This window comes from Thunnus albacares, chromosome 5 (assembly GCF_914725855.1).
Source record: "Thunnus albacares chromosome 5, fThuAlb1.1, whole genome shotgun sequence".
Taxonomy (NCBI): Eukaryota; Metazoa; Chordata; class Actinopteri; order Scombriformes; family Scombridae; genus Thunnus; species Thunnus albacares.
This window is the reverse complement of record NC_058110.1, coordinates 27,196,238-27,316,862: the sequence shown is the minus strand read 5'-3', so window position 1 is coordinate 27,316,862 and position 120,625 is coordinate 27,196,238. Positions and strand designations below refer to the sequence as shown.

General features: G+C 38.4%; 8 protein-coding genes across 14 annotated transcripts; 4 read left to right on the top strand and 4 right to left on the bottom strand.

Annotated features, from left to right (window-relative positions):
- Positions 1-7,845: 7,845 nt before the first annotated feature.
- On the bottom strand, positions 7,846-13,475 carry zgc:56699 (uncharacterized protein LOC405758 homolog). The gene is made up of 7 exons (XM_044351687.1): positions 13,368-13,475; positions 12,211-12,335; positions 12,018-12,124; positions 9,739-9,865; positions 9,570-9,647; positions 8,346-8,403; positions 7,846-8,238 (listed from the first exon to the last, which is right to left on the bottom strand). The coding sequence occupies exons 2-7, from the start codon at positions 12,293-12,295 to the stop codon at positions 8,157-8,159; spliced, it is 537 nt and encodes a 178-aa protein (XP_044207622.1). The 5' UTR covers positions 12,296-12,335; positions 13,368-13,475; the 3' UTR covers positions 7,846-8,156.
- Positions 13,476-14,901: 1,426 nt separating this feature from the next.
- letmd1 (LETM1 domain containing 1) lies at positions 14,902-25,578 on the top strand. 2 transcript variants are annotated; one of them, XM_044351382.1, is made up of 9 exons: positions 14,902-15,055; positions 17,244-17,398; positions 18,736-18,851; positions 20,194-20,276; positions 20,421-20,607; positions 22,458-22,559; positions 22,676-22,828; positions 22,924-23,020; positions 23,581-25,578. In XM_044351382.1, exons 1-9 carry the CDS (start codon positions 14,940-14,942, stop codon positions 23,655-23,657), a joined length of 1,086 nt encoding a protein of 361 aa, XP_044207317.1. In that variant the 5' UTR covers positions 14,902-14,939; the 3' UTR covers positions 23,658-25,578. The 2 variants fall into 2 exon arrangements, with proteins under 2 accessions (XP_044207317.1, XP_044207315.1); XM_044351380.1 differs by having other exon boundaries at positions 18,727-18,851.
- Positions 25,358-35,971, bottom strand: cd63 (CD63 molecule). Its single transcript, XM_044351383.1, has 8 exons — positions 35,811-35,971; positions 34,914-35,002; positions 29,113-29,301; positions 28,856-28,930; positions 28,048-28,146; positions 27,687-27,830; positions 26,051-26,134; positions 25,358-25,779 (listed from the first exon to the last, which is right to left on the bottom strand). Exons 2-8 carry the CDS (start codon positions 34,977-34,979, stop codon positions 25,714-25,716), a joined length of 723 nt encoding a protein of 240 aa, XP_044207318.1. The 5' UTR covers positions 34,980-35,002; positions 35,811-35,971; the 3' UTR covers positions 25,358-25,713.
- Positions 35,972-41,297: 5,326 nt separating this feature from the next.
- Positions 41,298-50,518, top strand: nemp1 (nuclear envelope integral membrane protein 1). 2 transcript variants are annotated; one of them, XR_006403587.1, is made up of 10 exons: positions 41,298-41,440; positions 43,987-44,108; positions 44,412-44,628; positions 44,717-44,789; positions 44,893-44,986; positions 45,087-45,201; positions 46,361-46,586; positions 46,941-47,117; positions 48,373-48,475; positions 49,708-49,792. XR_006403587.1 is itself a non-coding variant. In XM_044352878.1 (9 exons), the coding sequence occupies exons 1-9, from the start codon at positions 41,332-41,334 to the stop codon at positions 49,865-49,867; spliced, it is 1,293 nt and encodes a 430-aa protein (XP_044208813.1). In that variant the 5' UTR covers positions 41,298-41,331; the 3' UTR covers positions 49,868-50,518. The 2 variants fall into 2 exon arrangements, 1 of the variants encoding a protein (XP_044208813.1); XM_044352878.1 differs by lacking the exon at positions 48,373-48,475 and having other exon boundaries at positions 49,708-50,518.
- A 1,890-nt stretch (positions 50,519-52,408) lies between these two features.
- On the bottom strand, positions 52,409-59,856 carry ormdl2 (ORMDL sphingolipid biosynthesis regulator 2). Of its 2 annotated transcripts, none has more exons than XM_044351718.1 (4): positions 59,749-59,856; positions 57,246-57,419; positions 55,809-55,960; positions 52,409-53,177 (listed from the first exon to the last, which is right to left on the bottom strand). In XM_044351718.1, the coding sequence occupies exons 2-4, from the start codon at positions 57,417-57,419 to the stop codon at positions 53,042-53,044; spliced, it is 462 nt and encodes a 153-aa protein (XP_044207653.1). In that variant the 5' UTR covers positions 59,749-59,856; the 3' UTR covers positions 52,409-53,041. The 2 variants fall into 2 exon arrangements, with proteins under 2 accessions (XP_044207653.1, XP_044207654.1); XM_044351719.1 differs by having other exon boundaries at positions 59,772-59,853.
- Positions 59,857-69,938: 10,082 nt separating this feature from the next.
- On the top strand, positions 69,939-82,594 carry pan2 (poly(A) specific ribonuclease subunit PAN2). 3 transcript variants are annotated; one of them, XM_044351717.1, is made up of 26 exons: positions 69,939-70,049; positions 70,833-71,138; positions 71,257-71,426; positions 71,538-71,658; positions 71,776-71,853; positions 71,946-72,216; positions 72,413-72,752; positions 74,195-74,291; positions 74,523-74,642; positions 74,745-74,864; positions 74,962-75,090; positions 75,213-75,412; positions 76,321-76,469; positions 76,643-76,749; positions 76,867-76,965; positions 77,048-77,136; positions 77,903-78,047; positions 78,147-78,284; positions 78,572-78,631; positions 78,723-78,813; positions 78,906-79,063; positions 80,552-80,695; positions 81,080-81,259; positions 81,400-81,493; positions 81,902-82,093; positions 82,218-82,594. In XM_044351717.1, exons 2-26 carry the CDS (start codon positions 70,851-70,853, stop codon positions 82,253-82,255), a joined length of 3,618 nt encoding a protein of 1,205 aa, XP_044207652.1. In that variant the 5' UTR covers positions 69,939-70,049; positions 70,833-70,850; the 3' UTR covers positions 82,256-82,594. The 3 variants fall into 3 exon arrangements, with proteins under 3 accessions (XP_044207652.1, XP_044207650.1, XP_044207651.1); XM_044351715.1 differs by having other exon boundaries at positions 81,902-82,105; XM_044351716.1 differs by lacking the exon at positions 69,939-70,049 and adding an exon at positions 70,180-70,255 and having other exon boundaries at positions 81,902-82,105.
- A 6,534-nt stretch (positions 82,595-89,128) lies between these two features.
- spats2 (spermatogenesis associated serine rich 2) lies at positions 89,129-112,852 on the bottom strand. Of its 2 annotated transcripts, none has more exons than XM_044351903.1 (13): positions 112,732-112,852; positions 109,185-109,485; positions 108,100-108,179; positions 105,963-106,071; positions 105,321-105,370; positions 104,791-105,013; positions 102,408-102,611; positions 102,147-102,282; positions 97,404-97,462; positions 94,595-94,704; positions 94,303-94,405; positions 92,879-93,024; positions 89,129-92,764 (listed from the first exon to the last, which is right to left on the bottom strand). In XM_044351903.1, the coding sequence occupies exons 2-13, from the start codon at positions 109,207-109,209 to the stop codon at positions 92,507-92,509; spliced, it is 1,503 nt and encodes a 500-aa protein (XP_044207838.1). In that variant the 5' UTR covers positions 109,210-109,485; positions 112,732-112,852; the 3' UTR covers positions 89,129-92,506. The 2 variants fall into 2 exon arrangements, with proteins under 2 accessions (XP_044207838.1, XP_044207839.1); XM_044351904.1 differs by having other exon boundaries at positions 102,408-102,593; positions 112,732-112,846.
- Positions 112,853-114,087: 1,235 nt separating this feature from the next.
- Positions 114,088-120,110, top strand: pym1 (PYM homolog 1, exon junction complex associated factor). Its single transcript, XM_044352583.1, has 3 exons — positions 114,088-114,377; positions 118,768-118,861; positions 119,068-120,110. Exons 1-3 carry the CDS (start codon positions 114,347-114,349, stop codon positions 119,564-119,566), a joined length of 624 nt encoding a protein of 207 aa, XP_044208518.1. The 5' UTR covers positions 114,088-114,346; the 3' UTR covers positions 119,567-120,110.
- The last annotated feature ends 515 nt before the right edge of the window (positions 120,111-120,625 follow it).

The window sequence follows — 120,625 nt, the reverse complement described above, 5'->3', positions numbered from 1 at the left end:
ATCAGCTATTTTACACAATAATTAGAAGACAAATGATTACACGATTATTGCTTTGGTTGGAAGTTTCTGCTCTATGTTGTACATGCTTCGCTCTTAGTTTACCCTACTACTTCTACCCACCTGAGAAAGATCATTGCACTCACTGCCCAATGGGGAGGTAGTTACCCCCTATAAAGCTCCAGTGCACTCGCCGCTCATCTCCTTTTGAAATTCAGCCACCTTTGAGAATGCATCATCTGCAAACTTCAAACATGTCTGTTAGCAAGTCCTGCGTCTCGTGTGTCTTTCCTATGCTACCAGCGGATTCACACAAATCCTGCTTCTGCTGCCTGGGTTGGCAGCACTAGGCTGAGGCCAACTCCTGCTCCACCTTTCTCACACTCACCTGGGAGGAAGGCGAGCAGCGATGCAAGTTCACTGAGTCAATCCGCTCCCTCCACGCTAGTCTGGTGCCTGCAGAGAGTGCGATGCCTCGGTCCAAGCTGTGGGACGAGTACGATGAGGAGGACAATCATCACATCTTCATGGAGGAAGACTCAACACCCAACTGTTGCCCATAGGCTGAGCACACTTCGGCTAATGGTTAGGCTACTGTCACTCAAGTTGTGTCAATAGCTACACTAGCTGGTTAGCCTGTAAAAGTAATGAAAGACCAAAGGATTGTCTTATCATTTTAATATACAAATATAAAATGAGATCATTACATTTTCTCTGTAACTCTGTGTTTGCCTTTGGACAGACATGTTCTTTTGTTATTGTTGAGAGGCCCACTGGCCTTCTCCATTGTGTTTCATCCTCAAGAAGGTAAATCTTTGTGTCTTGGGGTAAACAAGATATGTTAAGGGGTCAAAGGCCACCTATGGCTTTGGGATCTTCCCTTTCTGTGTCTTTAGGAGATGTGGCTCTTATCTAACATACTTGTGCATGTAAATGTATCTCGTGGCTGTTTGCCATTGACAATTTCAACGACAAGCCCTTACCATATCATGACCTGCTACCACTGCTATCTGGCTCAGCACTAGCTAGCAACAAAGCAAAGGGGTATGAAGCGAAGGATGCGGCAATGTCTTTGCCAGCCTTAGCTGCTTCCCAGCTCTTTCTGCTGGGCCGCCCTGTGTGTTCCCTCCCAAGATGGGAGGGTCACCTGGTATGGGTGCAGCTCTGAGGCCCTCTCTCTGCCTGGCTGGACAGGACTCTGCAGAGGGACTACACATTACAATTCTGCAGCCAACCCTTCTTGGTGCCCAAGAAATTGGGGGGCATGAGACCCATACTGGACCTGTGTGTTCTGAACAGCCACATTGCGCAGAGACTTTTTCACATGCTGACGGTCAGACAGCTTTTGGAGTGCATCCGGCCAGGCAAGTGGATGACATCTATAAACCTGACCGATGCGTACTTCCACGTCCCTATACTGCTACACTATAAGAAGTACCTGCACTTCGTGATGGGTGGACGGAGCTTCTAATACTGCTGCCTCCTGTTCAGATACAGGCACTGGCACTGCTCAGGGAAAAAGGCATGAGAATCTTGACCTACATAGATAACTGGCTGATTCTCACCTGGCTGCCACCTTAAAGGGGCGCAGCCAGGGTTTTTCCCTCATCACGTCCAGGTCTTCATGGACGCCTCCCTGGCTGGTTGGGACAGAACCCTCGGCCAGGACAGTGTGGGAGGCAGATGGTAGACTCCCCCTGCCACATCGACCCGCTGGAGCTCACAGCAGTCCAGATGGTTTTGCAACCCTATCTCGCATCTGAGTGGGAAGCACATCATGGTGAGGTCAGACAACACCACATTGGTGGCCTACCTCAACAGACAGGGGGGAGCAGCTGCTCCACAGGGTCCAGATACAGCATCTATTTGTGGTAGTTGTGGTACCACAGAGTCCGGGTGCCAGGTAGTTCCCAGACCTGGTGCATGTGCCTCATCCACCTCCAGGGCTTACACAGCTCGATGTGGGGTGTTTGCGGACTGGTGTGAGGCCAGGATCGCTATGTATGTGGCTCCTGCTGGGTATCTCAGATTTTCTGCAGGGCCCTTGTGTCCTCTGTGGTGCTTCTCAGGGGTGTCTCAGTGAGGGACATCTGTTTGGCCGCTTCTTGGTCCTCTACTTTGACCTTTGTGGAGTCATATCTCAGGGATAAGACCGCTGGTTCTGTGTCTCACTCAGTGCTTGGTGCATTGTCTGGGGGGACCTCGTTTGGAGCACGCTAAGGTGTTTTTTGATAACATCCAGCTTATTGCGGGCTTTTTGCAGTCTGGTGCGAGACCCTCAAGCAGGCGGTGCCTGACCACTGGATTGCTGTTGTTTCTTGGTTGTGGTTGGGTTTGGACTAGTGTTGGTTCAGGTCAAGCTTGGAGTACATCTCATCCCTAAGGGCCTCCTTAGGTTTTAACAGATAGCAAAGCCCATTAGTGGGTGGAGCATGTATGACATAGGAACAGTTGTTACCTGGATGTAACTCCAGTTCTATGAGTACTTGTGTAGCCCTCTAACCACAAGCCCAGCTGGCCCCAGTTGTTTGTTCCTGAGTTTCAAAGGGAGATGAGCAGTGAGTGCACTGGAGCTTTAAAGGGGGACGATGCTGGGCAGTAGCTACCTGATTGGGCTGTGAGTGCAAAGATTTTTCTCAGGTGCCGAGGCAGAGGCTCGTAGGGTAAACCCATAGCGAAGCCCGTTAGAGAGCTACACATGTAGTCTTACTTGTAAAAAACATGTTTTTTACATTTACAATAAGCTGACCTTGTTTTGATTCCGTAGCCATCTCCTAAGCTACACTGAGCCACAACCTAATATACATGTTGGAGGACTTTATAACCTTGCAAATGTTGAACTTATGCAACAAGAGCAACCGGATAAAGTCAGCATCACTCTGATTATAGAACGTATGTGGGTGATGGTGTACTGACAACGAGTGCAGATTGGGCAGCTCTTGTACGATCTACCCATCATGTCTCACTGGAAACTGGGGAAAGTGAGAACAACTTGAATGCGGCTTGTTTGAGTGGAGCGTGATATGTCAGTGATAATAGAGGATCACAAGCTTCAGACAGAGTTACAGGATTAGACACCGGCTCCGGAGCTCAAACTTCCCACTGCACATTGTGCAGGACTCTTGTGTCTGTGAGAATATGAGAATGTCACATTTATAAAACAAGACAGATAGAGAGGCTTCAGTTTCACTTGCAGGCGACAAGCCTGGGATGCGTGCCTGAAACTTGTTTGCAGAGTGTCCAGCAGTCAGCGTGAGCATGATAAGTTTCATAAGGGTCACGACTAAATGAGGCCAGCAATGTGACATACAGTCACCACTCTGTAACAAGTGAACAAGATCATCAACTCAAACAAGGTAACCAGCAGGTAACTGGAATTATACTACAATATAATTTCAAGTGAAAAGGTCAGATATTAAACCATCAAGAGACATACTGGGGTCAAATCTGTCCCCCAAAAATGCCAGACTATAAAAACATGATTCATTTAATTACACTTTTACGGAAATTACACATACACAAATCTCAAAAAGGTGAAGACATGGAAGACATCGAGCAACCAAACATCACAAGTCTTTGTAGCTCAATATTTAAAAATAAGATTTATCTTTTACTTGTTATTCTTTATATTTCTCTTATTTCATTACTATAATTTTGTCATGTTTGCTAACGTGCTCATAGTACCGATGCTAACATCCTGATGTTTAGCAGGTATAATGTTTAGCATATTAACCATCTTAGTTTAGTGTGTTAGCATGTTAAATTAACAACATTTACATGCATTGTCAACAGGAATCAACAAGTTAAATAGTTAACGGTGACAACTTGAAGAAAATAAGACTAAATGTTGTGTGATTAACAGTCCAAAACCAAAGATATTCAGTTTACAATCATGTATAAAAAAGAAAAGCATTAAATATTCACATTTGAGAAGCCGGATTCTTTTGGTATTCTAAATTGTAAAAAATAACAAAAACAATTATTAGATTATCAAAATAGTTGCAGATTAAGTTTCTGTTGAGACTACTCAGTGCAGCTCTGAAAATGTCCTGATATTGTGAGGTTTTTTTGCCATCCATAAACAATGTCAATGTTTTCTGGTTCCTGCTATAATTTCAGACTCATCAACCAACAAAATAACAGAACGTACAGTTCTCTCTGAGGGATAAAGGAAATATACACCCTAATCATTCCATATTTAGAACTGTACTTTAATCAAGCCAAATAACACGATGAGAAGAAGTTTGCCTTGTGACTGACAAGAAGCTATTTTCTTTGCTCCAGTAGACTGGACTGATAGTACTAGTACTCCCACTGGCAGTGTCTTCTGCCTGTACTGGGCACTCGGTCTGGAACAGGTTGTACTAAAGCTATTCAGTTTCATTTTATGTTGCTGGTTGGCAGGAGTGTAAATATGGATTTGGCATTGCATGTCTAGCCAAAAAGGGGAAAAGGTTTTTAATTAATGATGCTTTATCACTGATCAATAGCAACAACAAAATGATTTCAGAAGAACACTGTTTAGTCTAGCATCTTGATACATTGATCGACCCCCACTGCATTTTCATTAGAGACCTCCAACTTAGGATGAAACGGTATAATAAGGACATTGAAACTAGTAGTAGAAAGTCATTGAGTTCATTAACTCAAGTTCTGCACTCAAGTCGAATTTTGGGGTACTTGTACCTACATATTACCATTTTACGCTACTTTATACTCCTACTCCGCTACATTTTAGAGACAAATACTATACACTTTACCATTAATTCAACAGGTATAAAGTTCTTCTCATGTTCAGATTTTCTCACAAAACATAGACTCATGAAATATGATTCATTGTTATAGATTTAACTACCCAACAGTGTATAAAGCAGTTAACATGAGCTTCACCATTGAAATGATGCAAATATTAATGTAGCAAAAATAACTATCCAATAATATAGTAATACAACATTTACAGCAGCCATTTGGCATGATGAGTGCTTTAACTTTAAAATACTTTAAGTACATTTTATTGCTGTTTCTGTTCTTTTACATAACAAAAAGTTTGAAAGCAGGACTTTTATATGTGAAATTGCAAAACATAACATACCCTCCTCTGAGTTCCTTAAATGTTTTAACACATAAGCCCACTCAGCACTCAAATTCTCAATATCTTAAAATTTTACATTCATATTCATATATTTACATTGGATTCAGAAAACATTCAGACCCCTTCACTTTTTGCACACTTTATGTTGTAGATTTATTTTTTGTCATTATGACCCATAATGACAAAGAGAAAACATGCTTTTAGAATTTTTTTTGCAAATCTATTAAATATTAAAAACTGAAATCTCTCATTTTACAAAAGTATTCAGACCCTTTGCTGTGGTACAGTAAGTCGAGGCCATGTGCATCCTGTTTGCTTTAATTATCCTTGAGATGGGTCTTGGAGATTGGAGTCCACCTGTGGTAAATTGAATTGATTGGACACAGTTTAGAAATGTACACACAAAAACCAAGCCAGTAGTCCAAGGAACTCTCTGCAGACCTCCGTGATAAAACTGTGGTTACAGAATATATTCATATTCGTATTGTTTTCTATATTTAGTCAATGTTTTTGTATTTCTATGATGTGTTCACATGCTTTGTGTTTTTATCCTGTTTTCCTGCTGCACAACCAAATTACCCTTTGTGGACAAACTGAGTCATTGATTAAAGGCCTCGCCTATGTCTGCCAAGATGCCAGCAGACTGGATGAAATACATTTCTGCCCGTTTCTCCATGTTGAGATACTCAAAAAATAATCTAAAAATATTCCCAGGATGGATTCCAGAGATGAACACCCACTGACTGTATATAGAAATCAGAGAACATCTTCAGAGCTATTTATATCACTGGCTCCATGACAGCTGGAGTCCTTCTCCCATATTCAATTGGCTGCATCAGATCTTACTGGCATTTTCTCACAGGTATGACCCAGGTGTGGGCTCGGCTGAGTGCCAAATAGCATCACTGGGTTCGGTTTTTATAGAGGAAGATCTGACATTTAAGCCTCATCCATGACAAGTTCAAAAGTTCAAAACTAAAACAAGCTCCTGTATGTCATACAGTAAACTCTCTGTATAGTAACAGATATAGAGCACATCTGAGCGGAAGTGGTTCCTCGATAGACCTGAGGAACCCGTATATAGGCTATAGAGGTTGCACGTACTCTGAAGAATCATATCTCATCCTTACAGATGGTGACAGGGCAGCACAGTGTCTGTCTGAACACTTCCAATAATAGCCACAACAAAAATAGACAGTCATCACATGAAATCAATAATGCCACTTAGATATGACAGTGCGCTGGCAGGCGGCCCTCACACTGGAGTTATCCTGACACTAGTGCCTCTGAGCCTCTACTCCTGCAGCCTTCACCTGGGGCGTTTCCTGAACATAACATAAAAGTTAATGGAAATGTTTGTAGTTTGTGCATGAAAAGCTCCCACATTAAAAATGTTTGATAACCAGAGGAGCTGCGTAAATCAAAATGAGATAATCCAATGAAAGGTATTGAGTTTCAAGAGTTCTAGGAGGTTGAGATAGCGGTTATGTCAGAGCAGAGTTTAGGCCGCACCACAAGTAAAAAAAACTAGCCAGTACTGCCATCCAGAGGCCAAACAACGACACAGCTAACATCTTTACACAGCTGCTTCCTTGTTCTGGGTTAACGTCCTGAAGATTAACTTTACTCAAAGACATGTTTATTGTAAAATATAAGAGTCTGACACCTAATTCATTGATTATTATCTCTGATATTGCATCTGTTTTTTCTCCCTTTTATAATTTCTATTTTCTTCTCTTTTTTCCCTTCATGGTTTTCTATTAAAATGTTTATCATTTATTCTTCATTAGTATACTTTACTTTTTTTTAAAATGATTTTCTCAAGCATTTCTAGTGTGTTTCTCCAGTGTATTTCTTTATTTTACACGTGTGCCATCATTAATTAGTGTATGAACTGTAGTTTCCACACTGTATCTTAATACAAAGTAGAACGTATCACTTATTGGTGTTCATGAAAGATCCTTGATCATATATATTTATGGGCTGAGTGTGCAGTCACTATAACAAATACTTGTGCTTTACTTGTGTACACAGCTATAAAGTCTACATTTACAAAGCTTATGCGTTTTGTTGACATTGTCTGAAAGGTAATAATTCTGCTACTATGTTTATTGTTGAAGTCATAGTGGGTGTACTGGAGTGCATTAAGCTGAAGTGCTCCTAATATTTTGCCCACCTGGGATGGACAAGAGGTAGAATTATCACCTCTCTGACAATATCAACAAAAACTAAAAATGTATAAGCTTCATAAAAGTAGAACTTATGGCAGAGCTGTTGTATTGGATTGCACAGGTGTTTTTTTTTTTAATAAAGTGCTTGTGAGAATAAATTTCTATGTTCATGCAATATTCAACTGTCAACTAAATCACTTATATAAAATGTGCACATCAATTACAAGACAAAAAACAAATTCATAACAGGTGACATGTTGACAACTCCCACTATAGTCATGTTTGTTTGTTCTTATAAATGAAGACAAACATCACACAAACACATTAAAACACATGATTTTCACACTTTAAGTCTTGTTGACCCCTTTTCAGAAGAAAAAACAAAACTAACAGATTATATAGGCTGTATCTACAGGACTAACTTAAATTAGCACATCAGTACGCTTACAAGCATCTGTACCGCTGACTAAACAGGACCAAAGCAACATAAGCCGATACTGTATGCTGCGCCTATGTACCGATTGTAACCTGCACTTCCAAAAACTACTTCCGTGCCTCGATCCAAAAAGGTGTCAACACGCAAAATTATTTCAAAACTTTTAATATAAACAAGCAAGCCATGTTCAACTGATGCCATTTGTTGTAGTGACCGGGGAAATGCGAGATAATACAGAACAAATAGAGGTGCATGTGTATTTGCCACTTAACTGTTGTTATTCTCTGCAAGACACAGTGCCAGGTGACTAAAAATGAGGGGGCGGGGAGATTTTAGATACAGTTGCAAATTTAAAACTTAAAAAAGTGGTCGGCACCTATTAAGAACACATTTAAAAAGAAGTAAATAAAATACAGCAGGCTCAGATAAAGCTTCTATTTGGATGTACAATGTGAGCCAATTATGGGTTATAACCCGACCATGGGAGGGTATTGGGCGTTCTAAAACTGGGACTGAGATGGTTGGTGGGCCTTGCCTCGGGTCTGCAGGAGAAACGGAACAAAGCAAGAGTTAAAAACAACAAAGAAAACGTGCACAGGTGAGTGATGAAGAGCTGAGGCAGACTGGTGGTGGAGCAGAGACCACTTACTTCTGATTCAAGACCGTATTTATACCCCACACAAACGGAGCAGCGCTATCATCAGCCTCTGCAAGACAAAAAAAAAACTCTGTTACCTTTACAGACACTGCAGTGGAAATCAGTGTGTTCAAATTACATCATGGAAGACAAATGTTAAATATTGCGAGGATATCGCTTTGGATACTTTGCTTTAGTACGGTAAATATGAAGCTACGGCCAGCAGCCAGTTAGCTTAGCTTAGCATAAAGACTGGCAACAGCTGACCTGGCTCTGTCTAAAGTTAATTCATGTTTCAGGTGTCTTCCTCATTGAAAGATATTTCCATTTTGATATACAGTATTTTTGGAATTTTGCGATTTCATCCTCATCATGTCTATTTTGTCTAATATTTAAAGAAATACTTTAACATTTTGGGAAATGCGCTTGTTTGCTTTCTTGCTGAGAGTTAAGAGTTAAAAGAGAAGATCGATATCACTCTCATGTCAGTAAGTTTAATATGAATCCAACGCCGGCAGCCGGTTTTCTTAGCATAAAGACTGGAAACAAGTGGAAAACCGCTTGTCTACAAGTAACAAAACACACCTACCAGCACCTCTGAAGCTCACTAATCAAACACATTATATTTTGTTAAAGCATGAAGCAGGAGAAAAAAGAAAATCAAATCAACACATCATCATTTTACAGGAAGTTATGTGCTGGAACAAAATCTCCGTGACTTTCTGAGTTTCTACTTGTTGCCTGACAAAAGTCAAAGACTCCAGGGAGTCACTGAACCTGACCAAGAAACAGTCATGCAACACAAGCCAGTTTAAAACCACAACTTGTAGTTTTTTTCCTTTTGGTATTTGACAAGATGAAACAAATGAGATAGAACATGTAAATTTGTGAACTTTAGAGGTGCTGCTAGGTCGGAAAAAAAAGAAGCATTTAGACTGATTGCAGGACTATTCAGCCCACAAGCAGACAGTATTTTCATTACTTTTACCCCAACATCCTGTTTCAACTTTTAAAAAACATTGCAAAACATGCCGATACTTAGTGCCAGTAAGCACATTCAAGTGTTTGTGTACAGAATCTTCAAATATTCAGTGGATGAACATTTGACAATCTGTGCTGGAAAAAAAAAAACTGTTTAATAAATCTGAATACTGAAATGCAACTACAACTTATTTCATTTAAAAGCTTGAACTACCTTCACACTTTTCCTGTTGAAGTTGAAGTTTATAATCTCACCTTTGTCCCAGTCCTCAGTCATGTCCGGGTTGACCCAGGTGCTGACTGGGACCTGCCTGAGTCCATTTGTGCTTTGACCTATAAAAACAGAGCATAACCCAACTCAAGAAACACAGATCATCATTTATAATCTGCGAGGTAAACAAAGGCAATCCGGTGATAATCTCACCGTGCTCAGTGTCCACAGATATTCTGTCCTCGCAGGTTTCAGTGTGGTGTGTCAGCTCGTGCTTGGGGACCAGGTGGCGAGCGTTGAAAGGGCAAGTTTTCAGCTCACTGGCCAGTTTTGGATGATTCTACGTCAGCGAGACACAAAGTCAACATTTAAACTGACAGTCAGTCGAGCCAAGAGGGTGATTATATTCAGAGGGTTTCTAAAAAAAAAAAAAAAAAAAAAAAATCAGAACCAAGTCGTCCTTTTGTCCTGTTACAACACACCAAGATATCTGTCAGAAAGGAGCTTAGCAGTGGGTGAAAGAATCTGGACAGTGAGCAGTTACTGCTGCGACTGTCACCCAGCGACGTTTGTTTTCTGTGGCTACATCAGATCCGACTAACAACCAGAAACATATATAACACAATCAAGACAGCAAATTTAGAAACTATCATCAAACCTTTAATCAAACTTGGAAGCTGATGTTGCTCCAAGACAGTTTTCAATTGCCTGGAAATTATGTTTTTGGAAAAAGATGGTTCTTATATTCACACAACAGCAGATATTCTTTTTGAATAGAGAGTCTAGGTGTTAAGTTATGGATTGTGCTATGTTGCCATGGTAGCCAGTTTCTTCAAGTCTGTTTAGTGTCTTTTAGAGTTTGTCAGCGTTTTGTAAACCCAGTTAGTTGTACTGGTGTTTGACAGCTCCGATAAAGTGTTTTGCAGGACATATTTCTGACAAGTGAGAACAAATCGATACCGTGTCTTTTCTGCACAATGGGGACCAAATCATCTGTAAAATCGTTGTGAATTGCCACTGTCACAGAAGGTCATGATGAAGAGCTCAAAACATCTGAAAACTGAGAGAAAATCATTCTGACTGCTTCAAGCGCCCGACAGGAGAGCGTGAGAGTAGGTGACGGTTATATAAGCTCCACAAATGTGAGCTTTACATTCAAGTTGAAGTGTTTCACTTTTAGGATATGAAAAGGCTTCAAGGTTGAAGACTCTTCTCCTTGGACACAGTATCAAGTCTTAGTTTCAAAACGTCTTTTTGAGTCAAAATAGACAAGAAGTCCTTGAGGTGTCTCAATAGTTACCGCAGGCAGCACACAGATTAATTTGTGAGCCTACTGACTGTGAATAAATGTATCTTAAAAAAAGAAAAATCAACACATTCAGTGATTTTGGGTCGATTTTTAATTATGGAGAATAAAGACATTTATTTTCATAAAAGCAGAAGAGGAACACTGGTTTCTTCTTATGAAGTCCTCGGAAACATTTCTACATTTCCATGACAACTGAGCAAACTTCAGTTACTGAGGAAGATCAGGTGATATGACTGAAAGCTTCAAAAACAGCTACTAAATGGACTTTATGGTGATTGTTTTGAGTATTTACAAGGTCAAGAATCAACTTTCAATCTCAACATGACAAACAGCTATGAACAGCAATAATGACAAAGGCAGAAAATACACCAGACAGACAGTCAGCAGCCAGTTTATTAGATACAGCTAAATGAAAATAAACTTATTGCAGTGCTGCTGTGTTAGACGGCAATAGTTTTAGCTATGTGTAGTTAAACTTGCTACTGGACTGTATAAAAAGCACCGAAGTTTATTTTAACTAACTAACTTCTGACTAATTTTAACTAATTCATGATACTAGGGCTGCAACTAACACTTATTTTCATCAATTAATCTGTCACTGTTGTTATTGTCACCGTTTTCCAGAGCCTAACGTGACGTCTTAAAATGTCTTGTTTTGTCCACAACAGCCCACAAGCCAAAGATATTCAGTTTACTGTCATAGAAGACTAAAGAAACCAGAAAATAGTCACATTTGAGAAGCTGGAAACAGAGAATTTGGGAAAAAAAAGAAAAAGAAAAAGAAAAAAAGGCTCAAAACGATTGACCGATATCAAAATAGTTTGTGATTAATTTAATAGTTGGCACCTAATTGATTAATCAACTAATCGTCGCAGCTCTACATCAGTGTTTCTTCAATCCTGGTCCTGGGGCATCCCTGCCCTACATGTTTTAGATGATTCAAATGATCAGCGTGTCATCAAGCTCTGCAGAAGTCTGATAACAATCAATTCATTTGAATCAGGTGTGTTGGAGCAGGAAAACCTGCAGGGCAGAGGTGCCCCAGGACCAGGACTGAAAAGCACTGCTCTACATGTTACACACACGTCCCTACACTCCGATTCAATGTAATTCTAGCTTTTAATTTCACAATATTTTTCCATAACTTCTAGTGTAAGTTACAATAAACGGGCGCTCAACTCACCTTCCTGCACTTAATAAGATGGTAAGGGAAGCGGCAGGCCCGGATCTGGTGGTTCTTGTCAAAGGGGCACTGCAGAAGTTTGTCAGGGTCACAGTTCCCTTTTCCATCTTTAAAATTAGAGAACAACAAATAAATACATCCTGTCCATAATAACTTTTGTTGTTGAAAATGAGGAAGAATAACTTCAGTTTACCCATTTCCTCTGCCAACTGTGCTCGCTCAGCAGCAGCTGTGGTGCAAGGACTACTGGTGGTTCCAAATCTGATGGTGGTCGCCATCTCTAGTTGGGATTTAACGAGCGACACACCAGCTGGTCAACTGGGAATGTCAAAGATACAAATATGGTTGAAATGGAATGCAAAAAAAACAATATAGTGCATAAAATGTAGCAACAACTTATGACAGGTTGCTAGATGCACATACAGCATTTAAAAGATGCAGAGACACAACAATCCATCACATCATGTGTGTGCAGGATTAATTATAAACTCTGCAGGTAACATCACAGGTGTGTCACCTAAAAAAGGTGTTTGCGCGCTGATGTAGGCACCAGAAAAAAAACAAACACCTGAGCACATCAAATTTTAGTCCAACTTCGCCACAAAACTTTTTTTAAAAAAAAAATCTGTTTTAGCTTAGTATGTTGATGATCACATCATCTACTTATTTTCAGACGTTATTAGAGACTATGGATTAGAAAATAATCTAGAAACGTGTTTTGAGCACCCTGGCCTGAGAGAAAACTAATAAGAAATAAAGAAAACGAAACGATAGCCTAGAAGTTAAAACTAATCTTAAGATTTCGCAACAATTCATTAACTTCATGCATCTGGGGGCCAAACATCTTGTAATAAAACGTTGACGCCGCCGTCTTTGAATCAACTTCAAAATGTGAATTAAGAAGCACATTATTGTTTTGTTTTTTACTCCACAATGCAATCAACTTTTTTTAAGTTTCCAACACAGCATACGGTCCAGTTTCACCTGGATGGTATTAGGCCCAAAGGAACACGTTTATATTTAAATTTCAGCTACATTTTAAGGCGATTCACGGGTAACAAAAGGCACAATTTCTAACAACACTCCTCGAACTAATTATCAAAATGAAGCAGTCAAACATGCCCTAAAGTAGCACGTACAGGTAAAGTTGGCCTGCAGCCAAGTGTTTTTTTCCCCCACTTTTGGCCTGCAGCCAAGTTAGCTAGCAAAAATTTGGCAAGTCGCCTGAAAACAAAGTTAAGTAACATCTTCAAAAGACTACAGTTTGACAGCTCTGAAGTTTTTAACAAGTGCTTTAAATGCATTTTGTAAAAATGTAGTGTTATCACAAGAATTAGCGTTTTCATGGACCTTCGGTGCCCCGTCTGCTTGTTGCTCGTGACCAGCGAATGACCACTTCTTCTTCTGTGGTTCGATGGCGGCTGAAAACAAGCGTTTAAAGTGCGATACTTCTTCGTAGCTCCGCCCCCTCACCGTCTTCGCGCGAAATCACGTGACTCCCTGTTCGAACCACTGTTCTCTTTATACATCCATGGTTCGAACAACGAATTTCTCTCTCTATCTGCTTTTTCTTAATTAAAATCGGTGAAATAATAAGTATTGTTCAAGTTAGCCTTTATCTCACATTTCCCGTGTGAAAAAGTGTTTGATATAGGCAGGAAAAATATTCGTAATGTGAAACTGCAACTAGCTAAATAAGCTAATAATGATCTGTTCTAAATTACTGTTACTGCCTATATATATATAAAAGTTAAAAAAAAACAAAACAAAACTGCTGATGGAAATTAGCTTGTAGCTAAATCTAAATTCTCCTTGTATGACATTAATGTTTTTTGTACATTGTGGTACCTGACTCATGAATGTAGGCTAATAGACTAAAAAAAAACTCAACCAAAACAATAACATAGCTGCAACTAACAATTATTTTCATTATTGATTAGTCTGTTATTTGATAGTTAGTTAATTGTTTGGTCCATAAAAATGTCAGAAAATGGTGAAAAATGATGATTGCTGTTTCCAAAAGCCAGTGATGCAACATCAAATGTTTTGTAAGATAGATAGATATACTTAAAGACCAGTGTGTAAGCTTTAAGGGGATCTATTTGCAGAAATGCAATATAATATTCATAAGTATGCTCACATTAGTGTACAATCACCTGAAAATAAGAATCATTGTGTTTTTGTTACCTTAGAGTGAGCTCTTTATATCCATTATATCAACATGAGGAGCAGGTCCCCTTTCAATGGAGCCTGCCATGTTGCAACGCCATGTTTTTACAATAGCCCAGAACGGACAAACCAAACAATGGCTTAAGAGAGGGCCTCACAGGTTTGTCACGAGTATTGTGGCCACTGTAGGTTCTCCTACATACTTGGACGGGGAGGGTTAGGGTGAGGGGTTGCAATCTGCACCTATACACTGGTCCTTTAACTTTTTACCATGCATTTATATTTTCTACTCTGTGTGGTTCATATCCTTTCTGCCTGCTACCATTCCCCTGTCTCATTCTACTCTCTCAACAAGAGGTGCTCATGATGTTTTTTGCACTTACGAGAGTTCATCCCTCTAGCCCATACAATCCAATCTGGCGTTTACCCTTTCCTCTCTGCATCGCCACCACTGCCCTCTGCTGGATTAAAATAGCTATTGCAGTTGAGAAAAAGACTGGAAATAGGCTCACCCTGATTATAAGCTATTTTGAGTGGGTTACGACTATATAACCTACATACTGGTACACACAGATACACAGTAAATTCAACAATATAACATAACTGTTTTTATACTGACAACAACTTTGTCCGTCCACTAAATAACGAAGTTGTTCTCTGACATCTGGTTTATGCACACAGCAGGTATTACGGTAACTGGTCGGCTATTGGTTTTGCGGTACATGCGCGTCATTACGGTAACTAGGTGGAAACATGGCGCTGTCCTGTTCCAGCCTATGCAGCCGTTTGTCTTTGATCCGACTATGTGGTCTCAGGGCGAACAGAATAACAAATGGCCTTTATTCTCCCTGCGTGTCCCGTCAGTCCAGGTATGTCTAAAACTCTCTGAGGTTCATTCGTCCGCGAGTTGTCACGTTGTTTTGCTCGCATCTCTCTTGAATCCTTGCTAAGCTAAGCTAGCTGTTGATCTAGATAACTGCTTCAACTTATCTTTACGTTTTATTAAAAAATAAAGTAAACTAATACATGATTTAACAGGAGTTGTCCAGTTTATAGGCTACTTAAATTATGGTATTTTGCACTGCCGTTTCGAAACTCAGTATAAATCTATCTAGTGTTTGTGTCTTTAATAAATATACCCAAACAACAGGGCGCTGACGTTAACGTCTGATTAAGGCGTAATAAGGGGAAAGTCAAGGGAAGCATGAAGAATGATATTTAGTGTCTAATTCTCATTTAATTTTACCACTTACACGTGTGAAAAGTGTTAGACATCGTAGCAAAAGCCTTCACACTGTTTAAACCCATTTTCAGATTTGTGAACCTTGTATTTTGCTTATGATAACAGAAAAATGGGCGATTTCACTGCTTCTTCCCCACCCAGATTACATCAAACCGGGTCCAGATAAAAATCCCACTATACTTAGACATGTTAAATCTGGAGGTCAACTTGCAAGCCAGTGTTCACCTGTTATAAATATGGCTGTGTCTCAAGTTTCCAGCAGATCATTGCGTACTAAGTAGCATTGTGATACATGGCATCCATATATGGTGGCTTTCTCAGCGTCAAATCATGACTAGACAAAAGGTTTCTAAGTGGGCAGTGCATGGCACACTAAAGCACTTTGCAGAAACTGGATAATATGTATCGAAAGCACAATCAGGCAGACCAAAAGTGACCACACCATCAGAAGATCAATACATCAAGCTTAGTTCCCTGAGAGATAGAAAAGCAACTTCTTCACAGATACAGAATTTGCTGAATAAAGAATGCAAGACTCCAATCAGCAAAAGAAGTTTGCCTTATAGTGGTCTCAGAGGACGAGTAGCAGTTTCTAAACCACTTCTCAGGAGGGGAAACAAGGCCAAACGCTTGGGGTGGACTAAGAAATACCAGCATGTCACAATCCATCTTTGAGATTTATGGCAGTAACAGAAGGGTGTATGTAAGGAGACGAACAGGAGAGAGAATGAAACTGGAGTGTATCAAACCCACAGTGAAACATGGTGGTGGGAATATTAAAGTCTGAGGGTGTTTCGCCTACTCTGAGGATGGACACCTGCACCGAATTGACTCCATCTTGACCAAGGAGAAGTACCACTTCATTCTTCAGAGACATGCTCTGCTTTGCGTCTTTGTGGAGAAGGATTCATACTGCAGCAGGATAATGACCCCGAACACACCTCAAAGCTTTGCAAGAACTACTGAAAGACCAGAGAAGACTAAGGAGTCCTGACTGTCATGGACTTTGCTCCAAAGTCGCCTGACCTCAACCCCACTGAACATTTAAGGAGGCACCTGAAGACTGAGAAAGCCAATCATTCTGTGATATCTCAGGAAGCTCTTTGGAGCACTGTCAAAAATAATATTACATTTGAAACAAATGCAAGATAGAAGTATCTTTTGTCTTTTATCTTTTGGACCCTACTGTACATTACAACACGAAACTCAACAACAAAGCAACACAAACAACTCACAAACAAACATAGCATAAAAGTTTCATAAAACAACAAGTACCAGGTCACTCATGACTACATGACTGATCCCTCTTTAAAAACTGTTTCAGTTTGAGTTTAAAATGTTCACAGTCATGATCCATTTTGAATTGACCACATGTTGAGCTGCCTGTCCAAGTGGATTTACAAAAGGGCACCTTACATTTTCTCAGTAGACACTCCTCACTTACTGACCCAGAAACCCTGAGATGTACCACCAGGTCATGAAATATGGCCCAATGAGCTCTTACAGCCTGATTTTATCTCAGTAGTTTCCAGACCTTTTGTCCTGGACTTGTCAAACCAGCTTTCTTTCATCTGGGCCTCCTCCCACTACATACACAACCTCCAGTTTATAGATAGGTTTCATGCAATATGACCCATCTCTTGTAGTAAAATATAAGTTATTGAGAATGAACCGTCTTAATATCCAACATCAAACTGTCTACACCACGGTCAGGGGACAGAGGTGTAAAGATGATTTCAAACCTGGATATTTTAAAGATAGAATTCATGTTATGAGGCGTTAAGTTATTCATATTCACCTCTTCTTTTTTACAGTTTGTCCCTGTGTAGACACTACTCGTCGTCCAAAGTTAGGCGAGGTATTGGTCGATATGTCGCCTCCAGGCTCCAGTGGGCAAATGTCAAATATGAAGGTTTCCTCAAAAGAAGATTTCCCCGCTTTTATCAGCTCTACCACACTTTTGTTGAAGGTAGGAACACTGATATCTTTGGTACTCTATTGCTATGTACTGTAGATATTTTGTAAAGGTTTCAGCTTGCATTAGATATTTTTATTTCCTTAAAACTGGGCACTGATTATTTTATAACTACAGTTTTTTTTATCAGTTCAATTTTAAATTGAATCTAAATGTATTTCAGGATGTAGTGAGATTGGATTTAATTTTAGAAACACAAGCACAATGCCAACTTTGAAGTTCAGGAGTCCAACTCCTCAAGTTTCAAAGAATGATCATGTTGACGGTACAGATACAGACACAGATACGGTACATATGGAGCACTTAAAGAGTAGAGTAACTTTCTCAGCTACTGTACATCATATTTTCCATTTAGTTGAATTTTATTAACTTCATTAAAAGAAAGATATGTTTCCTGTGAATTTGTTGTAAAGAACATGTATGTCGATGTTCTGTTTTAATACACACAGCAAGGTGCAGAGTGTGAGCTTCAATGCAAGTCCATCAGAATTAAAACAAGTCGCACAACTCATCATGATTTATTTATTCACCAAACGTCTTCAGCTAACTCGCCTTCATCAGGATGGTGCCCGAGACCGCTTCCGTTTCCCTTATATACATTTCGCTGATTCATCATATGACCAATAAATCACCATATATATAAAAATCACACTTCAAAATTATAATAAACAAAATTGAGATAAATGTAGATTTAACCAGAGCATCTAATCTTTTCACAATATCATCCAGAAAATGTACTTTTTCATCTCAAGTTATCAATCAGTAAAAATGTAAATATTCATCTTAGAATTCAGGTAATCAAATTCTGTATTCAAACCAGTATTTCAAGCCACAGTGTATTAATGCACTATTTTTAAATATTAATGAATAATCCTAGTTCATTTTTACATTGAAGTCAATTCATCCATCTATGAACAGAATTTCCACTTGTTTCCAAAAAACATGTTTTTTAATTGTGATGAAAATGCAATGTATAACTCAGATCAAATTTTAGTAAAATGAACCAAATTGCAATAATTTAATCATTTTGTGGCACCACACACTGTACAAAAACTCAAAGAGTGTCCAAACCTTTACATAGGACTGTACAGGACGAGACGGCTGTGGCTCAGGAGGGGGGTCGGTGGTTGAATTTGCAGACTCCTCCTGTTCACCTTTTCAGGAGTTCTTGAGCCTGAACCTTAATCGTTCCTGCTGGCAGGCCGGCATATAGCATGGCAGCTCCTCCGTCATTGGTGCGTGCGTGGGCGTGGCACTTTGTCCTACGGATGTAAGTGCATCTTCAAAATTTTAACTTCATTAACATTATTTTTAACATTGAGTCACTCTAGGATTCAAGCTACTTTTCCAAGACGCCAAAGATGTGAAGAGGATAAAAACAAAGATGGCCAGTGAAAGACTGCGGGTCCAGGATTTACCCTACAGGGACATGGAGAAACTCAGACAGGTGAGTCTCCTCACACACACACAGGACGGGTATTTGACACACATATGAGCTTGTTTCAAAAGTTACTTGTCTTTTTATAGCTGAGTGAAATATAACATGCCTCTGCTGCTTGACGTATCATATTTATTATTAATGGTTCTCACAAACTATACACTCACTCTTAGTGTAACTGTAAGAAACCATATCCTATTATATCATATAAGTCACATTTTATCACATTTATACCCAGATATTGAGGCAAAAAATTACATTTTGTTTTTTTAAGACACACTGAGATGATAACAAAGTTTCCAAAACACTCTGAGCAGTTTATCATCAAAACATTATTCTCTCAATCATTCTTAAACACAAATAAAATGATCTGGTAGTATCTGCTGTGTACACCAGATCAGATTTTATAGAAGGTCTCTTACTGTTGAATTTCATACTGAAAAGACTGTAACTGTGGAAGACGCCCGTTGACGCCTTATATTAGCTTCGGTTGAACTTAAAGTCCATTGTTGCACAAAACAACAACACATTGGACTTGTGCTGATGAGGGATTGCTTCATATATAAAGAGGATTAATGATTACAGTGACCAATAACTCTTTCAATTTACTGCTTTTAGATTTTGTGAGGGTTGTATTAAGAAAGACTGAACCTGAAAACCTGAACCTGTACTTGTTCATTTATGATTAATTTTTCAATCACTAAAGTGTCGACTTCCTACACCAAAGTCCATGCAAAATAAGAGTGCAACATTTAACAAAAGATTTGAGGATGTTAGTATATAACAGACATAAAGGAAGGTTTTTATTTCAGGGTAAAACAAGACAGCAGGTTCTACATTTTTCACAGCAGTGACACCTTGAACATATCAATCCCATCCACAGTAAAGCAAAAGAGAAAGTGAAAACTTTGACTTGGAAAAAAAGAAATATCCTCTTAGCAACAGACCGTACAGTAAATTAGGCTTAATTTGTCCGATAAATTTGCACTTCCAATACTATTTTTGTAAGATAAAGGTGACCAATCGGATTGACGACGGTCTTATCTGTTAATGACAATCATACTAAAGTATAATAATTAATTTCACAATGTCTTGATGTTTAAAACTACTACATGTAGCATCTTTTCAATGCAGGAATGAACAGTGCATCTCCAGATCGGGACATAATCCTCAACACTCCTCAGAATTGTTCATTACTGATTAAAGATCGCATACATAACAGATTAAATCTAATTAATTAGTGCCTTTGTGGGAGTTATTCTTAATTTAATACCTTGCTGTTGTTTCATTTCTGGTCTGTTAAGTTTGTTATTTGATAACAGCTTTACTTACTTTAACATTTATTTCACAGTTTCGCAGAGACGTGATTAAGGCCATTCCTCTGGTGATGATCTCTATCCCTCCCTTCGCCAACTACCTGGTCTTCGTCTTGATGTGAGTTACTTTAAAATAACCATCTTTGATTCATATCCAGCAAAGCGTTCTGAAACGATCGATAGCCTCGCTGATACATATCTTTCCCCATCGCTCCATGTGTCTCTCCTCTCTCTGTTACCATCCTTCCCTGTTCACCGCCAGGTACTTTTTCCCTCGCCAGCTCCTGATCCGTCATTTCTGGACTCCCAGGCAGCAGGTGGAGTTTCGGGGTGTGTATCATTCCTTCAGGGCGAAGCAGCACCGGCCAGTACTCAAAGGGCTCGAGTATACGAGCGGCCGGGTCAAAGATGGTCAGCTGCAGGGTCGCCTTAAGGACTTGTGCGCTAAGGTAAGAATAGTGTATTATGAGGAGGTAAATACTCAGCGGTGTTATTTTTAGTTTTCTCCTTTTACACTGTTTGCCATCTGTTCTAGTCCTCTCAGCTATAAATCTCACTCCTCAATCATAAATCATCAACGATGCATTTTGCATGAGGTATCGACACCTCATGCACGATCTATTATTAGAGTATTTATTTATGAACAGGATCAGATATACAATGTTTGACATGAACAGATGCATGTGTAGTATTTGTTTTGTTTGGGTTGTGTTTGTTTAAATTTGTATATTATGTTTGTGTTCGAGGGGGCTGTGGTTGTTTAATTTCTATTGTTCTATTGTTATCTTGTGTGTAGGCTTTTCATATTTGGATGATGTAAATGTGTTGTGTTGTTAGATGCTGGTGAGTTTAAACGCTGGAACGTTTGGTTTGTTGTTGATTAATGTGTCTGAATAATTTCCTCCATGAGGGATGGATGTAAACGGCCAGACACAAAAATAAAACTCATTCATTTATTCATATAAACAGGACGGCAACTGATGATTGTTTTCATTGTTGATTAATCAGATTATTTTCCAGATTCAATTGATTGATTGATCTCTGTATAAAATGTTAAAAAATGGTGATCAAATTTCCACAATCTCTCAGAGCCCGCCGTGATGTCTTTAAGAGTCCAGAACCTGGAGATTTTTAATTTACTGTTACATATGACAAAGAAAAGCAGCAAATCCTCACATCTGAGAAGCTGAAACCAGAGGATATTTGGCTTTTTTGCCTGAAAAATCACAGAAACAATTATTCGATTATCAAAATAGTTGCCAATTAATTTCCTGTTGATAAACTAATCAGTTAATTGACTAAACGTTGCAGCTCTACATATAAATAACCCAAATTTATGAATTACCGGACAGACACCGGGGGCTGTATTCACAAAGTATCTTATTTTACAGCAATGAGTCCTAAATGTTGTTTTTACAGATGACATCTTGTTTCCTGAATAAAATCACTATCCATACTGGTCAGTTAACAGGTGACCAGTCTGTAACAGCGAATGTGAGATAAAATATTAACCAATATATATATAGAGATAAAATGATAATAAAAAATATTATATTGACTTGTCAAGTTTATTGACCAAACAAATCATCATGCTGTGATATTTATTTATTGCAGTTGCTGAGACTTTTAGGGCTGCGACTAATGATAACTTCATTAATGATTAATCCGCTGATTATTCTCAATGAAACAATTAATCATTTGGTCCAATAAATTTCAAAAATAGTAAAAGATGGCTGTTATAATTTACTAAAGTCAAAGCTGATGTCTTCAGACTTCCTGTTTTGTCCGACCCACAGTCTAAAACTCAAAGATATCAGTTTATTATCATGCATGACAAAGACAAAAAAACATCAAATCAACACATTCAGAAGCTGAAACCAGCAAATTTCCTGCATTTTTTCTTAAATAATGACTATAATGTTTAATCGACTATCAAAATAGTTCCCAATTAATTTACTGTTGATCAACTAATCAACCAATCTTTGCGGTTCTAGATTATTTGCTGTATATTTAATGAACTGTTGAACAAAGTGGGCTCTTCAGAGTGCATGCTGGTTTGAATGACTCTCACAGCGTTGTTGGCCTCAGGTCTTCTGCTTCTTCCACCATGTTGAATCTTCAGTGTAAAGTCACTTAAGCAAAGATATACCACACGTCTATACAGTCGTGGCTGTATAGAACTGTATTTGCACAGCTGGGTCTTGTGTGAAACCAGTATTTATCTGTGATCAGTAGTCTAGTATAAGTGGTCAAACCTGTATCCAGTGTTGCAATAAGCTGACTTTCTGTGTATATTCAGGTGCAAAGTGGAGGAAACCCTCAAGTGTCTGAAATCCTTGCTGTTCGACGCGTGTTTGCTGGACCCCCTCTGGGTGTAAAGAGGATGAGAGTGAATCACATGGTCAGTAAAAGTCTTCCACTCGTCACAAACAAACAAACGCTGCTCATTCACCTGATATGAAATTGCAGAAAAAGCTCAGTGAACTTGGCTCTTCTGTCTTTCTTTTCTTCCACCAGAGACACATCAGCCCCCTGCTCTTCCTGACGCCTCGCCTCCCGGGTTTCCTGATTCGCCATCGGCTGAACAGCCACGCCCTGGAGCTGCTCTGGCTGGACCGCGCCCTCAGCCGGCTGGGCGCTCACCAGCTGAATGACTCTGAACTCAAACATGTCAGTTGCTCTGCCCGATTTCATATGTTGTGATGATTTATGATGAACCCACATTTCTCTGTGTTTACAAATGCATCATATTTTCCTCTTTCTAGGCTTGTTATCTGAGGGGTCTCAATTCTGATAGTCTTAGCCCTAACCAGTGCCGTGAGTGGTTATCCCAGTGGCTTCAGGTGTCCTCCTCTTTAAAAGGTATTTTCATTTTGATGTACAGTATTTTTTGTAATTTTGTGACTTCATATCCTGCTCACATGACTGTTTTGTCTAATATTTAAAGGACTTCAACATTTTGGAAAATATCCTTATTTGTTTTCTTGCTGAGAGTTAGATGAGAAGATCAATATCACTCTTATGTCTGTTAAATATGAATCCACAGCTAGCAGCCGGTTAGCTTAGCTTAGACTGGAAATAGGGGAAAACAACTCACCCAGCTCTGCCCAAAGGTAACAAATTCAGTCTACCAGCTATTGTACAGCTCACTAATTAACATGTTATATCTTGTCTGTTTAATTTGTACCAAAAACAAAGTTTAAAAAGTACAATTTGTGGTTTTCCCAGGTGGTAATTGCAGACAGAGCTAGGCTAGATGTTTCCCCATGTCCAGTCTTTATGCTAAGCTAAGTGGCTGCTAGGTGTTGCTTCATATTCATCCTACACACATGAAGTATTGATCTTCTCCTCTGATTCTCACCATAAAAGTGACAAAACGTATTTGCTTAAGTGTTAAACTATCTTCATGCCTTCTTTTGCAGAATCTGAGGTGTCACTGCTCCTGCACAGCATTGTATTGCTCTCTGCCAACTACCCCAACGGTCCCAACCGCCACTGACAGGAAGCCTGAAGCAATGTGCTTTTGCGATTATGTTCTGTTTCGTGCACTGCGCAGCACAACTTCCTATAAGTTGTCAACATCTTTTTTGCTAAGGAAAAAACATTTTAGAGCTGTTCTTGGCAAGATTTTCAGGTTTAGACTTAAAAAAGAACCTAAAACTCAAAGCAGGTCTGCAGTAAAGAAAAAAGATCTCATCCATTGTTTAAAAAAAAAAAAAAAAAACAACAAAAAAATCTCCTTTTGCCAATTAAAGCTCTCGTGTTAGCTGCAAACATCCTCACTAATATGAAGTGACTGATACCACTGACTAAACACTAAGTTAACAGATTTCATTTGCAAATATAATGTGAACAGTGTCTTAATTAGATGGATAGAACTCCGCTTCATACATCAGGTTGATAAAACACTGTTAGAAGATGTTATAACTTAGAAAACTTGCTCGGTGTAGTTCTCATATCTAGCAGCATAAAGCTCCAACCCTCCTGAGGGATTTAAATTGTGATGCACTGGACAATATTTAGTGGTGACGTCGAGGTAATTTCATTATTGCCTGTCGCTGTATCTCAAGCTTGTTACCACTTTAAAAAAAAAAAAAAAAAGGCACAGACTGGTCATCTGTTTACTTCTAAGCTAGCACAACATTACACAGCTAATAAAGACAAGCAGGGAAACAAAGAGGATATTCTTTAGTCAGAGTTCAGCGGTAGTTCATGGTCTGTTCATATCTTGCTCGAGGAATGGTGCAATTGTTCCGACACATTCCATTCATGAAAAAAAAAAAAAAAATACAGATAAAAGAGCTTTTACATGGGTGTGTTAATGTGTTAATTAACATGTTCTCATCAAACACGTACTGTATTTTCTTGTACTTGAAACCTCACTTTGTATTCTGCACTTATTTCTTTTAACATCAACGATGCCGGATCATGCAGAAAGAATTGTAGATAACGTATGAAGGAGGAATTTTGTGGCAACTGTCTAGAGGGAAGGAAATAGTTTAGTAAAATGCTGAACAGCTGGTCGTCATTGAAAAAAAAAACAACAAATCAGTAGTGAAAGCACCTTTTTTTTAAAAGAAAGAAAAAATGTTGATTGATCCTAAATAGATTGAAAAAAAATTATTTAATTGCAAAGACATTCAATCTTGTGTGTGGTGAGAAGCTGAACTTTCTGCAAATGATGATTATTATCCTCATAAACCTGTTTGGGGTGCAGCACAGCAGGTACAAGCTGTCTGAAGAGAGTCGTGATGGCACTTTACGTTATTGTTTACTTGATGTTTTCTTGCTTCGGGAGCTTAAAAATGACATGAACTTATCCCAGTTCAGACCATACCGCAGCACGAAATTTCATTCAAGCTTTTTCTTTTTGTTTTCCTGCTGCAGGTCGATGCTACAGAAAGGAACTGCGCATCCCTTGCGCTGTCATTTGTGTTGTAAAGTGTAAAATAGGAAATGTCATAAGCTTCCTGTGCCTTTCACAAGGAGAGGCACGTAACGTTGGAGATATGAGTTGCAAAATTATATTCTGTTTAAGATTTTTCTTTTTTATATATATAATTTTTTTTTGCTCAACAGGCTTTGAATGTGTTGCTGTGCCATATTATATACACTGTAATGGGACTGTGTCTGAAATAAATACCTAATGGTACGTTTCTTTTCCCTGATTTTTATGAACAATTCACGCAAATTCACATGTAATTTAAAGAGTCTTTAATAAAAATAGAGACTTGGGAACCAGCAAGACATTAAAACTCAGCGTCAAAAGAGATCCAGCAAAGTAAAAAGATGTTAGAACTCCTCACAACCAACAAGAAAATATGTGATAAAAGTGGACGTTAATCTCTACTAAGTCTATCATTTTGTATTCCTACACACATACAGTATCAAAGTAGAAACATACTGCTCACCTATGAAAATATATCCAAAAATCAATGAGGGAAAAATATATTGTTCTGTGCATTATAGTTGAAGTATAAGAATATTTAACGTTTCCGAATTAAGCTCCCAAACTTGACCTGAACAAACAACTCCTACTCAGGTGTGAAGCTGAATCACATGACTTCGTAGCCGCTGCGGATGCCTCTCATCAGCACGCAGGAGAACACGATGCCCATAATCTGGAAGAAAAGCAGTGGATATAAGCATTATTGTTTCTGAGATATGTGTCTTTGTTTATCTTTTCTCAACCTGCCTGCAATAAAATTTAGATTTTTCTTTACATGCAAAAAAAAGTTTTTCAAAAAAGTGCTTTTCGGGGCAGAAAAACAATGAAACCACCAGACATCAGAACAAGTCTCGGTGTTTAGAGGGTTACTGGAGTAAGGAAGTCGTAAGTCTGAGTCATTCTTTGCCAATTCAACATGTCTTTTGTTTATTGATGATACATACCTGCAGGAAAGCAATAACGAGAGCTGCAACTATCACCCACTGGATGTGTTTCTTCAGTAAAGCCTCAACAGCATCTTGACAACCCTGGAACACAGAGAGAAAAGTTTTAATCTGCACGTTTCACTGGTTGACTTCTTTAAGAGACACGTTGTTTCAGGGTTAAACATTGACTTTTTAACCCTCGTGTTTTGTTGAAGTTGACTTTACTTCTTCATAGTTCAAGGAACCACACAACTCAGTGCCGTTTGTGTAATAATAAATGTTGAGTTTTAGTTTTATGTTATATATGGGCTACGCATGAACACATTTAGAGCTGCAACCATAAGTTGATTAAAAGGAACTTAATTGTTAACCATTTCGTTAATTGATTAATCATTTTGAGTCATTTTTTTAAGAAAAATGTCCAAATTCTCTTGTTCCAGTTGCTCAAGAGAGAATATTTTCTGGTTTCTTTAGTCTTCTATTCATCTAACATCATGACATTTGAGGACATCATCCTGGGCTTTGGGAAACAGTCAGAGAGGCCTAATTCACATGCACCTGTGTGGTGATCGCATCACACACATACTGTATGTGTGCGTATATACACATCTATTTAGCACAGAAACATTTAAGGGATCCTCATGTTTATTTTATGTGTTTATGTAAAAGATATGTACTCTCATATATCAGCTAGGTTCCTCTTCAGTCACTTGTTTGACTTATTTATTATGTTTTGGGACATTTTATTCCTTTATTTGACAGCAGACAGTAAACGATGTAATCCAGCGCTCCAATAATCAGCCTCACTGCTCACACTCCCACGGCTGCATCAGAGCTGCGTTAAATTACTGCTGATGCAAACTTTCATTGTGAAAACGCCACTGAAGACACAATGTATTTGTCACATATACAGTCACTTTTTGTCATTTGTCACTGTGGTTAGTGCTACACAACAATCGTTCCGCAAAAGTGCATCTACAAAACAGAAGATCACAAGGTTGACGGAAGGATCGATTTAAAGGTGCAGTGTGAAGGATTTAACGGCATCTAGCAGTGAGGTTGTAGATTGCAACCAACTGAATACCCTTCACCCTCCCCTTGCAAGCGTGTAGGAGAAGTACGGTGGCCACGAAATGCAAAAGGCCCTCTCTAGAGCCAGGGTTTGGTTTGTCCGTTCTGGGCTACTGTAGAAAGATGGCGGTGCAACATGGCGGGCTCTGCAGAAGAAGACCTGCTCCCTATGTAGATATAAAGAGCTCATTCTAAGGTAACAAAAACACTACAATTCTTATTTTCATGGGATTATACACTAATTAAAACACACTTATGAATATTATATTCCATTTCTGCCAAGTTGTCGCAACCTGTTGTGTGGAAAACTACTCGTCATGTCCAGCATGAATCGAGGTTTCTCATGGCATGATGAAAAGAGGCAGATTACTGACTCACTTCTACGGCAAAAACCACATGACTTTGTGTTATCAGATACACCAGTTGCTCTTCTGTTGTATTTCTCACTAAGTAGCTGCTGAGGAAGTGTTAGACCGCACTCGCTGTTATCACCAGTAATCCAGTAAGTGTCACCAAATCAACCAGGACCATGAATATAGTAAATCTCATGTTCATTTGACTTTGCAACAAACTGCAGGTTTACCTTCTGGTACACTTTGGCAGGATCTGTCATGGTCCCGATTCCACAGCCGGTGGTGACATTCACACAGCACGAGTCAGGCACTGAGTTCCCATTAGGTCTGTAGTTTTTCCAGTCGGCGGAGCTGTTCACGCCACAGCATTTCAACTGGAAAAAGAGCATGAGTCAAAACATTTCATAAGGAAGTGCCAGCTGTAAGGCTTGGCAGTAATCACATGATCAACATATAGTAAGAGGACAGAACGTGTCAAGAAGGTGCGAAGTGAAACAATGTAATGTCATGCAGCAGCGACCAACAGGATGCAGCACTGTTATGTGAAGGTGTAGTCAGACTAAGTAAACAGTAAGTCTACACTGAACTCACATCCTCCTGCAGATTATCCACAGCCTTTTTGAAATCCTCTGTGCTGTTGTTGTAGTTGGTGATCATTTCGGTGAGACTATCCTGGACGACATTTGAGATCTACATGGGATGGGAAACACAACATGGAAGTTAAGACACTCGTTCTGCAGGGTGTTACTTAAAAAGGATGGGTTCACAGTTATTCAAGTCTGACCTGAAACAATTAAGTCGGATGCCCAAATGAATATTGATACGTTTTATTTGGTGTAATCCTCCGTACCCGCCATTAGAAGAGCCCTTCATATGTAATTAAAATGTAAGTGATGGGGGACAAAATCCACAGTCCGCCTTCTGTTCAAAAATGTATTTAAAAGTTTATCTGAAGCTAATATGAAGCTCCAGCCATCCAAATGAGTCAAATCAAGTAGATATCTAGACGTTACAGTCTTTTTAGTGCCACATTCCTTATTTTTGTTATGATCCTCCAACTGCAGCTGGACAGGAAAACACTGTCTGTCAAAACACTAAGAGGGATTTTTTTTTTTACTAAAAAAAGACTGCAACTGTGGAAGATATCCACTTTATTAGACTAACTCAGACTGCTGAAGCCTCATAAGTTTCAGATAAACTTTTAAATACATTTTTGCTCAAATTAATGCCTGTGGATTTTGTCCGTTGTCACTTCCATTGTAAGTGCATTATGAAGAGATCTTCTAATGGTCAGTATGAACAGGAGGAATGATTACAGCAAGTAAAACCTGTTTCAGTCTTCATTTGGGCTCCTGACTGTTGTTTTACTCATCCTTTAACACACAAAACAGTGACTCACTTTGTTCCTGAAGATGTATCCGGCAATTGCTGCAGCAATCTCAACAATGATGATAAGAGAGATAAGGATGGCAAACTGGGGGGAAAAAATTAAAAAAAATTAAAGATTTTTCAGTGAATTACATCAACTTAAACACATTATACAGGTTTTGCACACACATTATTCATTAATCTGGTCCATGAACATTCAACACAGCAAAACAAATGAAATCTTTTTATTGTTTTGTGATTTAACAGAAACCAAACTATATGAATTACCGTGGTGACCATGCAGTAGTTCTCTTTCCAGGCACCACAGCAGCCAAAGAAGGCGATGAAGAAAATCACCACACCGATTCCGATGAGGACGATGGGAGCTCCGGAGGCTGACGGATCACGGATCATGAAGGTCTTGTGCAAATTAATCTGAACCAGGATTCCCACGACGATCAACGCTAGGCCGCATAACTGCAGGAAAAAAAAAGGGGAGATCAGCTCAGGGATGTATTCATGTACTACAAGCTTGTTTCTTTTATCTGAGCCTTTTAGTGGAAACTTTAATTGTTTTATTTGATTATCTGGTAGCAAAGAAAGGCTGTAATAATTAGAATTATATAAGCAACTGAATACGTACTTGTGAAATTGAGAAAACCACAACTAAATACTTTGACACCATCAATCTGAATGTGTGCCTTTTGAATTCCACCTCTTTGACATTTTCAGGTAATTTTTTAAGTTTTGTCGTTTCAGAAACTTTTTTCCAGGGTTCAGAAATGTTGTTTTTAAGAGTTTTAAGCCGCTCATCTGGATTTCTGTTTCTCAGATAATTTAGCTGACAGGACGTAACCTGATAGTGCGCAGGTCTGACTGCATTCAGGGTTGAGAGTTTAAGTACAGTGCAGTCCGGATGGTGAATTCTTCCTGAATTTTGGTGTCTGAATGTAATCAATCTAGGGCTAAAACTAATGATTATTTTACTTGATTAATCGTTTTGTTTATAAAATGTTAGTAAAGAATGATTTGATTTTTGGTGAAAAAGCCAAAGTTGACGTCTTCAAATGTTTTTGTTCTACCAACAGTCAAAAACCCAAAGATATGCAGTTTACTGTCATGTATGAGGAAGAAAAGCATCAAATTCTCATCATTTGATCAGCAGGAACCAGCAAATATTTAGCATTTTTGCTTTAAAAAAAAAAAAAAAAAAAGGTTAAGAAAAATTATAATTCGATTATTAAAATAGCCAATTCATTTTCTGTCAAAGAATTAATCAACTAATCATTGCAGGTCTAAACCAATCCAGTTTGAGCATCTTGATTTAGACTTGACGTGAATTTTTAGATCCAAAATTGACCCAATATTCAAGTATTAATTATGAAGAAATTACTAAAAATTCACTTGATAATAACTGTCAAACCTGTCTTTGCTTAAACATTAATGCCTCATTGCAGGCTAAATGAATAAGCACTAATGTTTAACAGATGGAAGGAAGTTGTGACAGTCTTTGGTTCCTGTATGCAGATGTAAAATGATACGAGATAAACAGAGATATTCATGTGTCACTGTTCAGGGTGGAGTGATCCTTTACAAACACTATGTGGGTGAAGTGTTTGACCATCATCAGCTGGGATCAAGCAGCTCTAAAGGCAAACATTACAGAGAAATACACGTCCTTCACTCTGTCGGTACTTTATCGAAAGAGAGGCAGTCCAGTCAGGGTAGACGCAGGCGTGGTGGGGTTCAGGCTGAAGTCAGGAGGGGAATTTAAAATCACTAAAACTGCAAATGTTCATCAGTCGACAGAAAATTGATCAGCAACTCTCAAATGCAAAGATCTTCTCTATTTATATAATAGCACACTGATTATTTTGGAGGGTTTTGACTGTAGGGCAAAACAAGGCATGTCAAGTCACTATTCTGGGCAGCAGGAAATTATAACTTTAACTGATTAATCGAGAAAATAATCGGCAGATGAATCAGTAATGACGATAATCGTTAGTTGCAGCCGTAGAGATAGAAATAAGATAATTGTGAGCAGGAAAAAAGTAGTTTTTACACACTAATCACCAGTATTATCATATGCCAATATAGAACTATGTGATTATGTGCATAGTGTAAAAAAAAAACCCATTCAATGTGTAGTTCAACTTTTAATAATTTTTCAATTACTTAAATAACTTTTAAGTACTTAAAATTAACACACTCAGTTGTAAAGATTGTCTGCTCTTTTTGTCTTTTGTGATAATAAATTAAATATCTTAAGGTTTTGAGTGTTGTTTGGACAAAACAAGCAATTAGTTGGCAACACTTTGGGCTTTTGAATATTGTGATTTCAAATTTTACAAGCCACAGTTAATCAATAAATTGCAAAAAATCATTTTCAGATAATACAAGTGTACAAGTGTACTTTTTTCCCCCCTTGTAGGAACCAAATAGTTTAAAAAAGGTTTCTGAACTGTCGGACAAACAGTAAGTCAGTCATTAGTGTCAGCACTTTAGGTTCATCTCAAAAAGCAGAAGTATAAAAAAAGTGTTGAAAAAAATTTGCGGCTTATTGCTCCCATATTTTATGCAGATAAGCTGCAGCAAACGAACACGTACGCATTGGTGCCAGTAACTCAGTTCTTTCAGTGTTATCATAAATTTGTGAGGAAACGGAAGACATCATCGGTCAAGTCAAAGATAAAAATAGAATATAGGGCAGAAAAAAACTGACCACAAAGCAAAAGGTTATATAAAAACTAATAATGGAAAATCCAGTGACTCTGACTGAGGTTTGACTCAGAGTTAGAGTCATTGTTGGTGACTATAATGTTACAATGATTTAAAAAAAAAAAAAAAAAAAGCTGCAACTAATGATTCTTTTCATTATTGTGACATTATTAATCTAATCTGCCTATTATTCAATTGATCTTTAAGTTTATAAAATGTCAGATAAGTCTGAATAAACCAATTACACCAATTCAAACAAACTGTTGTCCAACCTACAGTCCAAAATATGAATGTAAAAATATTAATTTTATCATCATAAAATTAAGAAAACCTGCAAATATTCACATTTGAGAAACTGAAACCAGCAAATTCTGTTGCATCATCGCTGTAAAATACTTAAATGGTTAATTGAGTGTTTAAAAGTTGTAAAAAGTTATCTGTTCATCGACTAATCGCTTTATTGTTTCAGCTCTAATGATCAGGGGAAAAAAACAAACAAAAAGATGTTGTTATAATCTTATAATGCTTATGCATAACTTGACAGTCAAGCTGACATTTATTGACCCTTTTATTACTCTTAATATACTTGGCATCAGGCAAAAACAAACATCCAACATAAATTCACCTTATGATTATCATAAAAGGTTTAGTGAGAACTCTCCGTATTAAAATCGAGGTCAATCGTCTACAGCGGGTCTTTCTTATCTATTAAAAAGCAGCATAGTCGAGTCGCTATAAACAAATGAACAGATGCTCCAGGAACAACATCTCCCAGCCAAACTGGTCTTTCTACTCTTCAATGCTTTCAATTTCCTTTTAAGCAAGTCAAGTAAAAATTCACAGAAATGTTTGTGCCAGTATAAAAACCGACTACTTCAGTCACACGGGACATCTGTCGGAAGCTTTTATCTCATGCGACCCAGCTTGTTATGTTATCCATGTTAAGCCGTAGCTGCAGCTGACGACCTCTCCTTGCTGGCACCACCAATGTAAATATTTGAGCTGGAGTCAAATAAGTGGCTAATGGTTGACATAGGAAAACATAAAGGAGTGAACAGAGCAAGCAAACAGTGCAAAGAGGAGTGCATTAATGCCAGAATACAATAAAAGTAAATCAAGTAATAAAGTCTTTATTCTAGCCGCTATTATATTTTTTCCTTTCTTGATGAAAATATGCAGAGCTGACACGATTTGTTGATCAACAGAAAATAATCTGCAACCATTTTGATACTCAGTTAATTAGAGCTGCAACAATTAGTCGATTCATCGATTAGTTGCCAACTATTGAATTAATCGCCAGCTATTTTGATAATGAATTAATCACTTGGCGTCATTTTCTAAGAAAAAATGTCCAAATTCTCAGATTCCAGCTTCTCAAATGTGAATATCTTTGAGTTGTGGATTGCTGATTGGGACAAAACAAGACATTCAAGGACGTCTTCTTGGGTTTCGGGAACAGTGATCATGATTTTTCACCATTTTCTGACATTTTATGGACCAAAAAACTAAATAATCGAGAAAATAATCGACCTATCTATCCATAATGAAAATCATCATCAGTTGCAGCCCTACAGTTAATCATTCAAGTCAATTTTTAAGCAAAAACAACTCAAATTCACTCATTCCAGCTTCCCTAATGTAAGTATTTTCTGGATTTATTAGTTTTTTGTTATATGATAATAAACTGAATATCTTTGGATGTTGGTCTGGCAAAAAAAAAAAAACATTTGAAGACTTGATTCGAGCCACCTTGGACTCTTTTTTTTCTAACTCATCTAACTGAAAATAAAGAAAATAAATGTTGGTTGCAGCCGGCCCTAAAAAATGCGGATAAAATCAGCTTTGTCATTCAGTGCTTCCTCTTCCCCTGTGTGAGATTGTTATCTGAGTGTTACTCAGTAAAAAAAAAGTTCACTGTAAAGTTTTAAGTGGCAGTGTGTCAGTGAAGGGGAGGAAAAAAAAGAAAAAAAAAAAGAAGGAAAACACTGGACGAGTCACATGATGCTGTTACACTTAAATCTGGTCATAAGATTCAAATTCCATCATCATCGACTCTCCCTCCAAAACTCCCAAACACACAGCGAGACAGAACTGCAAACACGTAACATCCAGGAAACAGGTTGGCCAGGATATTTGAGATAAATGCTTCGTCCTTGTGTTCATGTTCTGCTATGCTTTGGTTCATTTGATATTAACCAAACATGTGAGTCAAGCAGAAAGTGTCCAGGAAGAATAAATCAAGAGGGGATGTCATAAGTTGTGTGAGTATGTGTTTGCTCATCAGCTGATTTTTTTTTTCCCCCCACATATGATGACCTTAAAGTAAGGTAACAAGACCAGAATTCATGCTCAAAGTCAAAGACAGGGTTATAAAATGAGTCCAGAGCTGCAAATATTTCCACCAGCCGAAAAGAGATAAGCTGATTTATCTCGATAACACAAATCACCAGTGGTGGAAGTAAAAGTACCAATACAGCAATGTAAAAGTCCTGCACGAAAGATCCTACTTAAGTAAAAATACAGTAAGTAAGTATTATCAGCAAAATGTTCTTAATGGTTAAGTATTGCAGTAAAAGTAGTGGTTTGGTTCCTCTGACTGATATATTATTATATATGACATCATTAGATTATTAACACTGACGCATCAGTGTTAGAGCAGCATGTTACTGTTGTAGCTGCTGGAGGTGGAGCTAGTTTCAACTACTTTATATACAGTTTCCTAGTTTAGTCCAGTGGTTCCCAACCTAGGGGTCAGGGTCACCAGATAAATCTGAGGGGTCATGAGATGATTAATGGGAGAGAAAAGAAGAAAAAACAGAGTTCTGATACACAAATCTGTTTTTTATCTGAGTTTAGAGGGAAAAATCACTATTTGGTGGAGCCGTTAACAACTCATAGACATGTGAAATGTGACCTCGACTACACACTACTTTTTGTGAGACGTCAAAAGCCAAAAAGGTTGGAAACCACTGGTTTCATCTTTAACAATGTGTTGCATTTTAACAGCTTGTTATATTATCCATTGTGTCAAATCTTCATCTGAAAAGTAACTGAAGCTGTTAAGAGTAGAAAGTACAATATTTCCCTCTGAAATGTAGTGAAGTGGAAGTAAAGTAAATAAAGTAGCAGATAATGAAAATACTCAAATAAATTAAAAGTACTTGAGGTAATGTGCTCTTTACTTTCCATCACGGGGAATCACACTGGACACCATAACCTGGTTTTATTTCCTGTTTGCTCTCTGGCAGAATAAAAACTTCTTTTTTGGGAGGGAAGCGGGGTTTTTTTTTTTAGGCCAGCACAAACCACCTTCACTTCTCAACATGTTTGTGTTTACGTGTTTTTGTTAGTAATCATTTGCTTCTACTCACCCAGAAAATAAAGTTGAAAAAGAAAAGCAGGAACTTGACACATTTCATTCCCCCCTCTACACCCATGGCTGCTGATGAGGATTGATTTCCTGGATCCAAAACAAACAAACAAAAAAACATTAAAAATAAAATGAGTTGCATTTCATGAACTTTCTTTTTTAAAGGTTGAACTATGTGACCATTACATCAGCTGTAACATGAGCAGCAACAAGCAGCACACTGGAGGATCTGAGTCACTTTAAAAAGGAAGGTGATTAAGCTTTTAGCATTAACAGATATGTTAGGTCAATGGACTACAAATGTTCCTATTGTTTGGCTGAATTTATTGCTAGTCCACACATATTATACCACAACATATCCATTTAAAAAGTTTAGTACCAGTTTATAATCAGTCTGTGTTGAGCTGTGCCACAAACAAGGGCAGGGCTGCTCTTTCAGATTCATCAGACAAAGTGTTTAAAGCTGTACAGGCTGAAAAACAACACATCATCTGAGCCATAAAGGGATCAAAAGTGTCGTTTTTTTTTTGTTTTTTTTAAGGAAGAAGCCCGTCTAGCCCTGCCCGAGTAACCCGGGGACCGTTAATCACCGCCAGGCAACAATACCAGCTTTGTCAACGGCTAAATTAAGTTACCACATTATCGACCAAAGCGGAGTTGTCTTATTGAATTAGCTCAGAGTTTTAACAGATAAATTAGTCGAAGATAAACACAGATACGCGGATTCAGCAAGATGTTTATCGAAAACTGAAAAACACATCCTCTTCTCTTCTTTTAAAAAATTGTTTTAACAACTTTTTTTAGGTGAAGATATACGTCTTTAAACGCCACATTCCAACCACGGTTAACGGAAAACGGTTGATGAAAAGAGTACTTTCGACAATTTTTTGAGGCCTACCTTAGTGGAGAAGTTTGTGTAACCCTGCGATGAGAGACGAAGACGACGAAATGTTGAAATTTTACACTAACGTTAGTTTATAGTCCCTCCCTTTGCTCCCCTGCTCCTCGACTGCTCACCACCCCTTCTCCTTTTATTAGCATGGTGCCTTCACGGTCTGCTCGTTAAACACACAGCCTCAATTGCTGGGTGTAGTCGCTGTTAGTTAACACAAGACAAATCCGGGTGTTGTTTGTTGTCCAGTTTTGTTGTTGTTGTTGTTGTTTTAGATTAGCCACCTAAATCACCTAAACAACATGTAAGTGACAATTAAAGGATGGGTTCACAATTTTTTGAATATGTCTTAAAAAAAATAGCCAGGTGCCCAAATGAACATTGAATAGGTTTTTTCTTGCTATAATCAGACACATACACACAAGACTAGGTTTTCGCCATACACTCGCCAAAAATAATGGACGTAGCCACCGTGACATCACCCGTTGGTTTGTGGACTCGTGTTTTGAAGACTTTAGTTTGCATTTTGACTGTTGCCATCTTGGATTTTTATAACCAGAAGTGACCATATTTGGACCATGGATGTGTAACAAGAGCTGGATACTCGAGGAAAGCTTTACAAATATAAAACCTCCATGGATCAAAAGTTTATAATAGAAAGTCATAACTGACCTTGTTTGCAGTTCGAGGTGTCCTGTCAGTAGTTTTACAGATGTCTCTTTTACAATGGTGGCCTATGGGGAAAATGCTTTTTGGACCATAAGGGGTTTTTTCGCTGCCATACCATTGGGAAAAATTGGCTGCAAGGCTGAGTGGCGGCGCCCCATCCAGTTCTTATAATACATCCATGTTTTGAAGCCTCGAGTTTGCATTTTGACTGCGGCCATTTTGGATTTTTGGAGCCAGAAGTGACCATATTTTGACTTGAGGGTGGAGCTGACCCTAACGTTAGCTGCTAGCTTGGTTAGCATGGTGCATAATACACCTATGATTTACAGTCCATGGTTAACTGTGATAATGCTAATGCTAACTTTCGCCAGCTAAAAACAGGCTTAAAACCATTAAAACAAAATTTACTTACTTACACTGGCCACCCAACCACACCTTTAAAACTGTGCATGACAGTGACACAATAAAGAGGAGAAGCAGCAGACGAGCTGTGGATGTGTTAACTGGTTTATAACAAATGTCAATAATGAATGTAAAGTCAACAAAGCTGCACTATGCTTAATATTTGAATATAATGTGTATCAATGCTATATACAGCTGAAAAAGGAAAAAGAAAGAAACTGTATGAAAATGTATATATTGTACTGTTGTTGATGACTAACTAACTAACTAAATACAAAAATAGTAAAAAAATAAAACCAGGCTGCACTAAACATTATTTCAGACTAAACAGACACTGTCTCATTACAAAAGGGACTGCAGGAAGAAATGTAAAAGTGGAGTCAACAGTTGTACTTCAGACTGAATGCCAATTGACATGTTTTTATAGCATAAATGATTAACACAGCTTAACTTCAAAGCTCATAATAATGAAATATACAACAGCGCTGGGAGACATGGTGAAATATATCAATGAGATTATCTCCACATATTCTCAGTCAGATTCTCTCTCATCTGTTAAAACAGAATAATTTTCAATGGTGATTCAGATTCAGATGTTGCATTCATGGGAAATGAATCATTGTGTCAAAGGTTGATTTGTAAGAAACCCAATTCTTGAAATATTTCCTGTTCTACAAAATAACACCCTCCAACCGCTGAATAACTGCCTCCTTGAGCAATATTTTCAAAGATTTCAAATGACACTGTGACCATGCAATTTGTGTCAAAATGCAATAACTAATTTATATGAGCTTTTGAAGGCAATAAAGATTAAATTAAATCTAAATTAATGTGCAAATCAAATTTGACAAAGTAAGCATCGTTACTGAGGGGCAAACTATGAGGAAATGACTAGTGTGTAAGACTGAACAAAGTGAACTTGTTGCTTAAAGTTATGGTCATGTGGGGAAAGTCACAAGTCTTTGTGAATGTTGTGGGAGAATTCATGACTGAAAACTGACATTCTCTATGGTGTCAACGCTTTGTTCCATCTCCAACCAATTATCTATTTAGACATAAGAGTTAAAAACAAAGTCTCTTATAATTAAGATGAGTTTTTTTGTTTTTTAAGTTCCCTCTAATTCCTGATGATATAATATAAGTGGAGACTTCTGACTCATGTTGCGTGTTTTCACACATAAATGCTGTTAAGGAGCGGACAAAATCATTGACCTCAGTTAGTCTCACTGTGACCTGTATGCTTTTTGTACAACAAGCGTATCAAAAAACAAACACCTGAGTGGCCTGTATAGCTATGCAGACCATAATGAACCGATAATACCAGCTTGACCTGGTTTACTGCTTTCATATACAGGAACTGTATTAGTCTTTATGTAAATAAAGCTATAACGTATTCATTTTACTGGTTTATGAACAAGTCGTGGTTGATCATTTTGACATATTATATTTAGCAGAAGAGTTCATCTTTATTTCTCTTTAATACTCCAGCTTTTATTGTTGTGCTGGTGCAGACATATTTGAAAGTTTGCACCCTCTGTAAGCTGTAGGCCTACAGTAATAAGAAAAATGGAAATGCAGCGTCATGTGGTTGAGCCAGACAGTACAATAAGAGTAGGAGTAGGTCTGTCAGAAGACTGGTTCATTGTCTCAGTCTGAGGGTTATCAAGCCAACTAAGCCGGAGACATTTTTCCTTTTAAACTTCATTGCATGAATTTGAGTTAAATGTGCGTTTGTCAGTGACGCAGCAAGTTTAATCTCTCCAGTTCTGATGTGTGTTATCTGTTTTATTTGGTTATTGCACTCTTTATCTTATTTTCTGTACTTTTGTCTGATTTCACGTAATTGTACTGCTGAAATGTTTTCATCTTGATTATCCTGTGTGAAGCCACCTGTAATTTTGTTTTCAACAGTCCTTTTCAACCTCATTGCATGAATTTGAATTAAATGTGCGGAGGGCCATGCGGCAAAAGATTAGAGGCTTTTTTTTTTCAAAAAGCCTTCAAGTAATGAGAGCCCAAAGTTTTATCTTCCCAGTTCTGATGTGTGTTATCTGTATTATTTTCCTATCTCATCTTTTATCTTAATCCTGTGGTGTATTTATTGTATTTTGATTTCTATACTTTTATTTGCCAGTTAATTGTACTGCTGACATGTTTTAACTTTGATTATCTCATGCAAAGCATCTTGTAATTTTGTTTTCAAGGTGCTGTATAAATAAACTTATTTATTATTATTAATATTAAAAAGAAGAATGAAGAGTAAAAATATACTCCATTTACTTGATTGTTACATGATCATTGTATCTGATGTAAAATTATTAAATCACTTGCTTATTAAACATTATTACAACAGAAAATATCACAAATGAATCACTTGCAACAAACTAATTGCTCACAAGTGACATTTTTCTTAGTAATCAATGATCACTATCAGGCCATCTGTTTGGACCCATGTTAAAATGTTTAGACTCTCCTATTAAAGACAAGTTTTTTCACAGAGGACACTTTGAGCAGTTATAGCAGGAAAAGGCACAGATGTAGATAATAATACAAACAGTGGCTGCCTCCCATTACATGTCCCAGTAAGACATCACAGTGAGTGTGCATAATACAGATTCACTGAAACTGAGACATGTGAATGGAAAACATATATCTGCTGTGAAAATACTCTATTGGTTTCTATTACAATAGCTGTCATTGTCCTCAGGTTGATGGCGTTTCTTCTAACTGTCCACAGGAGGGAGCCATGATGTTTAGTCAGCGTTGTGTTTACTTTTACATTGTACATTTATTATGTTGTGGAGAATCTGTCAAATACAGCCACTCCTTAAAATGCAGAAGAGAAATTGTTTTGAACCTAGATTCTTCTAAAAGGCTTTTGGCAAATCTACAAAATATCTTCAATTTGATCCAGTCAAAGTCTTGAAAGTTGAAACTAATTGGCAGTAAATCCAAAATGTTGTGCTTTTTCAAACCTAAGACTGCTGCCAATTCAACCAGTCATAACGTTTGATTGCTCCCCTGCTGAATTTATTTCCTTATTTAAATACATTAACATTCAGCTGACATTTGGTCTTTTAAGGCCCATATTAACAATCTCTTAAAAAAAAGGGCTGACGCTGAATAACTAGGACAAAGTTGGCAGTGGCTACCTTTAATTAGATTATGAAGATGCGATGCTTCTGTATATGTTAAATTTTCTTACCATAACCCTTCAGATTTATTACTGTCCCCAGTGTTTACATCCATCACAGTGTTTTTAGTGGCCAAATCCACCGTTACACCTTCATTTATGATGGTAGTTAATCCTCCAGCAGCTTGTGTATCTCTCCTTGTATTTACTGACTCCACCAATGTCAAACTACAGCCTCTTACTGTCTTGTGGTGGTGGTGTATTATATGTAGAAAAGTGTTCCTATTCTTTTGTCCATCCTATTCACATACACGAGATGAACAAAATATTAGTTTTACAACCTCAGTAATAAACATAAAGCTATCACCTTTCTGACAATGTCAACAAAAACTGAAAATGTATAAGCTTCATAAAAGTTGAATTTATGGCAGAGCTGTTGTATTGGATTGCATTATATTGCACAGGTGTTCCTAATAAAGTGCTGGGTGAGTGTAAAGTAATTAGACCAGAGCTATAATATGAAAATATATATATTTGGCCATGAAAAAAATTAAAGAAATACATTATGTGTATATATTATATTTCACAGAAATGTATTGTTTAATATAAATATAAGATTTCATTGCCTACTTGACACAACACTTTTTTTCAAGATTTCTTTAGTATAAATTTTTGTTACTTTAAAAAAAGTACATATGATGTCAGGCACAATATGGGAGTGCTGAACAACAACAAAAACTGGTGTATAAATATTAAAAAATGAAGGATGAAAACAAAATAATTCAATGCAATGAGAGACAAATAAATATTCAAAATAAGTTAAAATTAAAATTTACTTTATAAAATTAAATGATGATAAGAATAATATATATTTTCTTAAATCTTTAAAAAATAAGATAAAATAAAATAAAATAAGGAAATACATTAGAAAATTGCAATTTTACCTTCATCAAATATATTTCTGTCATATTCTGAAAAACCTGTTGCTTTTTTAGAAGAGAGAGAAACAAGGTTGAGAACCTAAAAACCTCTGTTGTTACTCATATTGTCATAGTAACCAATGATATCTTTAAGATTAAATCAGTGAGTAACATCAGTGGTATTGAAAACATGAGAATCAGACTAAAATGTCATTGTTATTTCACACTGAGAGAATAAATTGACAGAAGTTTCATCAACATGTCAACAAAAAAAAAAAACAACACTGATGACGACATCCAGCCTGGCTGCTGTGATTGGCTGTACGGCCTGTAACTCAACATTGCGGGTAGAGGAGGAAGGGGCGGGGCTTAAACGTAAGAGGAGGGATATGGTGCTATCATCATGGCGGGATGCATGAAAATGACAAACGCTTTCATTTCTGCAAGTGCTAAGTCAGTGGTTTTCATGGCGCTGCTTATCTGCTTACCTCGAACCTCACACCAGGATACGGGTAAGATGAAGTGTTACGTGGCAGCAACGGACACCTTAGTTTAATCGATACGTATTTTAAACAACAGAGTATTACCGGCTAACTCATGTTAGCTTGTCTTAACGTCTCTGATGCAGTGATACTGTAACGTTACAGAAGTTAGTTTATGCTTAGACTTTGTGTCACTTTTCACATAACGCGGTCGCTGTTGGCAGTTTCTCTGATTCTGTCACTATATAGGAGAGAAATATCATTTCAATTAATCATTTAGTGTGCTGTTGAAGATTTGCTGAGTATAAATCTGACAAATCTTAACGTTTCTCGACCTTAGAAACCCGCCCCACCCTCACGTCTCTCATAACGACCTAAATATAAAACTACTGCGTCACTGATCATAAACCTGTTTTATACAGAAGTGGAAGAAGTACTCAGATCCTTTACTTAAGCGAAAGTATCAATACCACAATGTAAAAACACTTCATTACAAGTAAAAGTCCTGCATTTCAGATTTTAAAACAATCAGGAGCCCAAATGAACATTGAAACTGGTTTTCGTTGCTGTAATCATTCCTCCTGTTCATACTGACCTTTGGAAGATCTCTTCATAATGCACTTACAATGTAAATGATTGGGGACAAAATCCACAGTGTGTCCACAGATGTCAACATTTAAAAGTTTATCTGAAGCTTATATGAGGCTTCAGTCGTCCAAATGAGTCAAATCAGGTAGATATCTTTCAATGTTACAGTGTTTTTAGTCCCTCTTTTTGTTACTATACTTCCACTGCAGCTCAACAGGGAAACACTGTCCGAGGAAACACAAAGAGGGAATTTAATGCTAAAAAGAGGCACATATCCACTTGATATGACTGATGAAGCCTCATATAAGCTTCAGATAAACTTTTAAATGTTGACATCTGTGGACACACTGTGGATTTTGGCCCCTATCACTTACATTAAAAGTGCATTTGAAGGGGATCTTTTAATGGCCATTATGAACAGTAGGAATGATTACAGCAAGGAAAACCTCTTTCTCTGTTCATATGGACACCTGACTGTTGTTTCAAGACAGACTCAATACTCTAAGTAAAAGCATTGAAGTATTACCAGCTAAATATACTCAAAGTACTACAGTAAAAGTACTGTTTAGCAGAAAATCGGGCTGTGACGGATATCTTAAATAAATTTAACAGTCAGTGCATAAGCAGCGTTTTATTATTGTAGCTGGTCAAGGTGGAGCTAGTTTGCTTTATAAGGGTCACAAGATGAATCTGGGGGGTCATGAGATGCTAGATTGAGTAGGAAAGAAGAAAAAACATAGTTCTGTTTCATAAATATGGTTTATTTTTTTTTCTTTTCTTTAATATTTGTTTTTTGGTGAAATATTGGAGAGTTTTACTTCTTTAGGCCTCAAACTTTTATTTATTTGAAACCATGTGTCGGAAAAGTCTGGGAAAGGTTTGGCAAATCCTCACATATGAGATGCTTGAACCAGCAAGTGTGAAATGTTGGCATTTTTGTTCAACAAAATGACTAAACTAATAAATTGATTACCATAATTGCTTTCAATTGACTAAACAAGTAATTGACTTGTTGCAAGTATAATTGCCACCCAATACAATCACCCTGCAAGAGCACCACCCTTGTATAGCTCATAAAGTTCATTTTAGGGTTGAGCTAATGATTCTTTCAATTTGCTTAATCTGTCAGTTAGTTTTTAGATTAATTGTTTGGTCTATGAAATGTCAGGAAAAAAGTGAAAACTTCCCCTCACATTTTCTCAGAGCTCAAGGTGATGTCTTAAACTTGTTCTAGTCCAATAAACAGTCCAGAGAAAAGCAGTACATTTGTCATTTTCAACAACAACAATCCTTTTCCTACAAATATGAAATATCTAAAGCCTGATATAGTTTATTCCTCTGTATCATAGATCTCTATTGTTGTCCAAAAACTTAAATGAGCCACATGTTGCCGTGGGTGATCTTACATACACCATCCTGCTGCCGTAGATACTCACCACAGCACAACAAATGCATTATTTACAGCTGAAAATAGTCACAAATGCACTATTTACTCTTGTTTTAATCATGTATTCTAAAACTGCAGTGTCTGGTTGTTTTTAAGAACCGTTACTAAAAAAAAAGGAAACTATTTTTGACCTGTTTTTTAAGATTTTTATCTCCAGTGGGAACCAGTGGGTGGGGAAGTTGGAAAGTATTAAGACAGACAAACAAACTGTTGTTGATTTTAGTCTTTTCATGGGATTTAATGACGTAAGTCTTTCTCTTGGAATATATTTTGACATGTCACAGTAGGAAAAGCTCAGGTTTAAATAAAATTAATGACGGCTGATTTAAATTTGGCTGCTTCGGTTTCAGGGTCCTGGTATTGGTCATACTGTCTGGGTCACTTGAATATAACATGGTGCATGTTTACTAGTAACACCGGTGCTTTCCCACTGTGAGAAAGTAAAGCATAACACCAGCCTTAAAGCCTTTAAATACGTCATTTTTTGAATGTGTTGTTCATGTCTTAGTATCACATACATGTTTCTGCTCATCAAACCCAGGAAACAAGTCTCTCATACTTAATCTCGGGGATGGAGAGCAGTATGTGAAGACAGGGTCCAATCTCTTCTGTTATAACAACGCCATACTGCCGACCTGGAAGCATATCTGGACCAGGATTCAGGTCAGTTAGATGAATGGTCTCCTGTCAAATCAGAGACTTTATTATTCTATGTTTTAATGATTTTTCTGAATTATAGCACAGTTTAATAATGTTTAAGAAATAGTGCTGTTACAGTTCTCTTTCCCTCAGTCTGGCAAATTTGGTTTAAAGCAGACATATGTTGTCATTCTCAACATGGGGAAAAATAGAATATAGAGGGTCAAAAGTTATTAAAACATAAGTTATATGTTGCAGCACATTTCCACTCAGTCAGACGGTTGATAAAGGTGTTTTAGGTCCATACTAATGAAGAATTTCTGACAGGTCAGAGTGTGGAGTTCAAACACGTTTAAGGTGGAGACTGTTGATGGGGAGGAGGAGCTGCAGGAGCTGGAGCGCTTCAGTGTCTGGGGCTGGTTCCAGAGCTTGTTACGTGAGGGCCACAATGAAACCACCATTAACATCAGTCTGTTCAGCAAGAAGACCTGCTTCAAGATCGACCCCGCTGATAACACTAAGTACACTGTCAAGTCAATTCGTAGTAAGTGGGAAAACTTTTAATTAACATAATTAATCTGCTTGTTATTGATCACATGTTCAACAACACGATGTTTGTTTTTACCTTGCAGAGTTTGATATCTATCTGTTTTTGGTATTCCTCACCGGAACGTTGTTATTCCTCTTTGCAGACTCACTCAGCAGGTAATTCTTTTCCATTCCTTTCCCTTTCTTTTAGCTCTAAGTCCTAAAAATGATTTTAAAAGCTTATAATATGTAATCAACTACTTTTATCTCTCACGTGAAGGAGTCAAGTTTTCTTCTACTCTGCCGGTATGAGCACAGGAATGATCGCCTCCCTCATCATCCTCCTGTTCATATTGGCTCGGTTTTTGCCAAAGGTAAGGTCTTTTGTTTATCCTCAAAACATTCATGATTTTACAGAATAATCTTTGTTTTCTTACTTAAGTTTTCTACACTTTGTGTTTGCTGTTCCCACAGAAAAGCCCTTTTTACGTGTTGATAATTGGCGGCTGGTCATTCTCCGTGTACGCCATCCAGCTTGTCTGCAGGAATCTCGGCGTGATTCTGCGAGAACACTGGAACATGGCATTAGGTACAGACCCGTCATGCACACTAACTTCATATAGTTAAAGTTCTTAAAGGACAGGTTCACAATTTTTCAAGTCTGTCTTAAAACAACAGTCAGGTGTCCATATGAACACTGAAAGAGGATAAAGGATATAAGAGGAAAGATCACCTTCAAATGTGCTTTCAAGTCATTTTGTGCAAAAATACATTAAAAGTTTATCTGGAGCTTATATGAGGCTTCAGTTAGTCATATCAAGTGGATATCTTTGTGTTTCCTGAAAATAGACTGAACACATGCACAGTGAAAGGAGTATTTTGAAAGCTAATCCAGATGGATATACTTAAGCCGTAAATGAGGAGTCCAATTATTTGCACTCACGTGTGTAAACGATGGATGAACAGTCCATGAATACAAGTTAACTTTGCCATTTATCAACTCAACTGTGACTGAGAAGCTCAGAGCCAAACAAATCTCTTCATGTATTTTTATTTCCTCACTGAAATACAGACTATTCATTCTGTCTGGATAGTAGTCTGTTGATTTTGTATATTCTGATGACATCTGCTAAGCGATGAATCATTTGATCCATAAAATGCCAGAAAATGATAAAAAATGCTCATCATAATTTCCGAAGTTTTTCAAACTGCTTGTTTTTTTTTGCCAAGCAACAGCCCCAAACCAAAAGGTATTTAGTTCAACTTCATAGTTTTTCCCTGTTGAGCTGCAGTGGAAGTATAGTAACAAAAAGAGGGACTTTGGTACTAAAACGGACTGTAACGTTGAAAGATATCTACTTGATTTGACTCATTTGGACAACTGAAGCTTCATATTAGCTTCAGATTTAAATACATTTTTGCACAGAAGGAGGACTGTGGATTTTGTCCCCCATCACTTACATTGTAAGTGCATTATGAAGGGATCTTCTAATGGTCTGTATGAACCTTATTTATCTTATACCAGCCCTTTATTCAGCAGGCCATTTTAGCTCCTGTCCCCTCATACAGAACTATGATGGGTTGTGGGCCAAAAAAAAAAACATGTGTAAAACAGCTCTATTGTCACACTGAAACTTATACAGAAGCTGCAATTCAGCGAGCAGTCTTTAGGTTGCACAGCTCTCCACAGGGTTAGTTCTTCTTTAACACTGTGTAAGTCGATATCTCTGTTTTCCTGTCTTTGTCAGGTTATGTGGTGGTGGTGGGATTCATCAGTTTTGCTGTGTGTTATCGATACGGTCCTCTGGTGGATAAGAAGAGCATCAACATCCTGTCATGGACGCTGCAGCTCTTTGGCCTGCTCCTGATTTATTTAGGAATTCAAATCCAGCAAGTCGCGTTCGCCATCATCGTGGCAGCTTTGCTCTCCAAACATCTGGAGTATCCAGTCTATCTGGCAGTTGTTGCATGGAGGTGGGTGTTTTCAAATGCTGACAGAAGGTGGCGTAAGAGTACAGCGAGATGTTAAACTGAAAATCCACTCTTAGACAGCTTGTTTGGTGTTTCTGTTATCTCAGGCAGTATAATGTAGATCTGTTATTGTATGTGCAAGAGTTTCTGATACTGCACAACATTATTTATGATCTCTACTATATTTAAAGTCACTTGTTCTTTGGAAAGTGTTGCATGACATCATATTTCTGCCTAAACTTCTGAATCTCAGCAGTGATCCATGTAACAGCCTGTGTTATATTGCATTTTCCCTTTTAGTATTGGTTGTCACATTCATTTGTATTTGTATAGTAATACTGTATAATTGTTGTGAAGGAGGATCAGAAGGTTTGTTCACTGGAAGCCAGAGCCGCGTCGCCTGCTGACTGAGGAAGAGTATCAGAAGCAAGCAGAGGAAGAGACTCGGCGAGCGCTGGACGAGTTGCGGAAGTACTGTAACAGCCCAGAGTTCAGCCCGTGGAAGGCAGTGTCCAGGCTTCAGTCCCCAAAAAGGTTGATATTGGGATTTTCTTTTCCTACGTATATAAATCTTCACTTAGATACATGATGCTTTTGATTTAGGCTCATTTTAGCTAATAACTCAGTAGATTATTACCATGAAGATATATAGTTACTGTGATTCAATACAGTGCTTATAAAGAGTTATAAAGAGTATTCATCCCCAAATGTTTTCATGTTATATTGTCTTACAACATTGAACCAAAGAAGATTTAAAGGGGAACTCAGAAACACCGATTTTACACATCAAAGTCTGTTGCTGCGGTCGAAACATACGTCCTATCGTCTCTTCCTAACCGCTTTTCCTTGACCTCAATGGAAAACATCATGAGGTCAAGGAAAGATGGCGATGGCGGATTTTGTTGATGTGGAGAAACTACAATGTTCCGAAAAGATGGACAACAAAAAGCTCATCTTAGATACTTTGCCCTGTGCGTTCTTACCGTGTTGTTTCATGCAGGCTATATAACTGTGGACAACACAGTGAAAAATATTACTTCATTACCAAGATCTTATAGATATAGGCTACCGTTCACAAAACTGAAATGAAATTGTCACATTGAGAATGCTTGCTCACGCTCACCCTACTGAATACCAATTATTGTATTAAAATAAATGTTAAATATATGCAAGATACATATTACATGTCAGGCCTATAAATCTGCTACTGTACATATCATCATTCTTAAGTTTCAAACATGTTGAATTAAAAACATCATTTGACTAAAAACATCTCATATTACCTTAAATATTGCTGCTGCAAGGAATTGTGGGATGAAATGATTTCCTTTGCTTTCGTAAAGGATGGTCACGTGTACCGTAGGCTGAAGGAGATTAGAAAGGAAGCATTCAGAGAATTCAACCAGCTCTCATCATGGCCGCCACTTAGATACTTCCGGGTCATTTCACTCAGTTAGGAACCTTCATGAGCAAAAAAGACTATTCAACCGTAACCTGCCTCTCATCTCATCTCTGCTTGAGGCAACATGAGCTGCTACTAGCAAAACACACTTGAATCTGAGACTGAACTGTTAATGATTGAGTGACATTGTGGGTAATGTAGATGTTAGGTTTTGATAAGGAAGAAGAATACATGGAATAAAAAAAGACGTTATCTCTGGTTCTGCTGGGTCGAATTTTTTGATCCTTAAAAAAATAACAATCCATCGAGTCCAGCAGTGTTATAGAAAGACAGTGTTAAATCGGTGGCGTGTTCTTCTAACGTGGTTGTTTTGTCACTGATCAACAGAAAAGTGTAAGACCAGAGAGGTTGTAGGTTTTGATTAAGACTCGCCGTCCAGATGCAGGTGTTTTTATACTACAATCAACTGAAACCCCTTGACTACACACAGGTGATCTTCATTTAATTATTATTTCTTAAACCAGTTAGCTGCACCAGTGATTATAATAAGAGGTCCGTCCTACTAACGGGTGTGAACACTTAGGCAAACAGAGGTTTTTTTTCTATTTATCACTTTCTAGAGATGTTTTTTGACATTAACGGGTTTTTTTCTGTTGATCTTTGTCAAAAAAAGCCACATTAAATCTCTTTGATTCAATGTTGTGAAACAATAATACATAAAAACTAATGGGGGATTGTGGGGCAGCTGTGGCTCAGGAGGTAGAGCGGCTCGTCCACTAATCAGAAGATCGGTGGTTCGATTTCGGGCTCCTTAAGTCTGCATGTCGAAGTGTCCTCGGGCAAGATAATGAACCCCAAATTGCTCCAGATGGCTGCGTCATCAGTGTATGAAAGATTAGATTCCCTCTGATGGGCAGGTGGGGACTTTGTATCCACTGAGCGTATGAAGGGGTGAATGTGGCTCGTAGTGTAAAAGTGCTTTGAATGGTCGGAAGACTAGAAAGGCGCTATACAAGTACAGTCCATTTAATGCTTTTTATAGGCACTGAATTTTGTTATCTAAATTAATAAATATAAGCAGGGAAGCTTAAAAAAAAATTATACTCCTCTATTAGCATGCAGTGGACATAAGTGCAGTAAACATTGATTACCTACTCATGCGATATTACATACATTAGTGGATACAAAGAATCACCATCTAACAAATGTTGAATAAAAACCATGTGGCCCAACACTGACTGGGATCCTCTGTTGCCTCCTTCACTTTCTAACAGCATCAGTAAGTTCAGAGATGTTTCCAGCATCACGGAGCAATCTATCACTGAAAAACAAATCTCTTGGGAATTGAATTATTAATGCTTTATGGGTACTGTTTTCAGTAATGTTATTGACTTTTGGGGGCTGAAATTGAGTACAATTTGAGACATTGATCAACAGGTTTTGTTTTGTTTTGTTTTGTTTTCATTTAATTTATTCAAAATGTTAGATTGATTAACTGTCCTAAGTAAACTGCAGATTGTTGTCTAGTTATATTAAAATTAGTTTAACCAAAATGCAAAACAACTCACGCTTTAACAGAAAGGTCATATTCAAAAAAACAAATGGTCTTTCACAGAAGTGAAAACCAGCATATGTGTACAACGTACCTACTCTTACAGTAAATGTTTTGCATATAACATGTTATCTAAAGGTTTTTACTGATATCGTCACTATAATCCACAGGTTTGCTGATTTTATCGAAGGGTCACCTCACTTGATGTCAAACGAGGTGTCCGTCCACGCGCAGGAATATGGCTTCGGAGGATCGTTTTTCGAGGACGAATTTTTTGACACAGATGACGAAGAAGAAGAAGATATTAAACCTATGACAAAACCAGAGTGAGGAAGCGCAGTGTCAGAGGATGTGTGTAAAAAAGAAAACAGAAACAATCATTGGAGATGATGAGAACGGTGATTGGAGAACGGCTCCCTGTGGCTTCTCTGTAAACGTCAAAGACTGACTTTGAGCAATCAGTGTGGAGGCGGGGTCAACAAATGACTGGATTGTCATCGTAGTAATACGAGCCAACTTGCGTCACAGTGTTCATCCAAGAAATGACAAGCAGAACAAATGTGGTCAGATTTGTTAAAAATGGTAATGTGATGTATTTTCAAAAAAACAAAACCAAATGTCTTCTTTTTTGGGGGGAACAACGGCTTCTGTTAAACTTGAAGTTATGAACTCAGTGATTGAGACCGGTTGGAGATCAAAGCAATTGAACTTTTACTGTGTGATTGTAGTTTGTGTTGTCTTAAGTCGTAACTCAGAAATACATTTATGTTTTAGTTTTCAGAACTTTTTTTTGTTTTTTTTTTTGTTTTACAGCCTTGAGGCTCTAAATGGGCTCCCTGCAAATGCAAACTAGGAGCGTTCAGGTTACATGTATCCACGTCACTGTGATGAGTTCTCATTTTTCTGAGATAGCAGCATGATGAGGTACAAGTACTCATGTTTATATTCCCAAAGTATTTTGAATAAAAAAAATATATTTCAGCTCTGGTAATGCATTATTAGTATCATTGTAAGAGATTATTAGGTGTTATTTAATGTCCACATGGTTTTGGTTAATTATGAAATGTATTTAAAGCCAAAAAACTAACATTTTATCTTTCATGAAGGATGTTTTCACCTTTACTAAAACAGGATTTCTTTCTGTTTTTCTGTAGTATTTCCCATGAACAATTCAAGATATTTTGCTATTTGCATCAAGGGCTGCAACTAATGATTCATTCTGTTTTCTGTTTATCAGTTAGTCTATAAAATGCAAGAAAATTGTTTTAAAAAATGCCCATCACAAGTTCTCAAAGTCAGACGTGACATCTTCAAATTGTCTTTGTCTAAAAAAAAAAAAAACAATCCCAACATCCAAAAATATTCAATGCACAACGAGACAAAACATAAAAAAAAACAGCAAATCTCTGCAGCAGAGAGGCTAAAATTTGGGGCATTTTTGCTTGAGTAATGACTTCATCCATTACCGAAATTGCTTGTGATAAGAAGATAGTATTAGAAAGACTGTTACTAAATACATGACCAGGTGGAGGAAGATAAAGTGGAATTTCCACTCTACGAACAGCAGAGGGCTGAATTATGTCAATCACAGCATTTACAGAGGCTGAATGTGACTATTAACAGCATCGGTAAACAGTTTTAATCTATGTGTTTGGGAAGTGAGTCACTTAAAACCAGCGTTATGAATTACATCTTTTGATTTTTGTCTCTTACCTAGAATCCCTAAGTGAAACTGCATCTAACTTTGAAACCCCCACCCTCCCCACACCCGGTCCCTTACGTGATTTTTCTTAGTTGTCCTGTCTCTTGGGCTTCTGTTTAACTTTAAATTTTTTGTTAAATATGACCTTAATTTTCTAAGAAGTCTCAGGAAATTCTACCATCTGTGGCAAAGAAGAAATTTCTGACCTTTATCTTATCTGTACGTTACCCCTGTCATCTTCTTTGGCATATCTTTCTATGTAGCTAAATCTAATATTTTTAAGTTTAAAACAATTTAAAAAAAATAAGTTGATGGCATATACTTCAATATATTGCACTGAATTGCCTCAGTTTTAAATATTCATCATCTATCTTGTACCTCTCATCGAGGTTTACTTGATTCACATTAAATAAAAAGTGGAAGCAGAACTGGGAAAAACTGCAGTGGATGACCTAATTTGCTGTTCAAGCTAGATAACCTTATCTTAAATCTTTCAGTACAGTAGGAGTTACAAAAAAAAATATGTATTCATCCTTTCTCTCCCACTCTCTAGTTCCAGGTAGCCATATCTGATGTCTTGGGGACACTGTGACATTTAGCCCAGCTGCAGTCTGCATCCCACCACTGGCTTGTCTCCATTGTCCTTATCCAAGCGGCAGGAACACCCAAATTACACTCGATTACATGTGTTTGAAACAGTAGATACATCGAGCGTTATTTGCATCTTTCCCAGACTTTGGTTGGCATAACCAACAGAGTAATCGCATTCACATGCCGCTGCATTTGCTAGGAACTACTTCCCCAAAAACACAGGTCTGTAACAGGGAAACCTCACTGCGATGCAAACACGGCAGCAACACATGCGGAAGGGGGGGAATCCCTTTGGATATGTAAACATATTGCAAAAACTGTGACAGCCCCCCTTCATGGTGCCTCCATGTAAAGTGTCTGGAGTTCCCCCGAAGCTGACAAACTGGCCCACATTCGATCAATTGATTCTCACAAACCTCCGCAAAAAAAAAAAAAAAAAAAAAGGATTTTGCATTCTCTGGCCATGCGGAATACAGATAAGATGACCAAACATTTGCGCATCGTATAGCTCTCACCGCTCGTTTTATACGCCGGAAAAAAAGACATCCAGCTTTCAAATTAAACAGTAAATTACAGGATTATGTGTATCATAGCAAAACAAAGTCTGCAGTGTTTATTGTAGGCATGTAAATGCATACTGCACGTGAATCCTTAAAAGTAAATCAAAAGGAAAGCATGGAAAAAAAAAAAAAAAAGAAACTTGCAAGTATCATTCAGAACATGAACCACACGGCCACAATGAATGAAAACATTCATTCACATTTATGGCGACAACCAGAAACTCAGTTTACAGACTTGCAGCCAGTGCAGTTTGTAACATTTGTAAAATTAAGTCTAAGACAGAGAGTGATGGCATTTTCAAAAATAATGAATAAAGATCACATTCGAAAGCAGTGCAGGTCAAACTTTGCTCTCTCTCTCTCCATGACAAGAGCAAAGCATCTGGCTTTTTGACAACAAAAACATCTGACAGGAATGTCCTTAAAGAAAAATAAAATTACTTTCATGAAACAGCAGCAGTGCATTTACTGCTTTTTTTTTCTTTCTCAGGCTACAAGAGGCAGCACGAACTGCAACTTTCATATATTACTCCACACAGTCTGAACAGATAAACTCTTCTCGTCGACTTCTAAACCTAACAATAGTTCAGCAGAAACAGAAAACTAAAAGTCCAGTGTTGGTGGTTAAAATCCAGTGTTGAATCAGTTCTGTCAGTATTTGTTGATCCCAAATATCCGTACTCCATGAAACTGAGGTAACTTTGGGAGGAGGACGCTCAGGAGGGAGCTTGTGTTGATTAGGAAATGCGTGGGATCGTATTTTGTGTAGAAACTGGCAAGAATATACCTGCGGAGAGAGGGAAACGGTGTGAACGTGACATCAACAAATGAGGATCAACATTTCCGTTTAAAGAGACACTATGTAACTTTTGAAAGAGGAACTAACAGTCGTCCTTTTATAAATGAAAAGTTGATTTCATGAGCAATAAAAACACACCACTGCTCAATAAAATACACTAAGGTGTGCTGCTACAGCCTTACCAGTATCTACTGGTCTGGTTTGACCAGTAGATATCAAAAATATGGCAAAAAATATGATTTTTTCCATATTGATCAATATTGGTATTTATCATGATATATAATTTGATTATGCTGCTAATTTGAAGAGTATTCTGATAATGACTAAAGCCTGATGAAACTAGAGGGTTCATTAGTTAAAATTTAGAACAGTTTATTAACATAAAAAAATTTATAAATTTATATAAATTAAGTTAGCATAACTTAAACAACAACAACTGTCACGTCAAATTCCTTTGGCCATCTCTCAGTTTTACAGGTAGAAATCTGAGTAAAAAGTGCAAAATTGTAGACCAGCCATTAAGCTACATCTTTATTTATATATACATATACAGTATATATATATATATATACATATACATTTCTGTGCATATTTTCTGTGTTCTGAGTTCAAATATCACTAGATTAGCTGATTTTCTTTATGAAGCAACACTAGTGTTAGTGGGTAACTAGCCTTTCATTGCTACTCTGTTAGCTTTGTGCTTAGCCTAGTTTAGCAGTTAGCTTTGTGAATCCACAGTCGAAGCAGCCTCGTTAAAACGATGATGTGTGATGACTGAGAAGTGTCTGTGACTTAAAGCAGCTTTTTTTCAGATACTTTAGACGTGACAGACACTCCAGCTGTAGCCCTGCTAATGTTAGCACTAGTGTAGCCTCATCAGCAGATGCGGCAGAGTTTGTCCCTCTTTGCCAGCCTGGGTTCAATGTTTACCAGGGGACAGACTCCGACATAGAGGCTAATCTGAGTGTGCTGCGGTATCATCATATCGCTTTTGTGCCCCTCGGTTCCACTCATTTTTTTTAACTCTTTTCCAGAGGACATCCACTTTCTTCATTGGCAGCTCAAACAATGAATCATGGTAGTAAATGGATGTGTGCTTTGCCGTGCAGGTCAAAAACTGCAGACTGACTGTTGTCACGTTTATATCTGCTGTTAGATCTATCCCTATCAAGTAAAAAAATGTCCAAAGTTTGTCATTGCAATTGACATAACTTATATTATGATCCCATATCGAGATTGCTTTATCGCCCAGCCCTTGTAGATATTGTCTAGTATCTGACATTACCAGGCAAGACTGCTGATGACTTTTCACTTTTGTTTTACACTGTTGTAGCATTTACCATTATCCCCTAAAGGTCACTTGTGGCAGCAGTGACTACGGTTCAGCAAAAAGTTACACAGTCTTGCTTTACATAATCAAAAGTGAAAATACAGCCTTTAACTTATTACCACACAGGCAAAACCACACAGGTTAAGAGTTTATCTTGCAGAGCTTTTGGCATGCAAGATATGAGTCTAGCATGGTGTCAGTTTCTGTGACAGCTCTCCGAATGTATTGGTGAATTTGAGAATTTAAGTAGAAGGTCTGAAAGAATAAAAGTCACATAACTATTTTTCACAAAACCTTCTTTTCACATTTGTGTTCCATGAAGTGCATCAGTTTATATAAAGCCTTTCAATCTCCAAAGCTTCACAGCTGAGCGATTGTTTCCGCACTCGGGTGCTCTGATAGTGCACTGAAGTTGATTGTGGCTGGAACATGAGTGTGTGAAAAGTCTGCAGATTAAATGAAGGACGTGTGAGAGCTGCTACATACCTAGCAGTGTGGACAGCAGTTTGATTGTACAATTAACTGTCATATTTATCTCACTCCATACTCTAAAACTGTGAGGCACAATCAAATGAATTGCAAAAATCGCACTGAGAGGCACTCTCATTCATTAGCAGAAATAAAGAGATATCATTTGCTCAATTAATTGTTTGATAAACCCCTCCCTCGAACAGCAATCAACCAATCATAGCTTAAAAACCATAACTAAGCACTGCATGCCTGATCAAACAGTAAGAGTATGGAGGGTGGTGTCTTTTTTTACTCTCTCCAAAACCAAAAATACAAGAGCAAAAGTGTATGATTTGGCTTAAACTGTGTCTTTATCTGCTCTAAAATAAAAGAAAAAGCTAAAAACACAAGCATGTCCGGCTTACTGCCTACAGTAATAACACTAACTTTGCATTATTTTGAAGATCAAAGATCGTTTCATACAGTTAAACATTGTGATAGCAACTATTTTGATAATCGTTTTCAAGTGACTCATGAAGCTAACGTTGTCTAATTAGTTAGCTAGCTACAGCTGATACAATCTGCTAGCGACTTCCTGTGTTTGAGTGCTAATTCTGCCACATTACTGTAAACTGCATATGAGCTGTGTGAAAATGAAGAGCTCGACAGGCGTAGTAACAGTAACTGAGTGGGATAGGGGCTTAGCCAGCCACCCCAACAGCCTGAACATCAACTCATGTATTTTACTGCATGCTGATGAAATCATCATAATGAAAGAGAAACTGCAAACTGCACAGCTCTGACGGTGACCTTTCAAAATGAGCAGCAAACATACTTACAGAACAATTGGGGAGATGGTGAGGAATTTACGTGAAGCTGTGAATTGGACCCCGTAGTCCATCTGTTCCCAGTGTGTGAGCAGACGGGCTTTGCCTTGGTCTGGTGTCTCGAAGGGAGTGCCCTTCACTGTGTGTAGAAACAGGTACATCACCTGCAGGGGAAAAACCGCACACAGCGGAGATACAATACACGACTACCATCAGCCACACAGACAGATCAACCAATTCATACTCTGACACAAAGCTGCACGATTACATAAAGCATCTGTATCTTCTCCATGAGAGACTCTGCAGTCCAGTTACATGTTGGGGAGAGATGGTTCAGATAGTATTTTTATGAAATCGGGTACAAGAACATCAAATGGAAATGTGATTAAACTTAAATTACAGTTTTAGTCTCCCTCCAGTTTATATTTTTCAATAAACAATCCTCCACAGAAGCTCAGCTATACCACTGCTTCATTAGCTGCTCTCCAACACCAACAACTCTCAATGTCAACTATGTCTTTATAGATTTACCTCGTACTGAATCATTTATAGACACTGTTGTTACAATTCTGCATTAAATTGTTTCTGATCTTTGATTATGATAGCAAACAATGAAGCATTTCACATTATTTCTGATATTATTTTCTTTTTAATCCAGTGAATTAAATACCTGACATATGTAGTTGCTTGATGGTATGGATGCAATTATCATATCTATCCACAGAAGATCAATACCACTCTCATATCTGTCTGTTCAATACAAAGCTAGAGCCAGGAGAGAGTTAGCTTAGCTTAGCATAAAGACTGAGGGAAACGGTTAGCCTGGCTCTGTTTGAGGATAACAACCAACCAGCACCTCTAAAGCTACTCTACTGCTTAAATACTTCAGAGGTCACCGCGCCCGGCTGAGAAATAGTTCAGCACAACCCTCCATAAAACCACAACTTGTCATTTTTACACTTTGTGTTTCATATAGACAAGATATAATGTGTTAATTAGTGAGCTTTAGAGGTGCTGGTAGGCAGATTTTTCAGTCTCTATGCTAAGCTATGCTAACCATCTCCTAACTGTAGCTTCGTATTGAATAGACAGATATGAAAGGAATATCCATCTTCTCAAGCAACTGTGCAAGAAACTGATAAGCATATTTCCCAAAATGACATACAGCAGCCTCACTCGTTTATTTTTAACATTGCCCAAAACTGTCTAAACACCGAGACATATTAAAGGGAAAGATACAAAACTTTATTGTCATGTTGCACAACCCTAAAAATAAATGCTATATATTTCAGATATGTAATCGATGCAATTCTCTTAAGAGTAGATTAACATGAAAATCTGACAATTGCTAAGGTTGTAAGAATTTTGTGACCTAAAAATGAGCTACACTACTTACAGTACGGCAGTTTAATTGTTATTCAGTGCAGGTTCGTCGTCATTGTAACTCACCAGGTTGTGGATGACATTGGTAAGGGTCCAGACGAGCGGCACGGTGAAAAAAGGAATGCTGAGCAGCACGATGTGCAACACGACGGTCAGCAGCAGGTAGGTGAGCCATATCCCTCTGCTGTTCATCACCCGCGTGTTGGGGTTCACCTCGCTGTGAGCTACGCCCACGTTCATCTTGAAGAGAGAGAGACAGATAACGTTGAGAGTTTAGGATGCTAAAAAAAACAAAGAACTGTAGATAAATCCAAAAAATACAGAAAACTTGTTCATGTTTTTGGTAGTGTCTGGGGAACTGAGGCATGTGGTAAAAAAAACAATGGTCATGTGGTTGACCTACTAAATTAAGTTAAAACCAACATTTCTTACATAATTTCTTCATATTATGGCGTCGGGTCCACAAGGATGCAAAACTCAATGAGCACTAAGCTTCATCAAGTCCTACCATCATCACCAAACATTATAGATGTGCTATATTACAGCATTTTTATTATATATTACAGCATTTACAGTGACTATAATCATCTTTTAAAACCTTTTTAGTGCTTGGAGGCCAGTTCTATGAACCTCCTTAAAAGGCAACAGAACATTTATTTTGGACAACATCAAGATCTTAATCTGCTCTGTTGCTAAACAGAGGTTACTTCTGTAAAAGATAAAAGATGCACGTCACAGTTTCCTAAAGTCCAAGGTTGTCCCAGCAACTGACCAAAACCCAAAGATTCAATTTACGATTATCTAAAAGCCCTGCTTATGTCTAATCTTGATTAATGTCAGAAAAATGTCTATCACAGTTTACTAAAACCAGGAATTATGTCATCAAATGTTTTATTTTGCCTGCTCAACAGTCAACATGAAAATATTTAATTTATTATCACAAAAGACAAAGAAAAGCAGTGAATCTTCACAGCTGGGAAGCTGGAACCAGGGAATGTTTGGTATTTCTGCTTGAAATAGAGCTGCGACTAATGTTTATTTTCATTATCGATTACTCTGTTGATTATTTTCTCGATTTATTGATAAGTTTTTTGGTCCAGAAAATGCTGAAGAACTCTCGATCACTGTTTCTCAAAGCCCAGTGTGACGTCCTCAACCCAAATATATTCAGTTTACTGTCACAGAAGACTGGAGAAACCAGAAAATATTCACATTTTAGAAGCTGGAACGAAAGAATTTGGAAATTTCTTCTTAAAAAGTGACTCAAAACGATTAACATAGTATCTAAATAGCTGGCAACTAATCCATCAATCAGCACTTATATACCAAAATGATTAATCCATCGTCAAAATAGTTGCCAATTTTTCTGGTGATCAACTAATCAGCTCTAGATAAATGACTAATTTTCACGATGGATTTAAATATTAATTAATAAATCTGTTTTAAATATTATATCTCTAAAATAAGTTCTAATTGAGAAGAAACCATTTGCAGTCATTTTGTATTTATCTGTGTATTGATAGGGCTGAAACAACTAGTCAATCAAGGTGAAATTAATTGACAACCATTTTGATAATCAATTTAATGTTATCAAGCAAAAAATACCAAACACTTATCAGGTCCAGCTTTTCAAATATGAGAATTTCTGCATTTCTTATCATTGTACTAGAGCTGCAATGATAAATAGATTAATCGATAAGTTGCCCACTTTTAAATTAATCAGCAACTATTTTGATAATTGATTCATTGTTTTGAGTTTGTTTTGTTTTTTTTAAAGAAGAAAATGTGTTAAATGTGAATATTTTCTGCTTTCTTAAGTTTTCTGTGACAATAAACTGAATATATTTGGGATGATGACTGTTGATTGAGATGAAAAAAGATATCTGGCTTTGGGAAACAGTGATCAACATTTTATAGACCAAACAACTAATTGATTAATTGGGAGAAAATAATCGACAATCAGTAATGAAAATATAATATATCATTTTTGATATGAATATGAAGACATCACCGAGCGTTAAGGGAAGGTGTGATGGATTTTTCCACTTTTCTGAAATTTCACAGTACACGTTTTATCGAAGGAAATATCGATAAATTAATTGATAATCGTTAGAGCAACTTTGGGGAAATGACTCCGCCCGACTGAGTTGTTCTCTGTGACTAAACAGGCGCTTCCTCTCTAACATCATTCAGCCACATCTAGCCGCAACATTCAGACACAAGCTAGAAGAGCCAAAAACACAACAATGAAGCGGCTGTGAGGTTAAACTGTGAAATATGAGCTTACTCTACGAAGACATGTCTGTAGGAGTTCACATACCGCAGCCTGACAGTTAGCTTTAGATAACATAACGTTCAGAAGCTAAGCTAGCTAGCTAGCTACCGTCTAAGTTGCTACCTACAGGTTGCCGTGCTAACGTCAAAGTGAAGGTAATCGTGATGTAACGGTCAAAGGCGGCAGGTTATAAGTGAAGGGGTTAACTGCTTCTGATCAACTGTGGTTAAATTAGCCCGGCCCTCGCTGCTTTTACGGATTTAAAAGTTTACATTTCAACGGAGCAAACTTTACCTTCCCGTGTTGTCGTAGCTCACCAGGAAATTCCTTGTTTTTTCTTAAACCCCGCCTTCGTTAGGTTCGGGTTGGTTCCTCTGCTGCAGCTGAAGCAGACATCTGTCAAAACTCCAGCCTGCGTCCTCCTCTCCTGAACACCAGCAGGTAAACAGGTGTGAGGGGAAAATTCATTACTCACACATCAGCTGTCCTTCAAGGAATTCCCAGGACCCCCCCTCCGCCCCCCTCTATACTGACTGACAGCACAGTAACAGGATGCAGGATCCAGCTCTCAGCTAGTTTGCACTGCGTGTTTGCAGTGGTGGAAAGTAACTAATCACTTAAGTAAATTTTGAGGTAGTTGTACTTTACTTGAGTATTTCCATTTTATGCTCTTTATACTTCCACTCCACTACATTTCAGAGGGAAATATTGTACTTTCTACTCCGCTACATTTATTTGACAGCTTTAGTTACTTTTCAGATGAAGATTTGACACAATGGATAATATAACAAGCTTTTAAAATACAACACATTGTAAAAGATGAAACTAGTGGTTTCCAACCTTTTTGTCTTTTGACATCTTACTAAAAGCAGTGTGTAGTCAGGGTCACATTTCGGATGTCTATGAGTTGTTAACAGCTCCACCAAATAGTGATTTTTCCCTCTAAACTTCTCACATGGTTTCATTTCAATAAATGTTCAAATGATCCAATATTTCACCAAAAGATTAGAGAAAAAGTCCAAAAACTGAAACCAGATTTGTGTATCAGAACTTTGTTTTTTCTTCTTTCCTCTCCAATTAATCATCTCATGACCCCTCAGATTTATTTGGTGACCCTTTGGAGGGGCCTGACCCCTAGGTTGGGAACCACTGGACTAAACTATATAAAGTACCTAATATATAAAGTATATAAAGTAACTTTATATAAAGTAGTTCAAACTAGCTCCACCTGCAGCAGCTACAACAGTAACATGCTGCTCTAACACTGATGCTTCAGTATTAATAATCTAATGATGTCACATATAGTAATATATCAGTCAGAGGGACCAAACCACTACTTTAACTTTAATACTTTAACTACATGTTGCTGCAAGTACTCATATACTTTTACTTAAGTAGGAATTTTCATGCAGGACTTTTACTTGTAATGGAGTATTTTTACTTTGCTGTATTGGTACTTTTACTTGAGTAAAGGATCTGAATACTTCTTCCACCACTGATTATTTGCTTCTCAGGTGGAGCTAAATTTGACAAAATATTAAATCATATTACATGTGGTAGGTGGGTTATTAATGCACCTATAATTTAAAGAAAACATATGTTTTAGAAGTGTGATGAAGTTGTATGTAGTGACATAATTCATTACTATACAATTGCATCATAAAAATTAACCTTATGTCAAAGGTCAACAAACTTATTGGAATATAGAGGTTGGTTCAAACATGTCCAGCGGTGTAGAGTATTTTAGGGATGTTTCAGGAGATCCTCTGTAGTTTTTGTATTACCAACAAATCCCATGAAACATGTAAACAAACACTGAATCCAACAAGTATTGTCTGTTTAGTGTAAGTGTTATTCCTCTGTGTCACAGAGCTCCATTGTTGTCCAAAAACATGTAAAAACACCTACATACATCATCCCGCTCCCTCACTACCACACCAAAGCCAATGTTTGCAAAAAACAGTTCTCAGCTGTTTTAGGAGCTGTTTTTAAAAAAAGATTCAAGGCTCTGGGGCAAAGAAAGGAAGTTGGGAAGTATTGAGAGACAGACTATTGCATTGTTAGTTTTGGTTGTTTCATTTGGGATTTGCTCACAATAACAAAAATATGAAACAGTTCTGAGGTATTACATGAGTATTTCCACGTTATGGTACTCTACACTTTTACACAACGCCAGGTTGCAAATGTGTTTGGAAATTTACACAAGTACAAAACGATTTCAGCTACAGTGGGTCCGCTATTAGTGACTTGTGTCTTGTAGAGGGGTCCTGGGTCGAAATCTAGAGCTTAATTATTTTAGTTGATATTGTGCTCACACAGTACATATTCCTATATAAATCACCATAAACTAACACAAATTAGGTATCATTTCAGCATAGGAGCGCCAGGATACAGACACATTGCACAGAGGGCAGTAGGTGGAGGTCAGTAAGGGCTAAATTTTTGCTCCAGGACCCCGAACAGGTTAATCCAGCCATTCTTCTACTACTCCACCACATTTCAGAGGCAAATATTGCACTTTTTACTTCACTACATTTACTCGACATCTGCAGATAATTCTCACTTTGCAGATTCAGTTTTTTATATACAAAACATCTGACAAATTTACATCATATGACACGTTAAAGTTGTTAAAACGAGCTTTCTGTAAACAGTTGTTTAATACTATAATATACATGATTCATGGTATAAAACTCTGGAAGAGGGCGCTCTGCGTAATAACTTTTGATACTTTCAAACTGTACTTTCAAGTACAACTTTGAATCCAAGACTTGTAGTTGATTTACGATGTGGCGTTTCTACTTTTACGAATGCGGATATAGTCATCAAAAATTGTAATAAAATTCCTGCACAATTGAATGCACCTCACACGTGTGTAACTTCAAAGTGCAACTGGAGAAGAATGAGAAAAACTCCCGTACTCTGTCTCGTGGACTGCTGGAATATTTCTTAGTTCACACCGTTTCGGTTTGTCTGACCTTCAACAGGTGTTTGTGGATTTGAATACTTCTTCCACCGTTGATTGTGATCATCCAGCCTATAATAACTGATACCTAATATGTACCTGAAATGTTTTTACGCATAGATAAACATCATCAGGAGAACTGTACATGCAAATGGGCTTATGAGAGAATCTGACATCATATCAATATACTGTTTGTTTGTTTTTTATATCCACAAAACTCAATCGAGAAAACGTTTGTAGATAAAAATAACCACATGGAAGTTCTGTTGTTTTTGGCTTATCCAGTGAAATAAACATAGATGCTGCTATCCTTGTTAATCCAGTATTGCCGTAAAGCCGACCTGCTTGTTAATTTAGGTTATTGCCCACTGAGGCCTGATAGGAATTGAGATAATAAAGGAACAACTTTCACTCTTTGCTGTAAATGGTACAGAGAGATCTAACAGTTGACACCTGACCTGACTGTCAGTGCATCAGAAAAACCTTTGTGGCTCGAATCCACAAATCAAATTTACACTTGAACCTCATAGTTTACAGTCAGTATAGGAAGAGTGCAGAGCCGTAGATTGTTATAATTGTGGAGCTCGCTGTAACTGCTCAAAGAAAACAATGTTGGCTGTTTACTAGTGTCTGAGCAGGATCAGCCCTAAGCTCAACTAGACCTGTTTTTCTGGTTTAAAAGTTCAACCAAGTAAACAGTGAAACTCTCCAGACTGCTTTTCTCACCTTGCAGTTGCAGTAGCTTTTTTTGTAATATGATATGCACCTTAACCATTAGACCAACATTAAGATGCTGCTGGAAACAGTAACTTTTCATTCTAACACAATCTGCATGAAAACAAAAACACACACAGGCTGTTTTGCGGTTTTCTACAGGCTGAGCACATCACTTCCCAGTAGCATGAGCTGAGTATAGAGAAATTAAATAAGGAAGTGATGTCATGTTCAGATTGCCAACGACCCGTGGATTACACGCACGGGACGTCCTGAGGAACTTGGCTTGCTGAGTCGGTCATTTCTTGAAACACATTTTTGTATCGACCTTTGTTTTTCTTATTTTCAATATCAACAATGAACTGGCGGGCTCAACTTATAAATCAACATGGATGAGGAACATGAGTTTGTACAGTTCAACAGCAACTGAACAAACACCATCTGCTGATGAGGACTGTGTTATACGGTCAAAAGCTGCAGAGCAAGCGTGTACCTTTATCAATCAATGTCAAGAATGAACCATCAAGCTCAACAGTTTCTTTGATCCTCATTTCCTCAAAACCTTAGAGCCACGCTAGTGCAATGTTTGTCTTTCTTCCTGTCACTTTGCTCCCAACTGAAATATCCCATGAAATTTTCATGAAATTTTTCAAGGTCCACAGACTTTTTCTTCTAGCATCACCATAAGATTTACTGTATTTGTTCTTTATGAAATATCTCAACAACTACTGGACGGATTGCCATGATGTGGTGCCCAGAGGAGGAATCCCACTGACTCTCGTGCTCCCCTGACTCTTAATCTAGCGCCACAATAATCTAGCAGTCAAAAGCTTCACTTATCCAGTGAAATGCCTAAAATATATATACACTATGGTATAACTACCTTGGTGTATGACGGAAATACAAAATAATGACATTCCCATCAGCCTGGACTGTACTTTGTGTTCAGTGTTACTTTGCATTGATGAAAACACTGATGTTATTTGAACTGTACAGAAATGACAACCAGCACCATACATGTTATTGTTATTCTTATTTTTCAGTCTTTAAGTTTAAATATTCATCCCTAAATGATATAAAAGACAGAACTCCTGACATCTATCTCTGGCTCATTTCTCACATTTTATGTTGCCCGCTGAGTTATCATAAAAAAATCTCTCAGGTGACTTAACATGTTGACATTTCTGCTTACATCATCCTCGCACGGGTAAGTGATGTAATGTAACACATCTCTTCACAACATAATAAATCCTTCTCGCATAAGTGACTTCATTCTCTCACTTCCCACTGGTGAGTTACTACATTTACATCACAATCACATCAAAAACTCATCATATCAAATATTAAAAAAAAAAAAAACACATTTTGGAGCTCAACTTTGTTTTACAGTGAATATTTCAGCCTCACAGAACATCTTGTTATATGTTTACTTTGATATTGCTTTTTGTACTTTCAATGCTGTGTTTTTTCTTTAGTTTTTCCTGTTTTTTTATTTTATTTTATCCATGCATTCATTTCCTTATGTTTATGCATCTTATTTGATTTTTATAACCTTTCCTGATACTATACATTTGTTGTTCTTATTTATTTATTTTTTCTCTGAGGGCCATGACCGCGTAGGATGACACTCTACCAACAGAGGTAAACAGTAATCTTGTGACGTGGTCGTGGGCGTCACGTGGGCGTGACACGCCGAGAGATTGAATGAATTCTGAATATTTAGTCACTCGGAGAACAAACTTCCTCGTCGAGCAATCCAGTACGTTTACACTGAGCTCACTGTTACTTCCTCTTCCCCTTTAAACGTGACACCTTTTGCCTTTGAATTACAATGCGATTAACATTGCATCATCGAAAGCATGTGTAAGGAACTCAAGTAAACACATCTGCAATAACTGACACGTTGGAAGTATGTAGGAAGTTGTGGATCTCCGGAGAAGCAGCAGGAATGTTTTAGGAAAGCACAACTTCCCTCTTAGCTCAGCATATTTGTCAGGGTGTTTTGTAAATTCATTCAAAGATCCATTCAAAAAGATCAACACAGGGAACTTCATATCTTTCCTTAAATAAGGAATTATTCATCATGATTGTTTTCTTTGGAAGGAACAGTCATCATAATAATAATAATAAAAAAAACTGACATAATTTACAACGCACAACACATATGATGATGAAACTTGTTTATTATGAGCTTTGCATTTCTCATGCATAAGAAAATTACATAGGGTTAAATACAAAAAACTGATTTCAATAAATATCAATAAATAAAATGCAATAAATATAATTTGAATAAATATCTTAGATAACGTTTAAATTATAGTTCCATTGGAAATACAATCCATGTGCACATGGAAGAAAACAAGAGTGGAAACACTTGTAGAAACAAAATTAAGCACTGACGGCTGTTCTGGACACTTTGATCAATGTGATCAGATTTAAAGACGCTTATAACAATCTCACAGCTGCGTGTCAGTGAACACTGAATACAGCTGATGCTCTACATGCATTTCTGAGCGGATCCTTCAGTGGCGTGATTAGCCGGATCACCGACAGCGAAGACACGAGCGGTGAGGATGGAGAAGGAGAAGAGTCTGTCCAAGGTGTACTGGCACAACAAGGGCTTCTCCCATTGGCCAATGGTCTCCTCTTCACTGGTGTGGGACCCCTATAAGAGCAGAAAATCAGAAAACAATGAGCCAACCGTCCCGAGCTCGAATAAATCCTGAATCTGCTCTGACTTATTAGACTTTTTGTAAAAAAAAAAAAAAAAAAAAATTAGTTTTGCTTACCTGCTGGTGATGCGTCACTCCCTTTGACTTCACACATCTGCTCATGTCCTCGTGCAGTTTGTCCAGCGCCGGCTTCACTTTGCTGACAAACTCTGAACAACTTGGAAATCTAGCAACAGTCTCGACCACAGAGTTGTAGCTTGTCAGGGCTTTGAACATCCTCTCAGTGCACGTCTGTGTGGGAGCAGGAGCGGAAAAAAAACATCACAATCATGAACTCATCATGAGTAGCCTGTTATATTAATGCTTCTTTCCTTCCTTCCTTTACCCACAACTGTATTTGCATATGGTCTAATCACCCCCCCACCTCAACCCTCTAGTATATGTGTCCCTCTGCTCTGGGTCAGTAAACTAACCGTATTTTGAAACGCTAATAAAAACCACCAACACAGCAAACTTTGAACAAGGACGTGAGTGATTTTCTTCAACAGTGTCTATACTGTCACAGACATAACAGCCATATAACAACATTTATGTGATATTTCTTACCGTAGACTTGAGTTTCAGGGTCTCGGGGTCACACATGTCATCGGCCTTCATCCAAACAAGTGAGGTGGAGAAATCTGCCAAATCTTTGGATCCATTTCGTGCCTACAGAACATTTAAAACAGACATGTTTTAGTACACTGTGACAGTATGTAAGGTTAGAAATATATAAGGCAATAAATACACAACACATTTAGAATCAGTATTTCTAATTTTGCTAGTTTTTGATGGTTTCAAGCAGTCTTAACAAAATCTGTCCAGTCAGTGCCTGCCAGCGATAAATGTGAATAAAATTAAAATGTGTTTTTAGACACGTTTCAACATAGTAGAGTTGGTTAAAAATGTATTTATAAAAAGATGACATTCACACAAAACATAATCTTAGTGACTAAAAATATTCCAGATGCTGTATGGAAACGTGTTTATGTGTATTTTGCATGCATATATCCAAATATATTAACTTTTAAATGTAAAAACAAACAAACAAACAAACAAACAAACAAACAAACAAACAAACAAAAAACGACTTACCTGAACTGACACAATTTTGGCAATGCGATTAAGCTCCATAGAGCTGTTCCGCACATCCGCACATGCATCTTGCAGACCGGCCGGAGCGCAGGTTGCAGCGTTGAAGAGCAAGAAAACAGCAGCAAAAGTCGCGAAAACAAACGCCATGGTTGGGTTTTAGTGAGTAGGTGTCTCCTGTTGACTGCTGTGGTCCTTCTGTGTGAGTTGTTGGGAGTCCTGCTGGCTTTATAGTAGCCTGCGGAATGAGTCAGTGCAGGATTTTCCTGCATCCCTCAGGTGAGTTCATGAGTGCCAATTAAATATTCATGTAACAAAGAAGGCAGGAAGACCCCGAACTGATGTTTGATAGAAGAGAAAAAAGGATGAGGATAGAATAATAATAAAAAAAAACCTATATTAGGTAATTATCCGTGAGCAAAAAAGAAAAGAGAAAGCTCGACTGTTTTCAACACAGAACTCAAAAGTGAAACTTTAAACTTACTTGAGCATTGTATACTTATATTAATAATGTTCTTTATTATTTATTATTATGTATATTCATCATTGTTTAATGAGATTTTTCTCGGATCCCCAAGCATTAGTGTGATGTGGTTGCTTTATTCATATACTTAATATTCTCATTTAAAATTATTCATACCTGTAATTTCTTATAACGAAAGTACACTATATCAACTGTTCAGAATGACACACCAATTAACCCAAATATAATCAAGTTTCACATCTATGGTTATGCCGAGGAAGTGAGATTAACCTTTACATTTCAGGGCGATAATGAAGTAAATTCTCAGCACAGATTGAACAAACTTTCCATCCGAGTCCGCGATCTGTCCCTCTTCTCTACCAGAGAAAAACCTTTGTATTTTACATATACAGACACACGCACACATAGACACACGCACACACACACGCTCACACACACACACACGTGCATAAGATATACTAAATATACATAATTAATATCAATACTAATGTTGTGTTAATGTTTGTTTCATTGATTATTGGTGTTTTGACATTAATGCCAATAAAGCAAATTTGGTTCAAGTTGTTTTTCAGTGAAGGAAAACGATAAAGGGAAGACATGAGAGACGTTCGTGCTTCCTTTACATTTCCCATTTATGTTCTGTTTTTTTTTTTTGTTTTGTTTTTGTTTTTCGTCTGTAATTTAACTGACTCATGTAGAGCAATAAATATTATCAAACTAAGAGGTTTCCAAAGTGTTACAAATCACTAAATTCATTAAGAACTTTACCAGCTTTAGCAAACTTTTTGTCTTTTTTTTTTTTTTAGGATTAACTTTTACTGTTGTAAAAAGTAGAAAGAGTGCTGATAACCTTCAATTTAAATTAACACATAACAAATTTGCTAATACAAAAATACTTAATTTGCTGCTCAAAATGAATGTATTACTTATATGAGAAAATAACTGAGATTTTGTGCAAAGTCTTAAATAAATATACTAAAGATTGATGCATTTTTGTGCTTTTAAGATCAGGCAACTGATGCCTTTAAAGATCTCCTCCAGACATGTTTTAAGACTTATTGATATACTCTGATTTGAATAATAACTAGTGGCAGATATGGCTCCTCTAATCAAAAGGTTCAATTACTGTGTTAAAAATTCTTAAAATCACATCTACTCCTTCTCCACTATTGAAAAATCCAGGATCAATGAATTTACAAATAGTATTAATGAATGAATTAATGCAGGATGTATCACGTTGCTCACCATTAACAAATTATCAAATCATATGTGATCAGTTTAACAGATTAATGAATGTTAATTCACAGTTACTTATATATATATCAATCGACAGTTACTGTGAGTGTAAGATTAAAGCCTGATACGACCTGATCATGATGGATCAATACATCCATCTCGCTTTTAAATGTGAGTTTGATTAAATTACAAAGCAGCTCCATAGAGGCTGATCACATACATATAAAATTTCCTTTACAACAACTTAGAATTCAACTAATTTGGTAACATATCAATGAATGTATGAAGTAAGTGTGTCAACTTATCACATTAAGTCATAATGATTCAGTGATAATTCGTTGATGCTGAGCAACAGGAATTCACAAGACAACCTGCGTGAATTCATGCATTTAATCATCATGACTCATGCTTTAAACATTACTTAAAGATTTCCTCTAGACATGTTTGAAGGCATATAAAAAATACCCTGATAATTTGTGTTTATGTTTTTTTTCCACAGAAAAGTTCAATTACTTTAAAAATCCTTAAAATGTTCATTAAGAATCCAGAATCTTCAAACAAGCGAATATTGTTTATTTTAAAAGTTAAACTGCTTGATACGAGACTTCTCCTACATCACTGTAAAGTCCATTCTCATTGTTTGTGAACTAGAGGATTCAAGTTTCCACATCACACTTGTTTATGTTGAATTTTGGACCAGGATTGGCTCAAAAATTGTTGTGATGTCACAAATCCTGCTCGGAAGTACCCACTGTAAACTCAGATTTAAAGTGAGTTTAGAGAAACTTTCCACCTTTGCCAAATGAATGTGAGAACAGCCCTCTAGTGTCAAACTCTGCACTTACATCAGTCCAAACATCCAATTTAAGGAACAAGAAGAAAAACACATTTTTGAGTGGATAGGAGTTTTGTATGTATAGCAGTTTAACCTTGATGGAAAATTTCATCCTTCAGCAGATGAATGTGAAAACAGATAAACTCTAATGGGAAACTCTGCAGATACAGTAATGTGCAAAGGTTTTAGGCACTTTAGATGTTCAGATTCTTATCCATAATGCAGAACCATCAGGGAGGAACCATTTGATTGGTCCCTAATTAATTCTGTAGCATGACAACGACCCCAAACATACAAACATAGTCTATCTTCTCTTGTAATTGATTTTTTTTTAAGTATTAGTACTTGCACTTAAGTAAAGGCTCTGAATACTTCTTCCATCGTTGGAAAACACTGAACCCTGTAGAGTGAGTTGAGACACTCGCAACATCTCCGAAGCTCTACCGGTGCTCTTGAACGCACCACCGTTTGCTCCGGATATGTTTCAGTTTAATTTAACGTGTTATTGTTGTGAATGAGCTGTGAGCATGGACTCCTGTGACTCCTGTTCAAGAATAGGTCGGTGTAAAGTTTTTTTTTATTGATATTTCAAGTCTTTCAGCTCTTTGAAAGGACACCAACTTCTCAGTGACACAGATGTGTCTGGTAGATAAACTGACTGTAACGTTATGTGCAGCTCAGTTTAGCCAGTCTGTCTGGTTAGCTTGTTAAAGTAGCTAAACATTAAACGGCTGTGCAAATAGTAGAAACGAGATGCTGCTATTGTGAGTGAAGAAATGTCAGCTTTGCATCCCGTGCACATTTCACTAATTACTATTATAACTTTGGCTTGTGGGGCTTTTTATAGCAGTTAGCTCAGACGTTAGCTTCCGGGGCTAGCTACTGTTAGCCAAACTGAAGCTAAAACTCATTTGAGCTGCTGCTGCACAGAGAGCCGATACTTAAGTTTAATGTTTAAAATAAGCAACAAAATTCAATATATTCATCAGCAGGCTAGGCTTGTATTTAGAGCTGAAAAGATTAATTGATTAGTTAATCAACAGAAAAATAATTCGGCCACTATTTTGATAATCGAATAATGGGTTTAGTCATTTTTTTAAAGGAAAAATGTCAAAAGTTTGCTAATTTTAGCTTCTCAAATGGGACTATTTACTGTTTTTCATTTTCATATATGAATAATTGTGTTTTGGACACAAATAAGACATCTGAAGAAATTATAACAGGAATTTTCACTATTTTCTGACATTTTATAGACAAAACATTTAATCAATTAATCGAAAATCAAACTAATCATTAGTTGCAGCCCTATTACTATTTACAGATGTTGTCATTCCTCTGCAGGTTGATTTCACTGTACACATGATGAACTTTGATGGTCTTGACGCGGGGATGGGTGAGTACTCACCCAGCCTCCACGGGACTCTGGATGCAGGGATGGAGCCCTCCATGGACCCCCACCTTAACCCCAACTTACTGCAGGGTGTGGAGCTTGACCCAGAGGGGCTGGCCGTGACGGTCCCCGAGCCCGTGCACCTCATGGAGGGGATGTTTTCTGAGCTGCACAGTGCAGTCTCAGAAGTCGGCATCCCTGTCACTGCAACGCATTTTGATCTGCAGGAGGAAATGCTCTGGATGGGAAACCACAGAGTGAGAGTCTCGATTATGATGAAAATGCTCCTGAAGCATTTTGTTTTCCATTGTAATAAAAACGCAGATTGTTCAACCTTGTCATTCTGTCTCATTTTGCTTTTGCCCTTCTCTTTAGGGTCATGCAACTTCGTTCTTCGGACCTACAATGGGCCGCTATTCTTCTTTCCAAGCGCATTCGACTGATGACATCCGACACATTCAGAGTTTGGAAACAGGCGTGCTGTTCCTCTCTAAGTCTAACCTCAAGTGTCACACTCGTGGCGGCCTAGTCATGTTTGATTATCCGTAAGTGCTCTTTTGCAGAGATTGATTGTAGACATCATGCAGCTGTTACGTCATTTATTCTGTCATTTAATTTTATTAATTTATCATTAATAAAGCATGTGTGCATTGCAGAATGGAGGAAGGGGCTGATATGCATAGTCTCCTCATGACCGACAACAACACCCTGCTCATGGGAGGATTACAGAACTATGTTGTCGAAGTGGATTTGAATACTGTTCAAGAAACTCAAAAGGTGAGATATTGTAACTCCCCAAAAGGTGAGATATTGTAACTCCCACACAGCACCACATGCCATATTTTTGCCATATTTTGCCATATAAGGTAATTTTTTCTTGTATGTTCTTGACAGTTCACTGTTGAGGTGCCTGGAGTGGCAATAATGCGCCAAACCAGTCGTTTCTTCTTCTGTGGTCACACTTCTGGCAAGGTAAGGATGATCCAGTAAGTTTGTGATGATCCAGATGTTTTTCTGGTTTAATCAAAACCACAACACTCATGTTCCCCCTCTGTTAAAACCAGGTAACCCTTCGGGACTTGCGTACCTTCAAGATGGAACATGAGTTTGACGCGTTCTCTGGCAGCCTCTCAGACTTCGACGTCCACGGAAACCTCTTGGCTGCGTGCGGGTTCTCCAGCCGAGGACTGAACGGGTTGGCGTGTGACCGTTTCCTCATGGTGTACGACCTCCGCATGATGCGAGCTGTAACTCCGCTTCAAGTGCACGTTGACCCTCTCTTCTTGCGCTTCATTCCTACCTACACGTCACGCCTAGCGATCATCTCACAGACAGGTATCAGCTGGGGAACAAGGGGTCACTGTCATGCAGAGTCTTCAGCCTGTCTGTTTGTTGGCTGATATTTATTTCTCTTCAAGAGTTTGGTCAATGAATGTGTGCTTTTTGTTTTAAAACGCCAACATCAAGATTTATATTTTAGTGTCACACTCAAGTACAGAAGTGTTTGACATGTACGTGTTTCTTTCTCCAGGTCAGTGCCAGTTCTGTGAGCCTACTGGTCTCGCCAATATGGCAGACATTTTCCACGTCAACACCGTGGGCCAGTTGCTCATGAGTTTTGACGTATCGTCCAGCAAACAAGCTCTGGCCTTCGGGGACTCTGGGGGATGTGTGCACCTGTGGTCTGATGCTCCAGAGGTTTCGTTCAACGACTACTCTCGGGAGACAGAGTTTGCCCTGCCTTGCCTAGTGGATACTCAGCTGGACTGGAACCACGATCTGCTGCCGCTGTCTCTCATCCCCATGCCGCTGACCAGCACAGAGCCGCTGCTGTCAGACTGGCCCACTGCACTGGCTACACCTAGCCCCAGGTAACACCACCACAAGTGCTGTAGGTGATTCTGTACAACTGGCACTGGCAACACTGCATGAACTGATCCGACTAACAGGTATTTTCTGTGTATCCAAAGCCCGATATATCTTATTCTTCTGTGCTGTAGAGCTCCATTCTTGTCCAGAAACTATTAAAAACACATCAGTGAGCTACACTCTTGCACTGAGTGACATGTTCCTTTATTACGGTGAACATGGCTGCTGTAGTTTATTTTGAGTCAATTAAATGCATGCCGTCATGCTGCCATTAAAACTCACTAAAGCACCAAATCTGCAGCTGAGAATAGTCCCCATTAAATGTACTATTTACTTCTGTTTGAGTAACTTAAAACCTACAGAACACAGCTGTTTCAGGCAATAATTAGTAGAGCTGCAACAATTAGTCCATTGACAGAAAATTAAGCAAATGAGCAAAAACATTTGCTGGTTACAGTGTTTCTGTGTCACACATTACAGTAAACTGATTGTTTTGGGATTTTGTTGATCAGACAAAATTTGAAGACACTTTCTGATTTACTATAGACAAACCATTTAATCAATTAATAGAAAAAATAATCAGGAGATTAATCAATATTAAAAATAATCAGTAGTTGCAGCCCTAATAATTAGCATTTGTCACATATTAAACTATTTGTGACGTAAATATGTGTCTTCAGTGGAAACTAATGAGCCACAGACAGGCTCAGGAAGCCCGAGAGGATCGAGGGACGGACTAACACATTGTCAGTCGGTGTTGTCATATGATTCACTGACAATAACAAAAATATGTATCACGAATGGAGATGTATGATCTCACTCTTCACACCACAGACACATCTAGTTATCGTGTGGAACTAGTTCATTTCTCTTTTCTGCAGTCATGTTTGGCTAACTGTCTGGAAGTGATGTCAGTGTTTTATTGTATTTCATATTGCAGTTGATATATGTAACTGGGACACATTTCCACTGATTTAATCACATTTTATATCGCTAATTAATGGGTATAAAATCTGACTTAATTTATTTATGTTTGTTTTGCTGCCTAGATTTGATAATTTATCGACTATAATTCCAGATTGGGTGCGTCCAAATCTGAATATGAGCTGCCATTTTTCTGTTTTCTGTTTTCAAGCATCTCCAAAAGTAGACAAATACATTTAGTTGCCAGTTTATCAGCTAAAACTAATTCAGTATAATAAAACAGCTGTGTAATAAATTTTATCTTCATGAAATGTTTTTGTTGAAATAGTTTTAGAGGTGTTACCTCATCGATATTAATCGGGTGTACAAAACATTAGAAACAGCTCTCAGTATAAGGGTGCATTGCTGTTGTAGTAGATTGCATTAGTGTATATATCACCTACAGCGTTTGGCAAGTGGCTTCACAGTTTGTTTGTTTTTTTAACTGCTACTATTTTATGAAATGTTTCTTTTCCTGCAGACGGGCTCCTCCTGTGGACCCGGAAATCCTGCGCACGATGAAGACTGTCGGGTTCATCGGTTACGCAGCAAATCCTCGGACTCGCCCTCGGAACCAGGCGAGTAAAAAAAAAAACCATGTCGTGTAGATCTTCAGCTACTTTACGACAGCCTTTTACATTATCAAACATTTGGTAGGTTAGAAGAAATTTAAAATAACTAAATATATAAATACATGGGCAGATTTCTACAAGGTGTCATTTAGAAAACATCCATATGTTTGCTGTGTTCAGTGTCATGTTCACACATAGATCTCAACCATCCAAATATATTTTCTGTGTTGGTTTCAGGTTCCCTATAAAATTAAAGACGTGGAGCTCGACTATGATAATTACAACCAGGTTCCTGAATCACCAATTGGACGTGATGAAGAGCCACACCTCTACATGGTGCCAAAAAAGTACAGAAAGGTTGGACTTGTCATATTTCATTATGGTTTTAATATAAAAGGAGAAAAAAAATAGCTTTTGTTTGCAGAGACATGTGTTGATGACATCTTTGTGCTCCATCAGGTCACCATTAAATACTCTAAACTTGGACTCGAGGACTTTGACTTCAAACATTACAACAGAACTTTGTTCGCTGGTCTGGAGCCTCACATCCCCAACGCCTACTGTAACTGCATGATCCAGGTAAGAAACTATGAAGGTTTTAGTGTGTATTACAGATATGTTGTTTTCTTTTGTACTCATGCAGAGTTGTTCTCTTGTTTATGTGTTGAAACATTAGGTTTTATATTTCCTGGAGCCAATTCGGTGTCTCGTGCGGAATCATTTGTGCCAGAAGGAGTTTTGTTTGGCCTGTGAGCTCGGCTTCCTCTTCCACATGTTGGATTTGTCTCGAGGAGATCCGTGTCAGGTAGATATTTGTCGCTTCTTCTCTAAATAACAGTAGGTTGATAATGCAGAAGACTTGAAACTGTCACCCACATCTACCGTGTAGATTTCTGAACGCAGCCTCTCTTGTCTCCTCTCCTCAAGGCCAGTAACTTCCTCCGAGCGTTTCGTACCATCCCTGAAGCGTCGGCGCTGGGCCTGATCCTCGCAGACTCAGACGAACAAACAGGGAAGGCCAGACTCGGTCGCTTAATCCAAAGCTGGAACCGCTTCATCCTCACCCAGCTCCACCAGGAGACGCAGGAGCAGGAGGGTCCACAGGCCTACAGAGGAGCCAGCAGCAGGTCAGAGCAGCCAGTAGAGTGGTGTTTGACCTGTTCCTGGTCTGCTAAATATCTAGATTCATTCAGCTCAGATACTAACAAATCTCTTATCAAACCTCTTGTCTATTGTAATGGGAAATTGCTGATCACTCAATAAACACACAAAGAGAGCATTGTCAGGTTATGAATTAATGTAATCAAATAATACAATCAGAAGTATAATGCATCATAGTTCTGGAGACAAAGATACATACCACCTAGCTATCTTTTCTTTGTCTGAAATGTTGGCACTTAACCAGTCCCTTAAATACTGCTCGTACAGAATTTAAGACATCTGTTTACTAACCTTACAGGTCAGCAACCAACCCTCAGATAGAAACATAAGTCAAAAGTTCAGCTAACCTAGGAACAGTCTTTCTTCACGACCATATATGACAGTACATAAGCATGCACCAAGTAGCATCACAAAATAACATTACTACTATATTAAATTAAGGACAAACCACACTATCCTCTAAAGCTTATCAGTTTTACACATAAACATCTACATAACTACAGTTTATCTTATCACTGGCTCAGGTAAAGGTATAACAGAATAAACTTAACTGTTAGACACACAACTGCCTCATCTTACACAGCAAAGAACTAAGTTTAGAATAGACACAGCACAGAAGAATTTAGAACATGTGTGAAACACAAACTAACACTAAACTGAACTTAAACACTGTCTGAAACATGTATGATATATTGAAGAAATACATCAAATGATAACCTGTTATTCAGTTTTCTTTTACACAATTCTCACTGTTTTCATTTGCAAAGGGAAATAGAAAACATGTAGGTATCAGCGTCTCATTTTCAGCCGACTGTCTGTGGCTTTCTCAGAAACGAGTTTAAACATAATCGTGTCGATGCTGCATTTGTCACAGTTCTCTGGGCTCCTCTGGTGAGTCTGCCATCGGAAAGCTGTTCGGATGTGAAGTAGAGAACAGCAGCCTGTGTCGCTGCGGGAAGGAGACGGTCCGCTCCTCCCTCACGTTGCTCTTCACCATGCACTACCCTGAACAAAACTCTCAAGGTGAGCTCAAGGTGTTGTTTTTACACTTGCTATGCATGAATAGTCTTACATCTGCAGAATTTTGACATTCATATACCTGACGTGGAGCTCTGCAAGAATGGATAACCTGTGTGTATATATATATGTATATTCTGTATTTGTTGACTGCGTTATATTCGTTTCACTGCACTCAGAAAAGACAATAAAGGAGTATGACTTCGCTGAGATCCTGAAGAAGAGCATCTGTCTGGAGCAGAGCACTCAGGCGTGGTGTGAGAACTGTGAGAAGTATCAGCCCACAGTGAGTTACAGCTAAGACATAACAGCAGCTCACAATTAAACAAAAAATTACTTTTCCAGTCTGATTGAGCTCCGTTCAGCATTGTGAGAGTGTTTTTTTTTTTGTGTGCCGCTGTAGGTGCAGACACGAAACATTCGATGTCTACCGGACGTTCTGGTCATCAACTGTGAGGTGAACAGCGCTAAAGAGGCTGAATTCTGGAAAGTTCAGGCAGAGGTAATGTCACTCATTATCACTTCAAAATGTATTATTTTTTGTTAGTTACATTATTTTAATTATCCTTTGTTTGTTTACTCAGTACGCCTTCAATAAAGCCAAGCAAAAAGAGGCGATGGAACCTGCGAAACCTAAAGAACCGCCACCCATGCCCACCGAGTGGTGTTTGGAGTAAGATCCCTTTTTAATATCACATAACAACATCTGTATCAGTCGAGTCAGTGGGTACGTCTCAAGTCTCTTATTTTATGGCTCCTCGCTTCTCGCCTGAACCGGAAGTTGTTCCTGATGCGCCATTTTGACGAGCGTCCCAAGTCTCTTAAATTGCATCCACGTTTCCCTCACTTGCGTCTTTTCCTCGCGTCTTAGTCCCTCCCACCGTGGATGCAAGGAGAGACGAGGAAACCAAGCGAGGAGAGAGGAAACGAGGAAATTTGTTTTAAGAGACGTGAGACGTCCTCTCCTCTGAAGCGTCATGTGAAGCGACGTCCGTTTTTGATGACGGCGACAGCTGATCACAGTTGAATCAGCTGTCAGTCGGCTTTAACAGCTGTAGAAACCATTTCTACTCGCAGAATGCATTTATACTACTTATCGATCATTTCCATCTGTATTTTTTGATAACCCTGATAGTGAATTCATCATTCAATAACCCAGGATATGATCAGGGTGTCTTCTGAACACTGGAAAATATGTATTTGGCTAAATGTTTCAGGGCAAATGGAAATGATGTAATTCATATCAAACCTGACACAGAACTTTCAGCCTCACATGTGACTCGCTCCTCCGAGCAAAATAAGAGACTTGGGACGCTCGTCAAAATGGCGCATCAGGAACAACTTCCAGTTCAGGCGAGGAGCCATAAAATAAGAGCCTTGAGATGTACCCAGTGTGTGGCACCACTTTTATCCTCACTATATTGTACCCTCTTGTGTAGTGGGGAGGAGTTATGCAGTATGGAGGGCTTCACCTTCGACACTCGGGCGGAGGATCTGAGACACGTCTGGATCCCGCTCACTCTGAAGATGTCCATCAGCAAAAATCAGGGACTGGAGATCTGCAGCTGGCCTGAAGGAGAGGAGGTGATTCATTCTTTTTTTTTTTTTAAATTTCTCTCTCTGACTGTGTAATTCATTCGGAGTTACATGCAACTACTCACCCGTTACGTCATCTCCACCCAGTTGAGTTCTGCCGAAGAGGCGGAGGGCGCTTCTCTCTATGACCTGGTGGTCACGGTGCCGCACATCCTTGACGCTCGCACAGGCGGAAACTTGGTCGCACACATCAAAGTGGGAGAAACGTATCATCAAAGAAAAGAGGTTAGTGAAGCTTAGATGAGGAAATACTGACTGAGAGAGACTTTCTTCTTCAAAGTCAATGAAATTTTATCACTTATCTTGTTCTGCAATCAATAACAGAGACAATTATGCAAAAAAAAAAAGAAGTGACATCACGGAACAAATTTACAATATCCTGCTCCCTGTTATAATAACGCCAATGTTTATTTCTGATCATATGTTCTTATATTTGTTCAGTAGTAAAGTGTAGTTGATGTTTTATATTGTTTGAGTATCGACGTTTAGAATGACGTATGTGTTTGTTTTAGGGCGTCACACACCAGCAGTGGTACCTTTTCAATGATTTCTTAATTGAGCCAATCGACAAGGTAAATATTTGACTTCTTATTTGATTTATTCTAATGAGATATCATGTTTGCGCTCATGTAAAATGTATTGTTACTCTTTGCTTTGTCGAAGGCTGAAGCTGCTCAGTTTGACGTGAGCTGGAAGGTGCCGGCCATTCTGTATTACGCCAAGAGGAACTATCATACCAAATACGACCTCCGCAGTGAGTTTTAGGATATTAAATCTGGAGTTTTTAGTTTTTTTTGCATCCAGCGCTTTCATTTATCTGCTCACGCTTTGCTGTTTTTATCTCAGTTAAAAACCCCATCGATGCCAGCGTGCTCCTGACTGAGGCCTCGTTGGCTCGGAAGCAGAGGAAGAGTCACGCCACTTTCATTCCCCTCATGGTCAGCGAGATGCCGCAGGCTGGTGACTTGGTGGGGCTGGACGCAGAGTTTGTCACACTCAACCAAGTGAGTCTGGATTATAATGTGACTGTCTGCATAAGGGCTGCAACTAACGATTATTTTCATTATCAAGTAATCCGTCGATTATTTTCTTGATTAATTGATTAGTCGTTTTGTCTGTAAAATGTCAGAAAATAGTGAAAAATGTTTCCAAGATGCAAATGTTTTGTTTTGTCCTCACAAACAACCCAAAGATATTCAGTTTATCATAAAAGACTAAAGAAACAAGAAAATATGTACATTAAAGAAGCTGGAACCAGAGAATTTTAGTATTTTTTTCTTTAAAAAAATACTCAAAACAATTAATTGATTAACAGAGTAGTTGGCAATTTAATTTTTGGTCAATCAACTAATCGATTAATCATTGCAGCTCTAGTCTGCGTACCTCACACTGTCACAGACAGGTGTGTCAGGATTTATAAGGGTGAATGAAGCCTCCAGATAGTCATGTAGTTAAATGTCAGGGATGTGTTTGAAATGAGCTGGTTAGTATGATGCTACATCTAAAGACAAAAGTATTTATTACTGTTCTGAATGTCCACACTTGACAGCAGGACAAAACGCCTGCACTTATAGACAGAGGTGTGTGACAAGTAATCGTAATCTTACAACTTTTGGACAGACTCTTCAAACATATTTATGGTGTTGCACTCGGTTATACACATGAAAAGTGACAGAAATAGTCGTGTGAAGAATGAAGAAAAGAGCTTGAGAGAGACGTTCAAATCAAAACATCCAAAAGACGTTGGAGGGGGGTGTGGGGGGGAGGAAGTTTCAGACGCTGTTCGATGATTTGACAAGCGCTTCCTTTGGAGTTCCTGATACCTGAATCCATCATCTCTGGAGCTACACGAGTTCTCACGCTGGTCTTTGATCAAATGAGTTTTAAAGTCTGTTACTGGTTTTAATACTTTTGAACCAAAGCTGATCATTTATCCCATCATTAAGTACAGTCTACAGCTTATAAATAACATAATTTGACTTTTATCCTTAGCCTTCCATGCAGCTAGCTTAGCTTGAAAAAATAGCATCATAAAACTCCTTGAGACAAAAAGGCAGTGTGGTTGAGGGAGACAACTTTTTGCATTTCCTGAATTGCATCTAGATGTTTGAACAGGACAAATTGAGCCGGTCAGGAGGTGAATCAGAGCGACATCTTAAATACGAGAACTAAAGAATAACTTCTCTAATACTGTCAGGAAAGACGTGGGCATACTGATGTTCTAAAAAAGGGAATTATTATATATTATATAGTGATATATTAGAAAAAAATCCAAATAACAGCCTAACTTTAACGAGCTAAATGTGCTGCTCAGAGGAAAATGATTCCTTTTTAAATCTGCAATCTATCAATATTTTCTATGTTGCTCACAGTCTTGATGCTCCTACTAATACGGCTTTTGTTATTGTTGTTAACAGATTTTAAATAAACATGACTCATGAATATACTGTGTGTGTGTGTGTGTGTGTGTGTGTGTGTGTGTGTGTGTGCAGGAAGAGGCAGAACTGCGCAGCGATGGCACCAAGTCGACCATCAAGCCCAGTCAGATGTCTGTTGCCCGTATCACCTGTGTGAGGGGTCAGGGGCCCAATGAGGGGGTGCCCTTCATCGATGACTACATCTCTACCCAGGAGCAGGTGAGGGGTTGCAGAGATGGCCTAACATCAGAAAAAACAAATTATTGTTATAAAGGAAATTCACAGGATACCAAAATATGAACAGATGACACTTTTTCCTATTACTACCTCTATCATGTTGCCTCCATTGTCATTAGACAGTGTTTCCTTTTGTTAGTGCTCATAATACACTTGATTAGTCAAAAGAAGAAGACAGTATGATAATCTGGTTCATTTGAGAGCAGTAATTTCAATTAATTCTGGAAAAATCTGACATGAACAGCACCTGACTATTGTTTTAGGACAGACTTGAAAAATTGTGAACTTATCCTTTAATCCTTTGTTGCTGCTGCTCATGTTTCTACCATTAACACCTTGAATGAATGTGAATATTTGTTTTAACAGGTGGTGGACTATTTGACGCAGTATTCTGGCATCAAACCAGGTGACCTGGATGCAAAGATTTCTTCAAAGCATTTGACCACTTTGAAGTCCACCTACCTGAAGCTGCGCTTCCTCATCGACACGGGAGTTCGCTTTGTTGGTCATGGCTTGCAGAAGGACTTTCGGGTCATTAACTTATTGGTATGTTCACAACAAGTCAGATTTGTTTTGTATCCTGATAGTTTACAGTACTGTGTAGTGCAGTGCACAATTATATCTCATTACATCTTACATGTCTTTGAGCAGTCGTGACAAAAGTCTGTTTCTTTGCTGTTTTTAAGGTTCTGAAAGATCAAGTCGTCGACACTGTCTACCTGTTCCATTTGCCTCGCAAGAGGATGATTTCTCTGAGATTTCTCGCCTGGTACTTTCTCGGTAAGTTTTAAAAAAAATAATCAAAAAGGCAGCAGGTGCAGGACTAAAGCAAATAAGATCATGCAATCGCAGATCTGCCTCCAATTATTAATTGATCGTCAAATATTTTCGCCTCATAATTCTGAGGATGAGCAGATGGCTTCAACATCAGTTGGTCAGTAAATTTCCAGTTTGTAGTTATGCAAACTCATTTTTTCTTTTGATTTGGATAATTAGTATTGAGGTTTGTCTACTTCCTCAAAGTTCATACATAATATAAATGATTGTGTGTTTTGGCATCAAAGCATTAAGGTGTTAATTCCTGATAACCTGCAGTGTAAATGATGCGGAACGGCTGAAAAGCTTCTGCAGGAATCATCATGACTAGTCATTTTTTTATCCTTGTCATTGTGTGGCTGCTGTTGACAGACCTCAACATCCAAGGGGAAACCCACGACAGCATAGAGGATGCACGCACCGCTCTGCAGCTGTACAGAAAGTACCTGGAGTTGAGTCGTGGAGGTGGCTCCGATGAAGTGAGGAAGGTCCTGAAGGGACTCTATGAAAAAGGCCGCCAGTTCGACTGGAAAGTCCCGGAGACAGACACAGGAGATGGTCAAGGTAGCCCAAAAAGTACGAAATAATGTTGAATTAGATGTAGGTTTATGTTAACAATGAGTTTAGAGTAGAGGGCAACAATAGAAACACTGTGAGTGGATTGAAAGCACTCTTCTTCCTCCAACAGGTGCTGCTGCTGTGTTTCCCTCTGTGATGGGGCTGTGAGCTGCACTGTGACACATTCCCACTGGAAAGACTGAAACCAGTCACTTATTTTGTAATTTTTATCATTGATTTTCTCAATGTGTACAGAGTTTATGGAGGTCTTTGTTGCCTGCACAGTCCACCTGCAGCTCTTTTCACTGCCAACTCAGTGTCTGAACAGTTTTAATTATGTCAAAGTTTGTACCTTTCATTTAGGAAATTTTTTTGGAAAAAGGAAAATAATTGTATTTTATAACGTATGAGCCTTTTTAAAAAAAACAAACAGACAAAACAAAAATAAAACTGTGATTTTGGTGCATGTAAATAAATAAAGCTATCATGAGCTCACTGTTACACAAATGAGGCTTCTTGTTTTCGACCTCTGAATAATTGCACTGCTGTTACACTGCTTCGAATTATCACATTCAGAACTTTATTTTGATAGTTGTGTTTTATCAAAGAACCCTGGACTGAATCTGTGGACTAAAATGTTAAATTAAATGTCAAGCAGTGAGGAAACTGGCATGACTGCAGGTCAATTTATAATGGGCAAGGAATCTCTCATGACATTAATTCTGTTACAAATTGATTTCCAATGAACCAAGGTAATGAAGTCTGATACATCCCTGCCCTCATCCAAAAGAGGAAATCCAATCCAAAAAGAAAACCAACGGAATATGTACAACCTGAAACCTGTGAAGGTTTTTAACAGCAATACCTGCCTTAAAATAAGCTTTATTAACATTTGATCATTCATCCCCGAATATAGTTTCAATATTTTTGGACTCTGTGAAACCTGGTTATCACAGATAACGCTCTGCCTTTGGCTGAAACGTCACTGCCTAATTATCTCTACTCACATATCACCCGTGACATCATAAAGGGTGGCGGTGTTGCACTAATCTACAGCTCAATCACTCTTCATCCCAGAACTGACGTTTGCTTCTTATCATTTGAGGTGCTTTTAACGTCCTTCTCTCTGCCCTCACCTTTCCTGTCTTTCTACATTGCTGTCCTATATCATCCCCCTGCCTACTCACAATGCCTGGTTGAATTTTCAGAGTTAATATAACTATAAGTTTTAATAGGCAAGGCAAGTTTATGTGTATAGCACATTTCAACAACAAGGCAGTTCAAAGTGCTTTACATAGAGCATAAAAGGATATAAAATAGAATATAAAAGCAACACAAGTAAAAAGACATAAAAACAATTAAAAAGTGTTAAATTTGGGAATAAAAAGAAGCTAAAAAGGGAATAAGACAGATAAAACAAGAGAATAAAAGTTACAGTGCAGTGTAAAATATTAACCCTCAATGTGGTTTAATGAAAGGCAGCCACAAACAGGAAAGTCTTCAGCTGTGATTTAAAAGAGCTGAGAGTTGCACCAGATCTAAAATCTAGTTTTCGGTTTGTAGTTTGTTCCAGATATGTGGAGCATAAAAACTGAACGCTGCTTCACCATGTTTAGTTTTTACTCTGGGGACAGAAAGCAGACCTGTCCCAGACGACCTGAGAGGTCTAGATGGTTCATAATGTAGCAGCAGATCAGAGATGTATTTAAACCATTCAGTGCTTTATAAACCAACAGCAATATCTTAAAGTCAATTCTTTGACAGACAGGAAGCCAGTGTCTTGGTCTTAGTGAGGATATAATATTCATTTTACAGGTATACTTTGCAGAATTGTCTTAACTCTCGAACAGGCAGAACAGGCTGGAAAATGAGTTGTAAAAAATAATTTAATGTTATTATTTATCTCATTTTCATTTGCACCAAAGTAAAACATTTCCAAACATATTTTTTAAAATATTTTGCATATTTTGGATTTAATGAGTTGTATCTCCCAGGATACTTTGCCCTTTTAAGGTATAAAAATGGTCATAATAGTAAACATTTTAATGTTTTATTTGATGAAGACAAGTGATACATTTTTGTTTACCCTGGTCATTAACATCACACATACTAGTATTGAAACTGATTTTATCATTTCTATCAGCCCATTTGTCCAGTAATACACTTCTTGATGAGTTTCAGTCTGGTTTCACATCCAAATACGAAAACTACACTGACTAAGGTAACTAACAACCTATCAATTGCAATGGACTCCGATCTTTCATCTGTCTCGCTGTTACTAGATTTAAGTGCCGCCTTTGACACAGTGGACCACGACACCCTCCTCCACTGTCTTGAGAACCTTATAGGTCTCAAGGGGGGCACTTTCTAGTTCCTGTTCATGCCTGAGTAGTAGAACACAACGCAGTGTATACAATAATACTCCCTGCTCTAAGGCCAAATATGGTGTTCCGTCAATGAATCCTCATAGCTGGTTAAACTAGAGACGTGCTTGTTAGAAGTCCATCACTGGATGTGCAATTATTTCCTGCACACAAGACCGAAAAGTTGCTTGTTGGTCCAGCTAGATTCACATTGCTTTTTACAGATTTTGTCATTAATCTTGATGGCTGCACAATTTCTCAGACCCAGACAGTTAAGAATCTGAGAATAATGTTCGATCCTTCTCTTACATTCGAGCCACACATCAAGTACATTACGAGAACTGCCCTTTTCCACCTTCGCAAAATAGCCCAAATATTCCCCATTTTATCAAATCCAGACGCTGAAATCCCTGTACATGCCTTCATAACATCTAGGATAAACTACTGTAATGCCCTTTTCTCTGGCCTACCCAGGACAGCAACGAAAGGTCTCCAATTGGTCCAGAAAGCAGCTGATCATAAAAAAAGGGCACTGACACTGACTGTCTCTGCATTGGCTACCGGTTCACGCAAGATCTGATTTCAAAATCTTCCGTCTTCCCTATAAGGCTTTAAATGGACTGGATCCTTCATATATCTCCAGCCTTATTGCTCTGTATAGTCCATCACATTCTTTATGTTTCCTTGATCGCAGTTACTTAACTGTTCCTCAGTTTAATAAGAACTCTTGTGGTGATCGAGCCTTTGACCACCGAGCTCCAGTAATCTACCACTGCACATTCAGGAGGCAAGATCTGTTGATACTTTCAAATACAGGCTGGAAATGCATCTTTTCTCTGTTTACTATGACCTTCCCTAATTTCACCAGCTGGGAACTCAAACCACTGACTGTTTTCCTTCTTGACAAGTAGTTACCCCAACCCTGTTACTGTTATATGATCTCTGCTTAAAATTACTAATCTCAACCTTGTTGTCATATTAACATCATTACCTATATATATGTGTGTACTTTAACATGTAATATTGTGTGTTTTTTTTTTCTTTTATTGACTTGTAAAGTGTACAGAGACTCTCTGTAGATGTGCACTTCAAATAAACTGAAGTTGAAGTTGGAAAAACAAATGAGCTGAAGTTGAGCACTATCACAAACATTGTGTTTACTGCCATGAAGTGGGAAGTATACCATATTTTACATGAACACACATGGACATCTGTTCAAATGAAACAAAGAAATTCATTTCGTCTGCTTCCCAGCATTCATTGAAATTTGTAGTGATATGCGTACTTGGAGGCATATTTGCCTGTTAATTTTCCTGACAGACCTGATAACATCTGCCGCCAGATTTGCCATTCCCGACAAGGTGTAATACATACATTAGCATTTACGGCTCTGTGGCTAAACGCATCTAACAGATGACGTAGTGAGAAAAACTGAATTAGCTCTTTTACTTTTAAGTTTTGTGTTGTTGTTTATATGTTTTTTAATATTTGTTTTAATTTAAGGGACTGAGTTTATTTGCAAACTTGATATTTATAAATTTGTATCCAGTGGATCCAGAATAATTTACACCTCTAGGAGAGGGTTGTTGTCGTCTATCCAACCTTGAATTCCCCTCCTGAGTAACTTACGGTACGGACATACGGTACTTCAGGCTTGCAGACATTGTTGTGGTGAAACTTCCTCTTCAGCACTTTTGCATCTTCGTTGAATTTTTGCATCAGAAATGTCAAATGTCACTAGGGCATGCACTTCAGGTGAACCTGAATTCAGGGCTGATTAGAGTGGATTTTCTCATGTATACAGAGGGGTCCAAAGGTCTGAGACCACCAGTCAAAATACTTCTATTTTGCATTTGTTTTGAACGTAATACTGTTTTGTGAAAAATGTTCTTTGAAAAATGTACATAAATTTCAGAATATCTTAGGTATGTTTGATATGTCCCTGTTTTGCTTTGATGACAGCATGCATTCGAGCCGGCATGGACTCCACAAGTTTGTGCAAAACCTGATGACTCATGTTGTCCCAGCATGAATTGACAAGTGCTCCCATAAATGTTCAGTGGGGTCGAGGTCAGGTGGGTGTGGAAGAAAGTCCATGACAGTCAGGACTCCTTGGTCTTCAAGTAGTTCTTACAAAGCTTTGAGGTGCATCCAGTAGACTCATTAATGCCTGAGCTAGCTTGGGTGCTAGCTGTATTGCTACTTACATCTATGGACGTTTTTAAACACACTTAACCCTATTGGTGGACATCTTAAACTATTTTAACCCTTAAATAGTGTGGAAAATAAGTTGTAAAAAATAATTTAATGTTATTAATTATCTCATTATCATTTGCACCTAAGTAAAACATTTCCACACATTTTTTTTTTTTTTTTAATATTTTGTATATTTTGGATTTTATGAGTTGCATCTCCCAGTATATGTTGTCCTATTATGGTATAAAAATGGTCATAATGGTAAACATTTTAATGTTTTATTTGATGGAGAGAAGTGATATATTTTTGTTTTCCCTGGTCATAACATCACACATACTAGTTTTTAAAATGATTTTATCATTTCTGTCATAGTATAGGCCTACCATAAGTTTCAGTTCCAAAACCAAAACCTTGGCATGCAGTGTGACACCTGACCAACCAAAAGCAACTGACGTTAGCAAAATACCAGATATGACTACCAACACCCTGCCAACGTCATGGCACCAAGATGAACTTTTGGCCCAATGAAAACTATTTGACTACTTCCACTGCTGCAAACGAATATTGCTCGCAGGTAGTTCCAGCTGGGCTCCCAGTCCTCCCAATTAGTTGATACCGCTGGCATTCTAATCACACTCCAACTGGCTGTGACAAGCGGTTTCCAAGTGTATTTAATTTGCATCGACTTCATCCATGCGTGTCTCAGTTCCTTCCCGCCATGTACCCCTGTGGAAGCGCAATGACCGTCATAACTTTGTGACTTCAAACAGAAAGAAAAATTCAAATACAAAGAACTGTTTGTGACCTGCGGTTGCTCCCAATCACCCTAATCCTCTCTACTTGCCTGTCATAAAATATGCAAACAAATTTTTTTACCCCTAATCTAGCAACGTATCTCGTGGGATACATACACTGTAAACTGCGGTATCATTCTCTCTCCTGTTCATCTCCTTACATACACCCTTCTGCTACTGCCATAAATCTCAAACTTGGATTATGAAATGCTTTTATGTCTCAGCCCACCTCAAGCGTTTGGCCTTGTTTCCCCTCCTGAGAAGCGGTTTAGACACTGCTACTCGTCTTCTGAGACCACAACAAGACAAACTTCTTTTGACAGTACTTTTACAATTCTGTATCTGTGATGAAGTTGCTTTTCTATCTCTCAGGGAACTAAGCTTGATGTACTGATCTTCTGATGGTGTGATCACTTTCAGTCTGTCTGTCCTGCTTTGGATACAACTGATCCAGTTTCTGCAAAGCGTTGTAGAGTTCCACGCACTGCCCCCATAGAAACCTTTAGTCTAGACATGATTTAACGCTGAGAAAGCCCCTCTTTGCTTAGAATAACAATTTGACTTCTAACACTTTCACTTAGTTCTGATGCCATGTTTCTCACTATCACAATGGTACTTAGTGAGCAACGATCTGCTGGAAAACTTGAGGCACAACCGTAATTATAACAAGTGAACACTGGCTGCAAGTTGAGTTACTTGAACGAGCCTCTGATGAGTCGATTAAATCCACCTGAGTGTCATCTGAGCGTTTCAATGGAAGAGACACAACTCAAGGAAATCTGAGCTTTTGTACAAAGGAGTTAAGTCGGTCAACGCCACAAATTTGCTTAAATTTGATTGCTGACCTAGAAATAGTGCAGAGTCTTAAACATGTCATAACTTCTTGTGTTTTTAAATGTTTCTGAATCCTCAAACTTTCTGATTATTTTCAGGTTTACATGAAAATAGAGATTTTCAATGTGGTCTCAGACTTTGAGACCCCACCGTTTATCTTTATAAATGTATGTAAAGTGAAAAGTTGAAATGCAGCTGAGTGGAGAATCATCCAAACTCTTCTTTTTTTTTTCCCCCCCCGAGTTGTGATTTTTCTACTTCTTGGTTTGGGCCCAGCTGTGTTCAGATGATCCAAACAGTGCTCCTGTATTTCAATCATCATCAGAGGATAAATATTTACAAGGCTACTCAATTTAACCTTTTTAAAATCCTGCCTTGTCAAATATAAAGGTAGACGTATGATATAGTTCTTCTCATATCTATGAACATTTGGCTGCTAATTGACGAGTTTTTCCACAAAACTTTCTCTTCTCAAGTCACATTTTAACGTTTCCAGGTGTAATGGTGCCCTCTGCTGGCTGTATGTGTGCAACACCTTCACACAAGTGTTGAAACTGTTCTGACTTTTTTTATCCTCAGAACTTTATTTAAGCCATCTGTGTTTACCTTCAGTTATTGGATTTATTTATTTACAGAAGACTTGGTAACACTGTTTTGGAAAGTGAAGTGTTTTGTATAGCGAACAGTAATCGGCAGCGTTTGGAAAGTCAAAAGCAGGGAATGTGCTGATGAATGACTTTAACCCCTGCAAGCTTGCAGACGTCAAATCTCACCACTGCTCTGCTTCAGCTACTAGTCTGACTTCATGCAGTGTGACAGATACATCGACAACAACCAAAAAACAACATAACGCAGTCGGTATTGCAAACTGTTTATTCGTAGTAAATGAAAAGTGTGCCATTCAGTGAAGTGGGAGAAAGAGAGGGCAGGGGGTTGTCGGGGGACGGTCGATGTCTTTGGTCCATTCTCTGGTGGAGGGGATTTCGATTGGATTGGTGGGAGACAAGAAAAAGGCACTTGAGTTTACAGTTGTCTCAGAAAAGTAGTCTTGAGAAGGACACAAGTTCTACCGGAAAAAAAAATGAATGAACTAGATGTTTAAACCTCCGTTATGCCTAATATGAATATCACATACAAAATGCCCCATGTGAGCACAAAATTATATAGCTACATATATGTATATACAGTAAGGAACGGGGAAAATAAAGCGGGGTGGGAAGAAGAAAATGTGAAGTGTTGGATTTATCCCCTTTGGATTTTTTTCTCTCTCTTTTTTTTTTATTTTATTTTTTTTATTTTTTACAGGCCGAGGAAAAGAAAAAAAGGCAGCGACTTTAAACAGGACGAAATTATATCTTTGGCGATAAACTAAATGTTCCTACAGTTTGGAATGTAAAAACAAAACAAAGACTGCTTAGTTAAAGTGGGAGACAAAATCCCCAATGAGGAAACTAGTTGACTGATTGAACCAATCCAGCACTAACTCTCTTTAACACTCGAGATGTGCTGGAATAAAAAGCTTGAATTGTTATTATCTGTCCTGCTGCTTTGATCAATTCAAACTGCAGCCCACCAACGATAAGCAGAGAACTGGTTGAGATTGAGGTAAAACTTCCCCAACAACTTCAGTCAGAAGATCTTTGTTATATTATAACCATCTTACACCTCTGCAAGCACTTAAAGGAATAGTCTGACATTTTGGGACAAACGCTTCTCTGCTTTCTTGTCAAGAGTGAGATGAGAAGATTGATAATCAAGAAAACGAATGATCCAATATCTCCCAAAATGTTGAACTATTCCTTGAAGTCAAAAGATAACCCATTTAATGTGTCATTACAGCACCTTTTACCAAAGACTGCAAACAAATTAGCACTCTTTCTCCACAGTATTCACTAACATAATTATGATTTTCATCTCAAATAAGAAAGAAAAAAAAAAAAAAAATCTCCCTCTGGTCAGAAAAACCTACGAGGAAACAAAAACTAGGAGTGAACACAATCTTTTAAATTCTTTTTTTTTTTTTTGTTTTTTTCTTCCAAAAAAAGTCAGCTTGACGGAAGACAACACATTATGAAGATGCAGCAATTAATGTAACAGCCGGTTTTACACTACAGCCTTGCAGCTCCACATATGTACACAACTACAGGATGATAACAGGTGAAGCATCACCTGTCGATCGATTTAGAGCCCACTGCGAGAAAACCGGCCGCGTCGAAAGGATCAGCAATGAGGTATTCGCCAGCTTTTTTTTTTGTTCACATCCTTGCAGACTTTACGAAGAGATTTTAACCTCGACAACAGCCTTGAAGCGTCTACTTGGCAGCCATAGAAAAGATCTGTGAAATCAACACAACCATCCAATGCATTCATCAATTTCACTTTCACAGATGGGACAAAGTGAGTGTATAAAAAGAAGAGACATATTTATATATATTTATATATATATCGCACGTCTGCTCTACAGGCACGTCTGCCCTACAAGTACCGTCTGTTCAGAAAGCCGTCATGATGCAGATGTCCATGTTTCTAGAAAGGCAAATGTGAAGTCTCTCTGTGACTAAAGGCAAGCATGTCATTAATATGCCATTTATGTGCATATTACAACAACAAAGCACAAAACAAACTGCGCATGTGGAAGAAAATCCGTCGTCCAGATGTTTAGAACTGACATGAAAACAGCATGTGGACATAGTTTCCTTTTGTTGTGTTTTAAACATATTTAACATTATTCTACGAAAAGGTAATGAGCCCTCTCTTTGTTATAAAATAACGGGCAGCAAGCCGAGAACAGCACACACGATAAACCCACTGGCCAGTGGGAGGGTAATACATCACTGCCTTAGGCAATATTTAAAGGAACAGTTCAATATTTTGGGAAATGTGTTTATTTGTTTTGTTGCTGAGAGTTAAATGAGATTGATCCCATTCTCATGTGTGGTAAATATGAAGCTACAGCCAGCAACCAGTTAGCTTAGCTTAGCATTAAGACTAGAAACAGGGAGGGGGAAACAGCTAGCCTGGCTCCTTCCAAAGCTAACAAGTTCCACCATTAAAAATTAAATCTTGTTTGTTTAATTCAAACAAAAAAGTGAAGAGTAGAAACATGTGACAGTACAGAAGCTAAATAACACACCGAAAAACCGCAATTTATCATTTTCACTCTTCCATTTTTGTTTGGATTAAACAAACGTGATGTAACGTGTTAATGAATGAATCTTAGAAGTGCTGGCAGGCAGAAACAAAGCTGTTTATCTCTGCTTCCAGTCTTTATGCTAAGCTAAGCTAACCGGCTGCTGGCGGTAGCTTCATACTTACAAACATGAGAGTGACGTCTCTTCTCATCCAACTCTCGGAAAGAAAACGAATGAGCTCCTTCCCTAAAAGTCAAACTATTCCTTTAATAGGGCGACTTCTGTGCTCTGCGTCACCCTCAAACACGTTTTATTCCTAGCATTGACAAGTTCCCTACTGTTTGTAGCAGCCATATACGAAAAGCTCTGGATTAGTTTGATATGTTTCCTTTTTACCTTACAAAGATTAACGATAGTCTGTAGTGTTGATTGCATGTCTACTCTCCTGATGACAAAAAAAACCCAAAACCCTGTTAATGCTAGAACTACTGGTGCACTTTCACTACTCTTTTCACAGTGAAGGCATTGAAATGTTTCTGGGAGACAAGAATAGTAATTATTTAAAAAAAAAAAAAAAAAAAAAAAAGATCTGAGGTGCAAATCAGAGCTGACATAAGCCACAGCAAAAATAGAAACAGTACTAAGAGTTCAACTTCAATAGTGCACAAATTGTTGCAGGTAATTATGTCAGTCTCTGGCTGACTGCTTTACTGGTTTCTCTGAAGCAGTGCAACAAAAAAAAAAAAAAAAAATTAGTAACAGAGACTGACGATAGCTTAGCGATGAGATCTCTCAAAGGGGGGGGGACTAAAGATAGAAGCTGTTGCCTTAACCGGGACCGGAGAAATGAGAAAGGAAGAGTGATTACAGAAGAGCGAGAGCTTTTCAAGTTTGAAGGATGAATGGGTCGATGTAGAGAGGTGGTACCACAGCTCAACTGACGGAAATATGTAAACTTGTATTTTACTCTACATTGAGAGGAGTTAGTATGGTGGGAGAGAGTGAAGGGTACTGGGGGGGAGCGGGGGGAGGGGGAGAGGGAGAGGGAGGGGAGTGCAAGGGGTTAGTAGATGGGTTTGATTAAGCAGAGGAATTCCAATGTCAAGGGCAGTGCGTCCGCTGAGGCCTTTGGGGGAGCCCGTTGTGAGAGGGTCGGTCTTGGTTGTGGGACGATGAGGAGTGGGAGGGGCCTCTCGAGCTGTTGGAGTGCTGTGAATTAGGACCAGAGGAGCCGCCGTCACTCTGGTAGCGGTGGTTAGCGCGACCGGCGTTCCTGTCATGGTAGGAGCTGCCGTTATACCGCTGACCGCCCGAGTGATAACCTTGTCCCTGGAAAGTACGCCTGTTGCCTTGGAAAATCTGAGAGGAGGATTAAAAGTCAGTCAGCATGTGAAACTGTTTAAACAGCGACGTCTCTGAGCTGTGAGACGGCTTCATGGTCTGAATGTTTGACAAAGTGCTTTTCCGGCTGACCTGTTTGGTTGGTGGCGGGCGGTGTTCACTGGGGGCGCTTTGGGTCTGGGTGGGAGGAGGGGTTTCCATCAGGCTTGGGCTGGCAACAGAAGACGACGTGGAGCTACAACGGGATCGATTTGAGTAGCCTGTACGTGGGTGGTAAACTGAAAAAGAAACAACAAGGTAAATCAGTAACAGTACGACCAGGAACCCGTCTCATGAAGGAGGAGGGAAAGCTGAAGCACAGGTGCAACGATTGATCAATCGATTAGTCGACAGAAGATTAATTACCAACATAGTTCATATGTTTAGATAAGAGTAATGATGGCTTTTTGAAAAACGAATCTAATATCATTGTTTATTTAATATTTATGTTTTTTAGCTTCCTAAACATAACTGTAATAACAGTTAATATAATAATATTAATAATAGTTTTTAGACGGAAAGTTGGAAAAATGACTTGAGAAGAAAGTGTTGGCGAGTTTGTTGAATATGTACGACGCAAAGTTATGATGATGTGAGTACCGACGCTGCTACACTTTCATAGGTTGATCGTTATTTAACTCTTAAAAGTTCACAAACGTTTCAATGTCTTATAGTAAGTGATGTAGTGGATGCTGAATTGTCGACACTGCTAGTTTCTTCCATTTCTCATTGGAATTCCATGATGTTCGCTCGTTACAGCTGACAGATGTTTATTAAAGTGTGGCATGCAGGAAAAGAATGTTTGGAAATGTGAGGATGAGTGTCACATATAAATTCACCAGCTTTTAAAATTAATTTAACTGGTTTCCAGCAAGTTTCTTCATTTCCTCATGATATTATAGCAATAAGATTTCTACCGCCTGCTGCGGATGCTGATTGGAAACAGGAAACCTGTTAATATTTGGGATTTTAATTAGCAAAGTCGACCTGGTAACTTATAATCCTCTTTTATGAGACAGATCCCTGCTTTAGTTCAACAAAATGACTTGAATTCATTGCTGAGAATAAATTATTCTCTGGACAAACAGCATTTAGTGACACAACATGTTTGGCATGTTATTTACTGGATAATGTTCACAGAGCCATGTCAAATGTTGACGCTAAACTGTGTCCACAGAGTTTGATCCACTGGGAGCCGGAGGACAAACCAACACTGACACGTCTGAGAAAAATCGATTTTTTAGTAAAAATTAAAGTATCTGAAGTAACAAATGTCATATTGAAGAAACTGAATCTAGTTGTTTTTACAGTAGTTTTGTCTATTTCCTCTCTTATTCATATACAACATATCAGCCTTGTTTTGACATGTTATTAGAATTTGCTGCAATCACTGTTTGTCAAGCCTGCTGACATTATAAACTGATATAAGCTGAAACGTTCTTGTATTTTGTGATTGTGGGGAAGCCGTGCTAGGATAAATGTGGTGGTAACACCAGTAGATGAAGTGGATTCTTTACCTGATCCAAACCCTGAGATGCTCGTCTTCAGCGGTTCGAGATCGAATGTAAATCTTACAGCTTTCCCAAGATCTTCATCGTATTTACGTTCACTCACAAAGTGCTGAAAAAAAGAAAAACCCAGGGATGACACATTATAATCAAACACCAGCATGATCTCAAATGCTCTTTTCTCTCTCTCAGTTAATCTGTCTGGTTCAATCTTGTCTCAACAAAAAAAAAAGAACTGAGTCAAACATTGTGAGATCGAGACAGACGAGGCCGAACTGAAGCACCAGTATTGTGAAAGTACCTTGATGTCTGCACGCAGTTCAGTCAGCTGCTCCTCAGACATGGACGCCGACTGGTCTGTCAGCCGTCTGAGCTCCTCTGCTCTCTTCTGTCGGGCGTCCAGAATTACCACTGAAACACAGCAGCAAAGTATGATCTTTAACTGGTTTTAATGCACAAAATCCTGTTTTATAAAACCAACAAATGAACCTACGATCTTTTTCGTGTACGTTTCCAATTAAGAAGAAATTTACAGGCATCAGGCATTCAGTGTTTCATGAGGAACTGTTTTAAATAGTCAAGTTTTATCTTGCTTGTATATCTCAGACTTTGTTTTTGTTGTGTTGGATGCGACTGTGTTAAACTTGTGTCTTTTTATGTAACTTTTGACACCTATTATACGCTGCCATTTTGGACGGGTCACCTTTGTAACAGACATCAAGTATCTCAAGAGAGTCACGGGTTAAATATCTTCATATGTTATGTTTTTTACAAGTCTATCAGTGGTCAAATATTTTGTTTTGTCCGACCAAAAGTACAAAACTTTATTCAGTTTACTGTCACGTAAGACAAAGAAAATCTGCAAATTCTCACATCTGAGAAGCTGGAATGAGAGAATATTTAGTTTTTGTGCTTGAAAAGTATCAAAACAGTTACAGATTATTACAATGTTATCATTATTATAATGTTATGTATAATTTTCAACTAATTCTTTGCAATTTCAGTAAGTTTCAGTTTTCTTGTGAGAGCTCAGCTGTGATCTTTAGAAATGACACATATTAAGTACAAAGTGCAGCTGACTCAGCATCTACAGGGGTCAAAGATGAAGCCGTTTTCAAATCCAGGTAAGATGCACGTACAGATACAGAGGCTCATAAATGCCTGACACAACGGTCAATACATACTGAACACATGTCTTTACATCCTTAAAATTTAAAAATCAGTTTTACATCATTTCCCAGAATGCTTCAGCAAACTGGCCTGAACTTGCTGTCAAAGAGGAGAATTTAAAAATCATACAAAAGCTTTTCAATCACTTCAAGCGGCGTTGCATGTCTAGTCTTGTGACAGCGCTGCTTCAGAAACTCTACATTACTGTCTCTTCTATGAAAGACGCCTCCCTGTACAGGATGATGCTGCCTGTCAGTGCAAAACAGTAAGTCTACACAGACACAAGACTTTGTTTTTTAATCCAAAGGGACTGTCACACACAAATGAATGTGAGACTACAAAACGATTATTTTCAGTATCAATTAATCTGTCGATCACTTTCTGGATTAATTGTTTTGTCTATAAAATGTCAGAAAACGTTTAAAAAAATGCTTGTTATAACGTCTTAGAGGTTTTCAAATGTCTGAAAATCTAAAGATATTCAGTTTACAATCATGTAGAGACAGAAAATCCTCACGTTTAAGAAACTAAAACCAGAAAAATTGGGGTTTTTTTGCTTAAAGAAAGGACTGAAACCATAATTTCATTATAAAAATAGTTAGTTTAATTTTCTGTTGATCAACTAATCAATTAATCGACTAATCCTTGCAGGTCAAGAAACATGTACAACTGATTATAGTTTTAATTTGACTGGCTTGAAATTTGTTCTGCCGGCTAAACTGCAAATATAAGAAACATCATCAATAACCAGCTAATGAGATTTACATTTAAATCAGTGGTGTTCAGCTGTTTCTATAATCAACGTCCAAAATCAAGATTATAGCAGAGCTGAAATGATTAGTCAATCAGTTGACAGAAAATTTGGCAACTATTTGAGGATTCGCAGCTTTTATATCATCGTAGACTGAATATCTTTGGGTTTTGGGCTGTTAGCCGACCAAACGATTAATCACAAATTTAATCAGAAGATCAATTAGACCTGAAACAATTAGTCAACAGAAAATTAACTGGCCATTATTTTGATGGTCGATGAATCGTTTAAGCCATTCAAAACCAAAAATCTCAGTTGAGAGGATTTGCTGCTTTCTGGCCGTGTTATGTGATAGTAAACTGAGACAAAACACGTAATGTGAAGAAGTCAACTTGGAGTTTGAAAATTGTGATGGACATTTTTACACTAGTTTCTGACCAAATTATTTTTATTAATTGTAAAAAATAAATAGACATTAATAATAGCCCAGGATATTAGTACCAGTTACAGTACAGATACTAATACACAGGTACCTTCTGTAACAGCAAGAATGAATAAGGATCATTTTAGTCTAAAATATACATATGGCAAACAATCTTCAGATTCGGTGCCGTTAATCAGCTAATAGATTTTCGTTACATTACGGAAAACCTTCAGTTAACACAAATGTAACACAGAAAGGAGACTAACGGAGGAGACTTTGAGGAAACCTGGTTTTTGTATTGTCGAAAAAGCACTAGAGTTCCTTCGTTTTCCTCTCAACATCCCCAGCACACCTTACACAAAGACAGCATTGAGTCCTCCCTTGACACCTGACACTATTCACTTTTTTCCTGGCCTGGAACACACAACACTCTGCACCGAGAATAAGGAGAGAATGGCCTACTTGTAAAAATATGCAGTCTTGCTCTGTCATGTTACATACATACACACATATACACACATACACACAAACACACAGTGGTATGCTGTAGGTATAGCGGGACCCTTAGGGCACCGCTGCAGTTATGAAGAAACTGGGACTTGCTGTTCCACAACAATCTCTTTCACTACCTTTCCCGGAAGTGATTTAGGTCAGATTCTCCGAGCCCTCGAGTCAGGTGATCATATTATGTGAGGGATACTAGCAGCTCCCGGGTGGTATGTGATAAACAGGGTTCTGGTTCAGTCTTACAAATAAAGTACTTACTGGCCTCTGCTTTCACTTTGTCCATTTCCCCCAGTAGAGTCACTTCTCTGTCCATTAAACTAGAAACAAAAAAAAAAAGAAGAGAGGAGGGTCGTTTTACTTTACTGGCACCGAAATACTCTGCATGCTGACTTTGCACTGAGATTACAAACACAGAGGTAGCTGCATACTTTGGGATCAGAAATAAAGCAGCAGCAGTGAACAACAATGCAACACTTCCAGTACAAAATACAATCAGTTCAGTGTTAAAAAGTTCTATACTGTGTTGCAGCACTAACATACTGCAGTAATCAAACATAGCAGTGACATTATTACGTGATAAATCATAACCTTGAGTGTATTCTTGGTATTATACCACCATTTCATTTCTGGCATTTATGATGAACTGTTGAGACATTTATGACACAAAAAGCTGGAGGAAAAGGTTCATTTAAATTATGCAAAGAAAAATATTCCAATAAAATATGTAGCTAGAGTCTATACGTGAAGGATAAAAATAAATATCATTTCATGCTGGTTTCTGATCCACTTAAGAAGATGTATCATGCACATTTCCAGGTCTTATATTTTTTATTCTGGGGCTTTACTGGAATATCTTTGCATCATTTACAGTTCAAAAAAACTCCTTAGTTGTCTTATACTGGCTCTTTATGCAGCCCCTCAGTTCAGCCTCTGTCTGAAACAGGCTGTTTTAACTCCTGTCTCTTTAAGGCCCGCCTCCTAGAGAGCCCACTCTGTTCTGATTGGTGGTTCCAAAGACTATGTAAACAAATTGTAGTAGCTGCTCTTTACTCAAAATAGGAATTTCTCAGGTAGATCTGTACACATGTTTGAGCCCGAATTTGATCCAAAATATGCGAGAGGACAACGTGTGGAACAACCTTAGTGACAAAGACTACAGAGCGGACGGCTGTTTGTGGACATGCTCACAAGGAGGAGGTAACATTGCAAACGAAGCGTTCAGAGCAGGCTGAAGCTCTGGCTTTTGACATGCAGGGAACATTTTACATAAGATCCCCCCGCCGCTCCAAAGCAGTCAACCTGAGGGAAACACTGAACAGTATAAAACAACAGAAAATCACAAAAAGCAAAATATGTCCACTTAAGACCTCGGTTTGCTTCAAAAGAAGTCCTTGTTGGATCATCTAACAGCTTCTGTGACCCCTTCTTGACTGAGAAATTAGGGCATCTGCATCCAACAATTTTTAAAATGTTCTGAAACAGTCTGACAATCTCCTGGGGTTTTCTGTCCATTTTCTAGGATGAGGGAGGATGTATTTCTGGTGAAGTATGAGCACCTTACTGAAACAACAATTCTTTTATTAGAATTTGACAATAAGCGCTGTCAGAGTCTCACGGGAACTGTAGGTGTTGAATGTTAACAAAACAATCCGTCTTTTATTATTATAATATCTTTGTTAAAATCACAAAGTGCTCAGCTTTTACAAGCCAGCGCAGTAGCAGCAGCAGCGGTGGGGAGCGAAGAGTGGAGCTAAATTGATCTCCAGTTCAGCTAAGAATACGGACAGGAAACCACAGTGTCATGTTTCAGCACTTCAGAGAAAATAACAAAGTAACTCTCACACATACTAATGATACGTCAGAGCATATATAGTTAATCTAAAGTATATTTAAAGGATACATACTATCCAAGTATGTCTGTTACTCCAATTCAAATTATAGTTCGGATTTCAATCTATTTCAATGAAGTGGCTAGAAAGCTTTTTATCTGCTGTTAGCGTCCTCAGCAGTTACCAAATTCTCTTAAGAACCTTCAATAAAGTCTCGTCCTGCTGATTTATCATGGCCTAAATAGATTATTACTGTTAAGAAGAAGTGAACCTGAGTTTTCGTCTTTCTCTGTAGAACAAGCTTAAGTGGATCCCTCGCACAGTCAGTAATGGAATAAAAAGTAAAGCCTTCATAAAATTACACATTTAATGATTTTTCAAATCTTAAAAATGTTAGTAATATCTGCATCATTAACAGTAGTAAATACGTCATTATTGTTGTCACTACACTCTAGTTTGTCTATAATATTCAGCTTATCACATAAGAGACTCCATAAAAGCCACCTGAGGTTCAACATATTAGGGCTGTAGTCTGCTGGTCGACTGGTCGATTAGTTGGTCGATATGTTCTCGTCCGACTAAATTCTCATTGGTCGAATAATCTCTGTGTTATTTTCATAAGGAGAAAAGTGCTACATCAATAGCTTTCCAGGAGTAATCCATTATTTCCTGCGATGGGAGGGACAGACTAACAAATTACCTGTGAAAACGGGGTGTATTCAAAACACCCCCGTTGTTTTCACAACTTTGAACTCGCCCAACCTGATGGAGACTGCTGGGTCTAACTGTACCCAACGTTTACTGAACGTTTACTGAATCTGTGTTTCTCCATGATGACACAACGAGAACCCCCGCCAGGCCAAAAAATATTTTTAATATTTGATATCCAAATGAATATCCATTCATTGGGAAATCGACAGCGTTTGGGAGTCTCTGTGCAGCGCTGTTGCGGTACGTGAGTCAACCTCTGTCGTTGCCTGGGAAACCACTGGTAGCGTGGCTCCATTAAGGAGTATGGGGCAGATAAGTGACGGTGGATGCGAGCGGGGCAGAGGAAAAGGTTAGTAGTAAGTTGTCAGTCTGGCAGTAAATGTACAGTACAGACTACAGTGTGTCAGTTAATAAATGCTAAAAAGTCACGTCTGTTGTTTCCCCAAATGCTGGAAAAGTAAAGGGGGTTAGCTCTAAAGTTAGCAACAATGGGCTAGCATAACCTGACGACACAAAACAGAGAAATGTGTGACTGCCGAGTTTACTGTGCACTCTGTCGCCCCCTCCTGCGCGCGTGCGACTAATCGATTAGTTGAAGATTATGTACGATTTTAGTCGACCAAGATTTTCTTTGGTTGACTGCAGCCCTACAACATATAGAGCATTCGGTTTCCTATTATGATAAATCTCTGTCCCAGTGTCATCAAGAGGGACAAAGGTGAGAAAAATGCCCTTTGACTCACATGGATCATATAAAAATACAGTAACACCCACACTGGTTAGTAAACATGCAACACGAAGCCAAAGAAAATAAATATGTCAAACAAAAAGCCCTTTGATCAAATAGTTTTAGGAACTATAGAACCTGAGGAAATTAAAGTGCTCTTTGTACATTCCTGTTTGTGTTTCTGTCACATCTGAGGACTTGTGAAGATTAGGCAAATTGCTGATGATGGATTTAAAAAAAAAAAAAAAAAAAAAAAAAAGAATAAGAAAGAAAAACAAAAAAGGGTGTTTGAAATACAATTTTCGCACATTAGGAAAACAACAACACTGTCCTCGTTGTTGTCTTTGTATTGATGTCTGTGATGATTCTCAGTCATCCAGGCAGGTCATGGTGCATCCAGAAGAGCTGATGTCTCATACAAAAGTCTTCTTTAGTTCTGTGTATTTACAGGCTTTGTATTTTCTGTTGTAGTTCTTTTTATTTACTGCTGTGTGACTGATGTTTGCGTTGAACGTAAGGACTGATTGAAAGGGAAACTTCAGAGCAAAGCTCTGCTGAGAGTCTGCTGGTTATTTATTTCTATTTAGCAACGTAACAGTCATGAAACTATCAGTAAATTCATTCATTCAGTCACTTTCTTTTTTCATTGCCACACCCTCTCTGTCGTTGTTCCTGCTCTTGCTTGCTTTTTTTAGAAAAAAAAAATGAGTTGTGAAATTTGTCCTAGTATTGATACTAAAGTACTTCCTTATTTCTCAGTGAAGCTGACACAACTTTAGAAATATGACAAAGTACTACCCTCGGAGTAGACACTTTTTCTACACCTGGAACTAGGGCTGTAGTCTGCTGGTCGATACGCTCTAGTCCGACTAAATTCTCACTGGTCGAATAATCTCCGTGTTATTTTCATAAGGAGAAAAGTGCTACATCAACAGCTTTCCAGGAGTAATCCATTATTTCCTGCGGCGGGAGGGACAGACTAACAAATTACCTGTGAAAACACCCCCGTTGTTTTCACAACTTTGAACTCGCCCAACCTGATGGAGACTGCTGGGTCTAACTGTACTCAACGTTTACTGAACGATTACTGAATCTGTGTTTCTCCATAATGACACAAGGAGAACCCCTGCCAGGCCAAAAAAATATTTTTAATATTTGATTTCCAAATGAATATCCATTCATTCGGAAATCGACAGCGTTTGGGAGTCTCTGTGCAGCGCTGTTGCGGTACGTGAGTCAACCTCTGTTGTTGCCTGGGAAACCACTGGTAGCGTGGCTCTGTTAAGGAGTATGTTTGTGTAGCGAGTGGGAAAGAGCGAGAGGCAGATAAGTGACGGTGGATGCGAGCGGGGTAGAGGAAAAGGTCAGAAGTAAGTTGTCAGTCTGGCAGTAAATGTACAGTACAGACTACAGTGTGTCAGTTAATAAATGCTAAAAAGTCACGGCTGTTGTTTCCCCAAATGCTGGAAAAGTAAAGGGGGTTAGCTCCAAAGTTAGCAACAATGGGCTAGCATAACCCGAAGACACAAAAAAGAACTAAATGTAGTCTCTGGTTCCTCCGGTCGAAACGTAGCTTTACTTCCTGAGTTTCTGGGAAAGTTCCAGCAATGAAAACTGCCCTAAAATGTGTTTTCTTATACCTCACTTGTCAACATGCATCAAATATTCCATCATCTCAAGACTCAGTTATATCTATGACCAGATCCAGATTTAAAATTTTTTTTTTTTACATACCAGCTCTGAAGGTCAGCAAACGTCTGCTTCATCCTCTTGATTGAGGAGTCCATCTCCTCCTTGACCACCATCCTGTAGCGAGTCAGTGAGGCGGTGCATCTCTGCAGGTCCTTCACTGAGCGGTCGATATTGGGAGCTGAGGAGTAGACATTAAATATGACTTGACTACAAATGTTTTCCTGGTATGCTTAATGTCACAGTTACAAGAAACTACATGCAGGGCAAGATAAGTTTGGCAGATAAGAGGTGTAAGTGTCTAACCCATCTTTTTGATCCCTGACGATCCTTGATTACTTTCATCGGTGGTGGATGCTAATGAGGATGAGGGATGATGTGAATTTGAGCCTGGCCTGTGTCGGGACTTGTTGGCTCTGGGACCCTGGTGATTCCTCCCTCCCTGCTGAGAGGCGGGACTCGGAGCGCTAACTTGACTTTCTGCTTCTGCACCTGTGAGAGGACAGATTACTTCACGATGAGTAAGTAAGTAGTTTCAAAACTCTTTCCCCAGAACTGCCGAAAATAGGATTTATTTATTCATTTATTTATTTTTAGAGTAAACCTTCCAAGGTTTACAGGAATTTTGAGGGCGGGGTTTGCAGGGATGACTGTCACTAATTGATCAAACACACATTCCACGGCTGCTTCATTCACAAAACGAGGAAGTACTCTTCTACAGATTTAGGTCGTATTCAGACCAAATCAGGCGTTGCGGCGCACCGCTGCAGGGTTGAGCAGAGGTGTGTGGGCTTGTTTGTGCTCTAGAATGTAATCGCTGTGAAACAATCAAAAAATAATGTTTTATTGATCTGATTCGCCAGCGTTCTCGCTACCGCCACTCCCTCTCTTCATTCATTCTCTAGCTCAGTCGACCACAGCTGCTCGCTCTCTCGCTCACTGGTGGTCTCAGCTCTCTCTCTCTTTTTTCTAAAAAATGAGTCGGGAAGCCGACAGCAAAGTCTAACTTTACTTTTAACGTTATCAAATGAAGAGAAATGACCTTCCCTCCTCCTAGTAATGTCTTTGTACTCTCTCATGGGAGAGTTTACAGCTCTGAACAGTCTGGTTGCTGGCTGTGATTGGCCAGTGCAGCGTGACGTTGGCTTGCGTTTCACCAAAAGTTAACTCCGGATCAACTTTCTCGCTGCAGGCTGGTGCGACGCTGCTGCGGCCAAAACCCCCACAGCCTGAATGCACTACCCCCATTCAAATGAATGGGAGGACTGGTGTTTTCGCTGCATCCCCCGATTTGGTCTGAATATGGCCTTAAGACCAGTTTGGGACAAGGGGAGGACATTTCTCTTTCGGCTTCCTGACTCATTTTTAAAAAGATGAAAGGAAAAGAGAGAGACAGCACGCCGGTGGTCGAGCGAGCTAGGGAGTGAATGAAGAGAGGGAGCGACAGTATCAAGAACAAAGCCTGTGAATGAGAGATATAAACATTATTTACTGATTGTTTCACGTTATATTTTAAAGCAAAATAATTAACCATCAAACACTCAAGAGATGATTTACTGGTGAAACAAACACTATTAGTTCCCTTCTCCTCCTCTGCATTTCTCCTTTTCACTCATTCATTACATCCAACTAATGCAGCCGTAAATACAAAGACAACAGGACAAATCGGTTTTGAATTTGGATTTTATCTACCTGGGTGGGCCGCCCAAGTAGAGCCTACGTATTTGAAATGCTGCTCTTTAAGTATTTATTAAATTCAGACACTTTCGCACTGTGAAAGGAAGAGCTCCACTCTGTCTGTCTCTCTCTCTCTCTCTCTCTCACGCAGGCTGCTCCAACACAGGAAAAAAACATCAGGAAGCAGCGTCTTCTATCACTAATGCAGTTAAAATTAGTAAGCCATGCTTCCAAAATAAGGTTGGGGGCAGGAGAGAAACTGATCTGCTGCATGTATACGCAGATTTTAAGTAACCAGGTTATTACAGTGCATGTGGAGGTGTTCGTCAATTACCATCATAACCTGGTTTCTCTGAGGAACTGTTCTGAGTGTCAGTAGTGGTGTTAGGGAACCCAAAAGCAACAGTAAAATATTAATACAGCTGCTGACAACGTGTCATCAGAGCAGCGCCACACTGTGACAGAAATAAAGGACTGGTTTGACATCAAGTCAGCTGCTAAAACACATCCTGCTAAAGCAAGGCGGCCCGTGATGGGAGGCAGGAGGTCAAGAGGATGTGACAGTCACAGAGATGGATGAGAGATTATTATTCAGTACGTGATGTTACACTGTCGGGTGCAGCGGAGCATGATCCCCTGGTTACATATGGGAAAACGATTGGTGAATGCGGCAAGTTCTCTTAAATCACTCTTACGCCATTTTAGAACAATTGAGTCTTGCATGAGGCCTGGTGTCACTAAACTTCAATAAAATTTCACTAAATCTTTGAGAAAACAATGATCTGACCCAAAAAATGCATTCTTTGTGCTCATTTTTCATCATTTAATTAACTGTAAGCTTTCCAAAAGAACAGCCCAATATCCGTTTTAGTGCAGGGATAGGTTTTCTTTAAACGGAATCAGAGCAGACTTTTTACATAACCGTTCATCTACGCTCATGAAAACAGGCAATCCTAACCCTCGGATGACAACAAAACTAGCCGCTTTATCATTAAATCAGAGCCGTGTTTACCGGTGGTTTCGGATGTAGCGGGTTCAGAGTCCAGCTCGGATGCGTCCAGGGAAGCAGAGTCCAACTGTTCACTCAGAGAGTCGAGCGACTCTCCGTCCATTACGGATCCGTTAGCATGAAAGCCGTTGGTTTCATCCTTGCTCTCCTCAGGCGAAACGGCCTCAGGTGGAGCAGGCTCCGCTGAGGCCTCTGGCTGGGGCTTGGGCTTCTTTTTCTTCTTGGGCTGGACATGAAGATATCAATGTCAAACTCCTTTGTTCAAATTCTCTTTGTTCATTATCTCTATCCTAATCAGTGCAGCGACCTGAACCGATTCAGTGCACAAACAGAAAAGTTTAATTCACAGTGAAGCCGAAATAAAAGATTTGACATTCGGGTTGAGATGACACTAAAAACTGCGTTTAACCATAGCTTATAATTAATAAAGGGCAATTTGAACATTACATTTTTAAGAACTACAGCATTTTGTTTTAAATACTTTAAAACTAGGGGTGATATAATCATGCTGCGTCAAGGTTTCTGATTCTTACCTTCTTTTTGCCGGTGACGTTCCACTCTTTCAGGATCTCAACTGCACTGCCTAAAGCATAAAACAAACAATATTGACAAAGGTACATAGTGACAAATGACAGATTTACAACCTAAAAAAAAACCCAAACTCCATATTGGAATGCTCTAGGGTGTTGTTGAGATACCGTTAAATAAGGAACAAAGTAGTCTGACGTGCGGGGACGACCTTCTTGTTCTAAAATTAAACATGTGAAACTAAAGGCATGCAAATGATGCCCAGCCCTCTGAATGCAAAGCACGGCATGCATGAAGAAAAATAGTTCTCAAGGTCATGTTAAGCATGAGCAATAAGGGCGACAAGCCAGGACAACAGGTCCGACTTAAATGCAGTCAAGCCAAAAGGTAGAGGTGGAAAAATGTAGAATTATAGTCCATGTCACACAATAATAGCCTGTATAATACAGTGTAAATGACTGCTGTCACATGTTAGATTGTTTTTCTTTATGTGGAGTAATTATTGCCGTCATCAGGGGGATTACTACAAAATATGCAGTAATACTAGTTTTATGGGTAACAATGCAAGTACAATAACTGTTTATAGGTAAACATTGTGAGCCAATAATTGCCCTTTCTTGAGGTCAAACGCTGTGACGTCTTCATACCTTCTAAGAAAGCTTGAACCGCCTTGTCAACACAGTTCTCAAAATGCTGTAACACCAGCACAATCTCATTGTTGCTTTTGTTGGGGACAACTGCTCTGACGGCACTGATCTGTAAAGACAAGAACAAAAAAAAAAAAGCACTAACTATGAGATGATCAGATTTTAACTCAAAGAACACTCAAGGTGATCCAATCTTTATGTATTTATTCCACACTGAGGATGTTTGAACATTTAAATAACATTTGGCTTGAGGACACAGCACAAATACTCCAATGTTTAAACACACAAATGTTACACTTTTTTGCAAGGAAAGAAAGACAAAAAACTCCCATTAAAAAACATTTTAACAGCATAGTTTTAGTTTTTGAACAGCCATCAATACCTCAGATTGTTCATTTTGTGTACCAAGATATTTGTTTACAGTTCTGGCACCAATTCTTTACTGCCACTTTCTGTCAAATGTGCTTCGCAGCTTAGAAACCTCACAAAATATTAGAAACCAAATTACCTCCCATGAAAACATTATGACACCACAATTAATCTCTGCTTTCACATTTTCCTTAAATTGTGTCATTATAGATTTAAAGTATTAACTTGTTTCATTATAGATTAAAAGTCTGAAGAGGATAAGGCTCCCTGTCATGAGATTATATTATGGTATACCTCAGGCAGTCATTTCTTCATGGGATTTCAGATCTGTAGATGTTGAGCTATTTAACATCTCAATATTTTTTTACAGACACTGATAAATTAACTGTGCAGAAATAACCAGAGATAAAACTAGCCCTCGACAGCGTGCTCTCTCATGTTTACTGTTGCCAAAAAACAGCTCACTGGGAAGCATAGAGCCCCACAACTAATCAAAATGGATGTTGAGGCTGAGAAGCAAATCCACAAACACAAAATGGAAACGTCTCACTAAAAGCCTGTGATTTTTTTGTGTGTACTTCAAGTGTTTCCCCTACAATAGTACAGGATAAGAAGAAGAACCCCCCGCTAGTCCCAAAAAAATACTTCTTAATGCCAAAAATAACATTAAATATCTAGGGCCGTAGTCTGCTGGTCGACTGGTCGATTAGTTGGTCGATATGTTCTCGTCCGACTAAATTCTCATTGGTCGAATAATCTCCGTGTTATTTTCATAAGGAGAAAAGTGCTACATCAATAGCTTTCCAGGAGTAATCCATTATGTCCTGCGGCGGGAGGGACAGACTAACAAATTACCTGTGAAAACAAGGGGGGGTGTATTCAAAACACCCCCCTTCTTTTCACAACTTTGAACTCGCCCAACCTAATGGAGACTGCTGGGTCTAACTGTACTCAACGTTTACTGAACGTGCTGAACGTTTACTGAATCTGTGTTTCTCCATAATGACACAAGGAGAACCCCCGCCAGGCCAAAAAGATATTTTTAATATTTGATATCCAAATGAATATCCATTCATTCGGAAATCAACAGTGTTTGGGAGTCTCTGTGCAGCGCTGTTGCGGTACGTGAGTCAACCTCTGTCGTTGCCTGGGAAACCACTGGTAGCGTGGCTCCGTTAAGGAGTATGTTTGCGTAGCGAGTGGGAGAGAGAGGCAGATAAGTGACGGTGGATGCGAGCGGGGTAGAGGAAAAGGTCAGAAGTAAGTTGTCAGTAAATGTACAGTACAGACTACAGTGTGTCAGTTAATAAATGCTAAAAAGTCACGTCTGTTGTTTCCCCAAATGCTGGAAAAGTAAAGGGGGTGAGCTCCAAAGTTAGCAACAATGGGCTAGCATAACCCGAAGACACAACAGAGAACAGAGAAATACAGAACAGAGAAATGTGTGACTGCCGAGTTTACTGTGCACTCGAGCCATTTTTCCCCGCATTTTTTGCGAGACGCATAAAATCTGCGATTTTCACCAGAACTGACGCGCACGCCAATTTTGGTGAGTTTTGGTACACGTTTGTAGAAGTTATTTGAGGTCAAAGAGTTGTAATAATAATAATAATAATAATAATAATAATAATAATAATAATAATAATAATTCCTTTGGAAACAAGAGGGCTTCGCGCTGGTCAGCGCTCGGGCCCTAATTAATATTGTAATTAACTGGGTTAGCACCATTGACCAAGCAGTCAACTAAGGGGAAACAATGACTTCTTACCTTCTCCTTCATCCTCTCAGCTGTTCCTCCCTGGGACATGACCATTTTTGAGTGAGTATCAAACACCACCCCAGAGGTATCTAGAAAAAAAAAAAACAAAAACAATGACAAAAACCAAACTTCTATTGTCTGTTCCGACGTTGAATCGTATTTGCAAACCCACTGTAGAACATCATTTGCAAAACAAAACAACCAGCACATATCTTCACAGAGAATTTCCTGGAAAGAGTTGACAGCTACATTTATGCATTTTAAATCACATTTACAATGGCAGATTTATGTTTGTGAAGCCATCTGACTTCACCTCAAGTAAAACGCTGACACACGACTGGCCGTGTTTAACTACATGAGTCAACTAGACTAAATCCTTGCCTGTGTTGTATCAACTCTCAGATGTATGTCGCTTCGGATAAAAGCTTCTGCTAAATGATATTTTAACATTATAACATGAAAACTATTGACACCATTTGATAAATTGAAAACAGATTCAATTTGTGTACTGTAGGAGTCATTTGTATAAAAAAACGCCAGCGAGCACAGAAAGAAAAAAGCAAAATTCATCACATCTGTGCCTCAACAGTCTGGGATCTGCATCAGATTTAAATGACTAATAACCAATAAAGGCCTCCAAAAAGACATTCTTTCGAGAGCAACCTTGACGTTTCTGTTATCAGAGGCTGAATGAAAACAGCTGAGTTAAGGTTAAAAAAAAAAAGAAAATCACTTTTGACAAAAGGTCTGAAGACATTTATTTTTAAAATGTGATAAACAGCTGATTATGGAGAGTCAGAGTAAAGTCCAAAGTTAATCTATGATCATTTAAAGACAAGGCAGAAATGAAAAACTGAGTGCTTGTAAAGGCTGTTTTTCCCTGCAGGAAAGTAGGTTAATGTCTCTATAAATGTCCACAAAATTTCCCTTTTAATAACTACTCAACTTCATTGTGAAAGTATTGCTCTCTGTTAAAATCGACTCATAATTCTTCTTTGTGTATTTGTACACTAAAACAGACATAAAATACATACAATATAACATACATTTTAGTTTCCTAATTTCTTTCAAATGTTTATAAAGCAGATACATACCCTTTTGGCTGTTTTTCTTGGCCATGTTGTAAGCTGCAAGTCCACACAGACGTATCCGAGAAAAGCTTAATTTTATACTTCCACAAGACTGTAATAACCCTTCAAATATGCTTACGCTGGTGATCAAATAATGGCTCAGAGTGTGGTAGCTTTCACTTTGAATTTTTCTTGCTATAGAGAAGGTGCAAACAAGGCTCACGACTGGTAAAGAGGGTTGGAAGAACGAGTTTCAGATCAGGCCTTCACCATTCAGGCGAAGTTTCAGTTTTTCCTCTTCGTTCTCCACCAAATTCATCCGAATCTGTGAGGAGAAAAAAGAAAGAAAAAAAAAAGAGGTTGTGTTATAAGAATCAGTGAGGAGAGAAAAAAAAAAAAAAAAAAAAAACGGTTTCATGCATGTCTAGAATATAAAATAAAAATCTGAATTCAACTGTAGTCATGCTGTACGAAACCAAAATACACAAAAACCAAATGTCGACTTTCCTAAGATCTGAAAATATGAATGCAAATCACATGAAATCCATTTCCTCTGGCCTTAAAATATGAATGAAAAACAGATTTCAATAAATTATTGTCTGTCTGGCAGAGTGTTCTGGAGAATCTGCAGTTAATATTGTGCTTGGCAGAAACCCGCTTTGAAGGGTATTTCCTTTTTCTCAGTTCTCTGCAGGAGTGGTGGGTGATAATGTTATGAGGACTTCACCAAGCGTTCACAGTCTGTGCCCTTCGAGTTGGGTGGTGACGACTGTAAACCCATTAAACACTCTGACAAGTGCTTTTATAGGCATGATCACAAACGACCGCAAGTATTTTGAATTTTCCCTCAAGCAAAATTCATAACTGATGGCACAGATGGTCGCTTGATAATGTCAGCATTGTATCTGAAATGAAGATGTATAAGCTTTTGACTGCATGCCTTTGGATATGGTTCTGCCTCGCAATGTGCTTTTAATTTTCACAACTAATATCTGTCACTGCAAATTTGAGAAATGGTTACAATAAATATTAGGATATAAGGTCCCGATGAGATGTATAGAACTTTATTTTACAGGAGTGACAGATATTTGTTTAAAACACTTAATATCAAGTAAAAAGGCTATTATGTATTTTTAATGTATTTTTTCAATTCAACTCAATTTTATTTATGTAGCGCCAAATCATAACAGAAGTTATCTCAGGGCACTTTTCATATAGAGCAGGTCAAGACCGTACTTTTTAATTTACAGATGTAAATTATTGCAGAAATCTTTCACAGTTATTGCAGAAATAGTTCCTGCAAAGCTGGCAAATATCTTGAGACTACAGGAAGCACAACTGGAAGTGACATTATACAAGACTCAAAATAGTGACACAGGAACAAGGATGCAAATAAATTCATCAACAGGACTTCATGAATGATGGAAACGTTTTTTTTCTTATTGACACTGTGTGAAGTTTCAAATCTTTTGCAAATAAAGATTTAAGTGGCAAAAAAAAAAAAAAAAATCCAAGAAAAGATAAAATTTTCTGAGAGTTCCTTCACTGAAGAATAGAAACTGCTCTATTCTTGAATAAAATCTTCAATTGTATTTCATTCTTTTACACCCAGTGATTAAAAAGGAATTTTGCAATGTCTGCACTTTGTAGTGGAAAAAATAACATCTGCAAGCCTTTAAAACAATTGGTTCATCTTGGAAATTATGTTTTCTCTCTGCTGCACAATCAATACTCCCCTGACCCCGAGCACTCTTGCTGACTGCTGCCATATCCTAGACCTCTTAACTTGTGTCCTCTTCTAGTCTTAAAAATGCTTCAAACCCCCGCCTTCATCAATCTGAGCTCATTTTTAATGGGCCAGCTGTTTCCCTTCTTTTAGGTTTCCCTTTCTGACCTGGTTCTCTAGAAAAAGAAACCTAAAAGCTGTACAAACCCACACCCTCCTGATTAGGACTTGGCATGCCACAGTCCTGGTTCCACCACACCTTTGCAGACGTCAAACCTGCATACGCACAATCAACAAGTGACACCAGCAGCGGCCACTCACGCGCACACACACTAGGATGCATTATGTTTATCTAGAGGGATGGTGCTTGAGTCGTCAAGAGAGCCAGGAGGGCTTGTGATGCAAGCTATGAGAAGTACAAAGTCAGCACTCAAATAAAACTGGTGACTGAAAAGTTTGTTTAAACTGAATTACGTTGGTAAATTTAAAGAGGGTGGATCGTGTGCGTATGCGTGTGTGTGACACATCCAAGCGGAGACATAGAGAGGCTTCTGTCACAGTAATAAATGAGCAGTCAGTATCAAACAAGGATGCAGGTGACCAGTTTTTATGGAGGTCCAATTAAAGCCCGACTGGAAACTAGGCCTGCAACTAATGATTATTTTCATTAGCGGCTAATCAGTCAATTATTAGCTCAATTAACTGATTAATAGTTTGGTCCAAAAATGTCAGAAAATGGCCCAAGATGACGTCTCAAATGTCTTGTTTTGTCCACAACCCAAAATATTCAAGAAGATTAAAGAAACCAGAAAATATTCACATTTTAAAAGCTGGAATCAGAGAATTTGGAGATTTTCTTCTTTAAAAAAAAAAAACCCTCAAAACGATTAATTGATTATCAAAACAGTTGGCAACTAATTGATTAATCAACTTATCGTTGCAGCTCTACTGGAAACGTTTTCATCCCCACTCCCAAATTATTTATTCTGTAAGGAACCGGCTATATACTGGCCTGTCTCCGTGTTCATATTCTTAACAGATAAAACAGTGTAGTGATTCATCCAGACTTATCCTTAATTAAAAGCAGATAATGTGAAGTTTGTAGCTGGCTAATCAGATAAGAGACCACTGTCATCATTTGCCGCAGCTTAGCTGGCATCTTGCATAATATACTTATTCAAAGTCCGTGTAATTTGGGTTGCTGCAGAAGTCAAAATAGCCTCCGGATTTTTTACTGCTGGACTGCTGCAAACACACAGATATAATAAAATAAGAATAACCACAGCTTCAGGACTACCAATGGCCATTGAATAGCCAACTTCGTAGTGATGTTCGCTAACTCACCCTGATTTCTGCTCATTTCTTAACTGTTAGCCCACGTCAACATATTTACTTAACTTCTGCCTAAATGCTTCTTGCACAATGTGGTCACTCGTTCAGTCTTTCATTTCACATATTTGTCTGAAGTCCGGCGGTTACGTTATCGTTAGCTTGCTAACATTACCTAACGTTATGTGATTACGTTAGCTATGCAAGGCTATGCGATGCTAACCGCAATAATTTGCAGTTAGCGTCAAATTAACGGCAAAAAAATCATCAATGACTTACTGCAGCATCAAGTATCAACGCCTTCTTCTTTCAGGGTGGACATTTGAATGCAGCCTTAGCTAGCAAGCTAGCTGACTGCTTGGCTTTTATTATTCAATGCTCTGCTGAAATGTCAGGCTAACCATCTCTCTTCTGCTCAACTTTGATGTTTAACAGCTCACTGACTATTAAAACATCGTTGTTTTAGATAAGTCATCAGTTCACTGTGCTAGTAGATAAATAATATTAAATACGTACTTGGTGCTGGCAAGAAAACTGGACAGTAGATTCTGGAAACGGGTTACCGCAGCTCCCTCCGCCAGCAGTCTTTACTGCCAAGTAGTCTCAGTCTGCTGTGGGCAATATTTTCCTCCAACACAGTCCTGTCGGGTTGCCAGGTTGGAGTCAGACAACCTCCCTTTTAAAACCGGTTTGATAACATAAGGACCTGAGACTAAACTACGACATTTATCTGGTTAAGGGGCGGACTTTAACATTAGGCAAGGTAGGCAACTGCCTGGACCCCCAACTAAAAGGCCCGAAGCAGCTATAGATTTATTATGATGTTTAGATATGAAAAATATTGAATTATTTGATTATTCCAATTCATTGTACTCTGAAAGAAGATACAGAAAAGCACCCAAAGCACTTAAAAATATTTGCAACTGTGTACTTCTACTTCAGAGGAAAACATTGTACCTCTACATTTACCTACAATAACAAAAACATCAATGTTACTGGTTTCATTACAGATTCAGGTTTTACACACAAAATATATTAATATGATGCATTATTATTCATTAAACTATCCAGCATATCAGGATGTTAAGTAGATTTAAGTACATTGTGCTAATAATTCATCTCTTTCACTCTTCACTTTAATTCAAAATTTGAATACAGGACTTTTACTTTTACTGTGTGGTATTAATAGCTTTACTATTAATAGTTAATAGATTTACTTCAGAAAAAAGTTTTGAGTACTTATCCTACTATGGCCACTCCCAACATTCCCAGTTTGACAAAGGGCGAAAAGTAAAGCAAGACGGCATTTGCCTGGGGTCCCCAAATCACTAAATCCGCCCCTGGGTTAAAGCATATTTCACATTAAACATGAATATGTAGGGTAAGATGGAAGAAGACACTCACCCACCCCATGTAACTCAGTCTTCATTAGTTTAAAGCAACATATACAATTGATTTTATTATAATTATAAAAATAGTGCCGCTTGATTTTTATTGTGTAAAAATTAATAAAAGACACAATTACCAAGATCTCTAGAAAAACTAAGACATTACATCTTGTTTTACTGAAAGGACATACAATTAACACATCCTCTGATAATGCTACTGGCTAATTTGCTGTTAGCAAAACCTAAGCTAACTACAATTAGCATTCATATAAAAAAATGAAATTAATGAAGACTGTAACTACAATCTACAATAATTTAGTCATTGACCTGTCTTCAAAACGTAGAAAAAGTATAATATAATAGTACAATATTCTTTCTACCGGTACAACCCCTTCAATCAAGCTAATCGAATCAAAATGCAGGTTAAGTGTCCAAACCTGGCAACCAAACATCCACGTCGTCATTTCCGAAGCCGAAGAAAAGAGTACGCTCGTTTTGCTGCCTTGCACCGCCCGATGAAACACACACTGTTTGACACCGGCTGTCCTCCACTCTAACAGCCGTCTGTAGATGCTGCAATGACAAGTCTCACCTCGAGGGAAGCAAATCTTACAAATCAAATGCTAAAACAGTTGTAGTTTTGCTTGTCTCTGGGACCGAAGTGACGAGGGGACGTTTGGGGACGTTTTGTGAACACCGTTACCGACCGATTGAGGGGAGCGGAGCAGCACATTACCACCAAAATGGCAACCCCATATGTTACAGATGAATCTGGTAAGGCTCATGCATGTGCCAGACCTTTGTCTACCCGACAAAAAAACTTTTCATTGAAAAAATAGCAGCTACAACCAGAGACCGAGTCTTTCTTTTCCATCCACAGTGTTTATTGCCAACAAAAACAGGTTTAATGATGTTTGTGTTGCATGCTCGTCTTAGCTGAAATAGCTAACGTTGTTCACTGTCGCTAGTTAGCATGCAGCTATCACACTTCCGTCATCAAATAGAAACTTCTTTAGTTACTTTACTGAACTTCAGGGTTATCAGTGGTTTATCAGCGTTGTTTGCTTTTTTATAAAATGGCCTGACAGTTTCCACATTAGCTATTTAGCTTTGTGTGCTGTGTAAACAAACTATCACACTTTTTCTCCCCCTTCACTTTTCAATGCATCAAAACATCATTTACAACATGTGACATTAAGACTAAAATATAGAACATATAGGCATCATAACGAATTAAAGATAACACTGCAGACATGGCTCCACTCTCAATAAGACAATGCATTCGCCATGGTAGCATATCATATAGGCAAGTATAATAGGAATAAGTACATAACATAAATAAATACAGAAAGAAAGAGAATAATATAAAATATTAACTTAACAGAAAAGGTAGGCAGTAAAAGCGAATGTCCTTATACAATTCTTGTATCATACTAATTGTGTGAGCACATTTCTTGTTGTTTATACATTGAGTAGACTCAAAATACCTCCTAAATACAACCCTGAAAGGTTCAAACGATGAGTTAGAGACCTTGAGAACTCGCTTTTGTGGATTTGAAATTTTCCCAGTAAAATCAATAAATTGACAGTCTGCTGAATTTTATGTTTTTTGTTTTCATAGTATAGTATTAGTGTCCATGTCTTAGATTAAGAGATGTTAGATTAAGTGACAGAATAGTCCTCAATTCTTTTTTTCCAGAATCCTGATGTGTACTGACATTTGTGAGACAAATGTTTAGTTGTTTCTTTCACTTTTACAGAAATCACGTTTGTTATCGACATCCACAAAACTTGAGACAAATTTGTTGGTGGGATAACTATTTTGCACAATTTTTTAGTGAACAGTTTGTTGGAGATAACAAATTTATACAGGAGAAGTCATGTTGTTTCCCATTGAATATTAAGAAAATGGGAGTTCCACACAAATTTCACCCGTGGAGTAATTTTCCTTTTGCTGTAAAACTAATTCCATATATGTTTATTGGTACATTTGTGACTTTTAATATTTATTGCGTTGACGTAGAAGGTAGGTTTCAATTCCTGTAACTTTTGCTTCTCAGAGTGGAATTTACTATCACATGACTGTGTAGCCACTTTTGACTTTTGACACCATCATCAGGTTTGCTGAGGACAGCTGTGGTGGGCCTGATCACAGATAACAATAAAAAGTTCTACATGAAAGAGGTAGAGGACCTGACCCACTGGTGTGAGGACAACAACCTGCTCCTGAACATCACCAAGACTAAGGAGCGGGTAGTTAACTTAGAGAAGAAGCAGGGAAGAAACTATGCCCTGCCTGTGTCCTTGGTGTAGAGGGTAACATTACCTTGGTGTCCACATCACTGAGGGCCTGACCTGGGCGCTGCATACTGACTCAGTAGTGAGAAAGGCACGGCAGAGACTGTTTCACCTCAGACGCTTGAGGAGATTCGGGGTATCCCCTCAAATATTGAAGAATTTCTACTCCTGCACCATCAAGAGCATCCTGACAGGGAACATCAATGCTTGGTACGAAACAAACGGGAATCTCCGGGTCTGAAAAGTGAAGCTGATGCAGAAGTACCTTAAACCTGCATTCCTTCTAATGAGCAACAGTGGGCGACTCCAGTGGCTGCAAAAAGAGGTCTGATTGTATAGAAGTCTATGAGAAAATGACCCTACTTCTCACTTGATTTATTACCTCAGTAAACATTTTTCCAATGGTCTCAATCACTAGTTTCAAGTCTTCTTCAATACAGCATAATGTTCATTTTGTAAATTATGGTCCCATTTAGAGTATAATAGACGATAAAGCAGGGTATGCTTTAGGGCGTGGCTACCTTGTGATTGACAAGTCACTACCACTGCGGCGTTGGTTAAGTACGTTATGTATCGTAACCCCAGATGAGAATAGGAGTATGGGCATAGCTGTCGCTATTTTAGTGTATTTTCAGTTCATGAAAGTTAACTGTAACATTTTGGTCGACTAAAAAAGTCTTGTTCAGCGTTCGGTTGTACTAACAGACCCTCTAAGGGGTCGGATGTTCAGTTTTTCCAGTAATTCCTCAGTATTTGAGGGGATACCCCGAATTTCCTCAAACATCTAAGGTAAAACAGTCTCTGCCTTGCCTTTCTCACCACTGAGTCAGTATGCAGGACCCAGGTCAGGTCCTCAGTGACGGGGACACCAAGGTACTTGAAGCTTTCTACCCTCTACACTGAGGACCTGTTGATATCAAGGGGGGCATAGTTCCTTCCCTCTTTCTTCTAAAAGTTCATTATCAGCTCTTTGGTCTTGTTTACTTTCAGGTTTTTGTCTTGACGCCAGTGGGTCAAGACAAGACCTTTTTATAATAAACATTTTGTTTTAAGCCTGTTTTTTGCTAGCCAAATTTAGCATTAGCATTATCACAATTAACCATAGACTGTAAATGCACTGTGTTAATCAAGCTAGCAGCTAGCGTTAGGGTCAGCTCCACCCAAATAAGGTAAATTCTAGCTCTAAAAATTCAAGGTATCCCCTCAAAAACATTTTAGCTCCAAAAAGAGTTCAGTCAAAACACTGAACTTGAGGCTTCAGAACAGGAGTCCACAAACCAATGGGTGATGTCACAGTGGCTACATCCATTATTTTTTTACAGTCTATGATACGGAAACAGCACTGGACAGGACCGCAAGGCCCTGCAAAGAGTAGTTTGTTGGGCTGAACAAACAATAGGCGGTCCTCTACGCTGCCTAAAGGATATTTACACCAGGTGCTGCAAGAATAAGGCTAGGAGAATCTTTAAGGGTCCCAACCACCTGGCCAGCACTGAGAGGCTCAGGAAGAGCTTCTACCCTCAGGCCACTAGGATCCTAAATGAGGTCACTGCCAAAACCTGCCCGCCCACATATATTACTGTCCCTATTCTATTTAAACTCTTTTTAACGCGCAATGACCACTGTCAAACAATGTCAAAACTATGATCAGTATATTTCCCGGTACTACTAAACAATACTTTCTCTCCATACCTGATGTGTTGTAGGTTTTTAGTCCAGACTTTTGATAGTGAGACTGAACGTGTGTGTTCACAAAGGGATGGAGGTCACCACAAATATATAAGCAGAACAACACCTCGCTGACTGTATAGATTAAATCTCATGTGTGCAAATAGAAGTCTGCTGCTTATTAAATCTGTAGTACTCTTGTTCAAAAGTGCTGCAGTTAATACACATATTATTGAGCAATATGCCACAGTAAAATAACAAGCATGTTACATATGAAGTATATTGGTTGACTCAACATATTAATATATCTTATTGGTGTTGACTCAGTGTCCGCTGTGTGTTCATGCATTTTAACTTTATGATAAATCTTTATGAGACATTTCATAAGTTGCAATGTGATGTGATTGTAGAATGATATTCATTAAAATCTAACTTTTATTATTACCTCATTACTTGGTCTCAGGCGGAAATGTTCCTGCATTTATCATTATGTTTCTCCCGTGTACATCGCTATATCTCTATTATTCTCTTCTTTTCTTATCCAACCAATGTGCATATCGTTTAGCTCCAAAACTCTCATAACTGTTAAACTCTCTGAAGCACTTAATGACCCACTAGTGATGTTTTAAGTTTTGTACATCATCATTGGTCACATGATATCCTTCATTAGACACAACATATTGACAGGAGTGAAACCTGCTTTGGTGCTTCTTTTGTCCACTCATCACTCAAGTCAGATTGAAGAGTATGAATTTCAGGTTGACCAGAACTTTGCAAACACAACACCTTATCAATACCTTGTGTTGCTCCAGTAATGTTTAAAATGTCAAAAGTCCAAGGCAACATGTCAGCCACTAAATGCATTTTCAGCTGATGACACACTTTACGGTAATCTGGAGTTTTAAAATGTTTCAGATATCAGCGTGGCACTGCTGTTTACAAATGCGCTGCCTTTATATTAATATGATCTTGGAGCTGCAGAGTTAGTTGATCAGTCATTTGATGATCAGAGTTTTTTTTTTTTTTTTTTAAATGCATTCAACATTGACAATCATGTCTCAGTTTGACAAACATCCAAAGGGATCCAGTGAGCACTGAGCTATTTTTGTTCTGTCATGCTGACAAAATTAATTTGAGGTCATCGTGATTAACATTTACAGGTTTATTTATACAAAATATTTTAACTGTTGCTCTTCAGGGAAATATATTGCTGCCACTCAGCGACCTGATGGAACATGGAGGAAGCCGAGACGGGTGAAGGATGGTTATGTCCCTCAGGAAGAAGTCCCTGTGTAAGTAAATTTCTTCTTTACCTACAGTTGTACACCAGTTTGCTATAAATTAGATGATTGCAACAAGTGGAGACCAATCAAATCCAGTTGATTGGGAGACAGTTGGAATAGACTCATATTCACCAGAAATGACTTACATGCTGTGAGAAAAGTAGAACATTTGTCTCAATTTGTCATCTTCTGTTTCTATTTCTTGCTGTTTTTAGCTATGAAAACAAGTATGTGAAGTTTTTCAAGAGCAAACCAGACCTGCCACCGGGCCTGAGCCAATCTGACGCAGCTCCGCCAAAGCAGCAGCAAAAGATCCCCGGCTGTGTGGACAATGAGACAGCCGGTCTCTCAAAGTCTGCCAAACGCAACATGAAACGCAAAGAAAAACGAAAACAGCAACAGCACCAGGGCCCGGACGGGGATGCGGACGTGGAATCGGTAAGCGATGCCGTGGAGAACGTGTCCATTTCAGACGGCGGCGACTCTTCAGACAAGACGGCGTCGGCTGTTTCCGTCTCGTCCGCTGATGATTCCTCGGCAGGTGAAAAGGCCAAGAAGATCAAAAATCTGAAAAAGAAGCTTCGACAGGTTGAGGAGTTGCAGCAGAAAGTGGACTCAGGGGAAATAAAAGAGCTGACAAAAGATCAGTTGGAAAAGCTCGGTCGGGCAAAGGCCTTACAAGATGAGTTACAGCAGCTCGAGTGTGATTCTTGAAGCATTAAAGGACAACAGATGATGAGTCAGACAGACTGAACGAACGCACAAACTTCATACTCAAAGTCAGGAAAAGGGACCTTTGCAGCTTCGTGATCATAGCTTCCATTAAACATGCTCTACGTGTTTGATATTCATAACGAACTTCGGAAGTGAACACAGTCCCACCGCCTCCCGAGCAGAGTGTGACAGGATTTCTACGTAGCAGGAACATGACAAGCCTGTTTTCTAGATTCAGATCTCTGAGAAATATTAGGACTCCTGCTCATATTCTTGTACTGGTCAGGCCATTCATTTATAAATACATTTTAAAGAGATCATTGTGAACTGTTTTGTGCATGTCTGTTCTTTCCATTTTGTACCTTTCAAAAAAAAAAAAAAAACATTTTCTGTTTAAGAGAATATAGTTTGTTGACCTGTCTGCTTTAGGAATTAACACAACATTTTTGTCGGTGATCAGACGGCCTCTTGTGGTCAAACTAATGTTGAGGCACTGTCTATACCGTCATTACATGAATTAAAACTACATGCTGTGTAAAATGTTTATCTCATTTTGCTTTTTAGTAAAACATGTCGACTATAGTGAACTCTAACATGAATAAACGGGATTTTTTTTTGGAAGGCGTGACATAAATTCTTAGAAAAACATCTATATTTTGGAAACAAGTAATACACTTAAAAAGATAAGTCTGGTGATATTCTATATTTATCTTATTGTCAACAAATCCCATGAAAACAAATATATTAATCCTACAAGTATTGTTTGTGTAGCCCAAGCTTAATCCATCGATGAATCACACCGTTGAACTGGACGACATGTTCCTTCAATATGACGAACATGTGCGCTGTAGTTTATTCAGAGTCCCACATATGCCGTCCTGCTGCTGTAAATACTCACTAGCACACCAAAAATGTATTAACGCGCAGGTGTAAAATATTACCCAACAGTCATACTATTTACTGTTGTTTGAGTTACATTTGCTAAAAAAAGCTACAGCGCCGAGCTGTTTAAGGAAGTCACTGAGATTTGCATTTTCAGTAGGAACAAATGGGCGAATG

What these genes read in the sequence shown, in the direction of transcription:
- pan2 (XM_044351715.1), top strand. Translation starts at nt 70,851, where the DNA reads ATGATGAACTTTGATGGTCTTGACGCGGGGATGGGTGAGTACTCACCC. An exon ending in TCTGGAAAGTTCAGGCAGAG is followed by an intron (nt 76,966 to 77,047) that starts GTAATGTCACTC and finishes TTGTTTACTCAG; the next exon opens with TACGCCTTCAATAAAGCCAA. An exon ending in TACCAAATACGACCTCCGCA is followed by an intron (nt 78,814 to 78,905) that starts GTGAGTTTTAGG and finishes TTTTTATCTCAG; the next exon opens with TTAAAAACCCCATCGATGCC.
- spats2 (XM_044351903.1), bottom strand. Translation starts at nt 109,209, where the DNA reads ATGGCCAAGAAAAACAGCCAAAAGG. An exon ending in TTTGCTGACCTTCAGAGCTG is followed by an intron (nt 97,463 to 102,146) that starts GTATGTAAAAAA and finishes TTTTGTTTCTAG; the next exon opens with TTTAATGGACAGAGAAGTGA. An exon ending in AACTGCGTGCAGACATCAAG is followed by an intron (nt 94,406 to 94,594) that starts GTACTTTCACAA and finishes TCTTTTTTTCAG; the next exon opens with CACTTTGTGAGTGAACGTAA.
- zgc:56699 (XM_044351687.1), bottom strand. Translation starts at nt 12,295, where the DNA reads ATGGCGACCACCATCAGATTTGGAACCACCAGTAGTCCTTGCACCACA. An exon ending in GACTGAGGACTGGGACAAAG is followed by an intron (nt 8,404 to 9,569) that starts GTGAGATTATAA and finishes TTTGTCTTGCAG; the next exon opens with AGGCTGATGATAGCGCTGCT. An exon ending in AATACGGTCTTGAATCAGAA is followed by an intron (nt 8,239 to 8,345) that starts GTAAGTGGTCTC and finishes TTTCTCCTGCAG; the next exon opens with ACCCGAGGCAAGGCCCACCA.
- ormdl2 (XM_044351718.1), bottom strand. Translation starts at nt 57,419, where the DNA reads ATGAACGTGGGCGTAGCTCACAGCGAGGTGAACCCCAACACGCGGGTG. An exon ending in CCAATGTCATCCACAACCTG is followed by an intron (nt 55,961 to 57,245) that starts GTGAGTTACAAT and finishes TTTCCCCTGCAG; the next exon opens with GTGATGTACCTGTTTCTACA. An exon ending in ACCATCTCCCCAATTGTTCT is followed by an intron (nt 53,178 to 55,808) that starts GTAAGTATGTTT and finishes CTCTCTCCGCAG; the next exon opens with GTATATTCTTGCCAGTTTCT.
- nemp1 (XM_044352878.1), top strand. Translation starts at nt 41,332, where the DNA reads ATGGCGGGATGCATGAAAATGACAAACGCTTTCATTTCTGCAAGTGCT. An exon ending in CACTGTCAAGTCAATTCGTA is followed by an intron (nt 44,629 to 44,716) that starts GTAAGTGGGAAA and finishes TTTACCTTGCAG; the next exon opens with AGTTTGATATCTATCTGTTT. An exon ending in AGGCTTCAGTCCCCAAAAAG is followed by an intron (nt 47,118 to 49,707) that starts GTTGATATTGGG and finishes TATAATCCACAG; the next exon opens with GTTTGCTGATTTTATCGAAG.
- cd63 (XM_044351383.1), bottom strand. Translation starts at nt 34,979, where the DNA reads ATGGGTGTAGAGGGGGGAATGAAATGTGTCAAGTTCCTGCTTTTCTTT. An exon ending in TTTTCAACTTTATTTTCTGG is followed by an intron (nt 29,302 to 34,913) that starts GTGAGTAGAAGC and finishes TTTTTCCTGCAG; the next exon opens with TTATGCGGCCTAGCGTTGAT. An exon ending in TGGATAATCTGCAGGAGGAT is followed by an intron (nt 27,831 to 28,047) that starts GTGAGTTCAGTG and finishes CTCTTTTTCCAG; the next exon opens with TTGAAATGCTGTGGCGTGAA.
- pym1 (XM_044352583.1), top strand. Translation starts at nt 114,347, where the DNA reads ATGGCAACCCCATATGTTACAGATGAATCTG. An exon ending in ATATGTTACAGATGAATCTG is followed by an intron (nt 114,378 to 118,767) that starts GTAAGGCTCATG and finishes GTTGCTCTTCAG; the next exon opens with GGAAATATATTGCTGCCACT. An exon ending in CCTCAGGAAGAAGTCCCTGT is followed by an intron (nt 118,862 to 119,067) that starts GTAAGTAAATTT and finishes TGCTGTTTTTAG; the next exon opens with CTATGAAAACAAGTATGTGA.
- letmd1 (XM_044351380.1), top strand. Translation starts at nt 14,940, where the DNA reads ATGGCGCTGTCCTGTTCCAGCCTATGCAGCCGTTTGTCTTTGATCCGA. An exon ending in TGCGTGTCCCGTCAGTCCAG is followed by an intron (nt 15,056 to 17,243) that starts GTATGTCTAAAA and finishes TCTTTTTTACAG; the next exon opens with TTTGTCCCTGTGTAGACACT. An exon ending in ATGACTCTGAACTCAAACAT is followed by an intron (nt 22,829 to 22,923) that starts GTCAGTTGCTCT and finishes TCCTCTTTCTAG; the next exon opens with GCTTGTTATCTGAGGGGTCT.